Source organism: Bos javanicus, chromosome 7, assembly GCF_032452875.1.
Source record: "Bos javanicus breed banteng chromosome 7, ARS-OSU_banteng_1.0, whole genome shotgun sequence".
NCBI lineage: Eukaryota > Metazoa > Chordata > Mammalia > Artiodactyla > Bovidae > Bos > Bos javanicus.
This window is the reverse complement of record NC_083874.1, coordinates 14067419-14189314: the sequence shown is the minus strand read 5'-3', so window position 1 is coordinate 14189314 and position 121896 is coordinate 14067419. Positions and strand designations below refer to the sequence as shown.

The following is a 121896-nucleotide window of genomic DNA, read 5'->3' as shown; positions in this document are numbered from 1 at the left end:
AACTCCTCTTTCTGGCTCTGGAGGGGTGATCTATGAACCAGGTCTGGTCAAGCTACACAATCAAGTGTAATTGAAATTACACTTGAAATATGATTGGCTCAGAGATAGGCACATAACTTGAGATGGGTCAATGAGAGTCATTATTTTGCAAGCTCTCTTTTTGCTAAAGCTGCTGAGCTTGGAAGATGAAAGGTTCTGGGAAGTATCTATGTCATCTCCTGGCTAAAAGAGATCCCTTATAGAGAATAGGGATTAAAAAGCAGAGACATCACTTTGCTGACAAAGAGCTGTTTAGTTAAAGCCACTCTAGTGCTTTTGCCTGGAGAATCCCAGGGACAAGGGAGCCTGGTGGGCTGCCATCTATGGGGTCACACAGAGTCGGACCCGACTGAAGTGACTTAGCATGGTTCTTCTAGTGGTCATGTATGGATGTGAGAGTTGGACTATAAAGAAAGCTGAGTGCCAAAGAATTGATGCATTCAAACTGTGGTACTGGAGAAGGCTCTTGAGAGTCCCTTGGACAGCGAGGATATCCAACCAGTAAATCCTAAAGGAAATCAGTCCTGAATATTCATTGGAAGGACTGATGCTGAAGGTGAAGTTTCAATACTTTGGCCACCTGATGCAAAGAGCCAACTAATTGAAAAAGACCCTGATGGTGAGAAAGATTGAGGGCAGGAGGAGAAGGGAGCAACAGAGGATGAGATGGTTGGATGGCATCACTGACTCAGTGGACAGGAGTTTGAACAGACTCTGGGAGATAGTGAAGGACAGGGGTGCCTGATGTGCTGCAGTCCAGGGGATCACAAAGAGTCAGACATGATTGAGTGACTGAACAACAACAACAACATAGAGAATAGTAGATGATAAATGGGGAGAGACAGGATTCTGATATGACAGAATCCCTGGATCCAGCCATGCTTGCATTCCATTACCTCTGGATTTTTTTTTTTTTTTCAGTTTTGTGAGATAACAGATAGTCTTTACTGTTTAAGACAGTTCAAGTGGCTACTTGCTATCAAAGGAGCACTGAATAATATATGGTGGGATTAGCAAGAGCAAAGACATGGGTAGACATGCATGGCTTAGGTTCATTTACTCGTTAAATTATTCTTGATCATCTTCTTCATGTCAGGCCCTGTGCAGAGTAAAGGAAAACAAAGGCCTGGACTGTTTCTCCCTCTAGCTGGAGACATAGAGGGGTCATAGATGAGTAAAGCCAATGGATACTCAAGCACCAATTAAGAAATCCCAGTGACACCTGATGAGAGTTGGCAGAGGGATCCACTGCTCTTCTACCCTACCTCTGCACACTGTGGAGAGCCAACTGCCAGTGCCAGACATCAAGCCACCTGGCCCAAGAGTTTTGTTGTACAAGGTCCTTGAGAAGCTGATCTCTTTTCAGTGCTGGTGCTCAGTTCTGACCACGACACTAACCACAGAGGAAGGCAGACACCATGCTCATCATAGCATTGACCATGATGCTGATCTCAAAGCTGACAACTGTACAACCAGGACACTGAGCATGACACTGACCACAGTAAAACCTGATCATGATTTTGATGGTAGCATGGCCAGGGCACTGTCCAAAGCTAGGTCAGAACCCTGACCACAGCATGACCAGGTCAGTGATTGTGACTCTGAGCACAACATGGCCAGGAAGCTGACCACCACACTGACCACAGCACAGTTAAGACCTGTAGAGACCACAGTACTGACTGCAGTGCTGACCCCAGTAGAACCAGGATGCTGATGGAAGCACAGATCACAGTTTAACAGGACACTGACTACAGCATGATCAGGACACTGAACTTGGCCACCGACCACAGCTGTTGAATGTATTGGTCAGGGTCCAGTCAGAAAAACAGAGCTCACACCAGATAGTTCAATAGCAAGAATTTAATATGGGGATTTAGTCATAGAGATGGCAGTTAAGCTTTAAAAGTAAATACGAGGAAGTGAATCTACTCAGGAGTAGCAAGCTACCACTTCCAAGAGCTGAAGCAGCAGAGGGGGGAGGGGGTTACCCTGGTAACGGCCACCTGGCAGGAGCTGAATGAACCATGGTGAGGACTCCCAAAGGTGCTGATGTCCAAACTGACAACGTACTATCAGGACACTAAGTATGACCCTGACCGCAGTATGACCTGATCATAATTTTAATATAGCCTTCAATGTAGTAATACCCTCCGGGCATTGATTGCTGGCTAGGTACTCTCTTTATTCATGAGTCACAAAGTCCCCAACAACTCAAGAGGAAACAGTTCTCCCAAGAGAAGGAAAGCTCTTTGCCTGGCATTGCATGGCCGAGAAGGGACAGACCAGGGTGGAACCCAGGCCGTATCATATAACAAGCTCTTTCTCCTTGCTTTGACAAAAACACCCATAACTTGTTATCTGTCCCACACAGTAGGATCAGTAAAATTCCATGCTTCCCCATTCCCAATATTTATGATCGATTCCTCTATAACCTGACTGGCCTGCTTGGTCACTACCCCTCCCCCGCCAAAAAGCCACAGAGGGACTTTGGAGAAAGAAGATGATTGGGGAAGCCGAAGAGGGGGGAGGCAGAGAAAGGATGGAGGCAAGACAAGGACGCTCTTCATCTGCAAATAGCTTTGTGTGGAGGTGGCTGATTCTCTTAGGATTCTGGTCTCCAGTCTTGGGCCATTGAAATGAGAGGGAGAGACTGTCCCAGGTGTGGTGGAAAAAGGGAGACTGAGCCCGAGGACCCCTGGAGAAGGGGAGGAGGTGAAAACAAGGTGCCCACCAGCTGGTCACCCCTTTCGGCCTAGTCTAACGATCTCCCGCCCGCTGTATCTGTCTTCCTTTTTGTCTCCTTCCAACCCACCCCTCACCCCCCGTGTCATGGCCGTGACCCCTTCCTGCAAAGAAGAGTTTCACACACTCTGCCTCAGTTTCTCTGTTCACTCCTGACTTCCGTAAGCATGAGGCCTCTCAATGTCTCTTCTTTGCTGCCAGGCCTTCCTCCTACGACTCCGTCCCTGGATCCCCCTCCCACCCCTCACTGACAGCGTAGGAAATGTCCAGGGAGGGGAAACTGACAACCACGTGACGGAACCTCACTCCCTCCCCCCATCTCCATGACCACCCCCCCATGGCCTTGGGGTTCTGGGTCGCGTCCCCAGCTACCCTCCCCTTCTTCCTTCCATCTTCCTTCCCCCTCTTCCCCATCCCCAGACCCAGCAAGATCCGCTCCCGAAAACGAGCTGGGGGTTGGGCGGGGGGGCGGAGCCCGCAACAAAGACTCTGAGCGAGCGCGGGGGGCGGGGGTGGGGCGGGATCCCAGCCGCCGGCGAGGCGGGGGAGGCGGCGGCGGAGGGTCGCCCTGGCCGGCGGGCGGGCGGGGTCGCGCCTGGTGGCGGTCCCCGGGCCGAGGCGCCGCTAGGGCGGGCGGGGGACGGGACGCCGGGCCGGGGGCACGTCATGTGGCCGCTCGCGGTCCCGCCGCCGCCGCCGCTGCTGCTGCTGCTACTGTGTTCAGGCCTCGCCGGACAGGTAGGGGCCCGGCGGGCAGGTGCGGGCGCGGAGGGCTCCAGGAGGGGAGGGGGCTCAGGAGGTCCCGCAGAAACGGGACTGGGGGCTCCATGGCTTCCCCCCCGGGGCGGTGAGGGAAGGGGGGTCGCAGCGGGGGAGGGGCTGGGCCGTCCACCCTGGCTTTGGGAATAAGAAGGGAAGCTTTAAATTCAGCTTCAAAGCATCCTAGGTTTGGGGGACCACCTGACTCCAGCTTCGGGGTTCTCAACCTCTCGGTGACCCGGAGCCCACACCCGCCATCTCGCTCGAGCTTAGTGGGGTTGTGGGAGGGGACTTCAGTGGGGTTTGGGCATTACTTGTCCTTCATGCCCCCCATCACAGCCCCCGACTCCTCGCCAGCATCCCCAGTGTGGGCAGGGGGTGGGACTCGCATGTGTGTGACTGATGGGGATGTGTGCGAGGTGCTGGAGGGGTGCTGGGTAAACGTGGGTGCCTTTGTGTCACGGTTGGGTGTGACTGAGAGTTTGTGTGTGTGGCTGTGCAGGTGTGGGGCCGGCTGTGCGTGAGTTGGGGCGGGATTGGGAGAGGGTGTGTGTACGTGAGGCAGAGTCTGAGTGTCACAGCTGGAAGCTGTGACTTGAAGGGCTGTTGTGACAGTGGGAGGCTTGTGAGGCTGCGACCTGGAGTTGTGTATCTGTGTGTGATTGGCAGAGTGACAGCAAGTGAGGTCTGTGTTAATCCCAGTGGTATTTGGGCAGCTGTGACTGTGTGTAAAGGGCTGTGTGTGTCAGTGTCCCCATGACTCTGTCCATCTGCCTGGGTGTTGTACAAAATGTGTGTGACCAGGTGTGTGCCTGGTGTGGGAGCTTTGGGTAATTGTGTGTCATTCTGTGCCCAAGTCATTCTAAAAGGGGGTATGTGGGGCAAGGACTGTGTGTGCGAACGTGTATATCCATGTGTTTGTGTGTGTGCACTGCACACTCCATGCTTTCACAGAAATGTGTCTCCCTCTCCATGCTACCTCACCTCTTGAGCAGGCTTTGCAAAAGGAGGGGTGGTCCCAGCTTTCTAATGCTATTGGGAAACCTCTTTCCTGCTCCATCTTCGGGGTGGGAGCCCCCTAAGATCTCATCTTTAGAAGCTCAGAAGGAAGCTGGAATCCAAAATAATAAAATAATAATTATGATAACAGCTAACACTTATTAAATGCTTATTATGTGCTGGGCACTGTTTCAAGCACACAGAATGAACTAAGGCATTTAATCAGTAATTAATGGGTGCTCATGTTACCTTCACCTTACAGATGGGGAAACCAAGGCACTGGAAAGTTAGGTCACTTGCTTAAGCTCAGACAGCTAGGGTGTGGCAGAGCTAGGACTGAACCAAGGCTCCTGAACCCACACATTTACTGTCTTGTTAAATAATCCACTCCATGGGTGTGGACAGTGCCTGTGTAGACACTAGAAGGGTTTGTAGGTAGAAACTCAGAGGAAGAACAATCCTGGTACCTTCTCTTTTGTGGTCAAGAGAAGAAAAAGGGACTTCCCTGACAGTCCAGTGGTTAAGACTCTGTACTGTCACTACTGAGGGCCCAGGTTCAATCCCTGGTCAGGGAACTAAGATCCCACAAGATGCGCGGTGTGGCAAAAAAAAAAAAAAAGAGAGAGAGAAGAAAGAAATCAGACCCTTGTGCCCACTCTGGGGGTCTGGGGACATTGGGAGAGATGGAGATAAGACTGTAGGTAGGAGGATTTCCAGGCCACAGAAGACCTCAAGAGGTGCCCTCCCTCACTCTGTTTTCCCATCACAGTATCCAAGTACTGACTGGGGTGGGGAGTGTGCTTAGTGCCAGGCATCAGGCTGCACACTACAGGTGCTCGACTGATACATGAATCCCAAAGAAGTAAAGAAAGTCAGCTGAGTGAGAGACAAGAAACCAAAAGATGTGTACGCTCAAGAGAATGGTGGATAAAAATGCACCAGGAGGGAAGCTGAATTGGGTTTCCCAGAAGGATCCTTGGAACCACCATCTGGGGACTCTTCCCCCATCCCCTGCTAACCTTTAGGAAACTCTACAGTTCCTGTCCCGTGCCAAGATTGTCTAGGGGTGCGGGAGAGTGCAGTGAGAGGTGCTGTTGGGTGACCCCAGAGGAGGGTGGGAGATGCTTGGGGGCGGGGCTCACATGAAGATTCATGGGGGAGGAGCTAAATGAGGCTGTTTGGGGGCGGGACTAAACTGAGTCCGTGGAGGCGGGGCCAAATGGTGGATGGGGCGGGACTTAGCTGGGGTGATCAGTTGGAGTTATGCTGGTCGGGTCCTTCCACTAGCTACAGTGGGCGCTACTGTGTTGTGTGTCCCAGCTTGCCCACCCAGCCTAGCGCCCAGGGCAGAGAGAGGTCTGGAAAATGGACACTCTGTCCCCTCTGAGTCTCCTCCATTGTTTCCCAGGACCTCCTTCCCCGTCATTGATGGGCCCTGGGCTCCACCAGGGGTCCTTTCTGGAAATTATGCATTTGTCCATTCAATCAACAGATATGATGAAGCACTGGAGATTCAGCCTTGAACCAAGTCATCAAGTCCCTGCCCTCCTGGGGTTGACCTTGTAGAAGGAGAGACAGACAAAAACCGAATAAATATATAATACCGTGTGAACAACTAAATCAATATATAATACAGTGCAAGTGGCATGAAGAATAATTAAACAGGGTAAAGGAGGTTAAGGGCTTCCCTTGTGGCTTAGTGGTAAAGAATCCACCTGCCAAGCAGGAGATGCAGGTTCTATCCCTGGGTGGGGTAGATCCCCTGGAGAAGGAAATGGCAACCCACTCCAGTATTCTTGCCTGGAAAATCCCATGGATTGAGGAGCCTCATGGGCTACAGTCCATGGGGTCACAAAAGAGTCAGACACCACTTAGTGACTAAACAACAAGGGAGGTTAAAGAATGATGGGTGGGGTGGGGAGCTGTTTCAGCAGGTGTGATAGAGACTGTGTCTCTAAGGAGGTGGTATTTGAGGCTCCCTGAGAGGTGAGAGAGATGCCTTCCGTGTCCAGGGGGAAAGATTTCAAAGCAGGGACAGCAAATGCAAAGGCCCTGAGGTAGGAACAAGCTTGGAGTGTTTGAGGAGCAGCAAGAAGGCTGGTGTGGCTAGAGAGGAGTGAGGGAAGGAAAAGTCGAGGGGAAGATGAGGCCAGGGAAGCCAAGAAGGACCAGACCAAGTGGAAACTTGTGGGCTGTGGATAGGAGCTTGGATTTTACCCTGAGAACAGGAAAGTAATACATATCAGAGGAGTTGTCCATCCACCCAGGGTCTGGAGCTACCAGAGAGCTTGATGGCTTCAAGGCTCACCATCTTTCCTCTTGGAAAGATGCTCCCTTCCTGACCACTGGGAAGTCCTCTTTCAGATCTAGCTACATTGGGACTTCCCAGGTATTCTAGTGGTTAAGAATGTACCTGCCAATGCAGGGGACACTGGTTCAATCCCTGGTCTGGGAAGATGCCACATGCCATGGAGGGCTACTAAGCCTCAGTGCACCTCAGTTACTGCGCCTGCGTGCCCCAGAGCCTGTGCTCTACAACAAGAGAAGCCACTGTAATGAGAAGCCATTGCACCAAAACCAGAGAGTAGTCCCCACTCGTAGCAACTAGAGAAAGCCCAAGCAAAGGAATGGAGGCTCAGCAGTCAAAAAAATAAAAAAGATCTAGCTACATCTCTGGTACTGTGTGAGTTTGGGGTCCCCTCTTTCCTGGGGTCCTCACAGGATGGGACAGGAGGAATAGCTCAGTTTATACTGCATGCCTCAGGGCCTTTGCATGTGTCATTCCTTCTGCCTGGGACACTGTTCCCCTAGGTAGCTACTCAACTTCCTCCCTCCCCTTCTGCTTAAGTCACCTCCTCTGAGAGCTCTGCCTTTGTGCTGTTTTTCTTGATAGCCTTTGTCACTACATTTCCGGGATTTGTTTATTCACTTATTGGGCTTCCTAGGTGGCTTCGTGGTAAAGAATCTGCCTGCCAGGCAGAAGACATGGGTTCAGTCCCTGGGTTGGGAGGATCCCCTGGAGAAGGAAATGGCAACCCACTCCAGTGTTCTTGCCTGAGGAATCCCAGGCAGAGGAGCAGAGGAGCCTGGGCAGAGGAGCCTGTCAGGCTGCAGTCCATGAGGTCACAAAAGAGTCGGCCATGACTTGAGACTAAACAACAAATTATTGTCTCTCTCCCCCTAGAGGGGCAACTTATCGGGGTCCGGTGATCTGTTGTATCAGTGTTTACAGCAGAGCCTGGCACGCAGTAGGATCTCAAAAAATATCTGTCGAATGAATGGATCAGTCCCTCCTCCTCTTCCCCCCACAGAGTCTCTTTCTTTCTCAAACAGTGGGACTCTTGTGCCCAGGGAAGGTCAGGGGAACAACCCTCCCCTTGGGTTATCCCATACCCATTTCAAGTCAACCATCGCTCCTGGATTGCAGGCATTAGGAAAACCCGTCTTCATCTGTGCCTAAAAATTCCAGCACTCCAGGGCACCACTATTTAGGATTAAGACGCTGTTCCCCCAGGGCTCCATTAGGGAATGTAAATGTTTCGGGTGGAGGGAAGTAAAAGGAAATCTCGAGGACTCCCAGATAATTAAGTGAATTGGACGTTTTCTTCCTAAGGGGTTGCTGCTGAGCTCAAGCTGAAGGAGCTGGGGCGACATCTAGTGGTAGAATGAGGTTTGTGCAGAGACTGGTGTGTCCCGTTGACTGGTGAGGAGGTGCAGGCAGTGTGTGTCGATAGTCCTGGCCAGGGTGTGACAGGTGAGGCACTCGTCTTGGGTGCAAAATCGAAGGAGGTGCCAATAGCTTCAGAAACCAATATTTTTTTTAAAAAGATTTATTTTTACTTTTTGGCTGTGATGGGTCTTCACTGCTGCACGCAGGCTTTCTCTAGCTGAGGCGAGAGGGGGTCTACTCTTCGTTGGGGTGCTCGGGCTTCTCATTGTGGTGGCTTCTCTTGTTGCGGAGCACAGGCTCTAGGGTGCTCGGGCTTCAGTAATTGAAGCCTGTGGGTTCAGTAGTTGTGGCTCAAGGGCTCCAGAGCACAGGCTCAGTGGTTGTGGTGCACGGGCTTAGTTGCTCCGTGGCATGTGGGATCTTGGACCAGGGATCGAACCAGTGTCCCTTGCATTGCAAGGCAGATTCTTAACCACTGGGAGACCTGGGAAGCCCCCAAGATAAATATTTTTATGCAATATTTTAAGAAAATAAAAATCAATGCAAAAAAAATCCATGATGAACAAAATAACAAAATTTTAAATAAAGGCAGGATCAAACTCTGCTTGTGTATGACTCACTTCACTCTAACCGTGCCCCAATACAATAGTAGTGTGTCTATAGTGTCCATGCGCATATGTGTGTATGTTTCGCAGCCATGTACTTGGCATTGGTCAAACTGGGCACCGGGACACACGTGTGCCATATTCACACCTATGGGTATATAGGCACAGTGATTCTGTGTCCATACAAGTTGACCACATGGACGTGTGAAGATTTCTTATGATCTCAGCAGCTGGTGTTAGCAATGACTCTGTGTCCCCAGAATTTGGTGGCCAGTGCCTGGGAAGCAGTGACTGGCTGTTTTCATTTATCCATGCATTCATGTATTCATTTAGAAAGCATCCATTGTGAGTCTTCTGTGTTTCGAGCCTTATACCAGACACCGAGGCTGGGTGACTGTTTGAGGTCTCAAGGAGTGAGATGAAGATTTAACTTCTTTCAAGTTGAGCCTGGCTGTGTTGGGGAGAAGGGCTTTGTGGCAGGGGCAGGAGACTTTGTTCGTGTTTTTCCAGGAACTCATGTCTGAGCACATTGACTTATCTTCACTTTCAGAACAGAAGCCTGGTCTTTCTCACAACCCCATCCATTCAGAGTGTTAGTTGCTCAGTTGTGTTCAACTCTTTGCGACCCCATAGACTGTAGCTGTATCTCTGGGGTTTCCCAGGCAAGAATACTGGAATGGGTAACCATTCCCTTCTCCAGGGGATCTTCCTGATCCCCGGACCAAACCCAGGCCCCTGCTTTGCAGGCAGATTCTTTACCATCTGAGCCACCAGGGAAGCCCTCATCCATTCAGAGCTCAGCCACAAATCAAGAAGGAGCAGAGAGGAGTCAGAATAGGTTCCATGAAGTCTGTGCAGAGAAACTGACTTGTGTTGCTTCTGGGAAATCCAGTAGGTTCTCAGTGCTGGTTTACTCTTTAAAAAAAAAAAAAAAGAAAGTGTTACTATTAAAAAAATTTTTTATTTATTTTTAATTAATTTATTTTTGGCTGTGCTGGGTCTTTGTTGCTCATGGGCTTTTATATAGTTGCAATGAACGGGGGCTCCTCTCGAGTTGTGGTGTTCAGGCTTCTCATTGCGGTGGTTTCTCTTGTTGCAGAACACGGGCTCTAGGGCGCTCGGGCATCAGTACTTGTGGCACATCAGCTCAACAGTTGAGGCTCCTGGGCTCTCATTTGAAGGTGTGTAAGGCGGTTCTCCATTGTGGCCTCAATTTGCGTTTCATTAAGTGATGTTGGAAAAAGAAGAGTTAGTGATGTTGAGCATCTTTTCATGTGTTTGTTTGCCATTTGTATATATTCTTTGGAGAAATGTTTGCCATTTGTATATATTCTTTGGAGAAATTGTTTGCCATTTGTATATATTCTTTGGAGAAATGTCTAGTCAAGACCTTTGTCCATTTTCAAAATTAGGATGTCTGCTTTTTTTGTTGTTTAAATACAAGGTTTTAAAGCCAGGAATAAGACGTGGTTGGATTTGTAAGAGGGAGAGATCCTCTGGTTGGAACTTGGAAGACAGGTCGGCATAGGGAAAGTAAAGGTATGAAAACAGAATTATTACAAGAGCTAACAAACCCAGAGGCAAGTTGGTGGCAGCCGTGGGTAGAGCAGGACCAACATTTAGGGGGCAGGGGGAATGTGACTCTCATTGTATAGTGGCCAAAGTCCTCAGCCAGGCCTGCTGTCTCCTTCGGAGTCTCCTCTTGGAATTCTGAACCCGGCAGGAAAGCAGAGATGGCAAGACAGAGAATTCCTGGGAGGAAGTGTTTCAACACCATTTCTAAACACTTGCTGTAACCAAGCGAAAACCAAAAAAGTTCAAGGCAGGCACAGGCTAGAAGATTAACACCATGTGTGTTTGTGTGTTCTGAGGGATGCAAAGCTGTGTGTGTGTGGACAGAAATTCATGCCTTTCCTCTGTGTGAATGAAATATCATGGGAGCCAACACGGTCCCTTTGACAGAGGCCACTTGGCTTCTTGCAAAGGACACTGAGTTTTTCTTGGTTTATGTTTTCTAGCTTTTCCACTGGACATTCTAGCATTTTTGCCTGCTGCACATCAAACAGAAATGACACTTATGTTTTATACTTGGGTGTTATTGTTAAGTTGCTATGTCATGACCGACTCTTTTAACTCTGGACTGTAGCCTGCCAGGCGCCTCTGTCTATGGGATTCCCCCAGGCAAGAATACTGGAGGGGGTTGTCTTTTCTTTCTCCAGGCGATCTTTCCAGATCAGGGATTGAACCCAGCTGCCCTGCGTTGGCAGGCAGATTCTTTACCACTGAGCCACCTGGGAAGCCTCTTTACGCTTGGCACCTTACTTCATAATTTTGAATGAACTTCCTTCTTGACATATCTACAAAGAGGTATGCAAATCATAACAGTGCCCTTTAGAAATTGTCTTAAAGTGACATAATGTGACCAGTACCAGGTTGAGAAACAGAACGTTTTAAGAATCCGGAGCCCGCTGATGCCTCTTCTGGTTCCCATCTGCACTTTCACCTTCCCCGTCCACCTAGAGGAACCACTGAGCCAGGCATCTCTCACTATGCACTGGTTTGACCTGCTTTTCAACTTAATGAAGTCACTAAATATATTGTTTTTGGTGCCTAGTTTCTTTTGCTCAGCATAATGCTTGTCAGATTCCTCCTTATTATTGTTTTGTGGTAGATTGCTTGTTTCTCTTGCTTTGTGGTGTTCCATTGTGTGAATATATCGAGTGTGATAGATCCATGCCACTGTTTCTTGGCATTTGGGTTGGTGAAGTTTGTGGCTGACACAAACATTCTTAAGTAAACACCCTGATACATGCCTTTAGGGATGCTTGTTTGCATTTCTGTTGGGTGTATATATACAGTAGATTCTCTTTTTTCGAAGTGATTATGTTCTATAAAGAATTAGTGAGGTAAAGACTGAATGCTGTGAATACTGAGTTAGTGAATACTGAGTCATCATGGCATTAGATTCCTGCAAGGCTCTGGTCACATTTTTGTTTACGAAACAATACGCAAACCCCTTTTATGAATGTTTGTGTTTAAAAATACTTTATCTAATATATGTTGCTGATTCATTGGCATCAAACTCATGGCCAAAGGCATTCTTTTTTAAAAACTTAGTTAAATTGATTTATTGGTTGCATCAGGTCTTAGCTGTGGCTCGCAGGACCTTGTGTCATGTGGGATGTTTCCTTGCGGTGCATGGACTTTCTCTAGTTGTGTCTCTAGGATTCAGTTGCGGCAAGGGGGCTCTAGTTGTGGCGCACAGGCTCCAGAGCGTACAGGCTTAGCAGCTGCAACACTCAGGCTTAGTTACTCCTCAGCATATGGCATCTTCAGTTCAGTTCAGTCGCTCAGTCATGTCTGACTTTTGCAACCCCATGAATCGCAGCACGCCAGGCCTCCCTGTCCATCACCAACTCCCGGAGTTCACTCAGACTCAGGTCCATCGAGTCAGTGATGCCATCCAGCCATCTCATCCTCTGTTGTCCCCTTCTTCTCCTGCCCCCAATCCCTCCCAGCATCAGAGTCTTTTCCAATGAGTCAACTCTTCGCATGAGGTGGCCAAAGTACTGGAATTTCAGCTTTAGCATCATTCCTTCCAAAGAAATCCCAGGGCTGATCTCCTTCAGAATGGACTGGTTGGATCTCCTTGCAGTCCAAGGGACTCTCAAGAGTCTTCTCCAACACCACAGTTCAAAAGCATCAATTCTTCGGCGCTCACCCTTCTTCACAGTCCAACTCTCACATCCATACATGACTACTGGAAGTTCCCCCAACCAGGGCCCAAACCTACATCCCCTGCATTGTAAGGCAGATTCGTAACCACTGGACCACCAACTGAGTCCCCCAAAGACAATCTTGAGCAAAGCTTATCAATGAGTCCTATTTTCTCTAGAAGACACTTTACAACCTTCTTTTGCCTAGAACACTAGACAGAACTTAGCACTGTGCACGTGGTCCCTTAAAACAGCAAGATCACCAATAAAATGCATGAGAATGTGAAAGTTTCAGCATCAAGTAGACTGTGAGAAAGAAAGTTATTTGCAGTTATGAGAACTGAAATAAGAGGCCCACAGCATGGCTGCATTGGATCTCCATTGGGAACCTGCGTGTCAGTGACTCAATATTTTTGCTACCCTGTGAACATCCATGGATTACCATAAAACTCCAGGAGGATTGATTTGAGGGTTACAAATAAATTGTAGTGAGTAGGTGAGTTTGACAACACGGAACCCACAAATAGTGAGACTCAAGTATATATACCTAGGAGAAGGACTGTTGAGTCATAGGGGAGGAATATGGGCTTCCCAGGTAGCTCAGTGGTAAAGAAGCTGCCTGCCAATACAGGAGATGCAGGAGACACAAGTTTGATCTCTGGATCAGTGAGATCCCCTGGAATAGGAGATGACAACCTACTCCAATACTTTTGCCTGGAAAATCCCATGGACAGAAGAGCCTGGTGGTCTATAGTCTCTGGGATCACAAAGAGTCAGATATGACTTAGTAACTGAACGCATACACAGGGGAGGGATATATTGAACTTGAGGAGGTAAGTGCCAGTCTTCAAAAGTTTCAAAGACTCTTCAAAGAGTTTACCAGTTTACTGTCCCACTAGCAGCATCTGAGCCTTCCGGTTGCTCTGCATCGTTACCAACACTTGGTATGGTCTTTGTTTCACTTTAGACATTCTGATGGGTGTGTAGTGGTATCACATTTTGGGTTTAATTTACATTTCATGATGACTAATAGTATTTAAATACCTTTTCACATGTTTATTGACCACTTGAGTATTCCCTTTTGTGAAATGCCTTTTCAAGTCTTTTGCCCATTTTGCTATTAGGCTGTCTGCCTTATTCTTATTATTTTGTAAGAATATGTGTTTTGTATACATCCAAATTTTGTATCTGTATTTCTGTTTCTTATATGAATTAAAATTAGGATATCAGTTCTTTGTTGGACATAGGATTGCAAGTATCTTCTCCTACTATGTGGCTTGTCTTTTCATTCTCTTAATGTCTTTGATAAATAGAATTTAATTTGAATGTAGTTTATTTTTAACTATGGTATGTTTTTTTTTTTAACAAGTGAACTTTAATTATTTTTGGCTGTGCTGGGTTGGGTCTTCATTGTGCTGCTTCTCTAGTTGCAGCCTGCAGGCTTAGTTGCCTCACAGCATGTGGGATCTTAGTTCCTTGACTAAGGATCATACCCATATCCCATGCTTTGGAAGGATAATGCTTAACCACTGGACTAACCAGGGAAGTCCCTGAATGCAGTTTAAATAATAATGTTTTTCCTTCAAGATTAGTGCTCGTTAGTGTCCTGTTTTCGGAGAAGGCAATGGCACCCCACTCCAGTACTCTTGCTTGGAAAATCCCATGGATGGAGGAGCCTGGTGGGCTACAGTCCATGGGGTCGCTAAGAGTTGGACACGACTGAGCGACTTCACTTTCACTTTTCCCTTTCATGCATTGGAGAAGGAAATGGCAACCCACTCCAGTGTTCTTGCCTGGGGAATCCCAGGGACGGGGGAGTCTGGTGGGCTGCCATCTAGGGGGTCGCACAGAGTCGGACACGACTGAAGCAACTTAGCAGCAGCAGCAGCAATGTCCTGTGTTGGAAATCTTTGCCCACCACACAGTAATGAAGATATTCTTCTATATTTACTTAAAATACTCATTGTTTACCTCTCACATTTAGATGTAAAATTTACCTGGAATTGGTTTTTGTATATGATGTGAGATACAGATCAACATTTATTCTTTCCCCTTTGAATAGGGCCGAATGACCCAAGAACAGGCTCCAGAGTCTGGGCTAGATTCCAGGGGATCTTGGAAGAATTTCTTAGCATCTCTGTGCCACTATTTCCTCATTTTGGAAATTGACATTATCTACTTCATATTGGTTTTCTGAGGGTAAATGAGTTATTACATGGACATTGCTGCAAATGGTGCCTAGCTCATGTTGTTGTTGCTGTTGTTCAGTTGCTAAGTTGTGTCCAGCTCTTTGCAGCACACCAGGCTTCCCTGTCCTTCACTGTCTCCCAGAGTTTGCTCAAATTCATGTCCATTGGTTGGTGATGCTATCTAACCGTCTTAGCCTCTTCTGTCCCCATCTCCTTTTGCCTTCAATCTTCCCCAGCATCAGAGTCTTTTCCAATGACTTGGCTATTCGCATCAGGTGGCCAAAGTACTGTAGGTTCAGCATTAGCCCTTCCAATGAATATCCAGAGTTGATTTCCTTTAGGATCAAGTGATTTGATCTCCTTGCTGTCCAAAGGACTCTCACGAGTCTTCTCCAGCACCACAATTTAAAAGCATCAATTCTTCAGTGCTCAGCCTCCTTTATGGTCCAACTCTCACATATGTACATGACTACCTGAAAAACCATAGCTTTGACTATATGAACCTTTGTTGGCAAAATAATGTCTCTGCTTTTTAATACACTGTCTAGGTTTGTCACAGCTTTCCTTCCAAGGAAAGCTCATGATGCTGCTGCTGCTGCTAAGTTGCTTCAGTCGTGTCTGACTCTGTGCGACCCCATAGACGGCAGCCCACCAGGCTCCCCGTCCCTGGGATTCTCCAGGCAAGAACACTGGAGTGGGCTGCCATTTCCTTCTCCAATGCATGAAAGTGAAGTCACTCAGTCGTGACCGACTCTTAGCGACCTCATCAACTGCAGCCTACCAGGCTTCTCTGTCCATGGGATTTTCCAGGCAAGAGTACTGGAGTGGAGTGCCCTTGCCTTCTCATAATAAGTACTCAATAAACCTTAGCAATTATTGTTACTGTTTCTGACTGTTACAAACTTTTTTTCCTCCTGATAATTTTTCAGATCAGGGGAAAAAGATTTCTTCTCATGGCTCCTGGTGTGTTCAGGTTGCTGTAATAGAATAACATAGACTAGATGGCTTATAAACAACAGAAATCTATTTCAATTCTGGAGTTGGGGAAGTCCCGGATCAAAGTGAAAGCGCTGGTAGGTTTGAGGTCTGCTGAGGACCAGTTTCTCGGTGTCTTCTCGGTGTCTTCTCACTGTGTCCTCACGTGGAAGGGAGAGGGAGCTCTCTGGGGGTCTCTGTATAAGGGCACTAATCCCGTACATGAGGGCTCCACCCTCAGGACCTAGTCACCTCCCAAAGACTTCACCTCCAGACACTATCACATTGAAAGTTAGCTTTCAGTATGTGAAATTGGAAGGAGTAGGGGGAGACTGACATTCAATCTGTAGCACTCCCCAACACAATGTTTAGAGTCGTGATGGTGACAGTGAAAAAGGGACACTTTCTGGAGATATTTCTACATCAATTTCAGCTGGCATTGGTGATAATATGAATGGAGGAGTAGGGACAGAGAAAGAACACAAGAGGGGCATAATCGATAGTTTCTAACTGTGGGTACATCTGGGCCAGGAGCAGGATAGAGCAAGCAAGAAATATAGGATGTAGAAATTGAAGGAAGGGACTTCCTTGGTGGCCCAGTGTAAGACTCCATGCTTCTACTGCAGGGGTTGTGGGTTCAATTCCTGGTCGGGGAACTAAGACCCCACATGCTGCAAAAAAAAAAAAAAATTAAGGAAGAACTCATTCTCATGTCTGAAGAAGGCAATGGCACCCCACTCCAGTACTCTTGCCTGGAGAATCCCATGGACAGAGGAGCCTGGTGGGCTGCAGTCCATGGGTCGTAAAGAGTTGGACACGACTAAAGCAACTTAGCAGCAGCAGCAGCATTCTCATGTCAGTACAGGGTTCCTTGGGGGAGGGAGCTTTCAGGGAAAGTTTAGGGATGGTCCCCCTTTTAAACAGTTTTTTTGAGGTATAATTTATATATCGTTGGTCTTCTCTGGGCTTGAACAGTAAAGAATCCACCTGCAATGCAGGAGATCTGGGTTCGATCCCTGGGTCAGGAAGATCCCCTGGAGAAGGAAATGGCAACCCACTCCACTATTCTTGCCTGGAGAATCCCATGGACAGAGGAGCCCAGCAGGTTACAGTCTATGGGGTCGCAAAGAATCTGACACGATTGAGCGACTTTCATTTTCACTTTGTATACCATTAAATCCACCTAACTGTGCAACTCAATGACTTTTAGTAAATTTTCAGAGTTGTGCGAACATCATCCCAATCTAGTTTGAGGACATTTATATCACCTGCAAAAGATCCCTCACGCCTGTTTGCAGTTCATTCCCACGCCATCCCATTTCAGACAATCACTACTCTAATTTCTTTGTCTCTATATTCGCCTTTTCTGGACATTTTGTGTAAATAGAAATCGTACAAAATGTGGCCTTTTGTATCTGATTTCTTTCACTTAGCAAAATATGTTTAAGGTTCACCTATGTTGAAGCATATATCAGTTTGTTCCTTATGATTCTTTCTAAAAATTTATTTATTTATTTTTGGTTGTGCTGTGAGGTCTTTTCTCTAGCTGCATTGAACGGGGGCTACCGCTTGTTGCTGTGCTCAGGCTCTCACTGCGGCTTCTCTTGTGGAGTGCTGACTCTAGGGTGCTCAGGGCCTGTGGGCTCAGTAGTCGAGGCTCTAGAGCACAGGTGCAGTAGTTGTGACACACGGGCTTAATTGCTCTGCCACATGTGGGAACTTCCTGGATCGAAGGATCGAAGCCACGTCTCTTGCATTGGCAGGCAGATTCTTGACCACTGAGCCACAGTGGTATGGATGTGTTCACCAGCTGTATGGATGTACCACATAGCGTATCATTTCACCAGTTGATGAGCGTTTGAATTGTTTCATTGTGAACAACGCTGTTATGAATATTCATATGCAATATTCATATGTCCATTCCGTGGACATATACTTTCATTTCTCTTGAGTGGATGGAATTGTTGAGTCTTATGGTCAATTTCTGTTTAACATTTTAAAAAACTGGTAAATTGTTTCTCAAAGTAGTTGCAACAGTTTATTTTACTTTTTATATTTATTTTTGGCTCGCTGCACTGGGTCTTCGTTGCTACGCTTGGGTTTTCTCTAGTTGCAGTGAGCAGAAGCTACTCTTGGTTGCGGTACAGGGGCTTCTCACTGTGGTGGCTTCTCTTGTTGAGGAGCAGGGACTCTAGAGTGCAGGTTCAAGTTGCGGCACACGGGTTTAGTTGCTCTGCAGCATATAGGATCTTCCCGGATCAGGGATTGAACCCATGTTCCCTGCATTGGCAGGTGGATTCTTACCCACTGGACCATCAGAGAAGTCTGCAACATTTTATTTTTCCACTAGCAAGAGGTTTTGGTCTCTTCACATCATCACCAGCACCTGCTTCTGCCCGTCTTTTTGATTGAGGTTTGTCTGGTGGATGTCATATGTGATTAGTCCCATGAAAGACACAGGTGGAGATGTGCAAGGAGGAGATGGGCATGGGAATTTGAGCTCTAGGTGGAGATACGGCCTGTAGAAATACCTTTGGGAGTCTCAGTTGTAGATTCAGTCAATTCAATAATTTCTTGAGCACCTGTGCATGCGTGTGTGTGTGCTCAATCGCTTCAGTTGTGTCCAACTTTTTGTGACCCTTTGGATTGTAGCCCACCAGGCTCCTCTGTCCATGGGCTTTCCCAGGCAAGAATACTGGAGTGGGTTGCCGTGCCTTCCTCCAGGGGATCTTCCTGACCCAGGAATTGAACTCGTGGCTCCTGCATTACAGGCAAATTCTTTATCTACTGAGCCACCCAGACAGCCCCTTGAGCACCTACTATTATATGCCAAGCACTATCCTAAGCTGTAAGGATGCAGCTGTGGAAAACACAGGCATGTAGGAGCCCTTGTGAAGCTGAAAGTCTAGTGGAAGAGACAGACCAGAAACAAATAAAAGTACAATACAATGTCACATGGTGATAGATATTGTTCAAAAAAAAAAGTAGAGCAGAGTAAGGGACGGAGAGGTGGTAGTGGTGCTGGAGGTGCTGCTGGAGTGGGGGGGCCAGGGGAGGGCTTCAAGATACAATGGTCAGATCACTCAGAGTCCAGGCAGGGAAGCAAGCCACTCTGGGTGTTTCAAAGAGAGGAAGTGTATTAATAATATGGAGAATTAGTTTGTCTCAAAATGGAAGAGTTGAGAAGCCAAACTGATGGAATGATCAGGGAATCCAGGAATAAGCCACAGCACAAAGCTACTGGAGGGACAAGACAAAAGGAGGGGTGTGATGAGGAAGAGGCTTGTGTGTGGGAGCTGGGATCATGGGATCATAGAGAAGGTGTGGCCACTGTCAGAATGCACACTGCCACCCTAAGCAGAGAAAGAAGAAATACCCTGGCCCTCTCCCTTCCTCCTCACTCTCCAGTCTCCAGTCTCCCTCCAGGGCCTCTCATTGGGTGGGACTACCAGGAAGCCAGGGTGCCAGAGAACCTGGGAAATGTAGTTTTCTGGAGAAAGGTAGGGTATGGCTCTGACCTACACAATGATAGCCCAGAAATATAAGTGAAATAAAGGAATAAACCACAGGGACTTCCTTGGCCATCCATTGGTTAGGACTCTGCGCTTCCACTGTAGAGGGTGTAGATTCAATCACTGGTCAGGAAACTAAGATCCCTCATGCCAGGTGGCATGGCCAAATAAATTAATAAATATAGTTAGGGACGTCCCTGGCAGTCCAGTGGTGATAAAACTCTGTCTTCCAATGTCGTGAGCCTGGGTTCAATCCCTGGTTGGGGAACTAAGGTCCCACATGCCATTTGTCCCACACGTGTTAGTGGTTCAGTCATGTCCAACTCATTGTGACCCCATGGACTGTAGCCCGCCAGGCACCTCTGTTCATGGTGATTTCCCAGGCAAGAATACTGGAGTGGGTTGCCATTTCCTTTTCCAGGGGATCTTCCCAACCCAGGGATCGAACCTGGGTCTTGAACATTGCAGGCGGACTCTTTACCATCTGAGCCAACAGGGAAGCTTTCACATATCATGGTACAGCCAAAATAAATAAATACAGTAAAAAAAAAAAAAAAAGAACAAACATCGTGTATATCTGTGTTAATAGTGAAGACAGCAAGTGCAAAGGTCCTGAGGTGGGAGTGTGCTGAATGGAACCAAAACCCTAGGAGTGAGTGTGATGGATGATCCAGGCACAGAATACAGAATGACAGGGGCTAGGAACCTAGGACAAAGCCTCAGGAGACATTTAGGAAGAAGGCAGGAGACAGTGATGGTGCAGCATTGAATTCAGAGGACAAATGACTTTCAAGAAGGGAATGATCCACAAGGGCTTACCTGTGAGAGTGACTAAATGAGGCTGTGGGATGAACAAATTGTAGGGCCACTGGTCCTTTAGTGAGAGGATTGTGGGAAACATACAGGAAATGGGAGGTGAGGGAGCAGAGACGGCAAGTATAGATGTGAGTGTAGACCACTCCTTGAAGGAGTTTGGCTGGAAGGAGCTAGTGCTGTTTCCTGCATCACCAACAGTTAGTGAATGAGAGTATCATCCTGTTCCAAATTCTTTAAACTGGGAGGGCTTGGAGCCCAGTGGCTCGGGGATCTGAAATCAGACCCACCTAGGTTCAAATCCTGGGCTCAAATTTATCTCCTGGCTCCTCTCTGAGTGGTTTCCTCTCTTGTAAATAGGGAAGGTGCTGTACTTTTCATGGGAGATTTCACCCAGTACTCAGCAAGTGTATTTGCAAAGTGTTCAGCACTCCTAAATGCAAGCTGTAGTACAAGTAGGCAAAGAGACATCTCATTTTTCTAAAGCTCATTATCAGTTGCAGATAATAACAATGTCAGCTATTTATGAAACACGATGTCCCAGACAAGCAGCAAAGTGCTTTACAAGCACCATCTCTCCCCAACTTACTCTGCTGCAACCTGCACACTTGGCATCTTTCCTGTTCCTTCAACATTTGCTTCTGTCTCAGGGCCTTTGCACTTGCTATGCTTCCTGCCTGGAGCTCTTCCTTCAGATATCCAAATGGCTCCCTCCACTTTCTTCAGGTCTCTGCTCAAATGTCACTTTTCCCAACCACCTCGATTAAAGTTTTACTCCCCTACTTAGTCCATATGTCCCCTCCTCTCCACCCCCACTTGTTGTCTGTCTGATCCTATTGTTGTTCAGTCACTCAGTCTTGTCCGGCTCCTTGTGACCCCATGGACTGCAGCACACCAGGCCTCCCTGTCCATCACCAACTCCCGGAGCTTGCTCAAACTCATGTCCATTGAGTCGGTGATGCCATCCAACCATCTCATCCTCTGTTGTCCCCTTCTCCTCCTACCTTCAGTCTTTCCCAGCATCAGGGTCTTTTCCAATGAGTCGACTCTTCACATCAGGTGGCCAAAAGTATTGGAGCTTCAGCTTCAACATCAGTCCTTCCAATGAATATTCAGGGTTGATTTCCTTTAGGATTGACTGGTTTGCTCTCCTTGCAGTCCAAGGGACTCAAGAATCTTCTCCAACACCATAGTTCGAAGGCATTAGTTCTTTGGCACTCAGCCTTCTTTATGGTCCAGCTCTCACATATGTACATGACTACTGAAAAAAACCATAGCTTTGACTAGAAGGACCTTTGTCGGCTATAGAATGTTCAGCTCCACAAAGGCAGAGCTTTTAAAATCTGTTGTTCATGGTGCTTGGGACATAGTAGATGCTCAATAAATCTTTTACTTGATTGTCAGGACATGGGAGCCATTTACAGGTGTTAGGTCTGCAGATCCTTAAAACCATCCACTTTGCAGATGAGGAAACTGAGACAGAGAGAGGTCATTGCTTGAGGTCACATAAGGGCAGAACCTGCCTCTCTGGATCGTTAAGCTCAGAAAAAAAGGATTGTCAAGACCCCCACCATCTCTACCCCCCATGCCCAGCGCTTCTCCCGAGGGCGGTGAGCGGCCACTACCCAGGAAAGGCCTGAGTCATCGTCGCCTCCAGACGGCGGCGGCCGCGGGCTGAAGGCGACGGTGGCGGCGGCCACGCGAGGTGATGCGGGGACGCCAGGAGGGGGCGTGAGTGCAGGGAAAACAGAGGAAATTAAAACCGGCAGGGCTCTCCTCCTGGCGGCCTGGCCGCCCCCGCCGCCGGCTGGTGCGTGGGTGGAAAGTCGGGGGGGCACTGCACGCCCCCCTCCTTCGAAGGGGCGGGCCCGGGAGCTGGTCCCTGGGGTCTGGAGGAGGGTCCGAGCATCAGTTCCCCGCCCTCACCCTAAGTTCAAGTTGTGAGTGGAGACCCGCCTGGGACTGTCTGCAAAAGGCTAGTTCCTGTCTCAGCCGTCGGGGGTAGCCATGCCGCCCCTTGGAGTCATGTGGGCAGCGGGTCCTCCTGCTGCAAAAGTGACCCCATTCCTGAAGTAGTCACATCTATTGGTCTCGGACGCGCCACTCTAGGCTTCCCTCGTCCGAAAACAACCAAGCGGTCCCGAGTGGTCCTGGTACCGGGGTGCCCCTTCCCCAAGGAAAAGGAGACCCTTGGCCTTCCCATTCAAGGAAGCGCACCAGAGTCCCCCCGCCCCATGCCTGGTCTCTCGGTTTTTAAGGAGCCGGTGTCGGTGTCCTAGCAGGACGTGGATAGGGACTTGTGACTCCGGCCACCCTCCTCTCACCGCCCCCTGCCAGCTTTGGATGGTCGGGGTGGGGCGGGTGCCCATTTAGACGCTGGCCAAGCACCCGGGGGTCTAAGAGAGGGGCTGTGCGTGGAGAGTGGCCAGGGAATACCTCACTGGGGTTGGGGTGGTTGGGGGGTAACTGGGGGCGGGGACACCGCTGGGGGCGGGGCCGGGATGCCGCGGCGGTGGGGGTGGGGCAGGTGGGGAAGGCCGCCGGAGGGGGCCCCTCGCGGGATGGGTGGGTCCCGCGTAGAGAGGGGTGGCCAGGCCCGGGGGGGTGTAGTCCGGGCGCCCCCCGCCCCCTGCCGGGCTCTGGGCCGGAGCCGTGACGTCACGGCGGCTGGAAGTGCCCGGCGCGGAGGCGCGGGAGGGGGTGCGGGGGGGCCGAGGCGGCGCTTTATAAGCGGAGCCCCGCCGGGCGCGCAGAGCCGCAGCCCGCGTCCCGGAGCCCCCCGGCCGGCCTGGCCCTGGCCCGGCCCCCAGCTCGCGCTCGCGTCCCCTGGGGCGACTGGGCGGCGAGGGACGGAGCGCCAGGCGGCGGGCGGCCGCGGGGCATGAGGCGGGGGCGCGATGTCGGTACCGCTGCTCAAGATCGGGGCCGTGCTCAGCACCATGGCCATGGTCACTAACTGGATGTCGCAGACGCTGCCCTCGCTCGTGGGGCTCAACGGCACCGTGTCCCGTGCGGGCGCCTCCGAGAAAATCGTGAGTGGCCGCCGCGCAGGGGGCGCTCCCGAGGGGGGGCGTGGTGCCCGAGCCGCCGCCGCAGCCCCCGGGGGCCCCCGCCCCCCTGCTTTCCCCGCGCGCCCGGCCCCGGGGGCGCCCTTCCTGGGCTGGGGGCTGGACGCCGAGGCGGAGGCGCCCTGGGACCCCCGGCCACCTCCGCGGCGCCTTTATTATTGTTATGATTATTTCTTAGGCTTAATGTGCAGTGTCCGAGTGGCGACAAGGTACTAGGCTCGCTCCGGCCCTGGGGCGCAGGCAGCAAGGGCTGCGGAATTGAGCCTGGTCCGGGCTGAATGGGGCGAAGAGGGAGGGTAGATTCGGGGGTCTGGGAGGAACCCAGCCTCTGAATGGGCAAATCTCTGGGTCTCAGAGCGTCTCCACTGTCACAATCTCTCCCTGCTTGTGTCTTGATGTCTCTGAGTAGTCCCGTGTGTCTATCAGTCTGTCTCCCTCTCTTGTATCTTTGTCTCTCTCTGTGTGTTTCCCTGTCTGTCTCGCTCTGTCTCCTTGATTTCTTTTTCCTCTGGTTTGTTTCTCTGTTTCCCCTCTCTGTGAGTCTCTGTTGAGCTGTCTCTGACTTAGTGTTTCTTTTTTTCTGTGTTTCCTTTCCTCTCCCCTGTGCAGCCCCCGCCCCACCCCCCAGCATCTCCCTTCTAATTACCTGTCTCCCCATGTGCTGAAACCCTAGGAGGCAGATGGGGTCTCAGACTCTGGGGGAGGGGGGTGCAGAGAGCAGGGCTTGGGGCTCTGTGCTGCCCGCAGAAACTCCAGGTTTGCTGCCTTCCCCATACCTTCCTATTCTCTTCTATCACCTTCATCCTCTAGCTTCCCAAGTCAGAGAATTTGTCTGGGGGTGAGGGGGCGCAACGAGAGAGGGCAGGATGTGTGTGTGTGTTGGGGGGAGCTCCTTCAGGGTTAATAATGGTGGTCTTGGTGTCCTGGGGAGACATCCTCCTGGAGAAATTTCCCTCAGGCTCCTCTAGGTATGCCCCATACCCCTCATTCCTTCCCCTTTTCAGTCTGGTTTTGGGACTCCTCCCAATATCTGGATCTGGGATTCATGGATCTCCCTTTCCTGCTTGACAGTCCCCCAGCTTCATCAGCTCCCCTCTTGAGCCTCCAATGGCCACCACCCTGAAAGGAAAGAGGTCTTTGCTCCCAAGGGTTGCGGGCAAGTAGAGGCAGGGATGCCGTGTCCTGTGCTCAGGCTTCATCAGCCCCTGGAAGGAATTGTCACTGGGCTTGGCCCAGGTGAGGGCTTTCAGTCTGAATTCTCAGAATTGAAGTCAGTGTGTGAAACAATGTCTTTCTGTGTGTCAATCCCATCAAGCGATGTCCTGGTGTATCTATCTATGCGTGGGTTTTGGTGTGTGTATGGGGGTGTGTGTGAGTGGAGGTTAGAGAAAGTTCATGTGCTTTGCTGGCGTGAGGGCATAGATGTGTCTGCCTGTATGTAAGGGTGCATTCCAGACGGAGTGGGTGTGTCCCTGGGTACTCACTGTGTCTGGGTGTGGATGTGTCTAAGTGTGTATCTGCAGTTGTATGTCCCTGACTGTGGGTTTGCATGTATGTAATTGTATGTGTGCATATGTTTGTCTGCATGACTCTGAGACAGACTTCTTACTGTTGCCTTTTGGGGGTGGGGGGGAGATGGTGTCTCATTGAAATCAGAAGCTGGATTATTCCACTCCCTTACCATCTAAAAAATATGAGTCAGTGTAAACGTGTGCTCGTATCATGTACAGCATATGGGTAATGTCTGGGGAATGTGTACATAAGTGTGTAACAGCATGTCTCTGAATTATGACTTTGTGTGTGTAAATATGTCTTTGCAGATATGTACATGTGCATATAAATGTGAACATGTCTGTCTTTAGAAGTGCATGCTATATGTTCAAGTGTTTATTTAGGAATGGTATGTGTGCCTAGTTTGTATGTGTGGGTGGATTCCTGTGTGTGTCAATTTTTCTGTAAGTGTGAGGGTGTGTGTGGTTGGATGTCGTCTCTGCTCTAGCCTATCTGTAGCTGACAGGACCTTGATCCAATGCTTCCATGAAGTTACCTACTAAAAGCTAATAGTCCTCCCATCCTTGATCCCCATCCCCATTCCTCAGTCTCACTCAGCCTTGCTAGAAGAGCTCTATGGAGTGAGATGCCAAAGAACTCAGGGTAGGACCTAGAAGGAGACTGTGACATGAGAGTGCTCTAGAAAGGGTCTTGGGAGTCTGTAGACATAGATTGAAATGCAGACTTTCCCCCAACGTGCTCTATGACTTGCACTCCGGGCCAGTGACATGACACTGTAGGCAGAAGTTTCCTCATCTATAAAATGGGAATGATAATGTCTACCTCACAGAACCGTTGTGGGTAAGAGGTCTATCATCCAGGTCCTCATCCATCCATCCCTTCATCTACCTATCCATCCAACTATCTTTATACTCATTGTTTCATCTACCCATACATCTGTCCACTCACCTATCCATCCATTCATTCATCCAGTCAACCATCCTCCCACCCATTCATCTCTTCATCCTTCCATTTGTTTCTCCATCCACCTCTCCATCCATCTATCTTCCATTCACCTATTATTCATTATGTGTCTCTTAATCGATTCTTCCATGCATCCATCCTTCCATCTATCCATCTCTCTATCCATCCAACTCTTTTGTTTATTCAATAAAATTATTGAGTACTTTCTTTATGACAAGTGCGTGTATGCCTGAAAATCCCAGTTCAGTGCCTGGGATGTAGATGCTCAGTGGCAGGACTCTGAGTCAGATGAATCTGGGTTTGAATTCTGGTCCTACAAGTTACCAGTCTTATGACCTTGGGGAAAATTATTTAATCTCTCTAAGCTCCAATATCCTCATTCGTCAAGCAGGGTCCCCGCTAAACCACAGGATCCATGAGGACATCTGTGTTTTACTCATTATTGAAACCTAAGACCTGATGTATAGTAAGCCTACAATAAGTATTTGTCAAGTGGCTGAATCAACAATTGCATCTTCATAAAGATTCCACCTTCCAATAAAAACAAATGGCTAGGTTCAGTAAGAAGAGGCTTCTCTGTTTGCCATTACAGCCAAGCAAATAATAGACATGGAATAAATATTTGTCAAGTGTCTAAATCAGTAATCCACCTTCATAAGAATTGAAGAACAAATGGAAGGCACAGAGTAGGTGTTTAATAGGGAAGAGTTGTGGGAAGGTACATAGCAGCAACACGGTTAAGCTGAGGGGTTCAGGAACCCGGGTAGTGAGAATTCCCGGTCCTGAAGCAGACAGTTGGATGCTGGTGCTTGACTTTAAAAAGGGTCTCTTTGAGGACGGGACGAGCCCAGACCCTCTGGCCATTGTTCACCTCCCTGATCTGATCCAGAGAAACAGCTTAGCATGCTAAGAGATTCTGAGAGATGCTGTTACAAACCATCTCTGGAAGACAGGGAGAGGGGGAACTGCCTCTGCTACTACCTTTGGCCAACTCCCAGCTATAAACCATCCCTGCGGGATGGGAGACTTCAGCGGAATGGTTTCTCACCTGGGGGTCATAAATTCAGAGCCAGACCAAGCATTGTCAGCTCCATTGCCAGCGGCTGCCGTCATTCCAGGGCCTGAAGTGAGTTACCTGCATCTTATATGTTATGCCCTTGTCCATCCCCTCCTCCTTGAGGGATGGAGGGAAGGAAGGGGAGATGAAGGAGGAATATTCTGTTTGGGGAGGACCCTTTTCCTCCTGGGAGAAACAGGGATGGTCTGGCAGCTATTTTTGAGGACTTCCCAGTAAGAACCAAAGTTCGGAATCCTTGTCTTTTCTTGACGGTTTTCAGTGGGGAAAGGACCCTAATACACAGTCAGTTGAGGCAAGGAAGGACTGTAGCAAGTGGCCTCACAACTCAGTGATTTAACACTGCACTGGTTTATTTTGTGCTTGCACTGTGCGTCCATGTTGGCTGGTGAGCTCTGTCGGTGGTAGTCAGGGACCTGGAATGAGGGAGGCTCTATAGTGACCTGATCATTGAAACAGGGAGAGCAAGGCACGGCGTAGCCCCCCTCACTGCTTCCTAAAGCTTTCCCCTGGAAACCCCGTGTTACTTCTGCTTACATTTCATTGGCCAGCACAAGTCACATGGTATGCTTAACCCCAAAGAGGGTGAGACAGGAGGTCCTACTATGACCTGGAACAGAGAGAAGTGGCCAAATATTTATGAAGAGCCCTAAACATGGCTGTATACTACTGATGCCTCCTCCTCTTATTCTATAACAAGAATTCTCTTGGACATTCTCTCCATTCATTAATTCATTCAACGAATATTTATTGAGCACCTATTATGTGCCAGGCACTCTTCCAAGTGGCAGGGATATGACCATGAACAAAACAGACAGATATCTTGTCCTGGTGGAACTGATATTCTAGGGCAGGAAGGGGGACAAATAGATAAGTGCACAGATAAATTGATAATATATACATGGTGATACAGGGCTTCCCCCGTAACTCAGTGGTAAAGAATCTGCCTGCAATGCAGGAGATGCAGGGTTCAATCCCTGGGTTGGGAAGATCTCCTGGAGAAGGGCATGGCAACCAGTATTGTTGCCTGGAGAATCTTATGGACAGAAGAGCCTGGTGTGCTACAGTCTGTGGGGTCAAAAAGAGTTGGACACAACTAAAGCAACCAAGCTCACCCTCACCCCCACCACACACACAGAGTGATAAATGTGCTGTGAAGAACCATAGAGCAGTATAGGGGAGTGGAGAGTCTTGGGGAGACTATTTTAGATTGAGTAGATGTCTCTTAGGAGGTGACATTTGAACAGAGATCTGAAGGAAGTAAGTGGAGGTAACAGCAAATGCAAAGGCCCCGAGGTGGGACTATGTCGGAAATTTTGGAGCGACGGTGAGGAAATCAGTGTGGCTGAAGGAGAGTGAGTGAAGGGGAAAGCTAGAAGGAATGAGGGCAGGGAGGTGGTGGGAGCCACATCATGTTTGGGGGAGAGGGACTTGCAAGGATTTTAGATTTAACTTGCAACTTGTTGCACATTATCTGTCTTTTCACGCTTTCCTTTTCCGCATTGCGCTTTTAAAAAACTATTTATTTATTTATTTTTGGCTGTGCCTGGGTCTCCCTTGCTGCACTTGGGCTTTCTCTAGTTGCAGTGAGAGGGGGCTGCCCTTTGTTGCAGTGCTCGGAATCCTTATTGTGGTGGTTTCTCTCGTTGTGGTGCACAGGCTCTAGGCATACAGGCTTCAGTAGTTGCGGCACAGAGGCTTCGTTGCTCCACTGCATGTGGGATCTTCCCGGACCAGGGATTGAAGCCTTGTCCCCTGAATTGGCAGGTGGGTTCTTAACCACTAGACCACCCGGGAAGCTCTCAGCATTGCAGTTTTAACCTTCTGTTGCTCACAGTGTAGTTGATTTATTTATTTTGTTGTCTGATCCTCCCCCTTGAAACGCTAACTCCATGAGGGCAGAGATTTTTTTTTAACCCATTTTTGTTGACTGTTGTAGCCCCTGTGCTTTAGCACTGGGGCTGGCACACAGTTGGTGTTCAATGAACAGTTTTTAAATGAATAAATGAGAGGCCGGGGGGATGCTGAGCACAAGAGGGATGATGACTCAGGTGTTCACAGATTTTCTCTGGCCCCTGTAGGATGGACAGACTGTGGGAGGTAAGGGCAGGAGCCAGGAGACTGGGGAAGAGGCCACAGCCCTGGTCCAGGTGAGCGATGATGGGGACTGGACCAGGGTAGGAACCAAGGAGGCGAAGTATTGTGGATTTCACCCGCACCTGCCTATTCACCTGCTCATAATTGTGGACTACAGCTTCTGCTCAAACACCTCAATATGTCAGGAAATATTTGAGTACCTGTTTTGTACTGGGAAGGGTCCTGGACTGTGGAATATAGAGATGAATAAAGCCCTGACTTCAATCAGATTACTGTCTCATCCGCAGTACTTGTGACACGTCATGGTGTGCCTGGAGACAGGGATGTTTCTAGAGTGTTGCGGGGACACAGGAGAGGGGCACTGAAATCAGCCGGGGTGTGATGGAGCTTTCCTGGAGGTGGTGATGTCCAACTGAGTCTTAAAGTGGAGAAGGAATTGGCCAGGTGAAAACAGAGCAGGGGGGCTCCAGACAGAAGGAACAGCAGGGACGAAGGCTTGGAGGTGAGGAGCCTCCTGGTGAGGACAGAGAGATGCAAGCAATTCAGAAAAACTGAGCACCTGAGTCACCATCCCTCTTGTGCTCAGCACCCTCCCTGGCATCCCATTTATTCACTTAACAGCTATTTATTAAACACCAATATGTACCAGGATGGGAAGAGTGTGGAAGTGGCCTAAATGGCCAGGGGGGGACCATGTCATGATGGGATTTGGCCAGAGGTGCCTATACTTCATTCTTTTTAAAATTTATTTATTTATTTATTTTTATTTTTGGTTACATGGGTCTTCCTTGCTGGTGAGGGCTTTCGCTAGTGGCGTTTAGCGGGGGCTACTCTCTTGTTGCGGTGCGAGGGCGTCTCATTGTGATGGCTCCTCTTGTGCAGCACAGGCTCTAGGCTTACGGGCTTCAGTAGATGCAGCGTATGGGCTCAATAGTTGTGGCTTGTGGGCTTTAGAGGTCAAACTCAATACTTGTGGTGCATAGGCTTAGTTGCTCCATGGCATGTGGAATCCTCCCAGACGAGGGATCAAACCCACGTCCTCTGCTTTGGCAGGTGGATTCTTACCCAGTGCACCACCAGGGAAGTCTGCCTTTACTTCATTCTGAGTGTCAAAGAATGGGAGACCTGGAGGACTTTGGAGCAGGAAAGGAATATGAGGCTGCCCGTTGCATTTTTCTAGAGACCTAATTGTTAGCATATCCTTCTAGACTGTAAATGTGAAATTTGTCTCATTTAAAAATCTCCCCATCTCTTGTGCCAAATCTAAACTCCTTACCTGGCCCAATTCAGTAAACCTCAGTTTCTTCATCCATAAAATGGGGACAACAATAAAATATACACACACACACACACACACACACACACACACACTGTATAGCATTGTGTTTAGCAGTGTGCCTGGCATATGGAAGGAGCCTGCGAAGGTTAGCTATTATTATTATCACAAATCCCTACCTGCCTGAGTTGCAGATCTAGGAAGGACCACTTTTCCATCCCATGCTAGTCTTGTTTCTGCCTCTGGAACTTGTTCCCATCTTCTGGGAACATCCTTTCTCTAGCCAGCTCCTTCTCACCCCTCTGATTCAGGCTCAAACATTATCTCCTCAGAGAGAGCTCCCCTGGCCTCCCCAGCTAAAATGCCCCCCACTTTATTATTTGAACCTGTTCTGTTCTTTTCCCAGTACTCATATTGATCTGAAATCATGTTGGTAACTGTCTTCCACCAACAGAACGGTAGTGCCATGCAAGCAAAAACTTTCATCCCTCTTGTTTGTTAGTGGAATTGTCTCATTTGGGGCAGTAGGTATTTCTTGAATGGTCTCAGTTCTGCCCCATGACACTACTGCCCCCTCTTTCTGCTAGTGAAACTTCTGAGCCTTAATTGAGTATTTCTGTGACTATATGAGTTTGAGCAAACTCCAGGAGATAGTGAAGGACAGGGGAGCCTGACACACTGCAGTCCATGGGGTTGTAAAGAGTCAGACATGATTTAACAACTGAATAACAACAACTCAATCTTCTCCCATGGCTCAGAAGTGCCTGTTTCTTTCTCTTTTCTATTTAATTAATTAATTAATTTGGCATCGTGGCTTGTAGGATCTGAGTTCCCCAATGGGGGATTGAACCCTCACCCTCAGCAGTGAATGTACAGAGTCCTAACCACTGGACTGCTGGAGAATTCCTCAGAAATGTCTGTTTCTTAAAACTTTTTTTCCCCTTGTGTCTTTGTTTCTCAACTTGTCTCTGTTTGAATGGATGTCCAACAAACGGGCACATTGCCAGCAGCCCACATTAAAGTATGAAGTGATCTTGCAACCAGAAAGCAATCATCCCCGACTAGCAACCTCTGAGCTCTTCCGTGCCAAGTCCTGTGCTGGGGGCAGGGGATACAGCAGTGAACAAGGTCTCTTTCCTCACAAAGCTTCGTGGGGAGACTGTGAACCTGGAATTGTGCAAATAGCCATGTGCACACTTCTAGATAATTAAAAATTAGTGGGGCCGTGAAGGAGAAGATGTGGAACTGTGAGGACAGGAAGTTGGGAGGGACTGGCCACCTTCCCTGAGGAGGTGATGTTTGCCCTGAGACATGAAGGATGAGTAAGAGCTGGGCAAAGACGGAGCTGGTAACTTGGAGGGAGAGACGCCAAGAGAACAGGGCATGTAAAGGTGTTGGGATGGAATGGCAGGTGTTCTGTTTGACGATCTGGTGAGATAGGCAGGGACCATAGCTGTTGGGTGCTGCTGACTACCACCTGAGCCTGACGCAGCACATAGAAATGGCTTGAAATGCTGCCTTTGCCCATCCAATTGGCACCACTAATAGCACCATGGACAGCTACCAAGGGAGGGTAGTCTGAACCTTGGGGCTGCTTGAGTGCAGTTAAAACTGGCTTCCTCCTCTTCCAGGGGGAAGCTCTGGTTTTTGCCTCTTGGCATCTGCATTCCCCCCAGCATCCTTCTCACCTCTGGCCCTGGGTGGCTAACGCCTCTTTGTGAAGCTCCAGTGAGGAGCAGCCGCGAAGCTGGGCAAGGAAGAAAAGCAGCCTTCCGGGGGAGGTTCAGGCGCTTGGAGAGAGTTTGATGTGGGGTTGGGTGTCTTTGTGTGTGGGAGTGAAGAAGTTGCCACTGAGAGATCTGAGGGACCAGGCTGGTTCTCAGTCCTCTCTTGTCTCAGCCTTGATGCTTCTCTATTTTTAAACATTGTCTTTTAAGTGTCTCTCTCTCTGTCTCTCATATCTTTGTCTCATTAGCTATCTTTGTTCCTCTCTTTGTCTTCACTGTGTATCGCCATCACATAATAGAAAGCGAAAAAGTGAAAGTTGCTCAGTCGTGACCGACTCTTTGCAACCCCATGGACTGTACAGGCCATCGAATTCTCCAGGCCAGAATACTGGAGTGGATAGCCTATCCCTTCTCCAGGGGATCTTCCCAACCCAGGGATCGAACCCAGGTCTCCCACATTGCAGGCAGATTCTTTACCAGCTGAGCCACAAGGGAAGCCCATCACATAGTAGGCATTCAATAAATGGAGGCTTTTTTCCTTTGTTTATTATTTGTATTTATTTGGTTGCACCGAGTCTTAGTTGCAGCATGCAGGATCTTTTATTAGCAGTTGCCACCTGTGAACTCTTAGTTGCAGCATGTGGGATCTAGTTCCCTGGCTAGGGATCGAGCCCAGGCCCCTTTGCATTGGGAGTGTGGAATAATAGCCACTAGGCCACCAGGGAAGTCCCCTCAAAAAGTGTTTGTTGAGTGAATATTGATGGTTATCTGTTTGTCTGCCTGTGTCTCATGTCTGCCTCTCTTTGTCTCTGTCCCACTGACTTCTCTCCATCTCTCTCTTGTCTCTACCTCTGTCTGTAAGTCTCCTTCCTCCTTCCTGTGTGTCTCTGTCTTTATGTGTCTCTTTTGTCTCTGGTTCTGTCCTTTCTGCCTCTTGGTGTGTCTGTCACTATCTCTCTTCCACGTCTATCTCTTGTGCCATGCCATGTGTGTGTGTGTGCTTAGTCATGTCCGACTCTTTGCGACCCCATGGACTCTAGCCCACCAGGCTCCTCTGTCCATGAAATTCTCCAGGCAAGAATACTGGAGTGGGTTGCCATTCCTTTCTCCAGGGGATCTTCCCAACCCAGGGATCGAGCCCTCGTTTCTTGCATCTCCTGCATTGGCAGGTGGATTCTTTACTGCTCTGCCGCGTGGGAAGCCACATCTGTCTCTCAGTCTCTGTCTATCTATGTCTCTCTCCAGGATTCTGTTTCTATTATTGCCATAGTTGCTATATCACAGTCCAGGACCCTGACAGGGGGTAGGGATGAGGCTCAAATTCTCAGACCTGAGAGGGCTCCTGAGACAGGACAGAGCTGGAACCTATGTTGGGCAGGATTCAGTGACGGGCCAGGCCAGCATCAGCCCTTGAAGGCCCTAGAGGGACAAGTGGGGAGTGTCTGTACCCCTGGTGATGCTGGGGATGGGGGGCATGCTTTAATGGGAGTCTGGGGTGAAGGGTGGGTGGGTGCCCAAGCTCTCGGCGAGCCTGAACCCTCCTCCACCCTCCCTCACCCGCTCTGCTGCCCAGGAGGGTGTCCCTCTAGGACCCAGCCACCAGGACCCAGCATTGGCTCCAAGATGGAACAGCTGTCTGGGCTACAGCTGCGGAAGCTCATTTTGAACAAGGAAGATGATTGCAGGAATGATTGGGGGAGGGAGAGCAAAAGGGAGGGGAGCAAGGGCCAAAGAGGAATCAGGCTTGATGGTTGCCGCTGCTGCAGTGGGTAGTTTGCCTAAGAGATGGGGAGACCGGGCGAGGCGGGAAAAGGCAGAGGAAGGTCTGTTGGCCCAGCCGTGGTCCATCTGTCCCCACTTCTGGTCTTCCCTGGTGTGAAGTTTCTCCGCCCATCTCTGGCTGTCTCTCCCTCTTCCTGTATTTCAGAGCCTGAATTTCTTGACTCTGCCTGTGTCGCTTGGTCTCCCTATTGCTTGTTGCCGCCTCCTGCCCAGTATATCAGTTTCCCCATCTCTCCCTGCCTGCATCTCTCTGTCTCTCTGCCTGCCACTCCGCCTGGGTCTCTGTGTATCTCTGAGCCTCCTCCCCCAACCCCTCGGTGCTGCTGTCATCATCAGAAGCACGGATAAATCTCCAGCAGTCTTTTGGACTGCTCTTTTCTTTTGTTGTCATTTCTGCGATGCTCAGGGGCTGCGGACAAATAGAGATGGCAAATTCCCAGGAAATAATGGGATCGTGTCCTTCCATACAGGGGTATTTACAAAGATATCTCAATTAGGACTAATTAATTAAGCGAGCCACTTCCCCTGCCCTCTCCCCCACCCTGCAGTCCCGCAGCCTCCTGGGAGAGAACCAGCCAATGAGGCGACGGTAGTCTGGTGCTCAGATGGCGTCTCAATGTTTAATTTATAACAGCCTTCTCCCCGCTGCCCTATCCATCCATCCAGAAGAGCAAGGTGGCTTCGGGTGCATAGACTCAGGCAGAGGCTGGAGACCTGCTGGTCCCCCCAGAGCTGCACTGGGTCTTAGTTGCAGCATGTGAGATCTAGTACCCTGGCCAGGGATCAAACCCAAGGCCCCTGCATTGGGAGCTTGGAGTCTTAGCCACTGGACCACCAGGGCAGTCCCTGAGTGCCAAGTCTTGATGCCCTATTTGCTCCTCTGTAGCTTCCCTCCCCCAGGGCATAGCGCCAGGGTCCCCATTTCTTCCATTGCTCTAGTCCCACCAGGTCCCTTGGGATTACTTCTTACCTCTGCCTGTCCCTTCCCACTGCACACAGTCTGTTGAGGCAGCCCTCAGCATAGCATCCACCAGCGATGCAGCCTTCAGTATAATGACAAAGACGATGATGCCCCCCTTAATGTGATGCCAGGGTAGCACTGGAGTGATAAACATACCTTGAAATGTGACTTCAGTTCTGCAGACAGGCATTGGCTGGGGCATTTGGTGCAGTGAGAAGGAAGAGAAATTTGCTCATTCCAGTGAACGCATTCTCTGGCTATTCTAGGAGACCAGGAATCCCCAGCCCTGCTGGTCGAAGCTGGCTCCATTAGCCCTTGTAAAGTGCCATGTGACCTCAGCAGGACACCAGGCTTATTAGTAAAGCATAAATTCTGCAGGAATATTTCAGGACTGACTGCCATGCTAATGAATTGGTTGAGGACACCTAAGAGTGCAACCGACAGAACATATACAGATGTCAGTTCCTGCTGAGAGGAGCGTGGAAATATTCGCTGTTACAGGCAGCTGGACACAAATGCACATGGAGAGTTGTATTAATACATGGAAGGGCAGGGATCTTCTTGAATGGACACAAATGTGTAACATGTTTGTGGCTCCCGATTAGACATACAGATACGTACAGGGCTGTGCAGATCAGCACACACAGGGTCATGGGCGTTTATAAGGGGGCATTCCCTTCTGTGATGGGCACTGTGGCAGTGCAGTTTCTGGATTAAGCAGTGTTCGTTTATGTACGTGGCTACACAGTAGCACATGGGCTTGAGGACTCAAGGAGAGAGGCATACAGATAAACATGTATGCAGTGTACACCTGATCTATATAAAGATATGTTGTGTTGTTTAGTTGCTAAGTCATGGCAACTCTTTTGTGAGCCTGCTAGGCTCCTCTGTCCATGGGATTCTCCAGGCAAGAATATTAGAATGGGTTACCATTTCCTTCTCCAGGGAATCTTCCGGACCCAAGGATGGAACTCGAGTCTTCCTGCATTAGCAGGTGGGTTCTTTAGCACTTAGCTACCTGGAAAGCCTATACACACACACACACACACACACACACACACACATGTATGTATAATATGTATATATATATTTAAGAGTCCTTATGCAGACTGACTTGTGGGCTCACAAATTGCATATGGGAATAGATGCTTGTGAACACATCTAAATGAAGGGAATGTTCACACCTATGGACAACAGTGCAAGAGGCATGCATATTTGCACTCGCGCAGTGATGCACACCAGCATTCCCCTCAGTTTATGCTCGTATGCACCCATGCACATGACTCGTCACAGATGTGTCCAGATGTTCCATGCGTGTCCAGAATGCAGATGCTCACAGGTGCCTGTGGATGAACACTGATGTCCACAGTCACAGAGCCCTCTGTGGACCCCAGTACCCACATGTCACTATTTGGGATGCAAATGACCACCCCCCGACCAAATTCCCCAGGGTTCCTGGCAAAATGAGATCTCAAAGCCAGCATGAGTGACTTTTTCAGACCCTTTTTGGAGAACCATGGGGGAGGAGACCCGAGTTACACGAGTGCAAATACAGAGCCCCGAGCCAGCCTCACTCAGGCTGTCTTAGGTGAGATTCTCCCCTGTTTGACACCCTGCTCCCATCAGGGCCAGTTATGGCCGCCAATGCTCAGGTATGGCTTAAAGTGGCACCCAGCACAGGTGGAGCTCCGTGTGTGTTAGGGACTATCTCTAACACTGAATAGAACCATCATTATGAATATTCTTTTTTAAAAAATATTATTTATTTATTTAGCTGTACCAGGTCTTAGTGGCAGCACAAGGGGTCTTTAGCTGAAGCATGCCAACTCTTAGTTGTGGCATGTGGGGTCTAGTTCCCTGATCAGGAATGGAACCCAGCCCTCCTGCGTTGGGAGCACAGAGTCTTAGCCACTGGACCACCAGGGAAGTCCCCTATTATGAATATTTTTGAAATACAAAGAGATTCTTTATCCTCTACATTTCAGTCCTGGCATTATCATCATAGTGTCCCAGTAGCCTTCCAGCTTCATCTGTTTCTCTCCTGTTCTGAGAGTCAGTCCTTTAAAGCCATGGTTTCCTCTCCCACTGTGCACTCTTCCCTGACATCTCTCTTCATTCTCATTTGCCTCCAAACATCACAGTTCCTGTCTGTCTGCCTGGGGATGGGCGGATGTTGGAGCATCTATTTGGAATAAAAAAAAAAAAGACCTGATATGGCCCAGTGAAGTAAGAATTTTAGATAAAGAATACAGGGAGTCTCAGAAAACCCAATAACAGGGGCTTCAGGGACTTGGGAAGCTGTCATTCACTCACTTTTTTAGCAATTCAGTTGGCAAATATTTATTCTCTACCTACTAGGTGCCAGGTAGACAAGAAAAACAGGGTGTTTGCTCTCATGGAGCTGATATTTTAGTGGAAAGAGACCAGTAACAGGGCTTCCATGGTGACTCAGTGGTAAAAGAATCTGCCTGCCAATGTAGGAGACATGGGTTTGATCCCTGGTTCGGGAAGATCCCACATGCCATTTAGCAACTAAGTCCATGCATCACAACTGTTGAGCTGTGCTCTAGAGCCCGGGAGCCACAACTAAGGAAGCCTGTGTGCCCTAGAGTCTGTGCTTGGCAACAGGAGAAACCACCACAATGAGAAGCCTGAGCACCACAATTAGAGAGTAGGCCCCCACTTGCTGTAATTAGAGAAAGGCTTGCGCAGCAGCGAAGACCCAGCACAACCAAAAATAAAAATAAGTAAATAAATAAAATTATACATAAGAAAAGAGACTGGTAATAAGTGAGAGATTATCAGCCGGTAACAGCACTATGCAGATGTAAACTAGGGTGAGGGATGTGGTGGAGGTGGGGCTCCTATGGATTCAGGAGGAAACCCTCTTTTCTGTCCACCCCCCTACTCTGAGGCGTCTTCATTTCTGCACTCCTCACTCCAGCCTGTCATGGCTCTGGTTTCTGCAGCCCCTGATCCGCCATGCGTCTCCAGCTCCAGGGCCCCACTGGCCCCCATACCTTTTAATTGCCTTGACCTCCATGTTCCAATTCCATCTCCCTGGACTAGAGAATTTATCTCTTTCAACTTGTATCAGGAATCCACTTACCGTCCAGTTTGTCAGACACCCTGGGTGCCTGGGGACATGTGGTTTGGAGGTCTTCCACTCAGTTGGGATTTACAAGTAGAAGTTTTCTCTTGGAAGGGTCACTGGGAAGGGAGGCAGTGCTAGACATCATCACTCATTCACTCATGAATGCATTCACTCCACAAACTCTGACTGAATGCCTAGTGTCTCAGGCACTGTTGTAGGGGCTGAGATGCAGCTGTGAATATGATGGGTCTACCTCAGTTTTGTGATATGTATATTACATGGAGACGCAACAAACATCTAAGCAGATATATAAACAAGTTCGTTTTGGAGAGATACATGCTGTAATGAAACTAACAAGTAAAAGAAAGTGACCAGAGAACTTCATTTTATCAAGACACCAGGATAGGGCTCTCTGGGGAAGTGACTCTTTGCCAGCTTTATTGAGATATAGTGGACATATAACATTGTGTAACTTTAAGGTGTACAAGAAGATGATTTGATACACACGTGTATTACAAAATGATTTTCACCAGATTAGTTAACACCTCCATCACCTCACATCATTACCATTTTTGTGTGTGTGAGGTGAGAACATTTAAGATTTCTCTCTTAGTGACTTTCAAGTATATAATACAGTGTTGGTAATTATTGTCACCATGCTGTACATTAGATCCCCAGAATTCATTCATCTTAGAAGTTTGAAGAGGTGACATGTCAACAGAGACCTGACAGATGAGAAGGAGCCAGCCATGGAAAGAACTGAGAAAGGGAATACCATTCTTGGAAAAGGAAGAGCATTCTGGCAAAAGAGTGTTCTGAGAAAGGGAAAGAACTGGGAGAAGAGCATTCTGAGAGAAGGAGAGAACTGGGAGAGGAGCATTCTGGGAGAGGGAAAGAACTGGGAGAGGAACATACTGGGAGAGGGAAAAAACTGGGAGAGGAGCATTCTGGGAGAGGGAAGAGCATTCTGGGAGAAGAGCATTCTAGGAGAGGGAACCACAGTGCAAATGTTCTGACATGGGAATGAGTTTCATGCCTTCTGGAAAGAGGGCTGTGTGACTCAAGAGGAGGAGAGGACTAAGGTCTTACAGGTTGGTAGGGGACACTTAATGCAGGGCCTCACGAGCCAAAGTGAGTTGTTGGGTTTTATTCCATTCTAAATACAATGAGAAACTGCTGGGTAAGTTGCAGTGGAGAGGGGAGCCATGATCTGATTCACATTGTTTAAAGATCCCTCTAACTTCTGTGATGGGGAAAGGATACCAGTGAGTGAGCGTGGAAGCAGGGAGATCAGGGAGGAGGTGACTGCAATAGTCCAAGCAAAAGCCAGAGGTGGCTGGGCTGGGAAAGAAGCATCTGGAAAAGTGAACAGTGCGCAAATTGGCACGGTTCTTAGGGGAGAGCCATCAGGACTTGCTGATGGATCCGACTGACGTCGGGGAGGAGAAGGTGAGGAACAGAGAAATGGGGTGATGTTTGGAGAGGACCAGAGACCTGGGAACCATTTCTAAAGGTTGGGGTGTGGGGGGTGGTGAATAGAGCAGACCAAATACCAGCTGGGTCTGCTGCTGCTGCTAAGTCGCTTCAGTCGTGTCCGACTCTGTGCGACCCCATAGACGGCAGCCCACCAGGCTCCCCCGTCCCTGGGATTCTCCAGGCAAGAACACTGAAGTGGGTTGCCATTTCCTTCTCCAATGCAGGAAAGTGAAAAGTGAAAGTGAAGTCGCTCAGTCGTATCCAACTCTTAGCGACCCCATGGACTGCAGCCCACTAGGCTCCTCCGTCTATGGGATTTTCCAGGCAAGAGTACTGGAGTGGGGTGCCATTCACCCTGCCCATTAATAATCAGGTAGATATAATGGCCTGGATTTCCCTTCTAAGTTCTGTGAAGGGCATTTCATTCCCCAAGATTTACCTGCCACGCTCCTTGGAGGGCCTGTTTTCTCTTGGTCATCCCTGCCTCTGACTTCCCACTTCTACAGAATTATTATTCTCCACTTTGCGTCTTGTGCCTTTTGGTCTCTGTTCTGACCTTTACCTGGACTGAGAGCTCAGTCCTCGAGGTCATGGAGATTCTCAAATGCCAGAGCACATCACTCTAACTTGATCCTGAAAGCAGTGTGGCCGTTTATCCAATTACTATTCAACAAATAACCATTGAGGACCTACTATGTGCCCTTCTTGGGGGATAAGATGGTGAGCCAAGCAGTGCATGGAGCCTCCTTCAAAACAGAAAGACAGGTGATGACCAAATTTCATAAATAAATATAAATGGCAGCTGTGATAACAGCTTGAAGAAAGATTCTTGGTGTCAAAAGAGCGTCTAATAAGGGGATTTGATCTAATTTGGAAAGTCAGAGGAAGTAAGAGGTAAGATCTGAAGCAGAGAGCAAAGGGTATTCTAGGCAGAGAGAATTGCTTATGCAAAGGCTCTGGGATGAGGCAAACTATACGGCAGACCAAAGACGGCCCTAGAAGGGAGAGACAATGTAGCATGAAAGCAGAGAAGTAAATACAGGGCAGGCCTGCAGGGCCTCGTGGCTGTGTTAAGGGGTTTTATCTGTGTGCTAAGAATAAAAGAAATCTGCCAGTGAGGTTTTGGTCGGGAGAATGATATCATCAGTAAGCATTATAAAAGTTCCCTACCCTCCTACACTGTTGGTGAGAATGTAAGTTGGTACAGCCACTGTGGAAAACAGTATGGAGGTTCCTCAAAAAACTAAAAATAGAGTTACCATATGATCCAGCACCTTCACTCCTGGGCATATAAACAGACAAAACTATAATTCAAAAAGATACATGCACCTCTGTGTTCATAGCAGTACTATATACAGTAGCCAAGACATGGAAACAACCTCAATATTCATTGACAGATGAATGCATAAAGAAGATGTGGTCCATATACACAAGGGAATATTATTCAGCCATAAAAAGGAATGAAATAATGCCATTTGCAGCCATGTGGATGGACCTAGAGATTATCATAGTAAGTGAAGTCAGTCATAAAGAGAAAGACAAATACCATATGATATCACTTATATGTGGAATCTAAAAATATGACACAAATGAATTTATCTTCAAAATAAAAACAGACTCACAGATAAAGAGAACAGACTTCTGGTTGCCAAAGGGGAGGGGCATGGGGAAGGATGGACTGGGAGTTTGGGATTAGCAGATACAAGCTATTTTCTACAGAAGGGATAAACAACAAGGTCCCACTGTATAGCGCAGGAAAACTGTATTCAGCATCCTCTAATAAACCATAATGCAGTAAGGAATATATTAAAAAAAAAAAAAGGTTCCTGAGGCTCCCATGTGTGGAGTGAACTGGCAAGAGAAAGCGTAGATCAAGACAGATCAGATGGACTTTCTGAATTGTGAGGGTGGCTTGGACCATTGAGTGATGATACAGCGCAGAGAACGCTGCATGAGTTGTAAAGTATCTAGGAGTTAAGGTCAACTAGACCAAGTGAGCGGAGAAGGCAATGGCACCCCACTCCAGTACTCTTGCCTGGAAAATCCCATGCATGGAGGAGCCTGGTGGGCTACAGTCCATGGGGTCACTGAGAGTTGGACACAACTGAGCGACTTCACTTTCACTTTTCACTTATGCATTGGAGAAGGAAATGGCAACCCACTCCAGTGTTCTTGCCTTGAGAATCCCAGGGACAGGGGAGCCTGGTGGGCTGCCGTCTGTGGGGTCGCACAGAGTCAGACATGACTGAAGCGACTTAGCAGCAGCAGCAGACCAAGTGAGAGAGTAGAAATGTGGGTGGGGATAATGCCTGGGCATCTGAACCACTGGCCGGGGGTAGGGAAGGGGATGGAGAAGTTAACACAGGAATCTGGATCTGAACTAGGTTCAGGAGAGAAGATTTCTTTTCATTTTGAGCATTTTTGGGACTGAGATGCTTTTGAGAGCCAAGGGTCTTGGTGAGGGGGAGGGGATCAAGGAGTCAGATATATATATGTATTTGGAGGTCTGAGGTTGTACACTCATGCAAGTGATAGGAGATTTGGTAAGAGTAAATACCCTCAGAGAAAGATCGAGGGAACGAGAGAGCCTAAGACTGAGTCTGGAGCACTAGTTCTCAACTTGGAGGTGATTCTGCACCCAGGGAGATATTTGGCATTGTCTGGGGACATTCTGTTGTCACAGCTGAAAGGGGATATGGCTGGTGTCTAGCGGGTAGAAGCCAGACATACTGCTGAATATCCTACAATGCACAGAATTGTTATCTGGCCACAGTATCTGTCATGCTCAGGTTGACTTATCCTGATCTTGAGTAACATTTAATGACCAGGTGGAGGAAGATGAGTCTGCAAAGGAGACTAGGGTGGGAAGGAACCATGCAAACATGTGTGATGGCAGCCAGGGAAGGAAATATATCAAGAAAGAGAGAAAAGTCAACAGAGTTGAACCCTGATGAGAGGTCAAGAGAGACGGCAGGCTGAAAAATGGCCATTGTGTTTAGAAACATGGAAGCCGTGGGTGGACTTGGCAAAATCTGTGTCGGTGGTATGATGGGGTCAGAAACTAGACAGGAGCAGTGGAGGTGCTAGTTCAGGAAGTGAGGAAACGGAGGCAGTTAGTGTAGGCAACTGAGAAGAGGAGGAGAGGAGCTGAAGACAGATGGAAGGAGGAGACAAGTAAGGCGTTTTGTTTTTTCATAGGAGAGACTTGCGTTTATTTAAAAACCAATGAGAGAGTTCTTTTCTTACAAAACAGAAACGGATCCACAGACTTAGAGAATGAACTTATGGTTGCCGGGGGGAAGAATGGGAGGAAGAGATAGTTAGGGAGTTAGGGATCGACATGTACACACTGCTATATTTAAAATGGATAACCAACAGGGGCCTACTGTACAGCACAGGGAACTCTGCTCAGTGTTATGTGGCAGCCTGGATGGGAGGGGGGCTTGGGGAGAATGGATGCACGTGTATGTATGGCTGCGTCCCTTCGCTGTTCACCTGAAACCATCACAATATTGTTAATCAGCTATACTCCAATAAAAATAAAAAGTTTAAAATGAATGAGATAAATAGATAAATATAGATAAAAGAGATCGTATAAGAAGGCAGAAGACTCTGGAGAGTCCCTTGGACAGCAAAGAGATCAAACTAGTCAATCCTAAGGGAAATCAACCCTGAATATTCATTGGAAGGACTGATGCTAAAGCTGAAGCTCCAATACTTTGGCCATCTGATGCGAAAAGCTGACTCATTGGAAGAGACCCTGCTGCTGGGAAAGACTGAGGGCAGGAGAAGAAGGGGACGACAGAGGATGAGATGGTTCACCGATTCAATGGACATGAGTTTGAGCAAACTCTGGGAGATAGGGGAGGACAGGGAAGCCTTTGCAAGCCATGGGGTTACAAAGAGTCAGACACAACTTAGCGACTGAACAACAACAACATAAGAAGGCAGAGGAGGACCAAAGCAAGAAGAGCTGCATGATCTTTGAGATAAAGGGCAACTCCTCTATTGTGACAGGAGGGGGGGCCAGAATGGAGCAAATGATTGTAAAATATGTCAGGGGAGAAGAAAGGTTCCACTTTACGGCTGTTATTCTCCCTGGGAGATCAGGGAACACTGGAGGAAAATGGAGAATAGTTTGAGTCTCCCAGTTTAGCTCAAGTTGCCCCATGACAGTGTGCAGGGGTTCGTTCCCATCGTACACACCCATGAAGAAGGCCCTCTTCAAAGTCTGCTACTGAGCTCCTGGCCTCAGACTGGTCCTCTGAGCCTAGAGACAGATCAGATGGGGAGGGGGTGTCCAACTCCAGTGTTTATGAGTTAAGACTCATGATGGATTCTCGTAAACTCCCCAACTCTTGAAGATTAATGCTGCTTGTAATAGCTTATCAAGAAAGCCTTGCAACAATCCTTGAAAGACCCATAAAATCCACGCTGGTGAATTTTAGATAATGGCATTGGAGAGATAAAATCCCCCTACCCTCATTAATCATGGGACACACCAATCATTTGAAGTGGACATTCATTCAAGAGGCCTAAGCACTTGTTGGGGGAAGTGATCCATGAATAAGGAGATGCTCAGAAAGAGGAATTGTCAGCTGTGGGTTTACCACTGATTGTTGAAAGTTGAGCTTGGGTAAGAGGGGCTCAGATCCTGAGATAGACCTGGGGGAAGCTGGGTTCTGAGTCAGAACAGGCTTAACTCAGGTTCTGAGACTGGAGATTAATTCAAGCCCTGCAGAGCAAAGGTTTACCCATGAGGTCTTAAGATACCCCACAGTTGACTCTGAGACAATCTAGGATCAAGTCCAAACCCTGGATCAGCAAAGACTGAACTTCGGTCTAGGGATAGACCAAAGATAAACGTGGTCCTAGGAGACCTAGGAGCCCAGGAATGAACCCAAGTCCTGGATGAATCGAGGCTACAGTTCAAGCTTGAGATAGGTAAGGTCAAATCCAGTTCCTCAGATGGGCCAGAGTTGAACCTAAGTTTTGAGATGAACTAAGGGCTTCCCTGGTGGCTCAGATGGTAAAGAATCTTCCTGAAATGTAGGAGACTCGGGTTCGATCCTTGGGTCAGGAAGATCCCCTGGAGAAGGAAATGGCAACCCATTCCACTATTCTTGCCTGGAGAATTCCATGGACAGCGGAGCCTAGCAGGGTACAGTCCATGGGGTTGTAAAGAGTCAGACACGACTGAGCAACTTAACACTTTCACTTTCTTTCACTTCCCTGAGATGGACCAGTGCTGACCCCATATCCTGAGACCAGAGAAGAGGTTATGAGGATAGAAAAAGAAAATGTGCTTCTCTTGGGGAAGTTGAGGAGAGCAGGGATCTCCCTACCTGTTGAGCCAGTTTGCTCAAACCGTGGAGTACTGCTGATTAATGTCCATTGTAAATGACATAGCATGTCCCAGGACTGATGAGGGGAAGTGTATTTTATTTTCCAATGCCAGGTCATCCTAGGATGTAAGTTGAAGCCAGCTCAGGCCCTTGAGCCCAGAAACATGTTCAGCAGAGCTGACAGCTTGGGAATACCCAAGGTGGCCATGCCCGCCTCCGTGTTGACTGCGACCACTCTGATGGAGACTAGAGCAGTGCTTTCACGTCACACAGACTCATCACACACAGGGGGTCAATTCACACTGCAGCACACACACACGTAGTATCCAAGCCCATACATGTTCCTCAACCCACAGCAACACGCTTTGCACATATATGCACATTGATACAGTAGCCGTGTATAAATCCTTGCACACACACACACACGGGCACAGAACGAATCACAAATACACTGCCAGCCAGCCAAGGCAGCGCATTCAGACGCAGCCTCCCACCCTATGATACCTTCATGTTTACAGCAATGCCCTGGCTCTAGGGGATATGTTCTCAGAGAACAGTGCCCCCTGGAGTTGTGCAGTGCAGTGCAGTGCCTGGACATTCACATTCACGTTTTTTTTACCCACCTACAGAGCCTTGCACACTCTTACTCAGTCCCTATTTTATACACTCATGTGTACAGTTCCATACACTTGCTGATGCTTGCACACTTAGGCCTGTACTTGGCTACACACTCACGTGTGTTCTTGGCCACATGGACACAGATGTGCCACTCATCCATCTCACACACTCAGGCTGTGTGCCAGTCAGAGCAAGCAAGGCTGTACTGCCTAACACACAGTCCCCAAATCTCAGTGGTTTAGCACAACCAAATGAGCAGCTGCTCATGCTACATGCCGGTTGGCAGGGGTCTCTGCTTCATGTGGCCAACTGCTGGAGGCTTCTCATCCACATGCACTTCCACAGTTACTGAGGCAAGAATGTGGCAAATCACGCACTGGCTGTTAGAGCTCTTCCCCGGAGATCACTTCCACCCACACAGCATTGGCTAAAGGAAGTCCCAGGGCCACACTGGGGAAGTAGAGTCTTATCCTGAGCCCAAGAGAGAACTGGAAAATTTTTGAACACTTCTACCAGCTGCCAAATCTGTTTCACATTTGAAGAGATACTCACAGATGCAGGTACACACACACACACACACACACACTTTATTTCTTCCCTTACGGACTAGTCTTTGGGACCTAATCCCCTCCATGGGATGGGACAGGAGGGTTTGCCTCTAGAGCTCCTTTGTCTCATCGTATGTCTGAGGGGTCTCCCACCCACTTCAGAGCCAGGGGGTCCCAGAGTAAGAAGTTTCCAAGCCGGAGCTATCGTCAGAGCTGAGAAAACAGCACACACGCCTTCTCTGCCCCCAGAGTGGGCGGTATTTTTCCACAGACGCTGGGAAAGAATAGTAATAGGCATTGAGAGATCTCCGTTTTGGCCGAGAACCTTCCTCATCTCAGCAGCTGCATTGGAAGAGGAGCCCCGAGGGGAGAAGGCAATTCCAGAGAGAGCCCAGTCCTCTCCACCCGTGCATCCTCTCATTGCCACCAGGACCCTCTCTTTCCCCTCTCATGGCCCACCCCACTCCTCCTCTGACTACTTGAATATTCTGAGGCAGGAAACTCATGAATATTTATAAGGGCCTGGCAGTGAGGGAGATAAAAAAAAAAAAAACATTTGGAATTTATGAACCAGGATCCGTCTATAAATAACAGGCCTGTGACTGGCGGGGCTCTTCCCTCACCCACCACATTCCTTTGACTTCAGCTCCAGCCCCATCCAAGCCTCCCAGAGCTGTCCCTCCCCTCTTCACACACACATGCACACACAGAGCTTGGCTGTGGATGCATGAATCCTCTTCGTCCTGTGCGCTGTCACACACACACTTTCCCACACAGCTGAGCACACACACATTCCCACCTGTCTGGGAGCTGGTCCGCTGCCTCCCTTCCACACACACACACTCACAGGCAAAATTTGCCTGAACATGTCCAGGCAGCCTCCTCTGGTGTTGGCGTCCAGATAGATCCAGGCATTCGGGCTCAGACCAGCACACACAACTCAGAATCCCATACAGTCACACACACACCCAAAGAGATGCCTCTGGATCACTCTTGGACCCACCAAGCATGGCACGTCCCTTGGCGGGTCTCAGTGTCCTCATCTCTGTGGGGGTGGTGCTGAGAGTCCCTGCCTCATAGGGTGTGGGCAAATTGTTTTTTGGCCGTCCCATGTGGCATGTGGGATCTTAGTTCCCTGAGCAGGGATCAAACCCGTGCTCCCTCCATTGGAATCATAGAGTCTTAACCACTGGACCTCCAGAGAAGTCCTGCTATGCAAAAAAAAATTTTTTTTTTTTTGGATAGGAAAGTAGGATTTATTGGTGGGCATTAGTAGGTGGCTCAGTGGTAAAGAATCCACCTGCAATGCAGGAGACCTGGGTTCCAGCCTGAGATGAGGCTGACTCTGCTTAGTCTCCTCTCCCTGACCTGCCACCTGCAGTGGGTGGAAAAAGAAGGTATTAATGCTACCAGTGGGGTTTCCCCAATGGCTCAGCGGTAAAGAACCTGCCTACAGTGTCGGAGACGCAAGAGATGAGGGTTCGATCCCTGGGCTAGGAAGATCCCCTGGAGGAGGGCATGGCAACCCGCTCCAGTATTCTTGCCTGGAGAATGCCATGGACAGAGGAACCTGACAGGCATAGGGTCGCAAAGAGTTGGACGTGACTGAAGTGACTTAGCACACACGCGTAAGTAAGGTGGGGACAGCACCCAGGCTCTCGTGAACACAGGGCCCACCATTTGTCCAGAGGGCAGTGATTAAGGATGAATTTGACCCCGTAGCCACCTGGAATGAGCTGCTTTTCTGCCACCATGTTTCCAAGTTCATCCACGTTAAACTTAGTAAATCCTCACTTCCTGGAGATGTAGATCTTCTGGCGGCCAGGGAACTTGAACTTGGCCCTGCGGAGGTCCTCAATCAAACACTTCCTGTTCTGCAGCTCGGTGCAGATGGACATTTTGACCTGCCCACTGTGCCCTGGGGCTTTCAAAGGCTCTTCACACACCTGTCTGGAGGCTAGACTGGGACTAGCATGCCATTCATGAATGTCCACTGGAAAGGACTGTCTCCAAGGTCCCTTAGGGCAACCTGTATAGACAACAGGCTGCCTACACTACCAAGGGGGCTGCTGTTTGCAGCCATTGAACACTAGGCCCCCATGGGGAAAAGAGAACAGTTGGATTAATTGGCTGCAAATATGCACATTTTTTAAAGTAACCAATGAATACCTGTGGTATGCAAGGTAATATTCTAGGCACTGGTGATACAGCAGTGAACAAAAACAGGTTAAGACCCCTGCCTGACATTCCAGAAAAGAAGAGAGATAACACACAAAATTAATGCATAAATGATGTAGTGTGTTGGAAGCTGATAAAGCAAAGAAGGAAATGGGTGGTGCTGAAACATTCGTTGTTTTGACAGGGGCGAGGTGGGGGGGTGCTGTCAAGGAGGCCTCTTGAAAAAATGACGTTAAATAAAGGAAATGGAAGGACATTTTCCAGGCAGGGGGAATAGTGGGTGCAAAACTTGATGTAGAAGAAGCGTGCCTGGGGTGTCGTAGGAACAGTGAGGAGGCCTGTGAGGCTGAAACAGTGAGTGAGGGGGAGCGTAGAGGAGGTGAGGGCAGAGGGGTGACAGGGGCAGATTATGCAAGGCCTTGTGGGTTGTGGGAGAACTTTGCAATTTACAAGTGAGGGTGGGAGTCATAGAGGCTTCTGGTCAGAGGGAGAATAGGATCTGACTTACGCTTGTAGGTGGCCTCTATTTGCTGCAGGGGGGAATGCTCTGTGGGTGGCGAGAGTGGGATCGCGGGGACCAGGGCAGAGGTGACTGCACTAAGATGTCCATCCAGAGAGCAAAAAGTGCATAGATTCTGAGTGTAGAGAGGTAAAAGAAAAAGATGGGTTTTCCAGGTGGCGCCAGTGATAAAGAACCTGCCTGCCAATCCAGGAGATGCAAGAGATGTGGGTTTGATCCTTGGGTTGGGAAGATACCCTGGAGGAGGGCATGACAACCCACTGCAGTATTCTTGCCTGGAGAATCCCATGGACAGAGGAGCCTGGATGGCTACAGTCCATAAGGTTGCACAGAGTCAGACATGACTGAAGCGACTTAGCACACACACACAGGTAAGAGAAAGAGACATTTAAAGTTGTTTCTAAATGAATGCATTTAAGGGATTCATTCTTTAATTCCAGAAATGTTTATTGAGCACCTACTGGGTGCCAGGCCCCATTCTGGCTTGCAGATACAGCAACACAGAAAGCAATAAGCATCCTTTGGATGCTGCCCTTGGAACGCTGACAGCATCACGGGAGACAGACAAGAAACAAGATAAATTTTAATGTAGGGTCAAGGGGCAGTACATCTTATGCAATAAAATGCAGCACAGCAAGCCTTGGAAAGTGATAAGGACTGCACATTGTGGGCTGGGTGGACCGGGCAGAATTGGGGATACATTTTGAAGCAAGAGCTGTTCTCGGGATTAGCTGATGGATGGCCTGTGTAGGTGGAAATGACAGAACCTGGTGCCTGGGTGTGAAGATGAGCTTTGAAGGGACACTCACATAAATGCCCTCTCCTGTTGAATGCTCATTGTTTCTCCTCATCTTAGGTTGGGTTTGTGAGAAGCAGAACCCAAGACGGGGATTTGGAGCACATGACTAATTGTGAGTAGGGGGAGGGGTAAAGAGAAGTGGGACTAGGAAGGGGACTCAGGTACAGTGGCGTGATCCACAAGGATGGAGGAAGCTCTCGAATGTAAATTGCATTGCCGAGGGGTAGGCTTTGGCATCAATTAACCATTGGCTGCTCCTAGGGGTGGAGGAAGCCTCTGAGGCATCTCAGGCTTGTGGTAGCTCCCGAAAGCCAAGGGCAGGTCTCCAGAGAAGGTCAGCAGTGCTAGCTCTGAGCTTCCACTCTCAGCATCTGTGGGGCGGGTGTGCCCCATTATAAGGAGATCTGGGCAGAGCCCCAAGAACATCTACACCCCCAGGCTCTAACAAAGAGGGTCACGGGAACACCAGGCATTTATGCCAATCACACCGCAGATGTCTGACACCAGAACCCATTCTCAGCTCTCTTGGGATAAAAATCAGGCCAACTTGGCACTGGGGCTCCCCTGACACAGCTGAGATCCTTTCTGGATTCATTAACTGCCAGAGGCTCAGCCCTCCGCTTCCCAGACTTGCCTAGACATTGCAGAAGGGAGCTGTGAGGAAGAGATACAGCCCAGAAGCAGTTCTGAATAGCTCACCTCATTCTCCCATGGTCCTAGAGGAAGGCACTGCCATCACACCCATTTGGCAGATGCAGAAACGGTGGCACAGAGTAGTTGAATCACTTGCCAAGGTCACATAGCTAGAAACTGGAGGAGCCAGGATCTGAACTCAGGTCTTCATGGTCTGGGATCTCTGTGCTTCTGAGACACATTCAACTGCCTTAGACCCCATGTGTGTTAGTCACTCAGTCTCCAGGCAGGAATACTGGAGTGGATTGCCATCCCCTTCTCCAGAGGATCTTCCTGACCATGGGATCGAACCCAGGTCTCTTGCACTGCAGGCAGATTCTTTACTATCTGAGCCACCAGGAAGCCCACCTTAGAGCCCATGTGTGTGTGCTGTGTGCTAAGTTGCTTCAGTGGTGTCTGACTCTTTGCAATCCCAAGGACTGTAGCCCGCCAGACTCCTCTGTCCATAGGATTAGCCAGACAAGAATACTGGAGTGGGTTGCCATTTCCTTCTCCAGGGGATCTTCCTGACCCAGGGATCGAACTCATGTCTTTGGATTCTCCTGCATTGGCAATGGGTTCTTTACCACTAGCACCACCTGGGAAGCCCTTGGACCCCATGATCCCTTCGAAACCTGAAACCCCTGCCTTCACCTGAGAAGGGATGGGAAGAAGGGAGGAAATCCCTGAGAGAATAGAACAGACAGTGTATGGAGGGTAGGAGAGAAGGAGGTCATCTGGAGGACTCAGAGTACATAGGGGGCATTCATTTGTCCATTCATTTGTTCATTCATGTCCTGATGATGCCTGCCTATCTGTCCAGCATGTGCTGGTCCTGGGGCCACAGCGGGAAAGAGCACCTAGTTCTGCTCTTTTAGAGCTCACAGCCTGAAAGAGCACGCAGACACTCAGCCGGGCAAGAAAAACTATGAGATATAAGAACCTTGTAAGAAGGGAGGGGTGGGGACTTTGGAGACACACACAGAGGGGACCTTGACCCATCTGCAGAGATGGGGAGGCTTTTCGGGGGTGGTAATGTTTCAGAGGTGGCCTTCCCAGGTGGTAAAGAATCTGCCTGCCAATGCAGGGGATGCAGGTCGACCCCTGAGTCAGGAAGATCCCCTGGAGAAGGAAACAGCAACCACTCCAGTATTCTTGTCTGGGAAATCCCATGGACAGAGGAGCCTGGCAGGCTACAGTCCACGGGGCTGAAACAGTCAGACATGACTTAGAGACTAAACACCAACCATGTTTACTCTGAACCCTGAAGGATGCAGAGATTTTGGACAGTCCTGGGGTAGCTGGTAGACGGCAGAGTAGAAACACCAGCCTCTCTACAGTGCCACAGAATTTGGTTCGTAATTCCAGCTCTACTACTTAATTTACAGAGCAAGCAGCACCACTTCAAGGTCTTAAAAATTATTGTACAAACGTTTATTGAGCACCTGTGAAGTGAAAGTTGCTCAGTCATGTCTGACTCTTTGTGACCCCACAGACTATACAGTCAATGGAATTCTCCTTCACGGGAATGTAAAATACATTATAGTCAATAATATTATAATAACTTTGCATGGGCACAGATGGTAACCAGGTTTCACATGGGGGTCATTTCACAACATATAAAAACATCTAATCATTATGTTGTATATTTGAAATGAGTGTAATGTTGTAAGTATATATATTTCAATAAAAAATAATGAAATGAAAAAAAAAAAAAAAGGAATTCTCCAGGCCAGAATACTGGACTGGGTAGCCCATTCCTTTCTCCAGGGGATCTTCCCAATCCAGGGATCAAACCCAGGTCTCCCACATTGCAGGTGGGTTCTTTACCAGCTGATTGCCACCAGGGAAGCCCAAGAATACTGGAGTGGGTAGCCTATCCCTTCTCTAGGGGATCTTCCCAACCCAGGAATCAAACCAGGGTCTCCTGCATTGCAGGCAGATCCTTTACTAACTGAGCTATGAGGGTTATTGAGCACCTACTATGTGCCAAGTGCTATTCTAGGCACTGGGAACATGGTCGTGACCAAGACATAAGGTCCTTGTATTTGTACACTTCTTCCCTAGTGCGTCATACACTACACCAGCCAACAAATATAGTTTGATATCCGCTGTCACAAATGCCAGGCAGAGAGTTGGGGATTGAGAAAGTCTCCTTCATAGTTAAGAGTCACCTAAGTTTAATGTGGCGGATAAGGGACTAGTCTCCAAAATTTACAAACAGCATACGATACTTAACAGCATCAAAACAAAGAGCCCACTCAAAAAATGGGCAGAAGATCTGAATAGACATTTCTCCAAAGAGAACATGCAGATGGCCAACAGGCACATGACAATATGTTCAACATCGCTGGTTATTCGAGAAATGCAAATCAAAACTTCAATGAGACATCATCTCACACCAGCCAGAATGGCTATCATCAAAAAAAATCCATAAAGAACAAATGCTGGAGAGGGTGTGAAGAGAGGGGAGCCCTCCTTCCCTGTTGGTGGGAATGTAAATTGGTACAGCCACTATGGAGAACAGTATGGAGGTTCCTTATAAAACTGAAAATAGAGCTGCCAATGACCCTGCAATCCCATCCTGTGCATATTCCAGAGAAAAACATGATCTGAAAGGATACATGCATCCCAGTGTCCACTGCATTGGCTGTTTACAATAGTCAAGACGTAGAAACAACCTAAATGTCCATGGACAGAGGAATGGATAAAGAAGGTGTGGGGGGTGTGTGTGTGTGTATGTATATATATATATATATGTATGTATGTATATATATAATGGAATATTACTCAGCCATTAAAAAAATAAAATAATGCCATTTGCAGCAACACGGATGGATCTAGAGAGTGTCATACTAAATGAAGTAACTCAGACAAAGGAGAAATATCATGACATCTCTTATATGTGGAATCTAAAAAGAAATAGTACAAATGAACTTACTTACAAAACAGAAAGAGACTCACAGACTTAAAAAATGAACGTACGGTTGCTGGGGGGAATGGATAGTCAGGGAGTTTGGGAAGGTTATGTACCACTGCTACATTCATAATGGATAACCAACAAGGACTTATTGTATTAGTACATGGAACTCTGCTCAGTGTTACGTGCCAGCCTAGATGGGAGGTTTAGGGGAGAATGGACACATGTATATGCTGAGTCCCTTCACTGTTCACCTAAAACTACCACAACATTGTTAATCAGTTATACCTCAATACAAAATAAAAAATTTAAAGTTTGAAGGAAAAAAGTCACCTCCTTGGGGAATTTCCCAGTGGCCCAGTGCTTAAGACTCCATGCTTTCATTGCCAAGGGCGTGGATTTGATCCCTGATTGGGGAATTAAGAGCTCGCATGCTGCATGGTGTGGCCAATAAAATAAAAGGGAAATTCAACAAGAAAAATAAAAAAAATTTTTTTTTAAAATCACCTCCTCAAGGAAGCCGTCCCTGATTACCTCCCTTAAAGAAGAATCACTGTTCCTTCAAAGACTTATTATTGTGAGGCATAAAATGGGACATTTGACTGGAGCAGAATTTAGAAAGAGGCAGCCTGGGCTCTAAGTTAGGTACCCTTACCTTGTTTTTGGTATCTGAGGGAAATTGACCCCTGAAAACTACATTTCCCAGGTTCCCTTGCTCACTGGCTCCCTGTTAGGTTTGGCCAATGGGAAGCCGTGGTAGGAGTTGTAAGTGGGAGGAAAACAGAAGTCAGGGGATTTCTGTCCCTGTTACTTAGCTGCAGTAGTGGTCTTGTGTCCCTTCCCTTGGTCTAGCTCTAGTAACCCCCTTTGCCCTGCCAACCTTGCAGCTTATTACAATTGCTATTCTTCTGATCACTTTCCCTTCCCCACCTCCCTCATCCAGCCCTTAAGGGTCCTTGGCACCACACTCCCCATATTAAATTTTCTCCATGGAACCATCTAGTGTGGCTACTGTCTCCCAACAGACTGATGGCATGTCAGGTTCTGCTACTTTCCTCCCTGACCTTTTACTTAGGACACCCCCTGCACCCCACAACTGTTGTGAGATGAAAGGAGACAACCCTATCAGGGGGTGACCTTCCATAGTTCTGTTTTTTCTTTTAATATTGTTTTGTTTTTGCTGTGATTACTTTTAGGATTATCTTTAATTTATAGCAAGGGATTTGTGTGTGTATGCTTAGTTGTGTCCGACTCTTTGCAACCCCAAGGACTGTAGCCCACCAGGCTCCTCTATCCAGGGAATTTTCCAGGCAAGAATACTGGAGTGGGTTGCTATTTCCTACTTCAGGGGATCTTCCCCACCAAGGGATTGAACCCAAGTCTCTTGTGTCTCCTACATTGACAGGCGGATTCTTTACCACTTCACCACCTGGGAAGGCCCCCGCCTTTTTATTTTATTTTTTTTAATTTTATTTTATGTTTAAACTTTACATAATTGTATTAGTTTTGCCAAATATCAAAATGAATCCATCACAGGTATACATGTGCTCCCCATCCTGAACCCTCCTCCCTCCCCATACCATCCCTCTGGGTCGTCCCAGTGCACTAGCCCCAAGCATCCAGTATCGTGCATTGAACCTGGACTGGCATCTCGTTTCATACATGATATTTTACATGTTTCAATGCCATTCTCCCAAATCTTCCCACCCTCTCCCTCTCCCACAGAGTCCATAAGACTGTTCTATACATCAGTGTCACTTTTGCTGTCTTGTACACAGGGTTATTGTTACCATCTTTCTAAATTCCATATATATGCGTTAGTATACTGTATTGGTGTTTTTCCTTCTGGCTTACTTCATTCTGTATAATAGGCTCCAGTTTCATCCACCTCATTAGAACTGATTCAAATGTATTCTTTTTAATGGCTGAGTAATACTCCATTGTGTATATGTACCACTGCTTTCTTATCCATTCATCTGCTGATGGACATCTAGGTTGCTTCCATGTCCTGGCTATTATAAACAGTGCTGCGATGAACATTGGGGTACACGTGTCTCTTTCCCTTCTGGTTTCCTCAGTGTGTATGCCCAGCAGTGGGATTGCTGGATCATAAGGCAGTTCTATTTCCAGTTTTTTAAGGAATCTCCACACTGTTCTCCATAGTGGCTGTACTAGTTTGCGTTCCCACCAACAGTGTAAGAGGGTTCCCTTTCCTCCACACCCTCTCCAACATTTATTATTTGTAGACTTTTGGATCACAGCCATTCTGACTGGTGTGAAATGGTACCTCATAGTGGTCTTGATTTGCATTTCTCTGATAAAGAGTGATGTTGAGCATCTTTTCATGTGTTTGTTAGCCATCTGTATGTCTTCTTTGGAGAAATGTCTATTTAGTTCTTTGGCCCATTTTTTGATTGGGTCATTTATTTTTCTGGAGTTGAGCTGTAGGAGTTGCTTGTATATTTTTGAGATTAGTTGTTTGTCAGTTGCTTCATTTGCTATTATTTTCTCCCATTCTGAAGGCTGTCTTTTCACCTTGCTGATAGTTTCCTTTGATGTGCAGAAGCTTTTAAGGTTAATTAGGTCCCATTTGTTTATTTTTGCTTTTATTTCCGATATTCTGGGAGGTGGGTCATAGAGGATCCTGCTGTGATGTATGTCAGAGAGTGTTTTGCCTATGTTCTCCTCTAGGAGTTTTATAGTTTCTGGTTTTATGTTTAGATCTTTAATCCTTAACAAAATTCTAGCAACCAGAATCCAGCAACACATTAAAAAGATCATACACCATGAGCAAGTGGGCTTTATCCCAGGGATGAAAGGATTCTTCAATATCCGCAAATCAATCAATGTAATACACCACATTAACAAATTGAAAAATAAAAACCATATGATTATCTCAATAGATGCAGAGAAAGCCTTTGACAAAATTCAACACCCATTTATGATAAAAACTCTCCAGAAAGCAGGAATAGAAGGAACATACCTCAACATAATAAAAGCTATATATGACAAACCCACAGCAAACATTATCCTCAATGGTGAAAAATTGAAAGCATTTCCTCTAAAGTCAGGAACAAGACAAGGGTGCCCACTTTCACCAGTACTATTCAACATAGTTTTGGAAGTTTTGGCCACAGCAATCAGAGCAGAAAAAGAAATAAAAGGAATCCAAATTGGAAAAGAAGAAGTAAAACTCTCACTATTTGCAGATGACATGATCCTCTACATAGAAAACCCTAAAGACTCCACCAGAAAATTACTAGAACTAATCAATGACTATAGTAAAGTTGCAGGATATAAAATCAACACACAGAAATCCCTTGCATTCCTATACACTAATAATGAGAAAACAGAAAGAGAAATTAAGGAAACAATTCCATTCACCATTGCAACGGAAAGAATAAAATACTTAGGAATATATCTACCTAAAGAAACTAAAGACCTATATATAGAAAACTATAAAACACTGGTGAAAGAAATCAAAGAGGACACTAATAGATGGAGAAATATACCATGTTCATGGATTGGAAGAATCAATATAGTGAAAATGAGTATACTACCCAAAGCAATCTATAGATTCAACGCAATCCCTATCAAGCTACCAACAGTATTCTTCACAGAGCTAGAACAAATAATTTCACAATTTATATGGAAATACAAAAAACCTCGAATAGCCAAAGTGATCTTGAGAAAGAAGAATGGAACTGGAGGAATCAACCTACCTGACTTCAGGCTCTACTACAAAGCCACAGTTATCAAGACAGTATGGTACTGGCACAAAGACAGAAATATAGATCAATGGAACAAAATAGAAAGCCCAGAGATAAATCCACGCACATATGGACACCTTATCTTTGACAAAGGAGGCAAGAATATACAATGGATTAAAGACAATCTCTTTAACAAGTGGTGCTGGGAAAACTGGTCAACCACTTGTAAAAGAATGAAACTAGACCACTTTCTAACACCATACACAAAAATAAACTCAAAATGGATTAAAGATCTAAACATAAGACCAGAAACTATAAAACTCCTAGAGGAGAACATACGCCTTTTTAAAATTAAGTAATTTGGCTGCACTGGGTTGCAGGATCTTTCATTGTAGCACACGGACTCTCTAGTTGTGATGCGTGCGCTCAGTAATTGCATGGGCTCAATTGCTCTTAGTTCTGAGATCAGGGATCAAACCCATGTTCCCTGCATTGCAATGCAGATTCTTAACCACTGGACCACCAGGGAAGTCTCCTTCCACAGTTCTTATCACTCATGGTTTGAAGCTCTGTGTGCCACTCACCTCCACTACAATCCTAAGAGGTGGGTGCTGCTGTTGGCCCTGTTTTAAAAATGGGAAACTGAGGCACAGTGAGGTTCAAGTTGCTTGCTGAAGGTCATGTGGCTAAGAGGTGACTCTGGGAATTTCCTCAGGCATAGATGTGCATGCATAATGCCTCCCAGGTGGCTCTAGTGGTAAAGAATCTGCCTGCAATGGAAGAGATGCAAGAGACTCGGGTTCAACTCTGGGTTGGGAAGATGCTATGGGGAAGGAAATGGCCACCCATTCCAGTATTCTTGCCTGGAGAATCCCATGGACAGAGGAGCCTGGCAAGCTACAGTCCATAGGGTAAAAAAGAGGTGGACACAACTGAAGCAACTTAGCATGCACGCACGCACATGGATGGCACTTGGCAAGGCTGATGATAATGTTAACCATTCCATATGAGGCCGGATCTCTGGTGAGTGCAGGTGATGCTGAAACTTCACTTTGGACGGACGTAGGAGCCAGCGGCCACAATGCATGCTGATTGAAGGCCCTTCCGAGACCCGCCACCTGGCAGAACAATCCCCGGGCTCCTGCTGGCTCCTGTCCCAGCCCCGGAGGAGAGGGTGCAAAGGGCCTCTCTGTAGCAGCTTTGGCTGGGAGCAGCTGCTTCGTGCTTAGCCAGGATCGATTTCCCTTCAAGTGGCCCGTTCTCGCTAACAAAGGGCTCCGGTGACCCTGGTGGCCAGCACTGCCTCCTCCCCTTTCTGAGCGGAGGATGTGCCTCGTGGCTGGGGCTGTTTTTTCTGAGATCTATTTCTTTGAAAGCTCTGGAAAACTCCAAAGCAGGGGCTGAGTCAGCCCCCTGATGTGCTCAGTTGAATCTTGCTGGTGGATTTTTTCTGCCTCTCTGTCTCATTCTGGCTGATCCACCCTCAACCATCTTCCTGACCAGACCTTTTCCCTGCTCACACATGGTCATGGGCTGAACAGTTCTCCCCCTCCTCCCTCACTGCAAACAGATTCATATATTTGTTTTGTTTGTGGCTGTGCTGGATCTTCGTGCCTGACGGCTTTCTCTAGTTGCGGTGCTCAGGATTCTCGTTGTGGTGACTTCTCTTGTTGCGGAGCGCAGGCTCAGTAATTGCCCCTTGGCATGTGAAACCTTCCTGGACCCGGGATTGAACCTGTGTCCCCTGCATTGGCAGGTAGATTTTTAATCCCTGGACCACCAAGGAAGTCCTGCATCAGTACTATGCTTAGTGCTGTAGTACAAGTGGGGAAATGGAGGCCCAGAGTGGTTAAGTCATTTGCCCAAGGTCACACAGCAGAGCTGAGTGGAACTCAGGCAACCCGGCTGCAGAGTTGGCACCCTAAATGACCATGCTCTGTTGCCTCACCTTGGCTGGGGGAATTGAATGCCCATCTTTGAAACCCTGGAATATGTATCCAAGGTGTAACCAAATGATCAAAGCTTTGGATCCCAAATTAACTTGCCACCCCCAGAGGCGCCCACGGAGCCTCCAGAAGTCAGTTGCAGACAGTGCTGATGCTTGGCTGTCTCTGTGAGTTATTAGCCAGCAGATCGTCACCTCCTGACTGCACTGTCCAGCCTTCAAGGCCTCCCTCCCTTCATCCCTCGCCCAGGAGCCTCATAGCGAATGCCTCCATTTTGTGCCAGGGCGTCCCTGGCTCCTAGCGTGAAATTCCTGAGCCAGCCACGGAAGATCAATTTCCCCCATGACGACCTTTTTCACGCACTGCCGCATCGATTTCAGGAATCCAACCTCAGCCAATGGGCCCATCCCCCACAGCGGGGACTGTTGGCGGCAAATTTATGCCCAGGCCAGAAATTGAATTCCTGTAAGTCAGGAGAAGTGTCGGAAAAGCTCACCCAGGCTCATTTTTACTTCTGACAAACTTCGGGTGAGAGATTAAACCTGGCTCGGTGTCTTTCAGCTGCAGGGACCATGGTTGCGGGGTTGGTTGGGGGGAGCAAGATGACCTCGACGTGTACATTTTTCTTCCATTCCCTGGCTTCACCTTGGCCTCCCAGAGCTGAGAAATAAAAAAACAGCCAGACTCCCAACTGCTTGGCTTAAGGGCATTCCCATTTCTGACTAACTAATGTTAAAAATGTGCACGCGGTGTATACCCAAAGGCTGGTCTCTTGGTCCCTGTGGCAAATATTGAGCCATTCAGAGGGATGGGAAATAAAACTTCTAATTCATTTCTGGGTTTCCCAGGTGGCTTAGTGGTAACGAATCTACCTGCCAACGCAGGAGACACAGGTTCGATCCTTGGGTTAGGAAGATCCCCTGGAGAAGGAAATGGCAACTCAGTCCAGAATTCTTGCCTGGGAAATCCATGGACAGAGGAGGCTGGTGGGCTGCAGTCCATGGGGTCAAAAAAGAGTTAGACACAATTTAGCGACTAAACAACAACAATAACAATTTATCTCCATCACCAGCCATGCCGCTGTTTACACCGGGTCCTGAGGCTGCTTCAGCCTCGGTAAACTTTGCAAGGTTCTTCTAATTAAGCTTCCTCGGGTGACAGAGAGGACATCAAAATGTGGATAATTCCATAGTTCCCTCACCCCTCCACTCTGCCCCTGCCTGAAAGCTGGGGAGGGAGAAACAGAGAAATCAAATGATGGCACTGGCAAGGAAGAAACCTCCGTCTTGCTAGAAAGATCTCTCTCACATGCCTTTAAAAATGAGACATCTGATGCAGACGTAGTCACTTCCCTTTGGTACAAAAGCCCCTAAATATTAAAGAAATAAATCCTTGATGTCTACAAAGAAAGGATCAAAAACGAACCTTTCTGAAAGGAGAAGAGCTTTTATTTCTCTGTGAACTTTTCTAGATCTAGCCTCTGGCAGGAATGCCTGTGGAACATGGAGTGCGGAAGATAAAGAAATAAATGACTGTCATTCACGTGTTCATTCATTCAGGAAGTGTCTGTGCAGCAGCTACTGCGTGCTAGGCATCAGGCTGGGAGCCAGGGAAACCTCAGGGAGAAATTAGAACCTGGTTCCTGCCCCTTCAAAGCCAGTGGGACCTGCTACAGAATCTCTGATCAGTAGTCGTCAAAACTGCCAAGGTCATGAAAATCGAGGAAAGATGGAGAAACTATGACAGACCAGAGATTAAGGGGGTGCTACAACTAAATGCAGTGTGGGATCCTGGACGGGAGTCTGGACCAGAAAATGGACATGAGTGGAAAAACTGGTGTGTGTGTGCTCAGTCGTGTCCGACTCTTTGTGACCCCATGGACTGTAGCTCGCCAGGCTCCTCTGTCCATGGGATTCTCCAGGCAAGAATATTGGAGTGGGTTGCCACTTCCTTCTCCAGGGGATCTTCCTGACCCAGGGATCAAACCTGGGTTTCCTGCATCATAGGCAGATTCTTTGTTGTCCGAGCCACCAGGGTACCCCTGGAAAAACTGGAGGCATCTGAGTAAAGTCTGGAGTTTAATGAGTGATGCACCTGAACTGGTTTCTTAGTTGTGACAAATGTCCATGAATATGTAACAGGTTAGCAACAAGGGAAATTGGGTGAGGGGTGTATGTAAGCCCTCTCTTTACAACTTTTTTGTAAATCTAAAATCCTTCCAATATAAAAAGTTTATTTTTAAAAAGTCAGCAGAAAGGACTTCCCTGGTGATCCAGTGGTTAAGACTCCACTCTTCCAATGCAGAGGGCAAGGGTTTGATCTCTGGTCGGGGAACTAAGAGCCCACATGCCTCACAGCATGAGTGCGTGCTAAATCGCTTCAGTTGTGTCCGATTCTGCGACCCCATGAACTGTAGCCTGCCAGGCTCCTCTGTCCAAGGAATTCTCCAGGCAAAAACACTGGAGTGGGTTGCCATTCCCTCCTCCAGGGGATCTTCCCAACCCAGGGTTCGAACCCATATCTCTTACATCTCCTGCACTGGCAGGTGGGTTCTTTACCACTTGTGCCACCTGAGAAGCCTGAATAAAATAAAATAATATATAAAAAGTTAAACAGTCAGCAGGGGACCTAAGACAGTTCTAGAACAGTGCTGTTTCAATTTGTTGTTTTTCAATCACTCACTCGGGCAGGTCCGACTCTTTGTGACCCCATGGACTGCAGCACGCCAGGCTTCCCTGTTGATCACCAACTCCCGGAGCTTGCTCAAACTCATGTCCATTAGGTCAATGATGCCATCCAACCATCTCATCCTCTGTCGCCCCCTTCTCTTCCTGCCCTCAGTCTTGCCCAGCATCAGGGTCTTTTCCACGAATTGATATAAAAACTCCCACTGACTGGACATTCACAATGTACCACACACTGTGACTAACTCTTGACATGTACTAATTCATCATTTTGACAAGAATTTTGAGAAGCCTGGCCATTATGATCCCAACTTTTAGATGAGGAAGCAGAGGGGCGAAGAAAGGCACAGAGGGGTTAAGCTACTTGCCCAAGGTCACACAGGAAGGAGTGGATCAGAATTGGGGCTGAAGCAGCCTGTACTGATGAACTCTATAGCCGCCTGTTCATGCACAGGTATTTAGTGAGCAGCTAAGGTATCTTAGAGGCTGGTAAGAGAAACAGAACTCTTTTAGGGCTTTCAGGGATCTTAATTCAAGCAATTGGTTTAGTTTTATTTGTTTACTTTTTGGCTGCTTGGCATGCAGGATCTTAGTTCTGTGACTAGGGATTGAACCTGTGTCCCCTGCATTGAAAGCTTGGAGTCTTAACCGCTAGCCCACCAGGGATGTCTCTTTCCATCCCATCTCTGCTGAGAGGATGCAAATATGTATCTCCAGCCAAACCCTCTCTCTTCCTCACCCCAACTACCTAACTTGGCATTTCCACGTGGAGGTGGTCAGAGTCCTGTAGACTCTGTCTTTATTTTTTATTTTTATTTTTTGGCTTTGCCGAGCAGCATGCAGGATCTTGGTTCCCAGACCAGGGATCAAACCTGTGCCCCCTCTAGTGGAAGCTCAGAATCTCAACCACTGGGCCACCAGGGAAGTCACAGGCTGTGACTTGTGTAAAACCCAAGAATCTGCCCATTTTCTGTCTCCATTCCACATGCCCTGGGGCAAGCCCTCACACCAGAATGACTTTGGAGTAAGCAGCATGTTCAAAGGCCTGGGGTGATAAAGAGCTCAGGAGGCGCTTGGGGATCTGAAAGAAAGATGGTAAGGCTCAGGAGACTCAAGTGAAAGTCTGTTTCCTCCCAGAGGGGTCTTCTCAAATGGGGTGTTCTTAAGGGTTGGAGACAGAGAAGAACTTGTCCTCTATCGATGCAAGCTGGTATGAGGACTGGAGTGGCCCTTGTATGGTAGCCTGGATGCAGAGCTCTGCCCATAAACCCTACTCTTGGGGCTATCCATGGGGATTCGAGGTGATTCCAACAGTCTGGGCCACACTCCAAGGGAATGGACTGTGTTTGTAAATTTTTGCACAAGGCAAGCCCTCTCCACACCTTCCCCGGACCCCAAGGAGGGCAGTCAGTCAAACTCAGAGACCTGTGTCTCTTCTCATCCCAAGAAAGTCTGTTCCATTCATTTTTGGCCCCCATTGGCACTGTAATGGCAGAGCCTAGGATCCAGGAATATGTGTGTGGACTGGGGCCCAAGGGGCACTGGGGGGTCTTCTGCCATGGCTTGGGTGGCTTCAAGAGGGGGAGAGGTTGTGTGTGCCAGCCTGAGTAGCCTCTCAGGGTGAGATGGGTAATCTGCATTGGAAGGATATGAAAGAATAAATGAATCAGGGGCTTCCCTGGTGGCTCAGTGGTAAAGAATCCACCTGCCAGTATGGGAGATGCAAGTTCGATCCCTGATCTGGGAAGATCCTACATGCCTCGGAGCAAGTAAGTTCTGTGTGCCACGACTGAGCCTGTGCTCTAGATCCTAGGAGCCACAGCCACTGAAGCCTGCATGCCCTAGAGCCCGTGCTCTGCAAGAAGAGGAGCCGCCACAATGAGGAGCCTGCACACCTCAGACAGAGAGCAGCCCGCACACCTCAGATAGAGAGCAGCCTGCACACCTCAGACAGAGAGCAGCCTGCACACCTCAGATAGAGAGCAGCCTGCACACCTCAGATAGAGAGTAGCCCCTGCTTGCTGCAACTATAGAAAAGCCCACACAGCAATGAAGACCCAGCACAGCCAAAAATAAATAAATAAGATTATATTTACAAAAAAGAATAAATGAATTGGGAATTCCTGCTGGTCCAGTGGTTGAAACTTGGCACTTTCACTGTTGAGGGCCAGGATTCCATCCCTGGTGGGGGAACTAAGATCCTGAAAGCTAAGTGGTACGGCAAAAAAAAAAAAAAAAAAAGTGAATGAATGAATGGATTTATAGCCGCCCCCTCCCCACATGCCATCCCAGCCCTTCCCTTGGCTGCAGGCTCTCACCAGCCAGGCCCCAGCTGCTCAGACTGAGGGAGATCCTGGTTCTCCATCTCAGCACGGGTGAGCTGATGTCTTCTTTAAAGCCTGTCAAGCTTATCACTCAGGGGGGATTTGCCCAATACCGCTAGGTTTGACAGGGGCAGCCTGCTATTATCTCAAGCCCTCCAGAGGGACTCAGGACCCGTTACGGCTGAGACGAGGCAGACAAGCATGTCCCTGATCATTCATCATGGCCCTGAGCCATCCCCAGAGTCAGAGGGGAGCCGCGGCCGCCTCCGTGACTGCCTCAGCCGATCTACCGTTTGATCTCAGCCAGTCCCTCCCTGGAAGAGATGGAAACCCATTTGGTGGCGGAGGGGAAATGCATGGTGGGTCTGTGAGGACGTTTGCTCTCTGACTCACCAGCCCATCAGCGTCTAGTTACTCAGTATTGATCATGGCAGGGCCGGGGGATTCAGCAGTGACCAAAGCAGACAGAGCTCCCTATCTCCATGATATTTTCTGTCTGAGAACAGAGGTAGGCTTTGAGCCAGTGGTCACACCCAGGAGGTCCCAATGGCCATTTTTTTAATTGTTATTATTATTTTATTTTGAAAGGATATGATTTTATTTATTTATTTTTTTGCTGTGCTGGGTCTTCATTGCTGCTTGGGTAAGCTCTAGTTGCAGCTTCTCACTGCAGTGACTTCTCTTGTTGCGGAGCATAAGGGCTCGAAGGCTTCAGTAGTAGCAGCTCCTTGACTCTAGAGCACAGGCTCAGTAGTTGTGGCGCAGGAGTTTAGTTGCTCCGTGGCATGTGGGATAAGATCCCTAATCAGGGATGGAATCTGTGTTTCCCGCATTGGCAGGTGGATTCTTTGCCACTGAGCCACCAGGGAAGCCCTTAATTCCTTTGTTTTTCTTCCCCCGCCCCCATATTTATTTGTTTGGCCTCATTGAGTCTTAGTTGCCCTGTGGTATGTGGGATCTTAGTTCCCTAACCAGGGATCAAAACCAAGTTCCCCACATTGCAAGATGGATTCTTAACCTCTGGACCATGAGGGAAGTCCCCCCAGTGGCCATTGTGATCAGGGCTTGAAGGAGGACAGGGGAGCTGCAGTGTGGTGATGAGGACCGTGGAGACAAATGGTCGTGTTAGAATCTCAACTCATCAAAGGTGAATAATGACAGTCCTGTCTAAGTGCCGTGGTGAGAACTCCATCAGTTAAAGCATGCAGAGTGCTTAGAACAGTGCTTGACATACACTAAGAAGAAATAGAAGTATTAGGGGAAAAAAAAGGCACAGGATGCCTGAGAGTTGGCTAGGATGGGGAAGGGACAGTGGAGGCTGCTTTTGGAAGAGACATTTATGCCTGAGCCCTAATGGGGAAGGGTTAGCCTAGCCATGAGATAGGGCAAGGTTAAAAATCGTTTTTTTCTTTTTCAATTTCTTGGCCATGCTGCATGTCATGTGGGTTCTAAGTTCCCTGACCAGTGGTCCAACCCATACCTCCTGCAGTGAAAGCTCAGAGTCCTAACCACTGGAGTGCCAGGGATCTCCCCGGCAAGAGTTCTTTTTAAAAAAAAAATTAAATTTATTTTTTAATTGAAGGGTAATTGCCTTGCAGAATTGTGTTGGTTTCTGCCAAATATCAACATGAATCAGCCATAGGGTATGATTCCCTCCCTCTTGAAACTCCCTCCCACCTCCCTCCCCATCCCACCCCTCTAGGTTGTTACAGACCTCCGGTTTGAAGCAGATTGTATGGAAAGAGTAACATGGAAACTTACATTACCATATATAACATGATAGCCAGTAGGAATTTGCTGTATGACTCGGGCAAGGCATACAGAGGGTCCAGCCAGTGGACGGGTTGTGGGGAAAAAGCGTGATGTGTTCCAGGAAGAGTAAGATGACTGGCAAGGGTCCCCAACCTCGGAGATCTAATGCCTGATGATCTGAGATGGAGCTGATGTAATGATAGAAATAAAGTGCATAGTAAGTGAAGTGCATTTGAATCATCCTGAAACCATCCTTCCCACCCTGCCTGGTCCATGGAAAAACTGTCTTCCACGAAACCAAAAAGGTTGGGGACCACTGGCCAGAAGATGGGCCACAGAGAACAGGGTCGTGTGAGCCTTGTTGATTGCCTGTTACTCTGAAGCAGGACTCCTTTGCACCAAATTATGTCAAGGAGATGGTCTGGATCCAGAAGCCAGCCAAGTCACATGGCAAGTAAGATGGAGCAGCATCTCTGTCCCTCTTTGGCAGGACTTGATGCTCTCTTTCTTTATCTCTCTGCCATCCGGCTGTCTGTGAGTCTTCCTCATCTTGCATTCTCAGTCCCAAATCGAATGGACTTTCAGTGACTCTTTTTTTATTTTTTTGGCTGCACTGGGTCTTTGTTGCTGTAAGAGGGCTTCCTCTAGTTGCGGTGAGCAGGGGCTACTCTCTAGTTGAGATGCTCAGGCTTCCATTGTGGTAGCTTCTCTTACTGTGGCACACGGGCTCTAGGCGCTCCAGCTTCAGTAGTGGCAACATTCAGGCTCAGTAGTTGTGGTGCACGGGCTTAGTTGCTCCTAGTCACGTGGGATCTTCCTGCACCAGGGATTGAACCAGTGTTCCCTGCATCGGCAGGTAGATTCCTATCCACTGTACCACCAGAGAAGTCCCCCTGCTTTTTTTTTAGATTTTTAAAAAGTGGGCCATTTTGAAAAAGTCTTTATTGAATTTGTTACAATATTGCTTCTGTTTTATGTTTGTTTGTTTGTTTGTTGTTTGGGCCGAGTGACATGTAGGATCTTAGCTCAACGACCAGGAATAGAACCTGCACCCCCTGCTTTGGAAGGCAAAGTCTTAATCACTGGACCACCATGGAAGTCCCAGCACCAATTCTTCCCAATCATCTCAGTTTCATACCTGCATCAAACTCAAACGATTTTGACTTTAGGAAGTCACCAAATTGGCATTAGAGTGTCACAAGGATTATAATAATAGCAAAAGCAAACCCTTCTGTAGCATTACTGTCAATACATGCTGATGACTCTTCTCCTTGCTCACACATGTAGTCTTACTCATTCAAGCTTCCTGGCAACTCTGTGAGGTAGGTACAGGTATCATGTCCATTTTACAGATGAGAATATGGAGACTTATAGAGGTGATCCCACTCACACCACAGGGGAGGGGCCAAGCCAGTACATAAACCCGGCAGTCTGACTCTCGGACCATCTGACCTTTCCACCATCTGAGTAGGGAGAAGGAACGTCCAGAGAAAACGACTCATTTCTACCGTAAGGATGTTGTCTGGAAAGATCCTGGTGACATCACATGGGCTCCTTTTTTGGGGAGGACTGTGGGAGAGAGCCTTGCCTGTTCTTGGTACTAAAAATAGTTAAGTTTTCTCCTGAGCATCTGGCATGCTTTTGTTTCAGGACATTGGGAGCCGCATAAATGACCAGCTTTCCCTTTTTTGAGTTGGCTGCTAAGGAGCTGGGAGCCAAATTTATGGCCCGACCATATGCTGGTTGTTCAGGTTTTTAAGGGCTGGGTTTTTCTTAGCTTTCCTTTGAGCTCTAGCGTCTCTACTTTTTCTCTTTCTTCCCTTTCTCCCTTGCAAAGACAAAACTTTAAGGGACTGAAAAAAAAATCTTCACGAGAACAGTCCGTGTTTATTGTAGAGAACTTTTGCTTCAAGATACATTTAAAGATGGCAATAAAAATCCCTGCTTGTTCTCAATTTTAATGGGTGCATAGTGTTTCCCCCGGGCTTCCCTGGTGGCTCATGTGGTAAAAGAATCTTCCTGCAATGCAGGAGACCCAGGTTTGATCCCTGAGTTGGAAAGATCCCTGGAGAAGGCAATGGCTACCCACTCTAGCATTCTTGCCTGAAAAATTTCATAGACAGAGGAGCCTGGTGGGCTATAGTTCATGGGGTCGCAAAGAGTCGGACACAACTGAGCAGCTAACACACACACACACAGTATTCCTCCCTGTAGAGTTTTTAGTTTATTTCATTTACTTTTGGTGCACTGGGTCTTCGTTGCTGCATATGGGCCTCCTCTAGCTGTGGCGAGTGGGGGCTACCCTCTAGCTGCAGCGCTCGGGCTTCTCATTATGGTGGCATCTCTCGTTGCAGAACACAGGCTCTAGGCATGAGGGCTTCGGTAACTGCAGCACATGGACTTAGTTGCCCCACAGCATGTGGAATCTTCCCAGACCAGGGATCGAGCCAGTGTCCCCTGCATTGGCAGTGGGATTCTTAACCACTGGATCACCAGGGAAGTTCCGCTGTAGAGTTTTTAAATCAGCCTCCCTATTGGCAAAAGGCCGGAGAGGAGAAAAAATTCCACTTGTCCAATTTTAGACAGCATTTTAATGAGCATTCTTATAGCCATCGAGTGAGTGCTCGTCCACACCATTTCCCTGGGCTACATTCTTAGAGTGGGATTGACTGGGTTAAATACAAAATGCAGAAGCCTGAAGGCTTTGGCTCTGGATTGACAGCCTGCCCTCCAGAAATATCTAATTCCTGCTCTCCTCTTTAATTGGAGCTCTCGTGCATTATTTTACATATCCTTGTAAACCACTTGCGGTCCTCTCCGGAACAAGGCGGGGAACAAATAAATATATGAGCCCCAAGACACTTCTGCTTCCTGATTAAATTATACAGCCTCCACGCAATAATATCTTTGACTCATTAAGAGGCAGCCGCTTGCTCTGTTCCTGTTGGCTGAACCCCTGATAGCCAGCACTTAATGGTTGGCGGCCCCTCCCCCCAGGATTCTGTGGCAATCTCTCTGCTCCCAAAAGAACCAGGAATTGTTTTCTGAACCAAGACGTAGGTGATGGAGCTGTAGGCTGAGCTGATGATCCTGGACCCGACAGCTAGAAAAACTTTCCCTGCGTGTCTCGTCCTTACTCAGTCCTGGACTGGTTACCAAGACTGCTGTTTAATTGGGGTAGTAGCTTGGGTGAAAGCATTTGAAAAATTCTGGGCAGAAAAGACAATTTGAGGAAGAGCTAGTTGAATGCCTGGCTTATGCTCTTAGAGCCCATTAGCAAGAATATTAAGCTTGGAACCAATCGCTCAACCGACAGAGTGGCTGGCTTCCTCCAGTACGTTTGCTACGTTAGAGGTGAGATGGGCTACCAGACCAGAAGTGTCTGTACCAGGAGGGCTCTCACACCTGCTGATACAAACATTTCTGTTAGTGATGTGCTCAGTCGTGTCTGACTCTTTGCAGCCCCATGGACTGTAGCCTGCCAGGTGCCCCTGTCCATGGAATTTTGCAGGCAAGAATACTGGAGTGGGTTGCCACTACCTACTCCAGAGGATCTTCCTGACCCAGGGATTGAACCCTCGTCTCTTAAGTCTCCTGCACTGGTAGGTGGGTTCTTTATCACTAGTGCCTCCTGGGAAGCCCCTTCTGTTAGTTATAGGTGTTCTCTATTCCTAGGACTATGACCTCCAAGAATTTGTAGCTTTGGTTCCAACCCCAACCCAGTCTGGGGAACTGGTATTTAGACACTCAGACGCTGAGCCTTCCAGGATGTTTTAGCAATTTCCCGGGACCTGGACTTGACTGTGTTTTTGAACTGGAACCCCACGGGTGAAACTCAGAATCTCTGCCATGCAGAGATTTGGCAGCCAAACCCCAGGCATTTAATTGAGCTGCTGCAGAGAATACCCCAGCAAGGTACGTCCAACGCAGACAATTACTTTAGGCAAGCCATGAAGGCCTTCTCTCCGTGCCACTTAAATCTTGCTTCTCTTTTACAATTCAATATTTCATATGTTGAGAGAAGACGGCTTGTTTGCTTCAAAGGACATGCTACAGAATGTAAGAAAGGGATGTTAATTATGTTGAACCAGGCTGCTTTGTCTCTGCATAAACGAAAATCTTCAGGGGATTCCGTCCAAATTGCTTGGGAACCAGGGCCAGGGGAGCACAGATGGAGGTGTTTGAACTCACATTCATGATTCTGTTTTTGTTTGTTAAGAACTATATTTGCCATGAAAAAAGGTGAAACTAGTTCTGTGTTCTCAGATCCAAGGGGAAGGCATTCCTGGGTCACTCTTTTCTTTAAAAAATTTTTATTTTATATTGGAGTATAGTTGATTTACAATGTTGTGTAACTTTCAGGTGTACAGCAAAGTGATTCACTTATACAGATTCATATGTGTGCTGCGTGCTTAGTCACTCAGTCGTGTCCAACTCCTTGGGACTCCATGGACTGTAGCTCGCCAGGCTCCTCTGTCCATCGAATTTCCCAGGCAAGAATACTGGAGTGGGGTGCCATATCCTACTCCAGGGGGTCTTCCCGATCCAGGGATCAAATCCCTGTCTCTTGTGTCTCCTGCATTGGCAGGCAGATTCTTTACCATTAGCGCCACCTGGGAAGCCCCACGTATACATATAATCTATTCTTTTTCAGATTCTTCTCCGATATAGGTTATTGCAGAATACTGAGTAGAGTTCCCTGTGCTATATAGTAGGTCCTTGTTGATTATCTATTTTGTATATGGTAGTGTGTATAGTCCCCACTCCAGTACTCTTGCCTGGAAAATCCCATGGACGGAGGAGCCTGGTAGGCTACAGTCCATGAGGTTGCTAAGAGTCAGACACGACTGAAGGACTTCACTTTCACTTTTCACTTTCATGCATTGGAGAAGGAAATGGAAACCCACTCCAGTGTTCTTGCCTGGAGAATCCCAGGGACGGGGGAGCCTGATGGGCTGCCGTCTATGGGGTCGCACAGAGTCCGACATGACTGAAGCGACTTAGCAGCAGCAGCAGCAGTGTGTATAGTAGTGTGTGTGTGTTAATCCCAGCCTCCTAATTTATCTCTGCCCTGGGGTTACTCTTCTAACCTTGAGCCATCCTCCTTTTTAAAAAAAAATTTTTTTGTTTTGTTTTTTTTTGATTGTTGTTTTATTTATTCACTTACTGCCCATGCAGCATGTGGGATCCTAGTACCCCAACCAGGGATTGAACCCACACACCCTGCACAGGAAGCCCAGAGTCTTAACCCCTCTGGACCACCAGGGAAGTCCCATGGGGCATCCTTCTTGTTTTAGACCAGGTGGGCTTCCCTGGTGGCTCAGATGGTAAAGAATCTGCCTGCAATGCAGGAGTACTGGGTCCAGTCCCTGGACTGGGAAGATCCCCTGGAGGAGGGCATGGCAACCCACTCAGTATTCTTGCTTGGAGAATCCCATGGCGGGCTACAGTCTGTGGGGTTGCAAAGAGTTGGACATGACTGAAGCAAATTAGCATGCACACATGAGTAAGGAGGGGACAGTGCCCAGGCTCTCATGAGTGCAGAGCCCAGCGTTTGTCCAGGGGGCCACAATTAGGGATGTCTTTGGCCCCACAGCCATCCGGGATGAGCCCCTTTTTGTCACCATGATTTCAAATTTATCCACATTAAACTTAGTAAATCCTTACTTCTTGGAGATGTGGATCTTCTGGCGGCCAGGGAACTTGAACTTGGCCCTGCAGAGGGCTTCAGTCACACCTTGTTCTGCAGCTCGGTTCGGGTGGACATTATGACGTGGCCAGTGTGGACCCTGGCTACTGTGCCCTGGGGCTTTCCAAAGGCACTGTGCACACCTGTCTGGAGCCTAGATTGCAGACAGCATGCCGGTTGTGAATGTACACTGGAAAGGACTGTCTCCAAGATCCCTTAGGGCAACCTGTACAGACAACAGGCCATCTACACGACCGAGGGGGCTGCTGTTTGCAGCCATTGCATGCTGGGCCCCCATGGGGAAAAGAGCGCAGTCGGCTTAATTGACTGCAAACCACCTGGACCCTTTCTGCTTGAAAGGGAGGCTGGGAAGGTAAGTGACTTCATTCCTTCATGGGGGAGACATGGACTCTCACAGAGGTGGTGGTTGTTGTTCAGTCGCTCACTCATGTCCAACTCTTTGCGACCCCATGGACTGCAGCATGCCTGGCTTCCCTGTCCTTCACCATCTCCCAGAGTTTGCTCAAACACATGTCCGTTGAGTCAGTGATGCCATCCAACCATCTCATCCTCTGTCACCCCCTTCTCCTCCTGCCCTCAGTCTTTCATCAGTGTCTTTTCCAATGAGCCGGCTCTTCACATCAGGTGGCCAAAGTATTGGAGCTTCAGCTTCAGCATCAGTCCTTCCAGTGAATATTCAGGGTTGATTTCCTTTAGGATTGACTGTCCAATGGACCCTTCAAGATTCTTCTCACAGCACCTTGTACAGTGGGGGTTCCCTCAATCTCCAAAATGTGTATTTTAAGGTGCAAGGAATGACTAATTACAATAGTTTCAGTTGGCATTTTATGAATGGTTTGTTTTTCTTATAAATTAGTGGAGGAGTCAAGCTCATCTGTACAATGATACCACTTGCTCACATTCCAATTAGCTTAAAAAAAAAAGACTTTATTGAGTGGGAGAGAAAATAGGTGGGCTAATAGCTGGAATCTCTAGGATTGCTCATAATTCATAGTCTGGCTTTTATCTCTGCTACAGCTCATGGAAACAGTCTCTGCTGTGTGATAAGCAGCCGCTGTGCAAATAGTCCATGGTAGTGGGGCTTTGTTTGTCTGTAAAACACTTGGGGTTTTATTAGACTTCCCTTCCTGTCTGTAGGGATGCATTATGAATAGGATTGGAATCTTCTAGTTTCTTCCCATCTCTTCAGTTTCCACCCATCTGCCCTGGTCTCCCACCCTTGACACTCCCAGTCTGTTCCGCGCCCCAGCAGCCAGGGGGCGCCTGTGAACACCTGAGTCTGGTCCTGTCTATCCTGTGATCAGAACCCACCATGGCTCCCACTTCCCTCAGACCAAAAATCAGTGTCCTCCCCATGGCACATAAGCACTGCACAGGCTGTCCTGTTCCATCCCTGTCCTCATCTGTCCCCTTCCCACTTTTCTCCTTGTTCCCTCTGTTTTAGCTATAGCCTTCTCCACGTTTCCCAAACACACCAGGCATGTTCCTGCCTCAGAACCTTTGCACTTGCTGTTCTCTTGGCTTGGACCATCTTTCCCTTGATATCACCAAGGCTTCTCCCTCACTTCCTTCATGTCTTTATTCAAATGACACCTTCTCATGAAGACCTTCTTAGGGCCCCTAAAATTGCAAGCTTCCTAGGTGACTCAGTGGTAAAGAATCCTCCTGCCAAAGTGGGAGACAGGGGGTTCAATCCCTGGATAGGGAAGATCCCCTGGAGAAGGAAATGGCAAGCCACTCTATCCAGTATTCTTGCCTGGAAAATTCCATGGACAGAGGAGCCTGGTGGGCTACAGTCCATGGCGTTGCAAGAGTCACACATGACTTAGCAACTAAGCAACAAGAACATTGTCATTAAAATAAAAAAGATTGGGACTTGTGACTGGCTGGAAGTATGTTCTGGGGAAGCTCAAGGCGGCATGATGTATGCTCCATCCAGTGAGGATTTGATGCTTTTTGAGCAGTGTTTCTCCAGTTCCTCCATATATTGATCAGAATTGGAGGGTGGGCTGTGCTGTGTGGTGCAGCATGTGGCATCTTAGTTCCCAACCAGAGTTCGAACCTGAGGCCCTTGCAATGGAAGCACAAAATCTTAACCACTAGACCACCAGGGATGTCCCATTGGTCAGAATTTGTGTGCCCAATGTCCCTTCCTCTCTCCCCTTCTACTGGCTCTTTCATTCCTCCAGTTCAGCTTAAATGCCCGTCCCTGGTATACCTCCTCTGAGACTCTCAGCCTAGGGACACCCCTTGTTATGCTGTGCACTTTATTTGTAGCATCCACTGCAGCATATTGTTCTAGAGGGCTTCTGGGGTGGCTCAGATGGTACAGAATTCACCCGCTATTCAGGAGTCCAAGGTTTGATCCCTGGGTTGGGAAGATCCCCTGGAGGAGGGTGTGGCAACCCACTGCTGTTTTCTTGACTGGGAAATCCCATGGACAAAAGAGCCTGGCAGGCTATAATCCATGGGGTGACAAAGAGCAAATACGACTGAAGCCATTTAGCATGCATGCACATAGTTCTGGAAGCATCAGTGGGATTCCATACTTGAAGTCTGCCTCCTCCACATCCGTGGGGAGCAATAGATACACTTTCTTCATTTCTCCTCTCTTCCTAGTCCCTCTCACAGACCCATGCCTGGCATACAGTAGGCACTCACTAGATATTTTCTAGTAAGTTTGGGAAATTATGGCTGAGTTCCCGGATGCACATGAGCATTTCAAAGGCTCTGATAAGTCCTGCATTAAAAAAAAAACAAAACTCATTTCACTCAGCATTACACAAACATATTTGACCACAGAGCACCCCTTTTCCTCGCATGCCTGATAAGATTGCCAGGGTTCCAAGAAGCCAGGTTTGGGAAACAGCCATAATTGATAATTGAATTATCTAAGTGGCATCATCTAACTTGAAATTTAGTGTAGGAGTCTGAAAATGATGCCTTCCAGGCAAAGACTTGAAGGTCTTGGTGAGGACTGTATCACCCTTTGGCCATTACCTTGCTCGGGCTTTTAGGGAGCAGGAGTTGCGGAAGCCGGAATGGCATAGGTGGAGGGTTTTGGTTTTTTTTTTTGGTATTTATTTGGCTGCATCGGGTCTTGGTTGCTTTCCATTTTGATATACAGACTGTAGTTGTGGCACATAGGCTTAGTTGCTCTGCAGCATGTGGGATCTTAGTTCCCCAACCAGGGATTGAACCTGAAGTCCCTGCGTTGCAAAGGTGGATTCTTAACCACGGGACCATCAGGGAAGTCCCCTGGTCTATGCTCTAATGGTGGTTATGGAGGCAGTGGTGTGTACGTGTGCAAATACGTGTGAGAGAATGAACTCTCATTTTGTGGAAGGGCTTGTATCCCACAGTTCCTTGCTGTGTTCCTTCACCCCTTGTACCTCAATCTTGTCACCTGTAAAATGGGGCTTTCCCTGAGGAAGGATTTAGATCACACACCCCTGGCATGCAGAGCACATGGTCTGGGACATCCCAAGCATCCAGGGAAGGGCATCTGTCATCTCCCTGGGATCCCCTTTTTCTGCCAGGGGGTGAGGGGGTGAATCCCTCTCGGGGTTCCCGCTCTCTGACCCTGACCTCCTCGCAGACCCTCTTCCAAAGCCCAGAGGAAGGCTGGCAGCTGTACACCTCAGCCCAGGCCCCCGACGGAAAATGCATCTGCACGGCTGTGATCCCTGCGCAAAGCACCTGCTCCCGAGATGGCCGGAGCCGGGAGCTGCGGCAGCTGATGGAGAAGGTAAGCACCGTCCAGGTTCCCCTGTGAAAATCTCTCACTTCCCCACCCTCTCCTCTGCTTCCCACCAGGTCAGCCGGGACTGGATCTAAGCCATGATTATGCAAAGCTGGTGGATAACCTGGCTGCCCTCCGGGTGGGTGTTTTAGTCAAAATCTCTCTGCTGCTTCTTTGGAGAAGAAGCTGAGCACTGTGTGGGCACAGGGAAGGTGAACTCCAATGGCAAGCATCTGCATCTCTGGTGTGTGAGCTCCAACCGCACTATGTATTCAGCCTCAGGACTCAGCTGCTAAGAAGGGTCTCGCCCTCCATCCCAAGATACGTGAAGATTCCTTCCCCTTCTGATTGTGACTGATAGAAACTGGTCCCCATTCAATCCAAGCACTTCCCAGGTGGCTCAGTGGTAAAGAATCCACTTGCCAATGTAGGAGACGCAAGTTCGATCTTTGGTTTGGGGAGATTCCCTGGAGAAGGGAATGGCAACCCACTCTAGTGTGCTTGCCTGGAGAATGCCAGGGACAGAGGAGCCTGGCGGGCTACAGTCCATGGGGTCAGAAAGAGTCAGACACGACTTAGTAATTAAACAACAGCAATTCAATCCAAGGATATTTGGGTGCCCTTTACAGGCTGATTGCTGTTCTTTGCCACTACCCAGATGAACTGCTTATGAGTCAGTTCTGAAGTCAGTGTTGAAAGGGACTAGCCACCTCCCACCATCCTCCTGTAGAGGAGGAAGCTGAGGACAGAGACCCTTGTTGGCACCAAAGTCTTGTCTGCCTGCGACACCAGAACAGTCCAAGATGACCATGTGGTGTCCCCTGATTGTTTTTTTTTTCCTTTCTTTTTTATTTTTTAAGTTATGAAAGTATGATAAAGCATTTACAGGAGACTTGGAAAATACAGAAGTTACATATAGTTCTACTATATATTACAATTTTTTTAAGCAGATAAATTTTTTAGTTGGAGTTTTAATATCAAAGTCTCAAAAATAAATAGAATGCATAGACAAAAAGTAGAAGGATATAGTAGACCTGAAAAGCACTGTGAATCAATTTAGCATGATTAAGATTTATACAGGGATTTCCTGGTGGGTCAGAAGGTAAAGAATCTCCTGCAATGCAGGAGACCCAGGTTTGATCCTTGGATCAGGAAGATCCCCTGAAGAAGGCAATATCCAGTATTCTTGCCTGGAGAATCCCATACACTTAGGAGCCTGGTGAGCTACTGGCTATGGGGTCACAGAAGAGTCAGACACAACTGAATGATTTTCACACATACACACACACAAGATTCATACAATTTTCACACAACAGCAAAATACAAATTGTATTCAAGTTCCCGTAGACTGTAAACCAGAAGACACTAAACACATCCAGGGGGTGTCCCCTGATTATTGACAATGACTCTTAAAACGTTTTGTGACGTCCAGGATGGCTATCAGGCTGTTTGTTGGCTTTCTCAGAACTTCCAAGTGTCACATGGACAATGGTTCAGGAATGTCTTGGTATTTCAACAAGCATCTAGCGTTGTCTCTGAGTTCACCTTGACTGGGAGGAGCTCACCTTAGCCAGGTGGAGGTGGGACCTAGGGAGCCCTCGGGCTGATTCAGAGAGGTCAGGGCAAGGGAGGTTTCATTCCATCATTTACTCGTATTTACTGAGCATCTAGTATTTATTGAGAATTCAGCTGTGGACAAACCAAACACCGGGTCTGCCTCTGAGGACCCCACCTGAAGGAGGCAGATGAATAAGAATGTTCCAGGTAGTATTCACAACTGGAAAAAAATAACCCCATAAGGGAGAGAGGGTGAGTGGCCCCTTGAGGGAGGGTGATTGGGGAAGGCCACTCTGAGGAGGTGATGCTGGAGCTGAGACATGAAGGGTGAAGAGGAGCCAGCTGTGGGAAGACGAGAGGAACAGCGCTCCAGATAGAGGGATCAGCAAGTGCAAAGGCCCAGCAGTCGTGGACAGATGTAAGAGTTGGACTATAAAGAAAGCTGAGTGCCGAAGAATTGATGCTTTTGAACTGTGGTGTTGGAGAAGACTCTTGAGAGTCTCTTGGACTGCAAGGAGATCAAAACACTCAATCGTAAAGGAAATCAGTCCTGAATATTCATTGGAAGAAATGATGCTGAAGCTGAAGCTCTAATACTTTGGCCACCTGATGCAAAGAGCCAACTCACAGGAAAAGACCTTGATGCTGGAAAAGATTGAAGGCAGGAGGAGAAGGGGGTGACAGAGGATGAGATGATTGGATGGCATGACCGACTCAATGGACATGAGTTTGAGCAAACTCTGGAGATGTCGGAGGATAGAGGAGCCTGGGGTGCTACAGTTCATGGGGTCGCAAAGACTCAGACACGACTTAGCAACTGAACAACAGCAAAGGCCCTGAGAAGGGAAGGAGCTTTGAGCCTATGAGAGTGAAGTTGGGCTGGTCGTTGGAGTAGATGAACATGGAGAGGAGGCAGGCCAAGGGGCAGAACCAGCTTGCAGGGTCTGCAGGAGAAGGTGACTCAATCTTCCTTTTGAAAAACTCCCTCTCCAGACTCTCCCGAGGGTCCAGAGGTTAAGACTCTGCGCTCCCACTGTAGGGGGCATGCATTTGCCCCCTGGCTGGGGAACTAAGATCCCACTTGCTTCTCAGTATGGACAAAAGAAAAGAAAAAAGAAAAATTCCCTCTGGCTGCTGTGTGGAAACTTGACTGCTATGAATGAGGGTGGAGGCGAGGAGAGCAGGGAGGCAGGGAGAGGTGGAAGGTGGTGGTGGCCAGACCAGATGGATAGATTGGGCGTGCTTTGGGAGGTTGCTGGTAAGGTCGGGAGGAGAAGGTTGGTTGGGTGTTTAGCCTCTGGCCCCACCAGGTCTTGTCTGCGGCATCCCCGGGGATGGGGACAGGAGTTGGGCTCGCCCTAACCCTCCCGCTTCCTAGGTTCAGAATGTCTCCCAGTCCATGGAGGTTCTTGAGTTGCGGACGTACCGGGACCTCCAGTATGTGCGCAGCATGGAGACCCTCATGCGGAGCCTGGATGCGCGGCTCCGGGCAGCCGACGGGTCCCTCTCGGCCAAGAGCTTCCAGGTGTGTCCTTCAGGGTTCAGGTCAGAGGTCAAAGGAAGAACTGGGATTGGTGCCCATTACTTCCCGGAAGGACAGAGGGTTGACTGGGATCTGCGGTCCTAATTGGGCTGAATGTCAAGAGTCAGGTGTGCATCAAAGATAAGGGGTGGGATTGCTGGCACCAACTATGTGGACATGAGCAAACTCCAGGAGATAGTGAAGGACAGGGAAGCCTGGCATGCTGCAGTCCATGGGGTTGCAGAGAGTAGGACATGACTGAGCAACTGAACAACAGCAATTGGGGTTGGGTGGGAGGGAGGCTCAAGAGGGAGGGGATATGTGTATACATTTGACTGATTCACTTTGTTGTACAGCAGACACCAACACTACATGGTAAAGTGATTATACTCCCATAAAAATAATACCCCCCCCAAATGAGTGAAGTTGTGGGTTGAAGGTTGGAGCCAGGTCTGGGTCACTGGTTAGGGGTCGGGATCAGCACAGGTTCCCTCTTGGGGGCAGGAGCTGAAGGACAGGATGACAGAGCTGTTGCCGCTGAGCTCGGTCCTGGAGCAGTACAAGGCGGACACACGGACCATCGTGCGCCTGCGAGAGGAGGTGAGGAATCTGTCCGGCAGCCTTGCCACCATCCAGGAAGAGATGGGCGCCTACGGCTACGAGGACCTGCAGCAGCGGGTGATGGCCCTGGAGGCCCGGCTCCATGCCTGCGCCCAAAAGCTGGGTATGCCTTCATGTTTGACCTTGACCCCTGACCTCCACCTCCAACCCCAATACCCTCTGCGTGTTCAGAGCACAGTTTTGACCTCTAACTTCCAAACGTTGATCCTTGACTTTCCTACCCAAGGCCAAAAATAGACCCCCAAGACGGGAAATGGCCCTGACCCTACCCCTCCTCACCCCCAAGCTAACTCCACCTTGGGACCAGATCTCTGGATCTTCCCTCACCCCTGGTCCCAGCGCTTCAGTTTGATCACACCCCCTCAGCCTTGCCCTGTGTCCCTCGGACTCTTCCCATCCTCCACCCTCAATCCCCCTGTTGCTGCCTCCCAGGCTGTGGGAAGCTGACGGGGGTCAGTAACCCCATCACCATTCGGGCCATGGGGTCCCGCTTTGGCTCCTGGATGACGGACACGATGGCCCCCAGCGCGGACAGCCGGGTGAGTGTGCTCACGCCGGGGGTCAGAACTCGGGGGCAGGGAGACATAGCCCGTGGTGCTCCATAGGTGCCCAGTGACTCCACATCAATGATTATCTTGTCCTAGGGTCTCCAGGGCCCTTGACCTGCCCCTGACTGTCTGTCTAGTGACCACCAAGTGACCAAGAACTTTCCAACTCTGTGAATCTGCAAGTCAGCTGATGTCCAGTGACTGTATAGAGACTAATGGTTTCTAGTACCACTGACCAGCTCCCAGTGAGCACTGATCTCAGAATAACCACCAGTGACCAGTGCCTTCCCAAGGACTAGGATCTATGAGCACCACTTGATGACCTTTGAACTTCCAGTGACCCCCATGGTCACAATTGCCTGTCACCTCTGGCCCACAGGAACCATCCATTAACTGCTCAGTGACTATCCTAGTGACAGATATTGGTCACTGGGCAGCCACCATCATAGATCGTTCAATTAGTTATGTCTGATTCTTTTGCAGTCCCATGGACTGTGGCCCACCAGGCTCCTCTTTCCATGAGATTTTCCAGGCAAGAATACTGGAGTAGGTTGTCATTTTGTTCTCCAGGGGATCTTCCCCACCCAAGGATCGAATCCGTGTTTCCTGCATTGGCATTCTTTACCACTAAGCCATCTGGGAAGTCCATAATAGCCACTTCTCCACTGTGATCATTGACCTCCTGAGGCATCATGGTGATTTAACCAAGGGGTTAAGAGCCTGGGTTTGAGGGGAATTCCCTGGCTGCCCAGTGGTTAGGACTTGGTGATTTCACTGCCGGGGCCCAATTTTGACCCCTGGTCAGGGAACTAAGATCCAGCAAGCCACACAGCGTGGCTGAAACCAAAAAACCACCACCACCACCACCAGCAAAACGAACAAAAAGAGCTTAGGTTTGGGAATCAGACTTGGATTTGTATCGCACTTCCACCAGTTCTTAGCTAGGGAATCTCGGGCAGGTTCCTTAATGTCGCTGAGCCTGAGTTCCCTTATCTTCAAAATGGTTATAATAATGTCAGCCTTACAGTTTTTAAGATATTTAACCCAATAACCAGCACTAGTAAGAGCACTCGTAATTGCTAATTACCATGGGACAGTGAGTGATGTTGACGGAGAGGATGATGGTGACATGGCAGTCACCTATCGTTACTGGGATTACCCAAAGCAGTGGGTTCAGGTGACCTCTTGCCACCCCAGGACAGTCTCATGACTGCTAACCGTCCCATATCCAGTGACCAGTCAATTCCTAGGCCCGGCGAGTCTCCAGGGACTGCAGTTTCCCCTGATTCTTGGGGATCAAGCCCTGTCCTCCGAGTGTCTGAGACCAATGGCACTGGCCCAGTGACCCCAGTCACCGGGATGTTGCCTGGTCACGAAGGGTCACCAGACGTCCTGTGACTGAGTAATGACCACTAAGTGACTGTTGACCCCTATGACTATGTGATTGATGTGTGACTGTTGGGACCCCTGGTCAGCAGTGGCCCAGCAGTGACCAACAGCTCTCTCGCAGGTCTGGTACATGGATGGCTATTACAAGGGCCGGCGCGTCCTGGAGTTCCGCACTCTGGGAGACTTCATCAAGGGTCAGAACTTTATCCAGCACCTGCTGCCCCAGCCGTGGGCCGGCACCGGCCACGTGGTGTACAACGGCTCCCTGTTCTACAACAAGTACCAGAGCAACGTGGTGGTCAAGTACCACTTCCGCTCTCGCTCCGTGCTGGTGCAGCGGAGCCTCCCCGGGGCCGGCTACAACAACACCTTCCCCTACTCCTGGGGTGGCTTCTCGGACATGGACTTCATGGTGGACGAGAGCGGGCTCTGGGCCGTGTACACCACCAACCAGAATGCGGGCAATATCGTGGTCAGCCGGCTGGACCCGCACACCCTGGAGGTCGTGCGCTCGTGGGACACCGGCTACCCCAAGCGCAGTGCCGGCGAGGCCTTCATGATCTGCGGCGTGCTCTATGTGACCAACTCCCACCTGGCCGGGGCCAAGGTCTACTTCGCCTACTTCACCAACACGTCCAGCTATGAGTACACGGACGTGCCCTTCCACAACCAGTATTCCCACATCTCCATGCTGGATTACAACCCCCGGGAGCGGGCCCTCTACACCTGGAACAACGGCCACCAGGTGCTCTACAACGTCACCCTCTTCCATGTCATCAGCACCGCCGGGGACCCCTAGGGGCTGCCGTCGCCTGCGCTGCCACATGAGGGCCACGGGGGCCCTTTCCACTCCGCTGTGTCCCTCCAAGTTTATGTCTCTGTCCTGCCCTCTCTTTCCCTCCCTCTCTTCCTCCCAGTACTGTTTTTTCTCTCTCCACCTTTGCGCCCAGCTTTCATTCTGTGCCTCTGTATTTCTATTGGTGCGTTTTCTCTGTATTGTCTCTTCTTTATGATCTGATTTTGATACATCTTTTTTTTTCCTGATGCCTCTCTTTCATTTGATCTGACTCTCCAGGTCTCTTTCTCTCTCTCTGCTTATCTGTCTCTCTCTCTCTTCCCTCCTTCCCTTCCCTTTTTGCATCCCACCCAGACCCTCTTCTCCTCTCCCCACATCCCTTCCTCCCAACCCAAGGAGTTGAGTGCATGGATCTGTTTCTTTTTTTCTTTTTTTAATTTACACTTTTTCTTTCCGGGTTGCCGGAATAAACGGGATCTTTGACATTTGATGCTTTAATTGCTCTGTGTGTCTAGAAGAGGCAGAGGAGGCGAGGTGGAGGGTGAGCCTGGAGGCCCATCCCAGCTGGGTTCCCTTGTCTGAGGACACGAGCTTTGTGAATAGGGGCAGGTAAGCACAAGTCCGGGGCTTCCTAGGTGATGCTAGTGGTAAAGAACCTGCCTGCCAAGGCAGGGGACTTAAGAGATGGCAAGTTTGATCCCTGGGTCTGGAAGATCACCTGGAGGAGGGCATGGCAACTCACTCCAATAGTCTTGCCTAGAGAATCCCATGGACAGAGGAGCCTGGCGGGTGCTACAGTGCACAGAGTCGCAAAGAGTTGGACATGACTGAAGGGACTTGGCATGCGTGCACGCACAAGCCCAGCCTGAGGGTGGGGGTGAAGGGGGGTTGGGGGTAGAGGGTGGGGTGGGAGGGATGAGGGCAGGGATCATGGTAGGGTGAGCCCTTTGGGAAGCCAGGCGAGGAGACCCAATCCAAAGCTGTTTCAGTTGATCCAAACACCAGGATCCAAACAACCGCAAATTCTATCATGACACTGAAGACTGGTCTCAAGTGAATATTGTCAGTGTTTTTTTAAGACATTTTTTGATGTGGACCATTTTTAAAGTCTTTATTGAATTTGTTACAAGTGTTGCTTCTCTGTTTTTGGGTTTTGGCCAGGAGGTATGTGAGATCTTAGCTGCCCGACCCGACCAGGGATCAAACCTGCCCTCCTGAACTGGAAGGTAAAGTCTTAATCACTGGATTGCCAGGGAAACCCCATTGCCAGTTTTTTTTTTTTTTCTTTCACTCACTGATCACACTGGTGCATCACTGGTGACCATCTGGCAACTTTTAACATTTTTTTTTTTTAACAGTTTGGCTGCTTTTAAGAATATAGGTATGATGGGACTTCCCTGGTGGTCCAGTGGTTAAAACTCCACTCTTTCCACTGCAGGGGCTGTGGGTTCGATCCCTGGTCATCTGGTCGGGGAACTAGGATCTCTCATGCCTCGTGGTGTGGCCAAAAGAGAGTATCAAACCAGATAATCCTAAAGGAAATCAACCCTGAATATTCATTGGAAGGACTGTTGCTGAAGCAGAAGCTCCGAAGACCGACTCATTGGAAAAGAACCTGGTGCTGGGAAGGATTGAAGGCAAAAGGAGAAAGGGGCGGAGCAGGGGATGATATGGTTAGGTGGTATCACTGACTCGATGGACATGAGTTTGAGCAAACTCCAGGAGATAGTGGAGGACAGGGCAGCCTGGCATGCTGCAGTCCACAGGGCTGCAGAGTCAGACATGACTGAGTGACTGAACACCAACACCACCGAGAGAGAGTGGGACACAGCAGAATTTTCCCTTTTTCTTGTTTTGGCTTTGTAATTTCAAAGCCATTTTGTGTAACTTGCACCAGTTCTGAGTGCGCTAGTAACAAAAAGGTAGCAACAGTCTGAAAGTGCGGGGGTGGGGGGGGGTCTTCCACTGGACACACCCACACCTGATGCCCTGGCTTGGGCAGGGATAGTCCTCAACGGGGACTGACGTGGAGATCGGGGCTCCTGGAGGGAAAGAAATGGGCAAAGCGAGCAAGTCTCAGAGACAGGAAGGGTGTGTTGAACAAGTCGGGAAGAAATTGAAGAAGTCAGCAGAGTCGAGGTCCTCAGAAGCCTTGTTAATGTGACTGAGGTGGGGTGGAAGGGGGTCACAGAATGGGAAGGACACAATGAAGGCTTTATTTTAGCCAGATCCTTGGTGGCCTGGGCGACAGACAGCAAGGTGAGGGGGAAGGACAGTCACCTCTGGAGCTGTGGCCAGGAACAAAGATTGTGCATCCCGTACTCCCACCTTTGCCCCAACGCATGGCCCCCACCCCACTGAAATCTCTAGCAGAAACATCATGCAAACAGCCCCACCCACCCAGGCTCCCCTTCCCTCCAACCCCACAGCCCCCTGCTGAGGCCACAGAGGTGGCCAAACCTGCTCCTGTGGGAGGAACCCTCCCTCCCTGTCTCCCCATCTCTAATTAATGGCCTCTTGATTAAATCATCTCTGCTCTGTGCTGGCATCTCCCGGAACGCGGACACTGGGGCTGTATTGCCAGTGAAACCAATGAATAATAAATGTGACTGCCTGATGCATGCATTTAAAACCAATTTTTAAAGAAATCGTCAAGAAAAGCAATTAATTTCCATTTAAATTAGCAAGTTTGACATGAAAAGAATCAATTCCTGGATAAGCACTTTGCTCTGTACCTGCTTAAAACACACACACACACATACACACACACACCAAAAACACTCACCTTAGAACATCTGTACCCCATCCCTCCCATCATATTGGGCATCGATGCCCACAGGTCCCTGGCATTAGAATGGTGCCTTCTCTCATACACACAACACAGGGGCAGGCCCCGCCTTCCAATACTTTTGCATTGGTGGCTTTTGTTCCAACAACCCTGAATATTCATTGGAGGGACTGATGCTGAAGCTGAAGCTCCAGTACTTTGGCCATCTGATGTGAAGAGCCAGCTCACTGGAAAAGACCCTGATGCTGGGAAAGATGGAGAGCAAGAGGAAAAGGGGGCAACAGAGGATGAGATGGGTGGACATGAGTTTGAGCAAACTCCAGGAGACAGTGGAGGACAGAGAAGCCTGGTGTGCTGTGGTCCATGGGGTCGCCAAGAGTTGGACACAACTGAGCGACTGAACAACAAAATATGGGCAGGAGAAATAACCCCCCATCCCTTGACCCTGGCCTGGGTCACATGTCATCCGCCTGTGTCCAAGGTTGCCTGCTGATCCCAACTTCCCCTATGATGGATGTGACTGGCTTCACGGGGGAAGCTCTGCAGACCAGCCAGTGGCAGTACCCACGTCACCATGAACTGAAGTGACCACACTGCCCCTAAGGTAGTTTGAGCAGGGAGGTGCCAGACCAGTGGCGTAGACTATATTCTCATCATCCTGAAGGCTTGGGATCCAGGGCCTGGATTCTGGGCAGGAGCGGGTGGGTGGGAGTGTGGAGCAGGTGACTGAAGCCACAGCTTCTGAATTATGGATGCTGAGAGGGCTCCAGGGCATGTTTATCTAAGAGCAACTTTATGTGTTTGGGATTTGGCTGCTGCTAGACAAAGGAAGAGGGAGGTCCATGGAGGCAGGTGGGGACCGCCAGGACAGACACACACCTAAGGACAACAGGGGGCACATGTTCCATCCCTGGTCAGGAAACTAAGACCCCATAAGCCAGGTGGCAAGGCAAAAAAAAAAAAAAAATTCCCTACCAGCCCCTACCCAGGAAAATGCACCCCTACCCTCTCCCTTCCCCAACAGTATCTTAGATGCCTGGGAGCTCAGGGAGACTTTCCTTGGGCGTTTGGTGTTAAGAAAGGGGCACAGGCCCACTTCTCAGGTGGTACTTTGGAGGAGGACCCTGCAAACCTTTCTGCCCCCAAGTACTCATTTCCAATCCTTCCCAGAGGCTCCACTGGACCAGGAGCGGGGGGCGATGTCTCCCCCAGCCCCAGAGAACGACAGTGGGGCCTCTGCCTGCTTCGTGGCCCCCACAGACGGTGGTAGAAGGGTCTGTCTGGAGGGGCAGCCAAGCAGCCAGAGCTGAGAGGAGGCTCATTAAACCTTCCTAATGACAAGTGTGCTAGCAGGCAGAAAGCAATTGCTCCAGAAACTGGCCAGATGGGAGTCGGCCCAGGTGACTATTTATGAGCAACTCAGGCCTGTGGTAAGAGACTCAGCCCTGGGGGTAGGGGGTGCTCTTCCTCGGCGTCAGGCCAGGCAGGGCTTATTTTATTGGATTCCCAATCCCTGCTAGCCCATCACTCCCAAGATCCAGGCTGGTCCCCATTAAGGGTGTGTGTGGGGTGCAGAATGGACATAACCCCTTTTCCAACACACCCATGAACCCCCTGACTGACCTCTGAGCCTCCTGCCTGGCCTGGATCCAGGGGCATCTGTGAGGAGTCATGCAGAACAGGTGGGCCACGCCCCTGGCCTCCACCTGAAGAATCCTGCCCCCTCCCACATCTGCTGCAGGGATTCCTTCTGCTCAATGACCCTCCCCTTACCATGTTCCAGCACAGAACTCCCCCCACCTGCCACCAGAAGGCTGGGCAGGACCCCTGCTCTCAGAGACATCTGGCAGTGCCCCTGCTCCCTGGCCCCTGTTGCCATGGTATTAGCATCTGCAGAGGTGCCTGGGTCCTGGCAGAATGCTTATGGTGACAGGGAAGTGGGCATCAGAGTGTTGGGAGTATTTTGTTCCAACTGAAGCGGGCTGTGTGTGTTCAGGGCGGGGGGGGGGGGGGGGGGGGGGGGCTGGCGCCAAGTGCACGAAGGGTGAATGGGGGCTTCACTCTGGTTCTGAGGATTCTCCTGCTCCACCTGACCTGCTGAACCCAGAGCTGTGTGGTCAGGGCCCTTGCATTCTGGAACATTCCTGAACACCCAAGTTTGAGGACCTTGTTGTTCCACTTCCCTGAGAGTCTGCTGCTGCTATGAAGCACCCCTGAGGGAAAGGAGTGGCTTCCCAGGGAGGGAACATGGCCTGGACACCTGATGCCAGAGGTGGCGGGAGATGATTGCTGCCCCGGGGATGGGAAATGAAATGCCAGACAGCAGAGCAGTGGTTCCAGGTTTAATCAAGGGTGGGGAAGGCGCTGCATGGCTGCTTAGAGAGGCCCCATAGCAGCCAGCAGCCTGGGCCCCACACGGAGCGTCTGCTTTTTACAACTGAACAGAGGAACACGGCCTAACCAGCAACAACTCAAGGCCCACCTGCCCCCATCCTGGACCTGGGGCGGCACAGGGGCAGCTCAGCTAACTAGGCCTTTTCTTTGGGACAGGTCACTCCCAACCCTGGCCCTGGGAGCCCAGGGAGCCTCTCCACCCTGTGCCCTTCTGAAGTCGATTCCTAAAGGGGAGGGGGGTCTAGCAGGGATAGCCCCAATGGGAGCGGACAGGGAGCACCAGGTGGTGAAGGGCCCCCTCCCAGCCATTCTGGGATCAATAAATACTGTGTGACAGGAGAAGGGAGGGGTCCCCACTGGTTGGCCGGCAGCAGGGAGCGGAGTCTGCGGGCCCAGCCACCCCGTCCCACCCGTCTGCCCCCGGGGGGCCAGGCCTGGGCCATCCACACCCCTCACTCCGTGCGAAGGATGATGTGGATGCCCGAATCCGTGAACACGGGCCCGCTCATCTCCCCTGTCCGCAGAGCGAAGGAGGCGTCTTCAAATGGCTTCTGCATCTGACCTGGGGGAGGAAGCAGGAGAGATGGTGGGTGGGGTCCAGACCTGCAGGCGGTCCTGGGCAGACGGGGCTCCCACTGCGCCCCCAGGGCCCTCATTCGGACTCATCCGTCATGCACTTTACGGCCCTGTCATGGTGCCTGAGCTGGGCGCAGCTGGGGGTAGCAAGGCTATTAGGGAGGCCCCGGGAAGCCTGAGGACAGCATGACGAATGAGGGCAGAGTGGCTGTCTCCACTCTGCACCGAGAGAGGAGTTTTAATGATGAACTGGTCTCCCTGGGCCCGGTTCCTGGGCCCTGCCACACTGTCTCGCCTGCCTCCTTGGGTTGCCCACAGCCCCTTGCTGGCTCCCCAACACCCCTCAGCCTATTCTGGGCCCTTCCTTGATGCTCTAGAGACCCCAGGATGGAGGGGGGAGGAGGCGGCAGCCTGGTTCCCTCTGCTCCTCCCTTCCCACAGCCCCAGGTTGAGAGGCCTGAACTTGGCGGGGTTGCTGATCTTGACCCCCTCCTCCCCTCACTCTTGGTTTCTCCACCCAGGAGGGCGGGCAGAGGATTCTGGGGGACGTGCTCTGGGATTCTTAGGGGCCCCAGCTTTGCACCTCAACAGAAGGAGAGGGAAATGGCAGCAAGCACCCACCTTTGTGGGCCTGTGATGGGGACAACTGAGCAGAGAGACACACAGATGGACGCCCCACCCCAAGAGAGATGCCACCACTGGGGAGAAGACTCTGCAGCCTGAGGAAGGGACTCTGCTGCCACCTGGTGGACCCTAGAGGACAGTGCGACACGGGCCATCCCTCTAGGTGGGGTGCAGGCACCAGTGGGTCAGAGGGTCTTGCTGGGGTTCAGGGGTGCCCATTCTTTGCGCACCTCTGCTGAAGGCACCCAGGTCTCCCCTGGCCTTGGCGGAGCTGCAGTCGCTGAACTGTGAGGCCAGAGATTCAAAGTCCTCCTCTCCAGACTTAATCTTCTGGATGTAGCCTGCAAGAGGGACACAAAGGGAGGCCTCCCAGTCAGGGCAGGGCGGGCGGAGGGTTCCGGGCAGGGCAGCACTTCACTCAGAAAGGAGCCTGCAACCCCTGCCAATTGAGTGTGCATGAGCATGCATGCACAACCACAGCCGGAGCCATACACACCCATGACAGGCACGCACCCCATGACCCTGTGGTCACCTCAAGAGCAGCTGGTCTCCTACCCCAGTCCTACACTGCTTTCTCTGTAACTGCCCCCTCCCTACACACACACAGGAACATATAACGAACAAGGCATGGCCTCTTCCTACCCCCACACACTGAGAGAAAGTCTACCTCCAGGTTCTGCTGGGGAGGGCAGCAGAAGACAGGACAGACGTTACAAAGGAGACTGGGGGACTTCACTGTGGTCCCGTGGTTAAGGCTCAGGGCTTCCAACAGAAGGGGCACAGGTTTGACCCCTGGTTGGGAATTAAGATCCCACAGCAGTGCAGCCAAGAAAATAAAAATCAAAAGGGACACTGGGACGCCCCAGGGCAGTGGTAGGAAAATTTTCTAGAGGCTTCTAGGACAAAGGCAGGAGGCCACAGCACTAGCCCAGCTCTGCTACAGGGGACGGCTGAGCCCTCAGAGCAAGGGCTCGGCTGTCCCGTCTGACCAAAGTGTGAGGAAGGCCAGGGCCACTTCCTGGGGTGTCATGAAGAACCCTGGAGGTGGCCTGGCTGGGACTCAGCAAGGGACAGGTGGCAGACTACACCCCGGGGGCAGCTGACACAGCTCTTCTCCCAGCTGCCCTGACGGGGTGAGCTGGCAGCACGCCAGATTCACCCTCTGTGCAGCCCAAACTAGATACCGATTCTCCCTGGGGGGACAGGGAGACCGGGCTGATGGGAGGGAAGGAAGAGGACTGAGGGAAAGGGCTCCCAGCAGAGGGCAACACCACGGTGACACTTCCACCCATGGCTCCCGTCTGACCTAAACGAGGCTGTGACACACCTGGCACCTTTCTGAGGGCCACATGGACGCTGCTGATTAATCCACTTGGTGCTCAGAGACCCACATACCCAGCCAGACCATCTGCCTGTCGCTGAGCTGGTGGGAACTTCACCTTGGCCCACGGATCTCCAGCTCCGGTCTAACCTGTCACTGTCATCCGTCCGTCCGTCCAGGACGCTATGACAGCACACCTGTCACCCCACTCCTCCATCTCACTACAGGTCACGGCAGTAACTCGTGTCCTGGCATCTGATCTGCTTGGCTGCTTCCACAGCTGTTCCCGTGACCCCTGCCTGGCCTGTGTCCCTGTGCCTCTGAGCCTCGACCATCGGTCATTTGCCAGCCGGTCACAGGGACATGAGACACAGTGCCAGGCACTGAGAGACACCTTGACAAATGGCAGCCGCTGTCAGCATTCTGTCCTCCCTTCTGTGGGGCCCGGCCACTCGGACTGCCCTGCTTCTTTCTGACCTGCGTACCTGTCTGCACCGTGTGGTCTGCACTGGCTGTCACTGCGCTGTGCTGCCTGGTCAGACAGGCTCTCTGATGGGACACGGCCCAGCCCCCTGTGGCCTGCATGCTGCGGTGGCTTTTTTTGGGGAGGAGTGGGGGGGGGGAGGCTGCACCCTGCAGCTTGTGGGATCTTAGTTCCTTGACTAGGGATCAAAGCCAGGCCCTCAGCAGTGAAAGCCCAGAATCCTATGCACTGAACCGCCAGGGAAGTTCCTGCAGTGCCTCTTGCCGTGAAAACCCGGGTGGGCTCCCAATACCCACCGTGGCTGCCAGGTGGACCCCCTGTGCCTGACACATCCACAGCTGACTCCGATCTGAACTGGATGGCACAAGGATTCCCCTCCTCCATCTCTTCCTCTCCCTGGATTCTGGTTATGTCCTCAGTCTCACCTGAGCAACACTGAGATACGCTCCCCCCCACCTCTCCTGTCTGGACTCCAGTAAACCCAGCCAGGGAATCCTGAGTGCAGCGCCCCCCAGTGTACCTGCCCGCCTCCAAGTACTTTGTGGGAGCACTGCTGCATGGGCCCAGCAGTTGGGGAGTCGGCCCCAGTCCTGAGCCTTGTTCAAGCACCCCTTGCAGCATCCTCCAGCCACTGGGGCTGGGGGCACAGCTGCAGGGATCCCTGAAACTAGGCAGCCTGGCAAGGACACACGGTGTGTGTGACGCAAGCAACAGCAGCCTAAGAACTGAAAAAAAAGCCAAGCTTTTCTCCCCATCATTCGTAGCACTCACATCTTCCTGTGATCAGCAGCTCTCAGAATATATTCTGCTACAGGACTTCCCTGGTGGTGCAGTGGTTAAGAACCTGCCTTGCAAAGCAGGGGGACATATGTTCAATCCTTAGTTGGGAATGAAGATCCCACATGCCTCCGAGCAACTAAGCCCACAAGCTGCAATTAAGAGAGTCTTCATGCCGCAGTGACAGATCCCGTATGACCCAACGAAGAGTCCACGTGCCTTAACTATGACCTGATGCAGCCAAATACATAAATACATTTTTGTTTAAAAAAAAAAAAAGAAAATATTCTGCTTGGATGGGACCGATTTTTTTTCTTACGTTTTGGCCACGCCCCACGGCATGTGGGATCTTAGTTCCATGACCAGGGATCAAACCTGTGTCCCCTGCATTGGAAGCATGGGGTCTTAACCACTGAACCACAGGGGAAGTCCCTGAAATGATTTTTTAAAAAGAAACAAGACTTCCTTTCTGAGCTCTCCTTTCTAAAGCTGACCTTTGGGAGTCTGGCCACCAGTCAAGGTGAAAAGCTAGGGACTTCCCTGGTGGTCTAGTGGCTAAGATTCCACGCTCCCAGTGCAGGGGGCCTGGGTTCAAACCCTGGTCAGGGAACTAGATCCCACATGCTCCTGCTAAAGATCCCACATGCCTGCCTGCTGTAACTACTGAGACCCAGTGCGACTGAATAAATAAAAATACATATTAAAAAAACAGGCCCCCCAAAAGCTCTTTCTCCATCACATGCACTGAGGTAAGGCCAGGTGAGCACATAGAAGGTGGAAATCTGAAAGCCAAGGAGAGAAGCCTCAGAAGAAACCAAACCAATCAACACTCTGATCTTAGACTTCCAGCCTCTAGAACTGTGAAAAATAAATGTCTGTGGCTAAGCCACCCAGCCTGTGGTATTGTTGTAGCAGCCAGTCACACCATAATGATTCCAGCGACAGTGAGTGAACCAGTGGAGTGGTCTCTGACTCTAATGAGGTTTAGAGACAAACTAGGGAAAGGGTCTGGACAGGGAAAAAGGTGATGGAATTAAGTCTGCCTTCCTCAAGACCCAAATTTCAGGGATTACCCTGGTGGTCCAGTGACTAGGATTCTGTGCTACCAATGCAGGGAGCCAGATTCGATCCCTGGTTGCAGAAGCAGATCCCACATTCTGCAACTAAGAGTATGCATGCTGCAACTAAGACCAGGAACAGCCAAGTAAATATTAAAAAAAAAAAAAATCCCAATTCCAGGAGGGGATGTCTAGAGACCAGAGACCCCAGCCTGAAGCCAGGAGCCTGGAAGGGAGCCACCCACCGTGAGTGGGGACACTGGGTGGAAGGCGCTCACTAACCCTCCAGACCCTGGGCACGGGGTACCGGGATGGGACTCACACTGGGGCCTCTCTGCGACCTTGGGCACGTAGGGATGGAGGAATGGGCAGTAGGCAGGGAGGGCTTCTCTGTGGCCTGGCTTCCTTACACAAGGACACAGGCAATGACAGGCAGCCGGTCCCCAGATCCCTGACAAGCCTTTGGCTGCAGCCCAAGAGCTGCAGAGGAGCGGGCCCTGAGAAAGAAGCCTCAGCAGAAAATGTGGACACACTGCTTTTCAAGGAAACTGGGGAGCACAGGTTCTAAATGGGTACAGAGGGACCCAGGCTACCAGCGGCAGACTGTGCCACTGAAAGGCTGATCTCGTCATCACCTGGAACAAGCCCATGATGAGAAGAGGCGACGGGGCAGAAAACATCCTTCTTCATCAAAGAGGCAACCAGGCCCCGATGCCCAAAGCTTGCTGACCTGGCACATGGGTGTCTGGTGACCAAGTGTACCGAAGTCTGCGCCATCTTACTGCACCCTCATAATGACCCCTGAGGGGGCCCATCTCAGGACACTAAGACCATATGCCAATGTCAGTGGAGGGTCTGCATGCGGAGCCCACCAGGCCTCCCATGCCCTGGCCCAGCGCTCCACCCATGGACCATTAGCAAGCAGGAGAGGCTGCAGTAGGCAAAGGCCTTGTCCTGACCCTGGTCCCCACCACACACACCTACACGACTGGGGTTAAGGCTCTACCATGCAGACAACATGACACTGAGCCCACTGCTCTGCTAAGCGTTCAGTGGTTGGCTGGCCCCTGGATCTTCAGGCCACCCTGTGTCCATTCTACAGATGAGGCCAACTGAAGCTCCGAGAATGAAGATACTTGCTTGAAGCTACACAGCTGGCTTCCCTGGTGGCTCAGTTGGTAAAGAATCTGCCTGCAATGCAGGAGACCCTGGTTCGATTCCTGGGTCGGGAAGATCTGCTGGAGAAAGGATAGGCTGCCCATTTCAGTATTCTTGGGCTTCACTGATTGCTCAGCTGGTAAAGAATCTGCCTGCAATGTGGGAAACCTGGGTTTAATCCCTGGGTTGGGAAGATCCCCTGGAGAATGGAATGGCTACCCACTCCAGTATTCTGGCCTGGAGAATTCCATGGACTGCAGTCCATGGGGTCAAAGAGTTGGGCACAACTGAGCAACTTTCACACAGCTGGCACCGAGATCCACCTACGGGCCAGTCCAGGGTGGGTCACATTACCTCTGACCTTACCCGCTCCCTGCCCCTCTAATCTATCACCCAGTCCTCCTGATTCTGCCCACTCAAGCGCTCTAGAATCTACTCCCCCTGCCTCCCACCCACTTCAAGTTCAAGTCACACTGTTTCTAGCTGCAGTTCCTCCCACGGCCTCCACCAGGCCCCCTGGCACAGGGAGGCATGTTCGACCCCTGCTAACACTTCCGAGTCCGAGTGTACACTGATCTAAGGTGAGGCCCCAGGGCCCAGCTGCTTACTGGGCGCACCCACAGATACCCCTTCCCCAGACCCAAGCTGACCTCAGGACCCCAGGCTCCCACTGCAGTTGTCAGCCCCACTAGACACATCCTTGTCCCTCAGAGATGGGACAGGCGGCACCACTCCCAGGCAGGCCCTACAGCCCAACAGCTTTTCTTCCAAGCAATGCTCAGATGTCCCCATGTCTACCTGCCCTCTCTGGCTGGGACTGTCCCCCAGGCTTCTGTCTCTGGCCTGCTCCTCTGCTCAACCCAGATCCTCTCATGGTTGCCTTGCCAAGGTTTCTTCCCCCAGCCCTCAGACTTGGTGAGACTCTCCCCAGATTGTGCCTCTTCCCGAGTCCCCTCAGCCAGTGACGACATCTCCTGCCACTCACTCTCCAAGTGCCCATCACCTTCTGTGCACTCTCACGTGGTCCAGAAGCCTCAGAACTAGGACCATTTGAGCTAAAAGCATCCAAGAGGTCACCTCTTGGTTTCTTCTGCGCATCCCACCACGTCCTCTTCCCGAGTGGCAGCCAGACCCCACTCATCACTTACTGCTCACTGCTGGCCTATCCAGCCTGGGCCTGGGCCTTCCGGCTTTCCTGGCCCGTCACCCTCCAGCCACACAGCTCTTTCTGAAAAGCCATGACTTTAGGGCCCTTCTCCCAGCGTCAAGTGGCCATGTGTTTCCTGCAGCCTCTGGAAAAGGACCCAAACTTTTGGCCTCAGCCTGGGCCCTCCTCCACCTGGCTGGGACCTGCCCTGATGGGTTTCATCTCTCTTCAGTCCCCTGCAGTCTTCCCCTGAGTCCTGCCCAGAGCCCAGCCCCAGGCCTTCATTTCTGCTGCTTCCTCTGCCAGGATCCCTTCTTGCTTCCTCTGGGTTCAGGAGACCAGGATGTGGGCGCTACTGTGGGCCAGGCTTTGTGTCCGGTGTGCAGTGGGCAAAGAGACAGACCCAGCCCCTGCCCTAGGGAGCTTGGGAGGGGAGTTTTTTTTTTTCCTGCTGTGCTGGATTGAAGCATGCAGGCTTCTCTAGTTGTGGCACACAGATTAAGTTGCCCCAAGGCATACAGGACCTAAGTTGCCTGACCAGGGTTGGAACCCGCCTCTCCTGCACTAGAAGGCGAATTCTTAACCACCGGACCATCAAGTAAGTTCAAGGAAGTAAGCTCTTTAAATCTGCCTTCAAGATTCTGTGCAAAAACTTGGCTCCACTCTACAAGGCTGAGAGGTGGGTGGCTAACAGGCGCCACTTATCATGCTGGGAACTTTATGGGGTGAACAGGTGTGGGTGTAGGTGTGTGTCAGTAATATCCCACAGGCCAGTTATGTGGCCCAAAACAACAGCCAATATGGACTAACCGTGCCCGGCCTGTGCTAATAACCACCATCTTAATGGCCAAGAGCAATTACACAACATTTACTAGATGACAAGGGCTGTTATTCGTGCTTTACTGCACTAGAGCTTCCCTGGTGGCTAGAAGATAAAGAATCTGCCTGCAGTGCACGAGACCTAGGTTCGATCCCTGGGTCAGGAAAATCCCCTGGAGAAGGAAATGGCAACCCACTCCAGTATTATTGCCTGGAGAAATCCATGGACAGAAGAGCCTGGTGGGCTACAGACCATGGGGTCACAAAAAGTCGGAAACGACTGAGCGACTAACAATTTTTTTTCTTCACCCTATGTGGTGGGTCCTATTATCTTAACATTAACTTTGTAAGTTAAAAGACTGAGGCTGAGATGTTAAGTAGCTTGCTCAAGGTCACACAGCCAGGACCTGGCAGAACTGGATGGGCACTCAGGCTGTTTGGGCAGGGGTGAGACACTGGTTCTGTGGGGTTGGAAAGCCTGGGAGGTGTCTGGGATCTCTGGTGAGAGAGGCTCAGTGGATGATGAAACCACACTTGTGATCCAGACCAGCACTGGCTGACAGAACTTCCTGCAAGGATGGAAATATTCTCCAGTTGTGCTGTCCACAGCCTATAACCAAGTGGGACTACTGAACAGTGTAGCTGGTGTGACTGAGGAACCAATCTTTAATATGACTTAAATTGAACTAATTTACATGAAAATAACCACATGTAGATAGAAGCGGCCACACTAGATAGCTCTAGACCAGGATGCTGAGGACTACAGCCCTGGGGTCAAATCCTGCTGTTTCTGTAAATAAAGTTTTATTGACACATGGCCACGCCTATTTGTTTACACATCACCTGCGGAAGAATCCCAGGGATGGGGAAGCCTGGTGGGTTGCTGTCTGTGGGGTTGCACAGAGTCGGACAGGACTGAAGTGACTTAGCAGCAGCAGCAGCGGCTGCTATGGAGTTGCCAAGCAGAGCTGACAGAGACTGTATGGCCCACACAACCTAAACTATTTACCATCTGGCCTTTTAAGAAAAAGTCTGCCTACCAACTGCTGCTCTAGACTGTGGAGGAAACACAGAACTGAGCAACAAACAGCCTGCTCAGAGCCGAATTAATTCACTGACTCTGTCGGCTAGTTCTAACACTGCTGCCTTTCCAACCTCCCTCTTGATCCATCCAAATACGTGTCCCAGGACCCTGCTTGATGACACTACTCTCCAGGATAGCTCCCACTGAACGACGACCCACAAAGTGACAACTGTGTGCCACCCATTACACCATTTCATCTCACTGAGCTTTCACAATGGCCCACGAAGGCAAGGAGATGACGATGTCCATTTGACAGAGGTGAAAACTGAGTCTCAAGGAAGTGACATGAATCTCTCAAGGTCAAGGAGCTCCTAGGGGCACAGTGACCATGTGAACCCAGGTCTGCCAGCCCCAAGGCTGCGTCCTCTCCACCAACCCTGGTCCACTCTCAAAGACAAGCTAGGGAGGAAAATGAAAGGCAGCCATGGAAGCCAGGCTCACGCCACCAACAGGCACTTACAGGTTGGCCAAGGCCACAGCTGACAGCTAAGCTGGCTGGGGTGGAGGATCTCATGTGATTTCTGTAAAGCTTGCGCTGCCCTTGGGGAGAGGGACTGCCCCCTTCCCCCAAGCCTGGTCTCCAACCCCTGCTCACCATTGATCAGCTCCAGGGCCTCTTCCTTGGTTCGGGTGATCTTCTCCTGCCGCCAGGATGAGGGCCGCCGTGACTGGCTGTGCTTGACCAGCAGGTGTGAGCAGCGGACCCTGGTGGGCTCCCCCTGTCCGTTTTTGCCGCTGCCACTGCTGTTGCCACTTGGCCGCTCCCACTGGCTGGCATTAGTGATGTGATTGAAGTAGTACACCCGGCCTAGAAGGGCGGGGGGCACAGAATTTAGCTGGGACCTGCTCAGAGGATACCACCATCAAGCCATGATACGGAACTGGCCAACAAGACGCCTTCACTCAGCCAGCCCACTGCTGTCCACCAGTGTCATCGGGACTTAGGGAGCTAACCCTCTAGGGGGGGCAGACAGGCAATAAACAAGCAAGCAAGACCATATAACAACTTTGGTCATAATAACTTCAAGGGGGGAAATAACCCAAGGTGAGGAAGAGAGGTTGGAAGCATGCACTCAGAAGCCAGACTCCCTGTTCAAATCTGCCACTCACTCCCTGTATGATCTCCCTTCTCCGGGCCTCAGTTTTCTCACTTGTAAAATGGAAATAACAACAGTACTTGCCTGAATGGTTTTTGGAAGGACTGTATGGGTTCACATCTGTAACGAGTTTAGGATAGCACTTGACATATATTAACACATTATCAATTGGGGAATTTTGCAGAAACTAACGCCTGTGGCTGGTGATTTGTTATGTAAGTGAATGTTGAGTAACATTTGGGTAACCAAAGACATACTAATGCATCTCTGGTCAAAACGTGGGCTTCCCAGGTGGTGCAGAGGTAAAGAATCTGCCTGCCAATGCAGGAAGCAAAACAATCTTGGGTTCGATCCCTGGGTAGGAAGATACTGTGGAAGAGAAAATGGCAACTCACTCCAGTATTCTTGCCTGGGAAATTCCATGGACAGAGGAGCCTGGTGAGCTACAGTCCATGGGGTCACAAAGAGTAGGACACGACTTGAGCATGCACATGTTACTGTGAGGCGTCTGGTCAATAAGAGTGCAACAGCTACTAGTACCTCCAAAACAAAGCAATGGGTGTTTATTCTGCTGCATAAACTGTACCCATGTGTGTCAGACACAAAAGCTTTGTCCTTTCCCCCTACCCAGTTACAGAACTGGGGTCCAGCATTATTGGGGTCAGATGTTATCCAGAGACTAAAGAGCATGGAGTGAGGGCTGCCAACAAGAAGCTTGAAGTAGGACCCAGCAGAGATAGGGTGTCATTCCTGGAGCAGAGTCTGCTGGGCTTACACGGAGGACTTGTGCCGAACACCGTGAAGGGCTGGATGGCACCCTCAGGGAACACTGTTAGGACTGAACTGGGTAGAAATGGTTGGAGTGGGAGCCCCAAATCGGGCAGAGCATAGGCTTTACACTGTAGGTCGCATCCACAGGTCAAGGCTGCAGGGTGGGGTGGGGGTTGGTGAGAGCTGAGCCACTGACTGCCTCAAAAACCTTGGCAATGGGTTCCATCTCCCTGAACCTCAGTTTTCTCATCTGAAAAGTGGGGGTAAGAGAATAAGGACATCAAACCTCCAGGGGGTTAATGTGGAGAGTGGATGGTGCTGTATGCAAAGTGCTCCTGATGTTCAAAAACTCAAATTATTACTGCGACTATGACTGCTAGGCTCTATGGAGAAAGAAGTGTGAAATACTGGAACCTGCATCTTAGTAGTTTGCAGCAAGAAGGGTAGGGGGCTCTGGAGTCAGAATGACTGGGTCCGAACCCAGCCCCCACCCCCTGAAATCAATGACCTTGGGCGGTTCCTGGCGTTTTCTGGCCTTGAGTTTCCTGATCTGCAAAACGGGGGTAACAATTACCTCTCTCCCAAAATTATGGCCATTTAGAGAAAGCACACACCCAAAATGCTTGTAACTATGCTTGGTCCTGAGATAAACGTTCCCTATTCTTGACATTATTATTGGGGGAAAGCCTTAAGTCGGGTTCCGGAGCACAAGGGCAGTTCTCAGGCAAATACCACCGGCCGGATATCGCAAACTAAGAATATGGTGTGGATGGCAGCGAGCGTTATTAGCAGAAGGAGGTTGTGGATCCGAGGCCGAACAACACCCTAGGGCCCCGCCCTGAGCATGATGTTGGGGTGTCCTCCCCAAGGGGTCCCCCCCTGGGACCAGCGGGTTGCACAGACCTTCCCTCAGGACTTCTGGTGCATTAGGCCGAACGAAAGTGTCAATCAGATCGGCAGGGCCAGGGCCATCGCCTGAGGGAGTGCCGCGGGATCACCATCCCCCCGCCACCCTGGGAGCACCCTGGGACTCCCCGGCCACGCCCCTTGCCTCAGTTTCCTCGGGATTCCCCTCTCCTCAGGCTCGCAGCCCTCACAGGGTGGGCCAGGGCCGTTACCCGGGGACGACGCGGAGGAGCCAGGACCCCACGGGAACCGAGCGGCGGTGCCGCGCTCGAGGGGCAAGCTCGAGCCCTGCTTCTGCGGGCCCTCGCGGCCCCGTCCCAGCCCCGACCCCCGCGGCACCTGAGCTGCGGCTCATACGCTTCTCCCAACCGGGCGGCAGCTTCTCCTCGTCCGCCATCTTCCCTCCTGCCGCAGAGGCCGCTCCGCCTCCGCCGCACCGCCTCTGCCGCCCGCGTCCGCCCACCGCTGCTGCCGATTGGCTGAGCCCGCCCCGCAAGGGGTCCTGGCGACAGCACTCATTGGGCACCCTAACTGTCCGGACTGACTCTCTGGCTTCCTATTGAGCAGAAGCGGGGGTGGGCGGAGCCTCCCATTTTTTAATCTGGGCCCCGCCCCTGGTCGGCCTCACCCAGGTCCCGCCCCCTTCCTTTCCTCGGCCGCTAATTGGTGGGAAAGGGACGCGAACACGCCTTATCAACGCCCTCTGCTGAGCTTCCAAAAGTTCCGACCCCTCCTTTGCGTCCAACGCCGCAGAGCCCATCCGATTGGCTACTACTGCAGCAATTCCCGCCTTCCTAAACCATAGCCCGCGGGCTGTAGCCTCCCATGCGGAAGTGTCTGGCTTGTGTGGAGGTAACCGCAGCGAAGGAAGTTCTTGAAAAAGGCGGTGCTGCCTTTGCTGTTGCCATAGCAACGCAGTTACCTTGGTGATGAACGGCTAAGAATCCAGAAGCCTATATTTGGCTCCTCCGTTCTCCCTCGTCACACCTGTTTCCCCCAGATGTCCAAAGCTAGCCCACCTCCTTTTAATTTTTTTGTGCAAGACTCTTTCCCTATTTTACTGACCCAAATACCTTCCATTTCCTTTGAAATCTACTTTACTTCACTAATTCCCTCCCAGTTTGGCTTCTGCCTCTGTCCTGGGTGACTCGTGGGTGTTGGCATTGCCATTCAGATGAGGACACGGTGGCTTTGTGGGTGGAAATTTGTGGGTGGAAGCTCGGGTGGGAGGATAATGAGCTCAGTTTGAATCAACTTACTTTTTAAATTTATTTTTTATTGAAATATCAGTTGAATAAGTCAATTTAAAACGAAGGCTGTGGCACTAAAGGGACATTGAAGAGGTGGTTGGAGACCTAGGGCTGTAGATTTACGTGGGGATCGGGACACCAAAACGGAAGAGTTCAACTAAAGTTCATCTATAGAAGGAGGAGAGTGAAAAAGCTAGTTTAAAATGCAACATTAAAAACACTAGGATCATGGCATCTGGCCCCATCACTTTATGGCAAATAGATAAGGGGAAAGTGGAAACAGTGACAGATTTTATTTTCTAGGGCTCCAAAATCACTGTGGATGGTGACTGTAGTGATGAAATTAAAAGACACTTGCTCCTTGAAAGGAAAGCTATGACAAACCTAGACAGGGTATTAAAAAGCAGAGACATCACTAAGCCGACAAAGGTCTGTATAGTCAAAGCTACAGTTTCTCCAGTAGTCATGTATGGATGTTGAAAGTTGGACAATAAGGAAGGCTGAGCGCCAAAGAACTGATGCTTTTGAATTGTGGTTCTGGGGAAGACTCGAGAGTGCCTTCGACTGCAAGGAGATCCAACCAGTCCATCCTAAAGGAAATCAGTCCTGAATATTCATTGGAAGGACGGATGCTGAAGCTGAAGTTCCACCTGATGCCACCACTTTGACCACCTGATGTGAAGACCCTGATGTGAAGACCCAGGAAAGACCCTGATGGTGGGAAAGATTGAGGGCAGAAGAAGAAGGTGACAGAGGATGAGATGGTGGGATGGCATCACCGACTCCATGGACATGAGTTTGAGCAAACTGCAGGAGATGGTGAAGGACAGGGAAGCCTGGTGTGCTGCAGTCCATGGGATTGCAAAGAGTCGGACATGACTTAACAACTGAACAACATAGCATACAACCTTATGTAACTGTTAAAAAGAATGAGGTGCAGTGACATGAAACACAGGGAAACATGTCTAGGACAAATTACAGAAGCAGGATGCAGCTGAAAGTTAAAAGCACCCAGGAACCAGATTGCTTTGAGTTCAAAGTCTGGCTCTGCCACTTGCTGTGACCTTAACAAATTACTTAACCTCTGTACTTCAGCTTCTCCATCTGCAAAATGAGGGTAAGAAAAAAACATGTCTCATGAATATCCTTGAAGTAAAGATTAAATGAGTTCATCTATAGAAAGCATTCAAAAACAGTGTCTGGTCCATAGCAAGGGTAGGTATTGCTGGGTGAAAAAAAAAAAAAAGAAGCAAAACATAGTACAGCATAGCAATTATAGTATGTATGAAAGCATAATAAGGGACTTCTCTGGTGGTCCAGTGGCTAAGACTTTGTACTCCCTAAGTAGGAGGCCTAGGTTCAATCCCTGGTCAGGGAACTAGATCCTACATACCGCAACAAAGACCCAGTGCAGCCAAATAAATATATATTAAAAAAAAGAAAGCATAATAAAACCAAAAAGATCAAGAAAAATTAACTTTTTATATTATTAGAGCAAGGAAATCCAACCAGTCCATTCTGAAGGAGATCAGCCCTGCGATTTCTTTGGAAGGAATAATGCTAAAGCTGAAACTCCAGTACTTTGGCCACCTCATGTGAAGAGTTGACTCACTGGAAAAGACTCTGATGCTGGGAGGGATTGGGGGCAGGAGAAGAAGGGGACGACAGAGGATGAGATGGCTGGATGGCATCACTGACTCAATGGATGTGAGTCTGAGTGAACTCCGGGAGTTGGTGATGGACAGGGAGGCCTGGCGTGCTGCGATTCATGGGGTCGCAAAGAGTCGGACACGACTGAGCGACTGATCTGATCTGATCTGATTATTAGAGTATTATAATTAACTCAAACTGTATAAAAATAATTGTGTATCACTGAGAATTTCTGGATTTATCCAAAGATGTTAATGACTAATACTGGTGATGCAGGTGAAGGAAGAAATGAGGAACTTAAGTTATAACATTCTGACTTTTTAAACAAGCATGTATTAGCATAGTAATAATAATCTTTTTAAAAAAATAATTTTAGATTTAAGGCTGGACTGCAAAAGTAGTATAGTTCTCAAAGTCCTTTACCCAACCATCCCTTATATTAGCATCTTACATAATAGAATAGAGGCTGTCAACCAGGGGTGATATTGTTCCCCAGGGGACATATGGCAAGATTAAGACATTTTTGGTTGTCACAAAAAGAGAGAGATGCTACTTGCATTTAGTGGGTGGAGGCTGAGGATGTTACTGAACATCCTGCAATGTACAGCCTCCACAACAAAGAATTATCCCCCCAAATGTTAACAGTGCCAAAACTGAGAAATTCTGCCACAGAATGATGATGAAAACTAAGAAATAAATATTGGTCCAATACAATTAAGTAAACTAGATTTTAAATAAAAGAATTTCCTGTTTCACTAGTAATATCCTCCTCCAGGATGTGACCATTTCTAGGTCTTTCCTTGTCTTTCATGATCTTGATACTTTTGAAGACTACAATGGCTTTCATTCTGATGTTTGGACATGATGATGTCTGTCCAATATTTTCTCATGATTTATTGAGGTTTGGACTTCCCTGGTAGCTGAAATGGTAAAGAATCCACCTGCAATGCGGGAGACCTGGGTGCGATCCCTGGGTTGGGAAGATCCCCTGGTGGAGGGCATGGCAACCCACTCTAGTATTCTTGCCTGGAGAATCCCCACGGACAGAGGGGCTTGGTTGGCTAGTCCATGGGGTCACAAAGAGTCGGACACGACTGAGCAACTAAGCACCACCAGCACATACATCATTGGAAAGGACACCACAAAGATGATATGCCCTTCTCAGTGCATTGTACCAGGCGGTTAATGACGTTGCAATGTATTACTGGTTGTATTAGGGTTTCTATTGCTGTCATGTTAGCCTACAATCTAGTGGATTAACATTTACCATCTCAGTTTCTATGGGTCAGGAATGCAGTACAGTTTAGCTGGTGTCAGCAGGAGCGGCTATGGTCTTATCCCAAAGCTTGACTGGGCAGGATCTGCTTCCAAGCACCCTCATTTGGTTGCTGGTAGGATTTAGTTGCTAACAGAACATGGAATTTAGGACCACAGTTCCTCACTGGCTATTGGCTGGGGGTCAACAAGGCAGCTCACAACATGGTATCTGGCTGGCTTTCATTAATGAGCAAGAGGGCAAGATGGAATCTACAACCTAATCTCAGAAACAATATCCCATCATTTTTGCTATATTGTTAGAAGTTAGGTCTGGCCTAAGAGGAAGGGATTACACAATAGTATGAGTGTGGTCCCAGCTCATTAGGGGCCATCTTAGAGGTCACCTCCCACACTTGTGGTATTTTTGATCACTTGGTTAAGATAGTATCTGAACTATTTTCCCTTTTGTAATAAGTAAATACTTTTGGAAGAGATACTTTTGAGTCTATGCAAATATCCTTCACCCCCAAATTTTAACATCTATTAGTACATCTTGCCTACACCAATTATTACTATGATGATATAAGGATTAGTGATTTTTTTTTAAAGCATTGGTGAGTTCTTATTTTCCTCTTTCCTTCTACAATTAATTGAAATCCTTTTGTAATGAAGGGTTGTCCCTTCTTCCCCACTCATTTACACTTTCAGCTATTTATTTCTATGAGCATGGGGTTGAGGATATTTATTTCATTCTTTGGGTCACAGTCCAATATTATTCTTTTGTTGTTCAAGTTTTTCTACATTTGGCCACTGAGAGCTTTTTCACAGGTTGGCCTCTGTGCTCTTTCAACATGCTTCTACCTTTTTTGAGTACTTCTTATCTCAAGATGCTCCACCCTGAGCTTGAATTTTCCCTGCTCTAGCTCAGGAATCATTCACTTCTCCCAGAAACCCTGGTTCCCTTTATTGGAGAATATTGTTTAGAAACTAAGATCTGGGGGTTCCTTGAAGGTCCAGTGGTAAAGAATCCACCTGCCAATGCAGAAGACATGGGCTTGATCCCTGGCCCAGTAAGATCCCACATGCTGTGGAGCAACTAAGCCTGTGCACCTCAACTACTGAGCCTGTGTCTAGAGCCCAGGAGCTGCAACTACTGAAGCCTGTGTCCTGGAGTCTGTGCTCTGCAACAAGAGAAACCACTGCAGTGAGAAACCCGTGCACTGCAATGAAAAGTAGCCCCCCTCACCACAACTAGAGAAAAGCCTGAGCAGCAATGAAGACCCAGCACAGCCAAAAATAAATGAAACGTAAAATTATACGTAAAAGAAACCAAGATCTGAAAGTAGATACTGGGGTATCACTGCTTCTGGTCCCTCTAAATGGATAAACAAGGAAATGTATGTACAGATGCACATAACTGTATTTCTATGTATGTCTGTAATGTTTTAAATGAAAATCATGAGTTCATACTGATGCTTCCAACTCTAATCAGTCCCATGGGGTTCTATTCACCCTCTTTCACAGTAACTTCTTTCTCCAGCAGCAAGACACCTGGTTGTAATTATCTGCAATATATGTATCCAACTCTGTGCGTGTACAGATGTATATTAGTAAGACTAGTTTGGAAATTGCAAAATCATTCTGCTATGAGGAACATATTTACCAACTATAGTACAATGTTTGTGTGTAATTCTTTTTGTCTTTAGCCTTATAGTATCAAATCAAAATACATTTTAGAAAATTATTTAGATCAGCTCCTTTCTCCCCCACCTCCTTCAGTGGGGTCTTGTAATTCACTTATACATATGGATCTGTTTGACTGGCTGCACTTGATCTTTCTATATCCTGGTTGACAAATGCGGAGTCCTGCATTCACCACCATAATTCCAGATGTGGCAATTCCATCACCACAAAAATCCCTCCTGTATACTGCCCTTTTATGTAAAAAAAGGCCAAAAAAAATTCAATAAAAATACCAATTAAAAAGAATGAGACAAAAAAATCATTAATATAGAAAAATAAAAAGCATTAAAAAAACTACTGAATGGAAAACAAATATTATAGAATGTATAATTTTTCCAATTGTATTTCAGAAAATTTCTGGATTCACTCAAATGTTAATTATTGCCACTGTCATTAGGGATGTTATATAAGTAAGAAACTTAATTTTTTGCAAATGTGTGGATTTTTTTTACAAGCAGATATTAGCATAGTAATTAAAAAAAAAATTAAATTGGGGACTTCCTGGGGGTCCAGTGGCTAAGACTCCATGCTCCCAATGGATGGGGACCTGGTTCAACCCCTGGTCAGGGAACCAGATCCCACATGCCACAACTAAGGATTTACATGACATGTGCTGCCAAGTAAATAACTAAAAATTAATATTAATTAAAACAATTTTTTTAATGGAAGTTTACAGAAATACACTGAAAAAGGCTTCACCTCAGGAGAGAGAATGAGGCCAGGAGGGTGGTCTTACTTTTAGCTTGTACTTTTCTATGCTGATTTGAAAACAAGGACTCCAGCATGTCAAGGCTGTCATAAAATTTAAAAAAGAATTGGGGGGAGGGGGTTTATTTTCTAAGCAGACAGATAAGGAGGAGACTGAGCTAAAAGAGCAGGGGTACCAGAAGACACATATTTCTGATTTGTCAGGAGGAAGGGGAATCCTACGGACAGTAGGGAAGTCAAGGGGGCAGGTAAAAAGGAGGCCAGTGGAGACCAAGGAGAGACCAGCTTTAGTGGACTATAGACCAGCATCCCAGGCAGTCTGCACGACTGCGTCCCAAGAAGCTTGATGGCAAAAAGAAGGCATAAGGCTGGGGGGGGGGGGGGGCGGGAGCAGTGGACTAGACTTGAACATGGTTATGTCCTGAGGAAGGACCTACCAGGTCAATACACAGAGAGGGGAGAAGGCTTGGAGCAAGGTTCTAGGTGAAACTTTCAAAAGCAGCTCCAGAATGTGGCTCTGGGTAAGGACAAGGTCAAGGCTGACCTCAGGAGCTGTGGCCAAGGGAACAGAAATGGAGTGTTTGATCTCCTGTCTACTCATACCTGAAGGAAGAAGGCCAGACATGGATATAGCACCAGACATCCTGCTGTTTTAACTGCATTATCTCATTATTTCATGGAGATGTGGGTGTCATCATGGTGCCCCTTTTTAGAGGAAGAAACAGAGGATCGGCAAGGGCTGAATAGCCTAGGTCACACTGTTTTACTCTGTCCACTAGCATTTCACAGGTGCCAAGAACTGTGGCTGCTTAATCATGCTTATCTCATCTCTACTTCACAACATACCAATGAAGTAAACACAATCAGTTCCAGATTGGATAAGGAAATGAAGGTTAAGGGAGATTAAGTAACTACCCAGGGTCACAGTTGGTGGTAGGGCTGGGGTTCCACACCCAGTCTGTGTGAATCTAAACCTGTATTCCTAACTATTATTAATTCTAAGGTCCTTGCCCAGAGGATCCTTGGTCTATTGATGACAATAATCCCAGGATCTTTTGACCTTCAGAAAAGTGTTAGTCACTCAGTTGTGTCCAACTATTTGTGACCCCATGGACTGTGTAGCCTGGCTGGCTCCTCTGTTCATGGAATTCTCCAGGCAAGAATATAGGAGTGGATTGCCATTCTCTTCTCCAGGGGATCAAACCCAGGTCTCCAGCATTGCAGGCAGATTCTTTACTGTCTGAGCCACCAGGGCGGCCCAGAGGCAGATGGCTAGCCCCAGAGCTCTGGTCTTCCACTCAGGTTCCCAATCTACTGACTCCCTCCTTGATCCAATCTTGAAGTCTTATTGAGCAGCTGGGTGGGTACTTAGAACAGTGACAACCAGATACCAACCCTCCGCTCAAGAGATAACTCTCACTCAAAGATGACAACAAAGCAGCCTCTAAGTTTTTATTAACATGAGTTTCCAAAAACAAGCATCCATATTAGTGTGGGGAGTGAGGGTGGGAGGAGGGGGAAGGGCAGGAAGAAGGAATTCTGCTCTATTGGTAATAAAGCTCCAGGTTCATCCCATCGTGGATTTCATCTGAAGTGAAGGTGTTAAGGAATCCTTAAGGTGGGCTCCATCCCCATCCCCATCTCTCACAACTGCAACATTTGGGACTGGATCATTTTGATTTGGAAAGAATCCAAACTTTGTAAAAAGTTCATGTTCCTTCTGCACAACAGACATCCTGGAATCTCGCTCCACCCTGATCTCCTGTCCCCACTCAGGTGGAGCTTAGTAAATAAATATTTTGACCAGAAAGTGTCAAAGTCTTACAAGCCAAGTCAAAATATTTAACCAACCACCCTCCTCCCCCAACAAAATAATTAGATGGCTCCCACTCTCTAAATACTTACCATGTGTCACATTCTAAGTTAAATAGCTTATGGGCATAACCTCATACAGACCTGAGTATTGAACATAGGGAACCAAGTCTGGGTATGTAGATCCTTCCTCAAAAAGTCAAAAAAGGATACAGTCCCCCAGAGACACATGGTCCTTAAAAATCGTGTACCTGTGGGATAAAAACTTTTTAGAAAAAAATCTAAGGAGGCTCTTCACCCCAGAGACCAGCTGAAAAAGTTCTGCCTAAACAAAGGGCGGCTGCAGCCCTCCCTCAACCAAACTCTTCTGGCCTGCTCCTGTCCAGCCCCTAGTTCTACCCCTGTACTCACCACTTCTTCAATACGATCTTGTTCCAACGGGTGCCAGTTTGGGCTGCGATCAGCTTCTTAAGGTCCCCGATGGTGTCATCCGTACTGGACGCAGAGGAGTTAAGGAAAATGGAAAGGGGACTCTCTCCATTCCCGCCCCAACCCCCAGGTTTAATTACAATCACCCTAAACAAAGACTGAGTTGCCTGCCTCATGCCAAGCATCCCCCGGAAGCTACAGCACCTTGGTCGGCAGTGGATACTTGCACTTAACGCGCACCTTCTTTCCCAGACGGTCGTTGCAAACAACCTCGATCATCCTGGCTGGAGCAACACAAAGCGAGGACTGGGAGGCAACTGAATCGAGACTTCAGGGGTTCCCTAGGTCCCAAGACCCCCGGTTATTGAGACTTAACGTTCACGTCCCCATCACTCCCCGTCCCCATCACTCCCTTAGATCGGAGTCTCCCCAGGCCCCTATTTCCGTGTCCCAGGACTTCGGACCCCAGGGCTACCGCGGACGCCGGGCAGCCGCGCTCCTCCCCTCCAGTAACCCGCCCAGGCCCCGACCCACTCCAGGTAGCCTGAAGACCGAGCCGAGCCTCTCGCAGGCCAGCGGATCCTCGAAGGCCGGGTCCCCTCACCTTTCCCCGACTCCGGATTCCTCCACCTGGCTCCCTCACCTCAAATCGCCTGGAAGCAGCAGACGCCACAACCTCCTCGCACGACTGCTAAACCCAGGCCAGAGTAGACACTAAGAACCTACGCTAAAACAGGAAGCGGAAGTGCGCAACCGGAAGCTCCACCCCTCCCCCCCGTGCCTGTCAACAAGCCAAGGAGTGCTCATCCCAGGGTAAGATGTGGGCTTGCAGTTCCCAGGAGCGGTTTTGGGCTTCCAAGCCTGGGCAGGGGGACACCTGTGGACGGAGCGTTGGGCCGAATGAGGGTCCCGGCTGGGGAGAGGAGTGGAGTGTCAGCGGTCTTGGACCGGCGCCCAGCCTTTTGGAGGCCCTTGGTTGAAGGCACTTCGTTGTGCCGAGACACCGTCTAGTGTGGCATCTGGTGGGGACGCCCAGGCACATCCCGAGGGAACAGGGTTGACCTCCTGTTCCTGAGCCCAACGAAGCCTCTAACAGGAGCCTGGATCAAGTCCTGCAGTTGTACTCTCCGCCCCCCTGCTTTCATTCAGGGCTGGACCCCGGAAGCGTTTTACTCATCCCTCCCCTCTGGCTATCTCGCCTGTCCCCAGGGACATCTGGGTTGCTGACTACAATCAGTAAGTGAAGGACTCTTCTGATTCTGGCCTGGGTACCAGCACTTACCAGCACTCCAGAATGGAGTTCAGCTCTTATCAGAATGCAGCACTGATGAGGAAGCTGGAAACCAGCACGCGTGCAAGAGCTCCCAGGTCTTTGACTTAAAGGAAGGTCGCTCCTGCCCTACAGAGGGCACTGTGTACCAGATCCCAACCTTGCTTTTCAGCCCCAGAGCAGCCCCTGGACTGATATGTTTCCCCAGGGCTGGTGGAACAGGGAACACCCCTTCCTAAATCCAACCTGCCTGTAGAACTCACTATTGAACTGTTTCTTCTCAGCAGACAGAATTCTAGTTTGACTAGCCTAAAAGGATTCACTCTGAAAAGGGGGCGGCAACCTCTGATTCACCCAATCCACCTTCTCAAAATAAGATGCAAGATTAGGCAGAAGACGTGAGATACCTTCCTGGGGAAAGGATGGATGCTTTGCGACCCTGTCGGGGCTGCCCTGAGTTAAGGAACTGGCTCAAGAAGTGCCGCCTCAAACACTAGACTCAGGGGCCTTCCTGCCTCAGGATTTTTTCTTTTTTCTGCCTCAGGGCGGAAATCTGTTGTTTCTCCAACCTCTGCAGAATCCCACTGAGTGGGCTTCAGAGGGCAGGGAATCTTAATGGAAAGTTTATTCAGATTGGAGACACAGATCCAGATGATGAATCAAAACCTCAGTCTCATTCCTTAATATTAAGCTGCATGGTCTCAACGGGCTTCCCAGATGGCGCTAGTGGTAAAGAACCCGCCTGCCTGGGTCGGGAAGATCCCCTGGAGAAGGAAATAGCAACCCACTCCAGTATTCTTGCTTGGAGAATCCCATGGACAGAGGAGCCTGGTGGGCTACAGTCCATGGAGTTGCAGAGTCAGACACGATTGAAGCGACTTAGCAGGCACACATGCTCACACATGATTCCAACATTCCCCTCTCTGATTCTCCTTTTCCTCATCCAGAAGAATAGATGGGGCAAGAAGGGAGATGGAATGTAAGGGGTAAGCTTGAAGGGACTGGTGTGCTTGGGAAAGTTTAGAAAGAGCACATCTTTGCATTCACATAGAAAAACTAGGTCACACCCGCTGTTGATGGTGTTGACCACTAGACAGCAGAATTGCTGAGCATATTCCTCTTTTTGGTGCTTTTGGTGTTTTCCCAGTTATCTACAATGGACATATGTTACTCTTGTAATGAGGGGCAAAGTAAATTAAAAAAATTTATCAGTTGATTTGGCTGCATTGGGTCTTAGTTGTGGTATGTGGGATCTTTGTTCCCCGACCAGGGATTGAACCCCCATCCCCTGCATTGCAAGGCAGATTCTTAACCACTAGACCTCCAGGGAAGTCCCAGAAGAAATTTTGGGCTTTTTCGCCATACCAAATAGCATATCCGATCTTAGCATCCTGACCAGGGGCTGAACCCATACCCGATGCAGTGGAAGAACAAAGTCTTAACTATTGGACCACCAGGGAAGTAAGTGTTATTAAAAAAAAAAAAAAGTTCTCACTCATTTTTTATGTTTCATTCAAAGGTAGCTAGGCAGTTCCCTGGTGGTCCAGTGGTTAGGACTCTACTCTCTCACTGCCTAGGGCCTGGGTTCTGTCCTTGGCTGCAGAACTAAGATCCTGAAAGCCATGCAACACAGAAAGAAAAAAACAAAAAACCCTTTCCTCAAAAGAAACCCCACAAATTAAAAAAAATTTTTTTTTAATTAAAATAGAGATAGCTAAAACACAGGATTGTGTTGCTGAGCCTATGGGCTGGGGGAGATTGAAAAGGGGTGAAGAGTGCTGCTGAAAGAGGAGGGAAATAAAGCCTGGGATTGTTGGGAGCTTGGGGAGCTACTGGGGGCCTGCCAGTCCCAACTGGGCTAAGGCATCCTGAGGAAGTGGAGGGAATGGGCCATGGGAAGTCCCAGGACTAGGCTGCCACTGCTGCAAGGACTCCCTCCTCCAGAGCTGGGTGGGATATGGAAAGGCCTCAGGAGACTGGACAATTCACATTAGAGCTGCTGTTGCTGCTAAGTCACTTCAGTTGTGTCCAACTCTGTGTGACCCCATAGATGGCAGCCCACCAGGATCCCCTGTCCCTGGGATTCTCCAGGCAAGAACACTGGAGTGGGTTGCCATTTCCTTCTCCAATGCATGAAAGTGAAAAGTGAAAGTGAAGTCACTCAGTCGTGTCCGACTCTTAGTGACCCCATGGACTGCAGCCTCCCAGGCTCCTCCGTCCATAGGATTTTCCAGGCAAGAGTACTGGATTGGGTTGCCATTTCCGTCTCCAGACTCACATTAGAGACTTCTCTCTATTTCCTGATAAATGTCATTCAGAACTTCTCATGAAGAGACTCAGTACCTGCCCACTGGGGGCCAGGACAGCCCCACTCTCCCATCGGGGCCTCAAAAGGATCTGCTGTCATCTGCTACTGGGAGGAGCTAGGTGTTTCCTAGGAAGGAGAGTTCTGAGTCACAACTCAAGGCGCAAGCTGAGCAGGGCTCCTCTGCCCCTTATTACCTAAATTTCTGACCCGGAGGAAATTCTATGTGGGGGTGCCCATCCTTCCACTCCTGTTTGCTTGATGGGGAGGAGATGGTTCCTAGGAAACCTGTGTAACTGACAGAGGCATTGCCCCTTCATGATGCCATGGGCTTTCTAGAGAGAATCACAGCCAGAGAGATGCCCACACTCTGGCATCAGAAAAATCTGGGATTGAAGCCCTAGCAAGCAACATGATGTTTGCATGATCCCTGGTGGGGGAATTAAGATCCCACATGCACTGTAGAGCTGGCCAAAAGAAAATTTAAAAAAGCAAACTCTTTTAGATGTATGTGTTAAATTTCTGCAACTATCTATCAACTATATCTGAATAAAGCTTAAAAAACCTATATTGCTTTCACTTATCCATAAATACATAAAAAGTAAAACACTGTGGTAGTCACCTATTAAGATGAGGAAACCAGAAACCCCTGGACTACCAGAGTCCAGTGGACCACCACGTCAACCATTGGACGACCAGGGAAGTCCCAGTTTGGCATTTCATACACAATTTCTTCTGTGTGTGCGTGTATTAAAAACATATTTTGCCAGGGGATTACATGGTGGTCCAGTGGTTAGGACTCAGCACTTTTGCTGCAGTGGTCTGGCTTCAGTCCCTGCTTAGGGAACTAAGACCCCACAAGCTGCACAGCATGGCAAAACAACAAAGCCCCCAACAAACAAACCAAAACTATGTATTACCATTATAGGCTCCCGAGAGTGTGAGTTAGTAAAAGCTATTTTATATATATATATATATATATATATATACACACACACACACACAGACATATATGTAATATATACTTTCTATGTTTCTATTATAAATACACTCTATTTATATATGATAAATCAAACCAGGAATTGGATTCATGTGTCAAAGGACAGGCCTCATGTGAAGAGTTGTCTCACTGGAAAAGACCCTGATGCTGGGAGGGATTGGGGGCAGGAGGAGAAGGGGACGACAGAGGATGAGATGGCTGGATGGCATCACTGATTCGATGCACATGAGTTTGGGTGAACTCCAGGAGTTGGTGATAGACAGGGAGGCCTGGCATGCTGTGATTCATGGGGTTGAAGAGCGACTGAACTGAACTGAGTGTTTTTTAAATGAATTAATTTAGGAAAGTCATCAGCTAAACAGTTATTACAGTGCAGGTCTTATTCTCCAATTATGTAGTTCTTTCCTCAAATAGTATGACAAAATTCAATGAGAGTGTAATTTTGAATAGCTTTTGCCAAATCACACTTTCAAGAGCCTGTAATGGCAATACATGGTTTTTTGTTTGTTTGTTGGGGATTTTGTTGTCTTGCTATGCTGTACAGCTTGTGGGATCTTAGTATATGTTACACATATATGTATATATACTTTGGCCACCTGATGCAAAGATCTGACTCATTGGAAAAGACCCTGATGCTAGGAAAGATTGAAGGCAGGAGGAGAAGGGGACGACAGAGGATGAGATGGTTAGATGGCATCACCAACTCGATGGACATGAGTTTGAGCGAACTCCGGGAGTTGGTGATGAACAGGAAAGCCTGGTGTGCTGCAGTCCATGGGTTCCCAAAGAATCAGACACGACTGAGTGACTGAACTGAACTGAACTAATATATGTATATAAGAGAATGTTTAGCTCCAGTATTGTTTAGCTTGCCTGGAAGCAACCTGAATGCTCATCAATACAGGAGTGTTTCAATAAATTTCACTGCCCTTATGACTTGGCAACTTTAAAAATGAGTGTTATATATGTGGAGGAAGTGTCAATTCAGGCTCTGTGGAGAACAATTTGGCGCCATCAGTAAAAGTAAAAAATTCAGTGTCTTTCAACAAGCTATATCACTTCTACAAATTTATTCTCATGCACAAAAAAGCATTATTAAGTAAAAAAATAGGGACTTCTCTCTCTGCCTAGAGCTCCGCTTTTGGTCCCGCCCTTTAGGGCTCGGCATCAGCAGCCCACTCCAGTACTCTTGCCTGGAAAATCCCATGGACTGAGAAGCCTGGTAGGCTACAGTCCATGGGGTCGCAAGGAGTCGGACACTACTGAGCAGCTTCACTTCACTTAATCGCCCAGTCACGCATTAGGAGCTCGGTCCTAATCTCCAGCCACGCCCCCAGTCTCGTTCCCGCCCTTAACCCCGCCTCAGGCCTCAATGTCGCCCGAACCACGCCATTTGTGTTTGGCCCGCCTCTCCGGCCCCGCCCCCGAGTCTTGTTCCCACCTTAACCCCGCCCTGGACTTCGTTATCGCCTTAGCCACGCCTTCCGGGCTAGGTCCCAGTCCCTAGCCCCATCCTCTGTGCGGAGTTCTGATACCGTGGTGGACTGGCTGCCAGATCCAGCCACATCCCCTGAAGAGGAAAGCCGAAACTCCGTCAGCTACCGGAAACTGCGACCACCTCCCTGTCCGCACCCTCTTTTCCCCCCGCTTCTTAGGGCCCCCACAGGGCGAGTACCCGGGTTCCTTTAGTCGGAAGCGGAAGTGCGTGTCAACGGGATCATGGCGACTTTTGCCGACTTGCCCGACTCGGTCCTGCTGGAGATCTTCTCTTATCTCCCGGTCCGGGATCGGATCCGAATCTCCAGGTGCGGCCGCCCCCTGCGGGAGGGAAGGGCCAGGCGGGGGGCGTATCAGGAGATGCACATCTGATCCTCCCGGGGCCGGGGTCGTTCTAACGGCGGGTCCCCTCCCCCAGGGTCTGTCACCACTGGAAGAAGCTGGTGGACGACCGGTGGCTGTGGCGACACGTCGACCTGACGCTCTACACGGTATGCGGGTCTGGCCGGGCAGGCCTGGGCCGAGGTCGGGTTGGTCAGACTTCGAAGACCACGCCTCCAACCCTGTGTTTCGAGCGAGGCTCTCCCGGGTGCGTCCCGCCCGTGTCCCTTACTTGCTCTGCAGTGACCTCCAGGCCTCAGCTTCCCCATCTCCAGAATGGGTGTAACCAAGGTCTTGCAGGAAAAGAGCTTATTGATGAGTTTTCATGGAGAAATTTTCTATAGTCGACTTAGTTCTAGAATTAACTCCTGAGTAGTCAACCAAATCATTTCAACTTTCTCCCACTTGTGCTTTATTTATTTTTCTTTGTTGTTGTTCAGTCGCTAAGTTGCCCGACTCTTTGCAACCCTATGAACTACAGCACACCAGGCTCCCCTGTCCTTCACTGATTTCCCGGAGTCGCTCAAATTCATGTCCATTGACTTAGTGATCCTCTCTAACCATCTCATCCTCTGCTGCCCCCTTCTCCTTTTGCCTTCAATCTTTCCCAGCATCGGGTCTTTCCCAATGAGTTGGCCCTTTGCATTTTTCTTTTTATTATGAACTATTTCAAATAGATATAGAAATGTATAGAGGATATATATCTGAAACTATGTACTCACCACCTAGATTTAATCTTTTTAAACCTTTGGCTTTATTCACTGCAGATCTTGTGAAATACACATACAAATGTTTCTATACGAACATATGCATACAACGTTTGCGCATATGTTTCTTGCACTTTTGAAACCCTCCTCAGAGATAACCGTGACTATAAAGTGGATTTGTATCCCTTCATGTTTTTATTTACTGCCTATGTATATGCTTATAAGCAATATACAGTATTGTTAATGTGTTTCTAAAATGGAGATAAAACTACTCTTTAGATAATTAAATGCTATTTTACTTATATTAATATATCCACCCATTAGCAACTTTATTCACACACCACTTTTGAGATTTACTCTAATTAGTACTTGTAAATCTAATTCATTCCTTTTAATTGCTGTTAAATGAATATACCACAGTTTGTTTCTCTATTTTCCTGTTGACAGATGATTAGATTATTTCCAACTTTCTACTATCACAAACAGCTTTATAAGACCGTGCCTCAAACTTTATTGTGCATATGAATCACCTGTTAGTATTAGGTTGGTGTTGGTCACTCAGTCATGTCCAACTTTTTGCAACCCCATGGACTATAGCCCACCAGGCTCCTCTGTCCATGGGATTTCCCAGGCGAGAATACTGGAGTGGGTTGCCATTTCCTCCTCTGGGGGATCTTCCGGACCCATTGCATTGACAGGCGGATTCTTTACCTCCAAGCCACCAGACTATTTTATTATGAAAACTTTCAAACGTATATAATAGTTAAAAGAACAGTACAGAGAACACAGAGTTGCCCACCACTAATACTTAATACATTTGTTGTATCATCTCTTCATCCATCCATCCCTCTTTCCATCAAGCTTTTATTTTCCAAATGTTTGTTTATTTTGTTTTCCCATTTGATTTTTTAAGTATGCTTCAAAATCAGTTGCAGATGAGTCCACTTCTAAAACACTTTAGTACCCATAACAGAGATTAACTAGGACATTTGTTTTACATTTCTCTTTTTGGGGTTTAACTTTTTAAAATCACACATTATGAATAATTCTTACAAAAATGTGGAAGTAGTATAACTATGTATGGTGATGGGTATTAACTAGACTTATTGTGATGATCATGTCATAATACATATAAATTGAATCATTATGTTGTATGCCTGAAACTAATAAGTGTTATATGTTAATTATATCTAAATTAAAACAAAACCAAAAAAAGTTGAAATATTGTCACAAATGAAGCAAGAGCCTTTGACAGCCATCCCCTGGTATCTCTACCCTTCCCCAGAATAACCACTATTATGTGTGGAATTTCCTTCTGTAGCATTTTGTATGCTTTTGGAGCCTTGGGGCTTTATAGGGAAGGAAAGGGCAGTGGTTACAAGAGCAGGATTGGCCTTTGGGGTCAGGCTGTGTTGAATCATAGTTGTACTCTTGGAGCAAGATTCGGCCAATGCATTTTTCCAGTAGGGGGGTAGGGTGGGGATGGAGACCTGCCTTGCAACCAGGTACTGTGTGAGCCTTCTAGTTCAATGCTCAGCGCTGCATCTGGCAAACAATAGTTACTCAATACAAGTTAACCATTATGGTTGAAATAATTGTACCCATATAAATTATAATATATATATAATAGTCTTCCCAGGTGGGGCTAGTGGTAAAGAATCTGCCTGCCGTTGCAGGACACATAAGAGACGCCAGTTCAATCACTGGGTCAGGAAGATCCCCTGGAGAAGGAAATGGCAACCCACTCCAGCATTCTTGCCTGGAGAATCCCTTGGACTGAGGAGCCTGTTGGGCTACAGTCCATGGGGTCACAAAAGAGTCAGACATGACTTAGCAGCTAAACAACAAAAGTACATAGTATTGTTTCTTTTTTCTTTAACCCTGAAGGTATCATTTTGCCACTCCTTCCTGCATGTCTTGAGGAGTTACCCACGTTTGAATCTCTGAATCCTCTTTGTTCTTAGTTGCTATCTACATGGCTGTTATCACTGGACATTTTTGCTGTTAAAACCATGATGTCAGAAACCAACGTTTCTGTAAGGTAAATTCCACAAAACAGGTATTACTAGGTTAGGCAGTGTGTTCATTTAAACCAACTAAAGAATTCGTTTAAAAAAACATAAGTGTGTGGGGGGGGCGCTCAGAGATAAATGCACAGGATTGAAAATATACAAAATTATAAACATTGGAAGGTAAGGTCTCTCCCTGCTTCTGTCACCCAGGTCACCTTGTTCTTTCCCAGAAAGGCAGTAGATGTTCCTGTATTTGAAAAAACAAAACAGGTGCCAGTGGGGGTCCATATTTTAAATTTCAGTAAAAATCAGATTGCATTTCAAAGTAGCCAGGCCAAGTCCCACCAGCAGGACCCAAGAACTGCTTTTCCACATCCTGGCTAGTGTTTGATATCATGAAACTTAAAGGATTTTCTCATTTGTCTTTTTACAAGTAAAAATGCTTCAACTTCTGGCTTTGTGGCCATTTGCTATTTTGCCAACAGTGGCTTCCACTCTTGTGAGTTACCTTTTAGTGGCCAGTGTTTCTAGTGAATCCCTTTCCTCAGCCCAAATTTGCAGGTCTGAATTTGATCAGGAAGATTTGATTTCTCTATCAAGAGTAGTTAACAGGGGGGAGGGATAAATTAGGAGTTTGAGATTAAAATATACATACTACTATATATAAAATAGGTAACCAACGAAGACCTACTGTATAGCACAGTTGGAGCAATACTCAATATCTTATAATAACCTAAAATGGAATAGAATATAAAATATATATATATAGATCCAGCCATATATATATATATTCATCCATATATATACACATATGGGCTTCTCTGGTGGCTCAGGTGGTAAAGAAGCTGCCTGAAATTCAGAAGACCTGGGTTTGATCCCTGGGTCAGAAAGGTCTCCTGGAGAAGGGAATGACTACCCGCTCTAGTATTCTTGCCTAGAGAACTCCATGGATAGAGGAGCCCGGTGGGTGACAGTCCATGGAGTCACAAAGAGTCAGACATGACTGAGTGATTAACTCTTTTACATATATATATAGCTGTACACCAAAATAGCAATCACTGAATCACTTCACTCTGCACCAAAACTAATACATTGTAACACACTGTAAATCAACTATATTTCAATGAAAGTGTGAAAAACATGAATTTAGGAATAAAAGGATTAGGGATACCAAGAACCCAACAGAAAAGGAACAGCTGAGAGACAGCAGAATATCGTCTTGCCTGGTCATGGATTTTGCTAATAAAAAAGTCATTTTTACCAAAAAAAAAGTCAACAAATTCTATGGTATGCAGTTTCTTTTTTCTGCTTTTTTTTTTTTTAAAGGTAAACTGTACATATGATAAAATACATGAAATACTAGTTATTTATAGTTTGTTTTCTACAAGTCTAACTTCCCAGGGTTAAATTTTGCAGCTTTCACTATTACTAAGCTATGATTTTTTGTTTGTTTGTTTGTTTACATCTAATTTACCCTGGGCAGTTTTAACCTTTTTCAGTTTTTATTTTGTGTTGCTCATTTCTATGAAGAGGTGGTCATTAAGAATGGGATAGGCACTTCCTTGGTGGTTCAGTGGTTAAGACTCCAGGCTTCCACTGCAGGAGGCGAGGGTTTGATCCCTGGTTGGTGAACTAATATCCCACATACCACATGGGATGGCCAAAAAAAGAAAAAGAGATAAAAATATTGCTGGGTGGATTCACTTTTTTTAAAATCTTAAAAGGTATAAAGTTTTATTAAACCTGGAATCAATAGTATTATTTCATAAATTAGCAGTAAAATTTTCCTAGGGTATATATACAGATCACAGTGATTTTCATTGTGCAAGGAATTGAAAGGTTTAGAAACAGGCTTTTTGTTGTTGTTGTTTCACTTTCTTACTTATTCCAGAAGGTAATGAGACTCACTGTCCTGGTAGAGACAGATATGTTATGATGGTCTCTTATCCACCATTGCTTTTGTTCAAACTTAGAGGTCAAAATGATGGGGTTAAACCATCCTGTTACTTCTGGAAAGGTATCTGGTTGAGTAAGGCTGGTGAGGGAAGGACAGAATTCCCAGGAAGCCTCAGAACCCTACCTGGGGCTTGTCTGTCTCCAGGTGGGTGGGGTCCCTGGAAGATGCCCCGTATCTCTGGTCCAGACACCCTCCCACCTCTGGCTCTTACAGATGCGGCCCAAAGTCATGTGGCACCTCCTCCGCCGGTACATGGCATCCAGGCTCCATTCCCTACGGATGGGCGGCTACCTGTTCTCAGGCTCCCAGGCTCCCCAGCTGTCCCCTGCCCTGATGAGGGCCCTGGGTCAGAAGTGCCCCAACCTCAAGCGCCTCTGCCTGCATGTGGCCAACCTGAGCATGGTGCCCATCACCAGCCTGCCCTGCACCCTGAGGACCCTGGAGCTGCACAGCTGTGAGATCTCCATGGCCTGGCTCCATAAAGAGCAGGACCCCACGGTGCTGCCCCTGCTCGAGTGCATTGTGCTGGACCGCGTCCCCGCCTTCCGAGACGAGCACCTGCAGGGCCTCACACGTTTCCGCGCCCTGCGCTCGCTGGTGCTGGGTGGCACCTACCGAGTGACTGAGACGGGGCTGGATATGGGCCTGCAGGAGCTGAACTACCTGCAGAGGCTAGAGGTGCTGGGCTGTACCCTCTCGGCCGACAGCACCCTCCTGGCCATCAGCCGCCACCTCCGAGATGTGCGGAAGATCCGGCTGACCGTTCGGGGCCTCTCGGCCCCTGGCCTGTCTGTCCTGGAGGGCATGCCAGCCCTGGAGAGTCTGTGCCTGCTGGGGCCACTTGTCACCCCGGAAATGCCTTCCCCACAGGAGATCCTTGCCTCCTGCCTCACCATGCCCAAGCTCAGGGTCCTTGAGCTGCAGGGGCTGGGCTGGGAGGGTCAGGAGGCAGAGAGGATCCTGTCTAAGGGGCTACCGCACTGTATGGTCATTGTCAGGGCCTTGCCCAAAGAGTCCATGGACTGGTGGATGTGACTGCACCACCCCCCCGACCCAGGGATCCCCCTCTTAGCTTTCATTAATGAGATCTGGACCCTCTGAGCAGCACCTTGCCAGTAGGCAAGTAATCAGGTTGGAGAGGCCTGAAGGCCAGGTAGAGAGAACCCAGGCCTTGGTGTCTTCAGGTCATTGGAATCATGGTTTACCAGCTGTATGGCCTCTGTGACATGAGCCAGCCCCTTGGAGGCCCTATCCTCACATCTGGAGATGAAGAAGACCTCAGCTACCTCATGGTTACGTTACCGAGCCTTAATGTTTACCACCCCAGGGCCCACCAGTGGCCCTCCATGAAGAGCTGTTCTCAGGAACAGGACGATGCGGAAGGGCAGATTAGGACTTAGGGAGACCTGAGGGGCCGAGACCCCTTAGGAAGCCTAGAAAGCCTAGGAAGCTTAGGAAGCCTATCTATGCATGCACACTGCACACTAACATGTCATTGACACGCAGACACACCACTGATAACACTGACAGACCTACATGCACACAGGAGACATGGAAAGGAGGGCAGATACAATTCATGCTTTGATGATCAAAATGTTAAAGATCTGAAGCTGTCCTTTCTGTATTTTGTATTCTGGATTTTCCCAATTTTCCATAGTGTAATTTTGCTATTAAAGACAATCTTTCTTTTTTTTTTTTTTAAGTGTTTGGTTTATTTATTCAACAAATGTGTCTCAAGCTATTTTACAGGGACTGTTCTAGGCACTGGGACCACAGCAATGAATGAAACACACACAAGAAGGCAGGGTGATCAACAGGTGAACATACGCATGGAATAGTTTTAGAGACTCTGAGCCAATAAACTAGGGCCATGTGATGGACACACGTGTGTTTGGTTGGGTGGGCAGGTGGGCTTCTCTGAGGGGAAGCCTGGGAGACAATGAGGAACCAGCCCTGGGGAGCACTAGGAAAGACAGAAAAAGCAAAGACCTAAGATGGAAATAATGAACTTGGCATTTTCTGAGGATGGGAAGAAGGTCCCAGGGGCCAAGTGAACATTAGTGAAATCAGACAGGATGAGGAGACGTTGGAAGGGCCTCACAGGTGGCTTTGGTCTCAGGGGTTCCGTAAGGAGCAACTCGTTTTCCTGTTTTTGAGTCTGAACCACTTCAAAGATGCAGGTGGCAGACAGCGATCCTAAGTGCCTACCCTTGAAATGAGGTGTGTGTGTGTGTTCTTTTTTTTTTTGAAGTAGTGTTGATTTACGATGCTGTGTTCATTTCTGCCATACAGCAAAGTGACTCATGACTCACTTATACATATATGTATGCATATCCTATTTTTTTTTTTTTTTTGCAACACAGCATGTGTGATCTTAGTTTCCCAACCAGGGATCAAACCTGTGCCCCCTGCAGTGGCAGTGAAGGAAGCCTACAGTGAATGGTGTTGCAGGGTTTGTGGTCCCCAAAGAAGATTTAACTCCAGACCAAAGACAGTTTCAGTCACTCAGAGCTTTGTGTAGATTTTTATTTGAAGTGAAAGTGACAGAGAAAGCTTCTGACATAGACATCAGAAGGGGGCAGGAGAATACCTGGCTTGCTAGTTTCGGCAGGGCATTATATACTCTTCTGCTAGCTAGTTAAATAAAAATAATACCTCAAGGTTTGTAAAAGTTCCACCATACCCTTTCCCAAGGCATACATCATGTCATAACTTTGGCACAAGATTAGCCAGGGGGAATGATCCTGGTCAATGTCTCTGGAGACATACTGTTGCTGTGTCATCAGGGCTACAAGTCTTGGGAAACAGTTTCCCAGGCAAGATTTGTTACAATTATAATTATTCATAGAGTCTAAGAAAAGCATTTCCATGAGTAAGACACTGCAGCCATTAGTTCCAGACCTAAAGAAAGGCCAGTTCTCAGGCAAGATACATTGTTGCACAAGGCTTAAGGAAAGCATGAGCAAGAATATTGGACTCCTCTTTAAAGGGGCCTAAGCTTTAACTCAGAAGCAGGGTGTCTTAACCACTGGACCACCAGGGGAATCCCTATGTATTCTTTTTTATATGTTTTTCCATGATGGTTTATCCCAGAATATTGAATATAGTGGACTTCCCAGGCAGCTCAGTGGTAAAGAATCTACCTGCCAATGCAGGAGACATAAGAGACATGGGTTTGATCCCTGGGTCGGGAAGATCCTGTGGAGGAGGGCATGGCAACTCACTCCAGTATTCTTGCCTGGAGAATCCCATGGACAGAGGAGGCTGGTGGGCTACAGTCCATAGGGTCACATAATCGGATATGACTGAAGCGGCTTAGTACACACTGAATATAGTTCCCTGTGCTATCCAATAGGACCTTGCTGGATTTTTTGTTTTGTCTTTTCTGGCCACACCTCACAGCTTGTGAGATCTTAGTTCTCTGACCAGGGATCAAACCTGTGCCCCCAGCAGTGGAAGGATGGAGTCCTAACCACTGGACCAAGTGAAGTCCCTAGGACTGTGTTGTTTATCCATGAGTGTTACTCCTGATCGGAGCTGGGTAGGAGGGTATGTGTGGCTTTGCAGGCTCACTACCTGCCTGCCAGTTCAGTGTGTCTGCTCTGTGGTGGGCAGAGCCAGGAGAGAGGAAAGGGGGCTGAGCTGGGTACCCTTGGTTCTTTTTTCCAAGTTCACCTATCAGAGAGGACCCAGATGTTTCATTCTTTTCCCACTGGGGCAGCCAATGGAAATTCCTTCCCATCTGACCACATGAAGACCAGGGTGTGACTGCTCCCCTGATGTGGCCATAGTTAGGGGTCTACTTGTCCCACACTGGGACCAAATCTAGCAGCTCCTGCCCAAGGCATCTAGGGGACCAGGTTGATCCAGGCTGGGGCATGGACCCTGGGGACATCTCAGGAAGGGAAATGACCAAGGGCTCTGTCACCTTGGTAGAGGGTGTTTGGAGATCTGGTATATACT

General features: G+C 48.8%; 4 protein-coding genes and 3 non-coding genes across 15 annotated transcripts; 3 read left to right on the top strand and 4 right to left on the bottom strand.

Moving 5' to 3' along the window:
• The first annotated feature begins 3338 nt into the window (after positions 1-3338).
• Positions 3339-81439, top strand: OLFM2 (olfactomedin 2). 2 transcript variants are annotated; one of them, XM_061422060.1, is made up of 6 exons: positions 3339-3519; positions 74375-74524; positions 77454-77600; positions 78102-78321; positions 78651-78757; positions 80277-81439. In XM_061422060.1, exons 1-6 carry the CDS (start codon positions 3448-3450, stop codon positions 80952-80954), a joined length of 1374 nt encoding a protein of 457 aa, XP_061278044.1. In that variant the 5' UTR covers positions 3339-3447; the 3' UTR covers positions 80955-81439. The 2 variants fall into 2 exon arrangements, with proteins under 2 accessions (XP_061278044.1, XP_061278043.1); XM_061422059.1 differs by lacking the exon at positions 3339-3519 and adding an exon at positions 22797-23051.
• Positions 5042-5114, top strand: TRNAD-GUC (transfer RNA aspartic acid (anticodon GUC)). The gene has a single exon. It is a non-coding gene; the product is annotated as a tRNA-Asp (tRNA).
• LOC133252206 (small nucleolar RNA SNORA70) lies at positions 47563-47697 on the bottom strand. Its single transcript, XR_009737829.1, has one exon. It is a non-coding gene; the product is annotated as a small nucleolar RNA SNORA70 (small nucleolar RNA).
• LOC133252208 (small nucleolar RNA SNORA70) lies at positions 70954-71088 on the bottom strand. Its single transcript, XR_009737831.1, has one exon. It is a non-coding gene; the product is annotated as a small nucleolar RNA SNORA70 (small nucleolar RNA).
• Positions 71104-119626, top strand: FBXL12 (F-box and leucine rich repeat protein 12). Of its 7 annotated transcripts, none has more exons than XM_061422062.1 (4): positions 71104-72589; positions 108932-113184; positions 113295-113367; positions 118147-119626. In XM_061422062.1, the coding sequence occupies exons 2-4, from the start codon at positions 113099-113101 to the stop codon at positions 118966-118968; spliced, it is 981 nt and encodes a 326-aa protein (XP_061278046.1). In that variant the 5' UTR covers positions 71104-72589; positions 108932-113098; the 3' UTR covers positions 118969-119626. The 7 variants fall into 7 exon arrangements, with proteins under 7 accessions (XP_061278046.1, XP_061278047.1, XP_061278045.1 ...); XM_061422063.1 differs by lacking the exon at positions 71104-72589 and adding an exon at positions 107568-107617 and having other exon boundaries at positions 108014-113184; XM_061422061.1 differs by lacking the exon at positions 71104-72589 and having other exon boundaries at positions 107652-113184.
• Positions 86069-98403, bottom strand: PIN1 (peptidylprolyl cis/trans isomerase, NIMA-interacting 1). Its single transcript, XM_061422068.1, has 4 exons — positions 98295-98403; positions 95777-95989; positions 87564-87674; positions 86069-86695 (listed from the first exon to the last, which is right to left on the bottom strand). The coding sequence occupies exons 1-4, from the start codon at positions 98350-98352 to the stop codon at positions 86586-86588; spliced, it is 492 nt and encodes a 163-aa protein (XP_061278052.1). The 5' UTR covers positions 98353-98403; the 3' UTR covers positions 86069-86585.
• On the bottom strand, positions 105991-107548 carry UBL5 (ubiquitin like 5). Of its 2 annotated transcripts, none has more exons than XM_061422070.1 (5): positions 107448-107548; positions 107028-107145; positions 106787-106870; positions 106589-106626; positions 105991-106151 (listed from the first exon to the last, which is right to left on the bottom strand). In XM_061422070.1, exons 2-5 carry the CDS (start codon positions 107081-107083, stop codon positions 106108-106110), a joined length of 222 nt encoding a protein of 73 aa, XP_061278054.1. In that variant the 5' UTR covers positions 107084-107145; positions 107448-107548; the 3' UTR covers positions 105991-106107. The 2 variants fall into 2 exon arrangements, with proteins under 2 accessions (XP_061278054.1, XP_061278055.1); XM_061422071.1 differs by having other exon boundaries at positions 107409-107537.
• Positions 119627-121896: the final 2270 nt, after the last annotated feature.

What these genes read in the sequence shown, in the direction of transcription:
- PIN1 (XM_061422068.1), bottom strand. Translation starts at nt 98,352, where the DNA reads ATGGCGGACGAGGAGAAGCTGCCGCCCGGTTGGGAGAAGCGTATGAGC. An exon ending in GCGTATGAGCCGCAGCTCAG is followed by an intron (nt 95,990 to 98,294) that starts GTGCCGCGGGGG and finishes CCGCCCTTCTAG; the next exon opens with GCCGGGTGTACTACTTCAAT. An exon ending in CCTGGGTGCCTTCAGCAGAG is followed by an intron (nt 86,696 to 87,563) that starts GTGCGCAAAGAA and finishes TTCCTCCCCCAG; the next exon opens with GTCAGATGCAGAAGCCATTT.
- OLFM2 (XM_061422059.1), top strand. Translation starts at nt 22,917, where the DNA reads ATGTCGGTACCGCTGCTCAAGATCGGGGCCGTGCTCAGCACCATGGCC. An exon ending in TGCGGCAGCTGATGGAGAAG is followed by an intron (nt 74,525 to 77,453) that starts GTAAGCACCGTC and finishes CCCGCTTCCTAG; the next exon opens with GTTCAGAATGTCTCCCAGTC. An exon ending in CCCCCAGCGCGGACAGCCGG is followed by an intron (nt 78,758 to 80,276) that starts GTGAGTGTGCTC and finishes GCTCTCTCGCAG; the next exon opens with GTCTGGTACATGGATGGCTA.
- FBXL12 (XM_061422062.1), top strand. Translation starts at nt 113,099, where the DNA reads ATGGCGACTTTTGCCGACTTGCCCGACTCGGTCCTGCTGGAGATCTTC. An exon ending in GATCGGATCCGAATCTCCAG is followed by an intron (nt 113,185 to 113,294) that starts GTGCGGCCGCCC and finishes CCCCTCCCCCAG; the next exon opens with GGTCTGTCACCACTGGAAGA. An exon ending in TCGACCTGACGCTCTACACG is followed by an intron (nt 113,368 to 118,146) that starts GTATGCGGGTCT and finishes TGGCTCTTACAG; the next exon opens with ATGCGGCCCAAAGTCATGTG.
- UBL5 (XM_061422070.1), bottom strand. Translation starts at nt 107,083, where the DNA reads ATGATCGAGGTTGTTTGCAACGACCGTCTGGGAAAGAAGGTGCGCGTT. An exon ending in AAGGTGCGCGTTAAGTGCAA is followed by an intron (nt 106,871 to 107,027) that starts GTATCCACTGCC and finishes CTCTGCGTCCAG; the next exon opens with TACGGATGACACCATCGGGG. An exon ending in AAGATCGTATTGAAGAAGTG is followed by an intron (nt 106,627 to 106,786) that starts GTGAGTACAGGG and finishes TTTATCCCACAG; the next exon opens with GTACACGATTTTTAAGGACC.